The 130,101-nt window shown below is 40.0% G+C and overlaps 4 protein-coding genes across 15 annotated transcripts in view; 1 reads left to right on the top strand and 3 right to left on the bottom strand.

Annotated features, from left to right (window-relative positions):
• Positions 1-16,323: 16,323 nt before the first annotated feature.
• On the bottom strand, positions 16,324-50,469 carry MAP3K7CL (MAP3K7 C-terminal like). 4 transcript variants are annotated; one of them, XR_005953970.1, is made up of 6 exons: positions 47,975-48,023; positions 47,610-47,718; positions 39,563-39,621; positions 30,160-30,275; positions 20,194-20,479; positions 16,324-16,353 (listed from the first exon to the last, which is right to left on the bottom strand). XR_005953970.1 is itself a non-coding variant. In XM_041422402.1 (6 exons), the coding sequence occupies exons 3-6, from the start codon at positions 47,677-47,679 to the stop codon at positions 20,299-20,301; spliced, it is 426 nt and encodes a 141-aa protein (XP_041278336.1). In that variant the 5' UTR covers positions 47,680-47,718; positions 48,238-48,382; positions 50,415-50,469; the 3' UTR covers positions 19,336-20,298. The 4 variants fall into 4 exon arrangements, 3 of the variants coding, with proteins under 3 accessions (XP_041278336.1, XP_041278334.1, XP_041278335.1); XM_041422402.1 differs by lacking the exons at positions 16,324-16,353; positions 47,975-48,023 and adding exons at positions 48,238-48,382; positions 50,415-50,469 and having other exon boundaries at positions 19,336-20,479; XM_041422400.1 differs by lacking the exon at positions 16,324-16,353 and having other exon boundaries at positions 19,336-20,479.
• Positions 50,470-66,663: 16,194 nt separating this feature from the next.
• CCT8 (chaperonin containing TCP1 subunit 8) lies at positions 66,664-77,481 on the top strand. Of its 4 annotated transcripts, none has more exons than XM_041422408.1 (16): positions 66,664-66,802; positions 68,576-68,666; positions 69,285-69,364; positions 70,527-70,676; positions 70,942-71,122; positions 71,840-71,901; positions 72,572-72,709; positions 73,143-73,321; positions 73,438-73,504; positions 73,585-73,672; positions 73,780-73,895; positions 75,123-75,194; positions 75,366-75,530; positions 75,920-76,039; positions 76,478-76,576; positions 77,244-77,481. In XM_041422408.1, the coding sequence occupies exons 1-15, from the start codon at positions 66,743-66,745 to the stop codon at positions 76,568-76,570; spliced, it is 1,662 nt and encodes a 553-aa protein (XP_041278342.1). In that variant the 5' UTR covers positions 66,664-66,742; the 3' UTR covers positions 76,571-76,576; positions 77,244-77,481. The 4 variants fall into 4 exon arrangements, with proteins under 4 accessions (XP_041278342.1, XP_041278339.1, XP_041278343.1 ...); XM_041422405.1 differs by having other exon boundaries at positions 76,478-76,602; XM_041422409.1 differs by having other exon boundaries at positions 76,478-76,608.
• Positions 77,482-112,790: 35,309 nt separating this feature from the next.
• LOC121345453 (cell cycle control protein 50C-like) lies at positions 112,791-121,685 on the bottom strand. Of its 2 annotated transcripts, none has more exons than XM_041422412.1 (7): positions 121,469-121,685; positions 120,552-120,658; positions 119,310-119,411; positions 117,818-117,908; positions 115,264-115,401; positions 114,031-114,240; positions 112,791-113,238 (listed from the first exon to the last, which is right to left on the bottom strand). In XM_041422412.1, exons 1-7 carry the CDS (start codon positions 121,683-121,685, stop codon positions 113,048-113,050), a joined length of 1,056 nt encoding a protein of 351 aa, XP_041278346.1. In that variant the 3' UTR covers positions 112,791-113,047. The 2 variants fall into 2 exon arrangements, with proteins under 2 accessions (XP_041278346.1, XP_041278345.1); XM_041422411.1 differs by having other exon boundaries at positions 120,552-120,662; positions 121,473-121,685.
• A 752-nt stretch (positions 121,686-122,437) lies between these two features.
• Positions 122,438-130,101, bottom strand: part of CMSS1 (cms1 ribosomal small subunit homolog) — a 222,768-nt gene continuing 215,104 nt past the window's right edge. For all 5 annotated transcript variants that reach the window (XM_041422431.1, XM_041422432.1, XM_041422434.1 and 2 more), the window contains exons 7-10: positions 130,009-130,069; positions 129,082-129,169; positions 127,379-127,467; positions 122,438-123,112 (exon numbers count right to left, since the gene is read on the bottom strand). In XM_041422431.1, coding sequence (XP_041278365.1) covers positions 123,029-123,112; positions 127,379-127,467; positions 129,082-129,169; positions 130,009-130,069 — 322 coding nt within the window. In that variant the 3' untranslated portion in view covers positions 122,438-123,028. The remainder of the gene's footprint in view (positions 123,113-127,378; positions 127,468-129,081; positions 129,170-130,008; positions 130,070-130,101) is intronic.

Genomic DNA, 130,101 nt, shown 5'->3' with positions numbered 1-130,101 from the left:
GCACATTAAAATGTCCCACAACAGAGGCTGTTCAGTTTCTAGGACTCATTACCAAGCTGGAACCTCAGTTGAGAAACCAGGGTGATTGCTGGCTTGTTTGTCACTGTGGTGATCCGGTAAGAGGAGGGAGCCAACCTTCACCCTTCTGCTGTGCCTATCTGGATTGCCTTCTGTTCTCAAGACTGGCCAGTCAGCTCATCATGGGTCTGGGTGTGACTGCAAGTCATGATGAGTCATGGTTTAAGTGCACAGCTCTACTGCAGGGAAAATGAGGCCAGTTTGAACTCTACTTTTGATTTTATCTCCAGGTTTGTTCTGTGAAAGTCACCAAAACTGCTACACACAGCAAAAAGTAACCTAGTGCAAACCAGACACAGAAGAAGATACTGCCATCAGCATGAAAATTAAAAATTTTAAAAAAGAAAGAGAGAGAGAGAGACGTAAACCTGCAATTCTCTGTACTGGCTCTGATAGCTTCTCAAAACCAGATCATTGGATGATGCACAAAGTAGTGGTTGGTGCTTGTCAGAGGATGAAAGTTACTGAAAACAGCAAGTTGACAACTGGAAAGTGCACTTGCAAATCTGGAACTTGTTATAGAACTGATGGAACTGATTATACAGTGTCATTTCCTGATAACTTGGTTCTTAGTTTTTTTTTTTTTTTTTTTTTTTGTCTTATGAGGTATATCTTAGCACACAATAATCAGCAAATTTCCTACTGTTTGTACTTTTCCTCTCCCTTTCTTGCACAGCTCAGGATCCACATCATAGGAGTCCCGCTAAGGAGTGCCAGGACCAGAGGAGGAGATTCACAACCTTTTTTTAGAAACCTTTTGGAGCTGAGTTTCTCACAGTGCAAGTAGGAACTTCTTGAAACCAGCGTCAAAGCTTATTTCAGGAGCACAGTTTCTCTTCCCCTTTCCCTTCACACAATCACAGCATGGCTGAGGTTTTAAGGTACATCTGCTCCAAACACTCTGCTCAAGCAGGGCTGCACAGGGCTCAGGACCATGCCTAGACACTTTTTGGTATCTAGGGATGGCAGTTCTTGGTCACGCTTAGAGTGAAAAGAGATTCCCTGATGCTCAGATGGAGCCTCCTGTGTTCCAGTCTGTGCCAGTTGCCTGTCACTGGATGCCATTGAGAAGAGCCCATGTCCACCATCTTTATATCACCCCTTCTGGTATTTTACCTGCTAAGATATTCCCTTAGCTTTTACTTAGCAGGGATGAAGTACTAAAGGAAGGCTGAAATAGGCCAAAATGCCTTGTCAAAGACATATTTACTCAGCAAAAATCTCTGGTGTGTTCTTGCATGATTCCAGCAATTTTGAGGCCTGCTTTTTTACAGACAAACCTGTAAATATTGCTCTTAATGGCTGTGCAGGTCTTGAGTGTTTTTGGAGCCTGGCTGCTGCTCCAGCCAGAGCTTGCATAGCCTGGGACCTTTTCAAAACTGTCTGCAAAAAAAACAACCTGAAAAAATCAATGAAGGCTTTTTAAATACAGACTGGCTGGTGCAGCAACCTACTGTTACATGCCTGGGGGCTGGTTCAATATCCAAAATGGTCAAACGTATGCTAGGCTTGAGTGCAGTGATGAAAAGCAGTCTGTGAGTATATTGGTGATAGTTTCTTTGCAAATTCTCTCTCTTTCCTGAAATTTGCCTCTATCTCTTGTTTGCAGAGCTCACATAGGGTTTTCAGTCCCGAGGAGAGACCAGCTTAGTTACGTGTTGGCTGCTTCACCTCAGCAAGTATTTGGAAGGTTGAGAAAAAGAAGGGAAGGCAGAGGAAGTGAAGGGTTGCCACACTACCAAAAGGCTGGGAGAGAATCTAATTTTTGTGGGTCCTTCTTTGCCCACTTACTTCCTGATAAAGAGACCTAGAAACTTGAATTTCCTATAAGGTGATTCCTGACTGTTGTTTTGCTTAGGAGATTAATTTTCTCTTAGTATTTCCTGTGCCACTGTGATTCTTTCTCCAGTACAAAATCCTCCTCTTTTATCTATCTAGCAAATTCCAGCTGTATTGTCTCAAGGACTGTCCCACTACGTAGCTGGTTGTCGTAAGGCTTTGTGTAAGACTGTTGTCTGTGGGTGGGTGTACTCCCCAGGAGGGCAAGACCCTTACAGCCTTTCTAAGAGGATGTGACCATTTATGGGACCTGCAGAGCAGTCTCCTCTACCTTCTTGTGCCAAGCACACTGCTACTCTTGGGGCATCCAGAGGAAGTGCTTGGCAGAGCAGTCTGCTGCTGACTAACCTCTCAAAATGCCCTGGGGCAGTGATGTTCTCCATGGTGTGCTTATTACCTGCTTCTCCTCATGTCCCTCCACCTCAGAATGACTTGGAAAATTTGGGATTCTGGAGTTCAGGTGGAGTTTTGCAAGTTAGGGTCAACTTGTTTACATCTCTGCTTGCAGCTACAGCAGAGCACAGTAAGGTTTGGACCTGATAAGCCTTCAGCTCTGAGTGCTCCCTCACATGCCTTAGATGAATCAAAATTGGACGTCTTACTCTGAGCATGAATTTAATAAATACATACAGAAATTGCATGTGAATACACAGTAGTGGCTCCTGTGTTATTAAGAGATCCTGAGGTGTGGATGAGGGTGAACAATACAGGGGCATTTTTAACAGCGTTTCTGAAGCAAAGTAACAAATGTAACAGAAGCATTTGGGAATGCAAATCAACTGCCACTGCAGCTGGGAATGTAGGCTTTGGGACTGGCACTTATAGCCTATGTAAGGAATGTTTATGCAAAATTATACAACTCCAGGGTTGTGAGTTACAAATACTCCAAAGAGAGAGTAAAATGGAATATAGGATGGGCTGAGTCCCTCTTCTGCTAAGACTAAGACACTTAACAGAGTACATGTACATAAGTAGAGGAGTAGTCCCACTAAGATCTGAGCGAACAAGCCTTTAAAAATCCATTCATAACATACCCTGTTCTGTTGCATATCAGGAAATGCCAGAGAAGTGTTTCTCCATCATTCTGATCTGTGCTATTTTAATACCACTTGGCAGTTCCACTGGTGGCACAATGTGATTTAACAAACTGAAACGATATAGCAGAATGAGAAGGAAACTTCCAGACACTAATCTCAAAAAACAAGGAGTAACAGATATTTTGTGTAAAACCAGTTTTGGGTAAATGTCCTTGTGTAATAATAATTAATGACCAATTTCACCATCTTTGGAAAATTACTTTTTTTCACAACTGTGTCACATATGAGACTTGTAAACCTGTCTGTCAATATGCATTTAGATTAGCTGAAATGTGAAGTGATATACAGATAAAACACAGTTTGAGGTTCTGCGTCTCATTGCCCAAATCTTGCCTGTTTGACTGAGAGAGGTCATGTGTCACCACAGGCATTTTGATTCGGATTAGTAGCTGCTCTTCTTCCAGCAAGAAACTTTTAGCTGTTTTTATGTTGCCAGCAGTTGTATTTGTAAGGACATGATGACTAAGCTTCACATGTTTCTATTAATATAAAGTTGGCTGTCATTGATATCAATACTTGCTGTTGCATAAAGTGAGAAATACTTTTGACAACCACTTAAACGTTTCTAGGAACTTCTCAAATGTACACTGCGGTATAGATTTGGGTTTAAAGGTTCTCAGTTGCACAGGGCAAAGGAAAAATTATTTCTGTCAGGACATGAACAGCCTACTTGGGTTTTTTTGTTATTTGCCAATTGCAGTGGAAATGATACAGCAGAAAAAAACTGCTGAAGAGTCAGTTGTATTTTCTAGGTACTTTCTGGTTTTGAAATAACACTATTGATTATCACAAATGGTGCAGTTTGAATTCAACTGCTGCCAAGTTTTTACACTGCTGATGCTGGTGAGAATAGAGAAATCAACATTAGAAGCAACTAATATCTTGTCATATCCAAGACAAGATTAACTTATATCTTCTTAACACATATCTTGTAATTTTGACTGTTAAATATAAAATTATATTTAAATTAAATGACACATTATTTTCATGACATTTCTTAAATTACAGTGTATCTTAAGAATAGTGTAAAGGATAATGTGTATTGGAGAGCAGTCTGCTGTTGCTGCAGAAAGCTGTGATTTACCAGAACAGGTGGACAATCAGAAAGTCTTGAGGTAATGTGCAAGGTGACACAATGCCACTGGTAGCATAAATCCCCTAATGAATGATAATAAAGAATATATTTATCTCAATCACGAAAGACAGCATTTTCACCAGATAAAGCCTGTGATGGAGGTGTCTGACAAAGAGAATCATGATCATAGAATCACAGAATCAAAGAATATCCTTAGCTGGAAGGGACCCAAAAGGGTCTTTGAAGTCCAGCTCCTGACTCTGCACAGGGCAGCTCCAAGAATCCCATCCTGTGCCTGAGAGTGTTGTCCAAATGCTCCTTGAGCTCTGGCAGGCTTGGCGATGTGACCACTGCCCTGTGGAGCCTTCAAGGAGTTTTTCAAGTCTCTTCACCTTAATCTGAAAGCAAGTGCCTCCGGGGCAGCAGAGCACTCCCACACCCCAGGAACTTCCCAGGGCTTTGCACAGCTCAGCCCTGGGGGGACCTGCTGCTCTCAGTGAATTTCCTGGCAAAGGTCACTGTATTAGCTGGGCTCTGTGCACCCACCTCCACTTCTACCCTAAGGTTAGATAGGGCAAAAGGCAAAGGCATTAGCAAAAACTTGTGTTGCAAAATGAAAGAGGGTACGTTTTATTTGCAAGTATTGCTCTTCAGTGATTCTTCTGGGGAGCTAGAAGAAGTAAAATATTAACTGGACTGAAAGGGGAGGGAGGCAACTTCATAATAGCTGGTGTGTTTAAGGCACTGCATTTGATAAAGCAGTTCAAACAGCACCCCTGAGCTGGTAACAGAGTAGCACAACTGCAAATACTGCTCCATGGGAAGAGTTTGGAAATATGCCTGGGTATATCTAGGTATACAAATACACCTGGTTTTCTAAAACTGACCTCCACTTACATCCAAAATGCAAAACTAAGCAGTGTGTTCCTTGTTTCTCCTCCTGCACACAGCTGCATCCTTTCCTGTTTGACCTGAGCATCTAATCTCAGTGCCCCCAGCTGAGCACACACAGACCAGGACAGCCCAGGAAAGCTATTGCCTCATCCCTGATGAACTGCAGGGCTCGAGCTTTGAGGAGCAGGAGTGGCATTTGCAATGTCCTCAGTCAGTGAGCACCAGTGAAGCCCCGGGCTCTGACAAAATGCAGCCCTTTGCCTTCTGACTGGGGCACCTCGCTGGAAACAGAGAGGACTTGGCCCCCCACCTGAGGGCTGTGAATTATATTTCAAAAATAGAAGTATGAAGTTTCGGTGTAGAGCTCTAGTACCCAAACATTAGGGCTCTGTTTCTTGTTTGCTCTCCCCCACTCACAAAATTTTGCAAAAGTTGCTGGGAAAGGAGCCATTTGCTACATGACAGGATCGGGGTTCATCCTCTGCCTGTGTCCTCTGACTTCCTCAGCCTATTTTCTGGTGCTGGGGACACTGTCGTTGAAGCTGACAAAACTTTCCATTACATTCCTCTGAGCATTCCTTGAATTATTTCGGTAGAAATTACTAAAAAGCCACAAAAAACCAAAACTGCCATTACCACTTTTCCTTAGTTCTTCTCATCTCCTCTGGATCATTAGTTCTCCAGTTATTAGTTTGTTTATGTTGATCAAACACTCCTCTTCTGAAGGCATCACCTGGATTTTATTTTAATCCATGTGCACTATTTTAAGCTTGGAATTCATGAGTTATAAAACACAAGGAGCAGGCCATAAAAATGTGATAGTTAGCTTGGATTAAACTGAGCTTTTTCAGATGCTGTCAGAGTTTCATGCAACAAAATACAACATATTGTCAACTGCTAGCTGCCTTCCAGATGCAAGATATCCTTGATTCATTGGCTACATGGCCATCATATTTGAGCAAGTATTATGGTGTGTAAGTAATAAATAAATAAATAAATAATGAAGATTCATCCAAAGGGGAAAAATGGTATTTAGGTAGATAAAGCCCTGGAATAGTCATACAGTGAAAACATAAAGTTTAATCACTGATGGAATGAGTTGACTAATTAGTTGACTAAAAACTTCTCTGGAAAACAAATGAGAAGTGCTGAGAAAAGTTGTTTTGGGTAGAATTTAAAGTCAGCATGCTCATAGAAGCTGTTTCAGATAAAAGCAGAAAACACACTTCTATGAAAATGAGTTCCAGAAAGGAAAGGTGCCTCCATATCAATGTCAGAGCAGACATACCAGAGATAGAGTCCTCTCCCTGCCCTACAGGCTGTGAGAGAGAAATAAGCTTTTGCTAGGGAGAAAACCTGTTGCTGTTAGTTAAAAAAAAAAAAAAAAAAAGGAAAAAAAAAAAAGGAGTTCAAAAGAGCATTGAGGAAAAATAAATCAATGAGCCTGTAAGAGATTGGAAAGCAGAGTAATTATAAAACAAGCAACTTATTGCAACAGACTCTTGTAATCAGGGAAAAGCTGCCCATTAAGAAAGTTAATTGGCTGTTAATAAATTAAGACAGTTGTGTTGCTACCAATAAATCCTTTTTTTCTTTTAATAAAGCACTGGTGTGGGTATTAAGTTAATTTTTCTATAGAAAGAGCCATCTGACAGAAGGTTAGAGCAGTTCTAACACAAAACACAATGAAATGTTCAATTCAAAAAAAGGAAATGAGAAACAAAGTTCTAGCAGAGAACAGGTAACAGAAAAGTTCAGCCCTGAGAGTGTTAGTAAACAGCATTAAAATAAAAATTTCTGCTTAATCAAGAAGGACTGTTGGCTCTGACCAATAAAGAATGGTTAACATGTGCACACGGTTTCCAGAAATAATTAGGCAGAAGCAAGGATGAAACTGGAGCTGATTTCACAGAGTGCATAGCCCAATTAAAAAAAAAAATTAGTAACAAGAACAAGGAAGGAACCACCTGGAGTAACAACTGAAAAAAATAGCAATCCAGATCAGTTGTCCAGAGTGAATGGGAAAAGTGGGAAAAGTGGGCACAGCAAAGGGATGCCAGGCAGCCCAGGCACTGTGCCTGCCTTCCTCTCTCCTTCCCTTGCTTCCTCCTTCCTTTCCTTGGGGGTCTGTTCCTTCTTGGAGTTTCTTGGAGTTCCTGCAGCACCGGAGATGAATCATCAGATGTGTCCTGGGATTTTTGGTCCTACAGAGTGGCTCTGGAGAGGAGGATTGGTAGAACATCACTGCATGCCTTTCTCCTCCTGTTTGCTATAGATGAATGAAATGGTCCCAAACAGTTTTTCAAGGAAGTTCCAAAAGACCGACTCACAGTGTCACAAAGTTTATAGTGCACATTTTTCCAGACCTTTATTACTCTGCTAAGTCTGTTCTTAAGCTGAGACATCATCAAAACCTTCTGGAGGTCAAAGAGTGCAGATGAGTGAACTGATTTGTAGGGTACTTTTCCTGCATTTCTTAGCTCAGATCACCAAGCAATAACATTCTTGCAGCATGTTGGGAAAGCAGTGTCCTGCCCCTGGTCAGCTGTCTTTCTCCAGGGTTCCTACTTATTGGAAGAAGCTGCAGGTTGAACCCTGAAAAAGCTCAAGTTCTTCTTGAATATAATTGTCCATACAATATAAACGACTGTCAGTTTGTGTCTCACACTTCTTCATTGCAGCAACACAGTAATATTGCTAGAAATTTGGCTTTTTGTTGTTGTTGGTTTTTATTTTTTTTTAACACGAATGTTTCCATTGTACTTTAAATCCCATTTTCCATTTGAATCTCCTTTTATTGTTGAGTCCACTAGGACCCTCTGGAGCTGCAGGAGCACTTGCCCTGCATGTTTGAAATCTTTTTGGCTTCTTTGCTACTTGATAGTGCCTCTGGTGACAAAGGGCCACATTTTCTGTTCTCTACAAACTTTGATGCCTTTTACCCGTTACATGAAGAGCAACAGGCAGAATCAGGAGATCAAGTTGTGGAGCAGCCCCTTTGCTCTGCTTTGCCCTTGCCTTGGTTTGGAAAGATCCGAAGATCCAGTGGAAGAGGCAGCTCTGGGAAATCCAGTGCAGAAGCTGTGCTGGTGTTCCAGAATTCCAAGATTATATCCAGTTAGGAATGCTTGGCTCTTCCCTCTGGGCTGAGCATCTCACAGTGGGATGCTGCAATTTTATCAGTCATGCAGTGACATTCAATAGCCTGTTACCAGCAGATGTCTCCCCTAAGAGAGGATTGGTTGTGGAAGAGATAAGGAAAACTGCCCACTGAACAGAAGATAACTGCCATACAGGTGGCAAATAGAATACAATTTGCTTGACAATCCAGGACAGCTCTGCAAAAGTTGGAGGTGACTCCATAAGGAACAGAGATCACAAAAACCTACTAAGCTGTGTGTGGCCCACAGGGGGCTTTACATGAGACCCCCAACTTCAAGAGAACAATGTCTGCAGCTTCATGGACTTACCATAAGGATTTGAAATTCCTTGTCATGTGTTATGTTTGTGCCTGTGCCATATCCACCTTTGTGTGGTTAGCAGAATAGTTTGTTGATAAGTGGTTGGTTTCTGGGGTGGTTTTTTCAAGCAAAGCCAGAACAGCCTGATGCTGATGCTACTCAGAACCTGAGTTTTAAGTACTTTTTATATCCACACAACATGACTCAGAATACCAGGAGTCCCAGTCTCAACAGCAGACCAAGAAGGATCTTGAGTGCAGAGAGCCAAGTTTTAAGTAAATCATAGAACCACAGAATGGTTTGGGTTAGAAGGTTTGGGTTAGAATGATCATCTTGTTCCATGGGCAGGGACACTTCCACTAGACCAGGTCTCTCCAAGCCCTGCCCAGCCTGGCCTTGGACACTTCCAGGGATGGGGCAGCCACAGTTTCTCTGGGCAGCCTGTGCCAGGGCCTCACCATCCTCACAGCAAAGGAAGAGGGGCATGGAGACTCAGCTGGTGGGCGACTGTTGCGGCTCAAATTTATTTTATTGATTCCTTTTTAAGTGGTTTGTTCTGTTGTACCCCCATGTTCTCCCTGAGTTGGTTTACCCCTGGGTTTTACTGTCTCTCAAAGCTGTCCTTCATACCATTCCCTGCCCCTCGTTCCACCTCTTTCCCTGCCTATCAACGCAATCCAGCCCTCGATTCCCGAACCTTCTCTGCCACTTAAACCTTGGGCCAATCCCTGTCTGCAGCACCCCTTTGAAATTCCGCTACTCCTCGATGCGCCATTGGCCCATGTGACCCATCCTCTCCACTCTCCTACCCCAGCTGGTCCCAGACACTGGATGTAATCCCGTCACTCCTTCCCTGAGAATTCCCTATTGGTTAGCTGTTTGTGTCCACCCCCTGACTTGTATCTGAACAAAACTGCTTGCACAACAGAGTTAGAAGCTTTCTGTCCTGCTCCCTTGGCCTAGTGTAAGCTATTCCTTGTGCAAGCTCAAGACAGAGAACCTCCTCCTTTCTCCTCTACCTGATCCTTGTTGTGGCTTGTGTCTGGCACCTTAGAGCAAGTGGCTCTAAAGGTTCTGCCTCTGTTAAATCCCCATGCCGAGGCAGTTCCCCACTCCTGGCGTACTGCTGGAGTTCTGACAGCTAGCCCGGGTTCTGGCAGACACTTCAGGTGACTAGATCCCTACATCCCTAAACAGTCAATGCAGAAAAAAAAGACCTCAATCCCAGGTGCTTAAAGTTTGAGCAAACATTTCCTGCCTTCTCTTGACACCATTCCCAGGGCAGCATCAGCCCCAGATAACACGGGATCTCAGTTGCTAACATCTCACTGTGGCATTTTCTCCGTTGTCCAAGTTCTTGTCAGGTGGCAGAAGAGATCTTTATGCAGTCTTAATTTTCAAAGGTGAAGTCTGGCATGATGTAACATGTCACTTTTTGTTTATTTCAGAAAAAGAAGATACTCAGAAAGGCCTATTACCCAGTCCCTGAGAATGAAGTCCCAAGAGACTCAGCCAGCTGCTTAGGCAAATACTACTTAGTTTTGAAAACTCAAACTTCACAGTGATCAATCTAAGCTCAGTAGAGGCTCCTCTTCTAATTTCATCCTTTAGCTGGCCCTGATTTTTAACTAAAATGGCATTAAAAAATTAATGAGGCTGGAGATATTTATTTATTTATTTGTTTTGGAATAAAAGTCCTCAATTACACATCAGTAAGGCTGAGACTAGCTGAAGATTATGTGTTTCATAAATCTTTTGCTTGCAGGAGAGAGATGTTAAGTAAATACTTCTCTTGAAACAGGAAAGTGCATAATCAGACAAAAACCTCCAAATACTGAAGAAGTAATTTTGTTTGTTCAGTTGTACATGTCATGATAGGTCTGAGCTCACTGTTATGTGACATCTTATAAAGGCATTCAAAGTTCATTTTCTTTTGTAGGCATATCTTCTGATACTCCTGAATAGATAAAAAGAAAAAGAAAATAAAAACTAAGGAAAGGGGGAAGGGAATAGGAGAGAAGGGGAGGGAAGGGAAAAAGAAGGTGAAGCTTTGGTTTTGATTAGTACTGATTAGTGATTCTGATTAGCAAATCAGAAAAGTAGGAACAGGTTTAAGCCAAATTTAAAGGCAGTCTTTGTTCTTCCTGGGTCCAGATACTGGATTATTTTATGTTTGAACTTGGTATATTCTTCTTTCACAATTTACAAAGACCAAAGGATTGGCATTGACAGCAGGGGAGAATCAAATTGTAAGATGAAATCACAAGCACAATTGTCTGTGGCCACATACGTCTGTGTGAAGTGTGCATTTGTGAGGAGAGAGATCTGTGTGCTGAATTGTTGGCAATGCATCCAAGTTTGCAGGAAGAGATGGGATGGAGTTGAGCTGTGGGATGGGGGACGTGCCTGCAGAAGCACCTGGCAGGACAAAGAAGCACACGGCAGCACAGAGAGGCTCATCCCCTTTGGACCCTGGGCGGAGGAGGTGTCACCACAGACCCCTACAGGTGAGGACCCAGCTGGAAGTGACAGACGGGTGAACAGCGTGTGATCACCCCACAGAGAAGCTTTCAGAAAGCAACATGGGATAGGTCATGTTGTGAGAATTGCTGTGGAAAGAAATACTGTGTCTTGCAAAATGTATGAAACCAGCTAGTTTCTTTCGAATAAACGATTGGGATTCCCTGCCAGTCTGGGTCCAGGTTGAGGTCACTCACAGAAGTTCTTGAGTTACATAGTAAATTCAGCTGGGACATATTTTAGCTCTATGTCTTTACTTACCACATGCAAACTGAAAATTTTATTTGCTTATCACACATCCAAATTCGAGTAGCAATTCATGTGGAGAGCAGAGGACCCACCTTTTAACCCAAGCACTACTCCTCTGCCCAGTTCCTACATCAAAAGCAGATAGTGCTTTTTCCAACAAAAGGGTGCCACAATCACAACTGTAGGAAACATTTTATTTCTCTCTCTCATCTTTGAAGCAGCTGAGATCTCCTCTTGCTGGAAGAACAGGGAGCAGTATATGGAGAGAGAGAAAAGGAGGAATGGGGCCTATCTGATAGACACCCATGGCATTTTTGTCCTAGTCCAGTATTTCTGCTACACTTTTCCCAAAAAAACCAAAGCAAGAGGAGCATTTCTAAAATTTTTACTAGCATTATGCTGTTAGTCCACCAGTTAAGAGCTATTTCTAAATGTATTTATAGTTCTTTGTAAATACTTGACCTTTCTTCTGCGTTTGCCTGCTTTTTTTTCTTTTAAAACTCATACGATTTCAAATAATGACCCTACAGAGTCACTTCATATGGGTTGGCATGGCTGCAGTTGTATGAGTGGGAACACATGTGCTTACCAGGAATGACAAAGAGAATGTTTTGTTCACCACTTCTGCATTACAAGCATCTGGCTTGTGTGGCAGCTGCAGCTGGATCTCGACCAGCTCATGGTGCTGCAGCAAGATGGTTTTGTATGTACCCTACCACACAAAGGTCCTCCCTGCTGATACATGCTGTGAAGATCTTTTTAGCCCCCTGACAGATGGCTCAATGGAAAGGCCCTGATGTTGCCCAGTGTTTGAAAGCTCCAAGCATGTAATTAAATTCCAGTGAATCCCGAAACAGTCAAGGTTCAAGCCAAGGAACTGGTCTCTCTGGCCTCAATCCAGCAAAACACTTCAGTGCATGAGTAAACTATTTTGCATAGTCCTGTTGGCAAATCAGTGGGAACTACTTATTGCTTCAAGTTAGGGATATGTTCAAGAGGTTTGTTTGATGTGGCCACAGTGCCCCACGGTAAGTGCTCTTTGAACCAGAGCCTAAATCCAGTCTACCATGTGGTGCCTTTTTGGCGTTGCTGATTTCTTACCAGGCAGTCTTGCTCATTTAGACTTGGACAGCTTCATTTCAAAAGGAATGTTAAGCACTTTTAAATGCCACTTTCTCATGATAAACATTCACAGATGATTTCCTTGTGGACAGTAATACAATGGTAGATTTACTCTGGCAATCAAACTGTGAGTTGAAATTCCCTTGAACAGAATTTACAGGATTAAAAGAATATGATAAACATCTGAAAACACTGCACATACAGTTATACTCAGGAGATATAAAGGTCTCAAAAACTGCCAGTAAATATGGTGTATTTGGTAAAATCCTTGTCTTTTGTCTTCATGTCTCACCTTTAAATACAGTGTAGTTAGAATTTTACCTCTTACCATGTTTCAGACAAGTGACAAAACTTAAACCTCTTTTTATTAATTGAAGGTGAATTCTGAAGCAGCTAAAGTTGAAGACCAAAGTTACTATCCTAACCAGTTAGATCAAAAGTAGCATCCTTTTTCTGCTCTTTTACCCTTCAGAATGTTCTAGGGACCCAAATTTTCCAGAAACAAGTTTGTTCAAGTAGATGGTGGGATGTGCCAGAGCCACTAAATTCTTTACGGGTAAAGCAGTTCTAATATTCCAGTGCAAGCACTTCAGGTCGTTGAAACTCAAACTGTGGTTGGAACCTTGCCCATGCATTAGGACACTCTTCCAAAGCCTGACATTTCCCCTATTCAGATTATTTAACCTAAATACAAAGAGAAAACTAGGAAGAGAACACTTGTGCTTTTCTTTTAGAAATGGGTCCCTCATTAATACTAGAGTGTATGAGATTTAAGGCATATTCAAATTTACCAGCAAAAAAGAGGCAGAGTCGTCAGTTGTTCTGTACTGTGTTATTGAAAACATATTTGACTCTTAGTTATTGTACCATTAAATAAGCACTGCAAAGTGCCTGCAGTTGGTCAATACTTTAGTTGGTCTAAAGCCATATAGGCCATATTTCTAGGTATATAAATCCAGCTGAACTCCAAAAGTAGTTTGAACAAACAGAGACTTTAGAATGGTTTAGGTTGGAAGGGACCTTAAAGCTCATCCAGTTCCACCCTCTTGCCATGGGCAGGGACACCCTCCGCTAAGACCAGGCTGCTCCAAGCCCCATCCAGCCTGGCCTTGAACACTTCCAGGGATGGGGCAGCCACAGGTTTTCTGGGCAACCTGTGCCAGGGCCTCAACACCCTCACAAGGAAGAATTTTATATACTAAATACCTAACCTAAACCTATCCTCTTTCAGTTTCAGCAACAATTGTTAATTATGAGCTCTCTCAGCTTATGTAGGATGCCAGAACTCATGTAACTTGGGTGCTCCTGTTAGGTGCTGTTCAGTGTTAGGTGTTGAAAACTACACCTCTGTTGAAGTATTTCTAGTATCTTAAAAATATTGGCTGTCACTCTTTGGGTAGTTTCAGATGTGATAAGATAGTGATAAATTTGTATGCTGACCTTTACCTAGTTATATAAAAAATTATTTGCTATAAATAAATAAATAAATAAATAAATAAATAAAACTACTTGGACAAACATAATTGTACATTTTTTGTATCTCTGCTTTGTGATAATAATGTCCCATTACCCACCAGAGGGAGCTCAGTCAAATGTAAGTGCCTGTTCCACCAATGTAAATTGGTGAGAGCTATTTGAAGGATTATAAATAGATTTAAGCACAATTTTAGCAGTTAGTGCATAGCTGGATGTAATTTATATTAGCTGGGAACTGTAATGTGGGTGGTTTGGGTTTTTTTGCTTGAAAGAATACTCCTTCTTTGAAATTATGTCAAGAAGAAGTGTTCACTTTCTTGGCACAGATAATTTAATCAGAAAGTACTTCTTCATATGTGAGTCACTAGCTTCTATATTCACAGCCATGGAGGGAACACCTTGAGTAAGTCTATTGTTTAGAACAGCATTCATAGCAGTATGTCTGAATGTGCTTCTGTCTTCCATGACTATTAACACTGGTACTTTTTGTACTGACATCTAATCAGTAAACATATATACTGATGTACTTGCTGACCTGGAATACAAAAGGGTGTGACCACAAGACAGTCAATTTTCTTAGCAGATAATGTTAAATGATGCGTTTGCTTCTGACTGCTTTTAAAAGTTCAGAGTGGTTGACTTATTTCAGCTGTCCACACACAGCAGAGGAATGTGGGAATCAAAGACCCATGCTGGGGAGAGTACTGTGATGGAATGGCTGTGAAGAAATCTGTGGTCACAAGGTGATCTGGGTTGTGCACTGAGGTTTGTCATACACTTGTAAGAAAGTTACAAGGCAGAGGTGAAAGTTTTTCAATCACAGAACATCACGCTGCTGCTATTCCTTCATGTGGGAAATTTGGGATCTAGTTCATAAAAGTACCAAACTCTGCTTGTGCAGTGAAAGCAGCAAAAGACCATTAGTGGGGCTGCAGTTATTTTAGTACTGAAGTGCCCTGGCTTCAGTGCAGTTTTTACTTTACATAGGCTATTTATCAAGGTTTTATTGATCTTTAATGCAAATACAGTAGTTGGCATAGAATTGGGCTCCATGACCCTTATGGGACCCTCCCAACTCAAGGTTTTCTATGATTCCATGATTAGCACAATAGTCATATTCTGATACTGGTTATTCCTCTTTCTGTAGAAGAACCATCTGCAATGCTCTGACATCTGTATCACATCATAACTGTTAATTCTAGACAGCTGACAAAAACATTACCTTAATGAAGTAAATATTCCAGTATAAAATTTTAGTGTAAACTAGGCTTGGAAAGTGTTGGGATACATCCAAACAAAAGCTTCTTAATGCTGAGTTAAGGACAACAGCCTGTACATTCCATTGGTGCAAGCCATAAGTAGCCAAAAAGCAAGCAGTTAAGGCAACAGCTCACTCACCAGTTCCCCTTCCTAGCTGTACCTACTTCCTTTCCATCACTTAAAGTTCTCATGTCACTTAACTCATTCTGAGCACCCAAAGCACAGTTTGGCATCTGGCTGCACATTTGTTACATCAGCACACACATCCTCATTTCGTTTCCCTAATTCCTGTATTAAAATTTAGTATAAGATTAAGACAAATAACTAAATCCACAGACTTACTGTCGTATTTTCTAACCAGTTCAAGGAAACCAAGCATGTCTCACAGCAGACACCTGCAGGCTGGCAGAATTCCTTGCTGCCACACACCAGCACCGAACCACAAAACATTGTACGTAGCACTTGGAAACCACCTTGAACACATGGAGATCATCAGACCATGTCATAAGACCGTCAGACAACTGGATCTGAGCTCCAGGCTGACGCTGCTTACTCAGTGGGGATGGATTGTGGTCAGGGGGATTAAAGGAACTGGGGTTTAGAAGGGAGAACTGATAATTGGTGTGCAGAAAAGCAGAGTGACTCATATGCTAAATCTTGTGCTTTCTACAGAATAAACCGTGCAATAGAGGAAGCCTGGGTTGAGGATAACAGTGATTTGTGAATAGTTGTCATCTTTCATTCATATGGGTACGAGTAACACATGACATTACTTGTTAGGAGCACTGAAGAACCTAGAGGTGACTGGCACTGTCCCAAGCAAGGTAGATTTTTCATTCTTATAAAATAATCTACTTTGAATTTAAAGTGTCAGCCTCACAGTTTTGGTGTGCACCTGAAAGACCACCTTGATAACTCCCAGTTTAACATTGCAAAACCAAGTGACTCAGTGAAGGAAATGGAGAGGTTGAGGCTGCCCCTCCAGCTCTGCTTTGCTACCTTCCCTTCCCCCATAATGTGCTCTGTGGTGCAGTCATGCAGGTGGTGTCTTGTCTTGTCCCGCAGAAGTACATCGAGATGAACAGCAGGGCCCAGCTTTTTGGTACTTGTTCAGTCTTAGTCTTGCATTGCTGCACACCTTCCAGGCCTGTCATGAAGACAGGTAATAGTTTCATCGTGGGTTTTCCAGGGATAGGTATCACCATATCATCCACGCATCTGCACGCCATGACATTCCACCAGGAGGCAGAAGACCCTCAGAGCTGTGGGTGCACAGGTATGACTGTGGAAGTATGAAGATAGGAGACAAAAGTCAAAAACACCCAGGTTTTGTCAACTCTCTTCACATTCCTGCTGGACAGGGCCAGTGCTCTTCCTGTTACATCACTGCCTGGGCCAAACTTCCTTTCCCTGCAGCCCTCTTCCACCATTGCACATCTTGTACCTCCCACAGAGAGGCAAGACTCTTCCAGACAAGTCTCCCCTGTTCCTTTAGACGCTTCCACTTAGTGCATTGATCAAAAAAAGAATTTCAGATAGGGAAAAACACCAAGTGGCTTTGTGGTTATTACTGTGACTAGCTAATTTCTGCAAGGTGTCCTGTGGCTGAGGTGAAGCAGCAAAGGGCCATGTGGCAGAGCTCCCCAACCACACAACACAAAGGAAGGCTGAGAACATCTCTCTGTCCCACCTGTCCCCACTGTTAACAGCGCGTAATCTTTACAAAGGTCTAGATGATGGAAGCCTCTGGTGGAAGGTGACATACTTCCAAAGATCATTAATTCACAAAATCAGACAGAATAGTGGGAATTCTGAAAAGGGAAACATTTTTTTTTAAAAAAGGCACTGAACTCAAACTCACAGCTCCTCATCTTCCAGACTTTCCAAGCGTCAAGTCACCCTTGGCTCTGGCTGTTTCAAGACCGCATGAGTCATATCCTTGCTAACTGGAAGCCTTAAATGAGTTTGTTCAGCATTCTTCACGACGGAAGGAAGTTATTTAGCAATGACAGAAAATGGAAAGCACAGGTCTTGTTTTTATTTTAAACCCATGCACTTCACTGTGCCTTAAGTGGCTTGCAGCAAATGCATTTACCATGGTAGTGGCATGCTTACTTTTGCTAACCTGAATAACCTGGATAACAGCAAGAAATACACTTTGTCTGCAATACAACTGCAGTTCTCACAGGTTGTAGTCCCATGTTATAAAACCGAACCTTTCATTGGTACTTGGTTTCAAAAAGTGGCTTCTAAGTTTTTGAACTTCTAAACCCATCTTTGAAATAATTGCATAAAACTTGTTTTTATAGTGTGATAGATACAACAGGACCTAACATGCAGACCACTTCAACCAGGGCACAAACCATATTGTCTACGTGGAAAATACAGGATCAGTGTGGTAAATGGTTTATTAAAAACTCTAATTTCAGCTATTTAGTCAGCAGAGCTCCACTGTATCTAGAGAAAAACTCAGCATGTCCAAATCGGAGACTTACTGAATGTAAAAATATTTTTCACTATTACGCTCTTGATAAACAAATTAAGAGATGGACGATAGATACAGCAGTTACCTCTCAGAAGGTTGTTCTAGCTACCTTTACTCTTTTCAACACATGGATGATTTTCTGCAATATGTTGACTGTGCCACATTTTAATTTAACTTGCCTATGAATATTTTTGGAAAATTCAATTTCCCTACCTTCCTGCCTTTGAATCCCACCTCCCCCAATTTTTTTTTAAAGATAATTTTCAAGAGACACTAATTTTTCATCCTTGGTACTTCTATATCAGTTTTACTCATTTGTATTGCGATACAATTTCTCTGAGCTCCTGCCCTTAGGCACATGAGCATGCATGCAGGAAAATACGTTCATACAAAGCTGTTATTTTTATACTTTAACCATAACTAAAAGTAGGAGGAAAATTTGCTTGCACATAGCTGTAGTCCAAGTTGAATATAAATCTTTCACTTAAATTAGTTTGGGATGTTTTAAGAATGTCATATTTATCCAGGCTTGTAGGCTGGACCATATCGAAAATTTGGCATCTGCACATCTGTAAAATATTTCTTGAATTCTTCTATACTGGTCAGTACCTACAGGTTAGGAAAAACATATTCCCTGACTATTCTCAAAGTGCTGATTGGCACAAATGAGGCCCAGCTTTCCTGCTTCACCTGACTGTGGCTCTCTCTCAGGTTTTTCTCCCAGCATATGGTCTGTAATTTTTCTGATATCTAAAGCATAGTGACTGTGCTTAAATGGAAAATTTCAACGTGAACATAGTTATTTGTAAGTAAAGGTCTGCTGTCTGATCCATTTGCATACAAAGACAGTCTGTCAACAAACTAATTTTATGTACTTTATATGGTTTTCAATGAATTCACTGAAATCATCTGATGGCACGATATTTTCAAGGCTAGATGGAAAAACCTTTGACTAAAATGGCAAACTATTTTAAAATGAGAATTCTCTTGTTCAAAACACACAAACACAGGCAAAAAGGGGTAATTCTAGCTTCTAGTGGTGTTCTGTGCTCAAAGCAAAGCTTTCATTTCTCTTCAAGTTATGTTTCCCAACAGTGCAAACTCAAACAAGACATTTCCAGCACTTCCAGGCCTAATATTCCAATCGTTTTTTATTAACTATGTTGTTTTTTTTTTTTTCCTTCAACTATCCACAAGGTACAGTGAAAATTGGATCCTCAGATAATAAGAGGAATAAATACAGTGTTACACTGCTCAGGGAGCATTCCAGTGGGAAGCACATGCCTCAAGAGTGGTGATTTCCCAGGTACAGGAGGAAGCAGTGCCAAGTTTGGATGCTGACACTGCCCTGGTGGCTCAGGAGGAGAAGTGGAAAAAAGGTTGTCCTCTCCTCCTACCTCTTCATGCTCTCCTGCTGCAGTGCCAGGTGCTTGGAGTAACACAGAGCCAGTTTTCCCACCTGTGCTGCAGGGAATACTGCAGGCAATTAGCACAGATAAATTACAGGCAGCTTGTAATTCTTTTTTTGTCCACTTCACTGCCAGGAATTGTTCTGATTAACATGAAATTCCATTTTCATGATAGACTAATGATAATAATCAAAGCTAAAGTCCTGGTGCAAATCTTAAGTTCATAGTTTTCAATTTCTAAGACACAGTACTAATAACATATTAAGTTGAATTTGAAGCTCATGAAGATGTAACAAGCTCTATCTAAGAAGCAGAGTTTAGAATACAGGGTGATTTGAGAACATTCAGAACATAAAAGGGCTTTTCTGCATCCACTTTTAATGAAAAAACTGCTCTATGAATAGAAATGGAAGTGTAATGAAGATTTTTAAGTTGATCTAAGAAAATACAGGGATAAATAGAGCAAGTAAAACTGACATTTTACTTCCCAGTTATTTGTGTATCACAGAACTCCTGTCCCTACTTACAACCACTTATGCTTCAAAATAGACCAGAAATTAAGAACAAAAGATCCTTACAATAATTTTACTGACATAGTCTCAGTTGAAACTATGATGAAATTATGATTCTTGTATTAATTTTTCATTTCTTGCATGCCTAAAAGTACAATAAACAGACACTCAAGTAATCTTTACACTTAAGGAAGGAAAGTTTCCATCTATTTCCTTTTAATTTTATAACTTGCAAATTATCACTGCAGTCCACTTGTTTGATAAAAATGATTTTGTTACTTCAATTTTTAATGTGCAGTTTTTCAGATTTTATACAACAGTGTGAAGTTGACATGAAGTATAGTTTTTACTAGTAAGGAGATCTGCTTCAAAATAACTTCCAAACACTTTATGCATGAAGAAAATAATTTAAAAAGAATTTACCAAACTAAAATTAACATACATGTATTCCATATATTAACATTGTCCCAGTCCTTAGTATGATCCAAATTTCCAACACAGAGACTATTTATATAATTTTCTAGTGTGTCCATATCTTCTTAAATTGGAAGAAATATGTTTAGAAAAGAAACCTGATCCACTAGAACATATAATGGGGATAGATTAACTTCAATTATGTTACTTGAAATAAAACATTCATTATATAATGGATGAAATATCCATTATATTAAGCTACTGGGTGGCAAGTATTAAACCAAATTCAGACTTCTATGTACTCTGTAGTAAAGTGTTGCAACATATTAAACAGATCTTTATTTTAAAATCTCTTTCCAGCACAGGACCATTCCTGTATGAGCTGCCTCCCATGAGCTAGTTGGGAGTTATGAGGAGCCCTGTCTTTTTTGGTACTGTATCCTGAGCTTTTCCAGTTGCTCCACGCACTGCGTCTGGGCCAGCTTCAGTGTCCGGTTCTCCTCTGTCAGTTCTGCATACTCCTTAGCCAGCCGAGCAGCATCCATGCTTTCCTTTTCCACTTGTTCCAGTCTGGCAATCAGCTCCTTTCTGACGATTATGAAAAAAACCCCAATTATTAGAAATGGCAGTAGGCAAAAATTTATTGTCCTGTGTTTTGTGTTGTTAACTTACTTTTTAGTACTTGAACTTGTGTGAAACAAGGACCTAAAAGATTAATTTTTTAGAGTCCTGTTTTTTCCTTTTAAAAGACTAAGCTTCCAAAATCTCAGATTGGTTTGCTGTTCAGTGACCAAGCCTGAAAAATGCTGTGTTCATGCGTCTGTATTTGGGACTGTTCAGCAGATGAGAAGGCTTTGGAGAGACCTTAGAGCCGCTTCCAGTACCAAAAGGGGCTCCAACAGAGCTGGAGAGGGACTCCTGACACAGGTGACGAGACAAGGGAATGGCATCAAACTGAAAGAGAGCAGGAAATGGGATATTGGGAAGAAATTCTTCCCTCTGAGGGTGTTGAGGCCCTGGCACAGGTTGCCCAGAAAACCTGTGGCTGCCCCATCCCTGGAAGTGTTCAAGGCCAGGTTGGATGCGGCTTGGAGCAACCTGGTCTAGTGCAAGGTGTCCCTGCCCATGGCAGGGGATTGGAACTGGGTGAGTTTTAAGGTCCCTTCCAATCAAAACTATTCTACTGATTGTATGATTCTGTGATGTATAGCTTCAGTAAGATCTGAGCACACAATTCACGGTGGAAAATCAAGTTCCTAGAGATGACTTGTTAATACTTTGCCAGAAGAATAACAATTTATTTTTCTCTTGATACCAGGTATCACTGAAAGAGAGCGAGGTGTTTTTGTTTGTTTGGTTGGATTTATCAATAAGTTCTGTGAGGTGTGCCTGGTTTCCTTTTCTCTACTATAAACAAATCAGTAAGTAGTAGGCACTGAATCTGAGCTACATGTATTGTTTCTATAACGTGTTTAGGCTCAGATCTTAAGCCCTGTTGCTGAGGAAGAGCTGCAAACCTGACCCCTCCTGGTCCTCTTAAGCACAGACACGAGGATTTGAGCTGTGACTTCTGGATGGAGTCACACAGTGCCCTGTATTCCCAGAGCTGGCCAGGTGCTGGAGTTTCCTGTACAGTATCAACTGAAATTACCTCAGCACAAGTTAAGATAAAAGAAGTCTTAAAACACACTGAAGGCATGAGTAACTCACAGAGTATCTAATTGCTCTCCCCTTAGTCACCCACCAGGCTAGCATGGCCTCTGGGTTTCTTTTTCCCTTTAAGTCAAAAATTCACCCATTACAGGAAGTTTCTTCTAAAAGGTTCTTTTGATCATTCTGTCTCAGAGATTAGTTAATCTTTTAACTGTTCATAGCCCTGTGACTTTATTTCTCAGTCATGTCAAAACAGTGCTTGTAGATCATCAGTAGGAATTTGTTAATGCCTTCATAGTGGATAGATTTCACTGCAGTCCTTAAAGGAGCCCACTGGTCAGGCTAGACCAGTGCTTTCAGACAGGAAATTCCTAGAGATCTGCAATTCTATTCCCACAGGTCAGAGTATTCATGAAAAGATAACATTTCTGTTTTGCTGATCACCTGTGTTATTCGTAGCTGAAAAGCTACCATGTAGAGCAGCAAAACTGTAAATCTGGCTTTTGAAAAGCACTTCTGTGTGGCCTTCATTTAGGATCAAGTTAACCTTTCTCTGTCTTTACTGCAGCTTTCAGTGATAGCAGAGTTTGCCCATGGTTTAGTTGACTGTTTACAGTCACAGTTACTGCAGTTCAAGGAGTCACAAGTTAGAACAGATCCTTGGTACAGCCATTTCTACCAGCTGTGCTTCCCATTGATTGAAAAAAAAAAAAAAAAAAGAGCAGCTGTTACAGAATTTTTAAATCAGCCAGAGAGGCAGCATATAGGCATCCTCCTATATGAGAGCTCTGTTTTATACTGCTGAGGTAAGGCAGAGCAGTTATGCTGCAGCAAACCTCTTCTTTTTCTTTACACCAGGTGACGCTCTGTTTTATACTGCTGAGGTAAGGCAGAGCAGTTATGCTGCAGCAAAGCCTCTTCTTTTTCTTTACATCAGGTGACAGGTGCATTCAACCAGGCCTTTGAGAGGAAACATCATGAGGGTATTTTTGCTCAGTAGAATTCTGTTTACATTTAGCACAATACAGCTGTACAAGTTTTAAACACAGCAAGCCACTAACAGGTTCATTTCTCTGTGGCTGGGCCATTCTAGATCAACCTGTTTTCACAGAAGTCGAGACAATCTTGCTAGACAGCTCCTATTCATGGGCCTGAGGCCATGGAAGACTGATTTCACATGAGAAATACATTCAGGGACAATGAGTTTTTACAACTCCAGATGTTTGGGGGGTTTTTTGGTTTATTGTTTGTTTGTTTGTTTGTTTTTTTGTTTCTCCCTGGACTTCCTCTGGAAGACTTTTATCTCTGGAGACCAAGTAAGAACTTCTGCAATATTTTTTTGCAATATTTCTCTGGTGCAATGTTGGACTAAAGGGCTAAATTAAGCTCTCTCAAATTACAGACTGTTAAATCAGAAGTGTCCAAACAAATGATTTCAGAATCATTCTTCCTTACTTTTCTTACACTCATGAGCTTTTTGAAAGGGAGATGCAGTGAACACACTACTAGGTAATCAGCATCTTACAAGCAGGTAAACCTTTTCTGTGGGAACTTCCAGTACTTGAAAAGGAACAGTACTGACTGTCTTGGACTTGAGCCAGGAGAGGCACAGACAGACAATGTGCAAACTCAGACAGCTTTAGTAATGAAGGTCAGTTCTGATTTGATGACATTGTCTGCAGGCCTGGCTTTCATGCTGCTCTCCAGTAATACTCAAACAGCACAGATAACTTCCCTCCCCCCTCCCCAGGATTCAGATTTGCTATCAAACAAACTATAAATGCATTAAGATCAAAATACACTCATTGCTGTAGTCCACACTCTTGGACCTCCCTCACAGAAAGCAGTTTCCTTGCACTGAGGTAGTAAAATTGCCCACTTCTGAGTCAGCAGAACCTACTTAGTCCTTTCCCATCAGGATCAACACCTGTTTACAGGACAGGGTGATGTTTCAGGCTGATACTGTCGGCCTGCCACAGATCTAAAGTTAGAGTACCAGGGATCTGCTAAATGTTATGAATGGTGTAGTTTATGAAGCTCACAAAAGGATGAGGACAGTAACTAACATTTACATCGGATCTAATCCAAGATTTGAACTTAGCTTTCAGAGGTTAAAGAACACCATGCTAAGCTCTTGCACCATCTAGACTTTGTTGGGGATGCTTAATAAATAGATGTAGCACTGTGTCATCTGTGTTTTCTGTTAATGGTTACCCAAAGTTTAAATATTAACAGTATTGATAAGGTATTTTCCAAATTAGTGCTGAGGTCTCAAGCTTTGAGACAATCTGTAACATGTACTTTAAGTGCTCTTTTTTGGGGAGGGGTTTGGGAGGCAACATTAGCGATTTGCATCGTAAACCCATAAACCACAAGCAGGAGAAAAACATAGCACTGTCTTAGGGAAGTAATTTCTCTTGTTCTGGCCTTAATGACTAAACATGCAGACAACAGAGCTCCTCAACACTCATATTCACAAGGAATAAATCCAAAGAAAAGTGACAGACTAAGCAGATAATTCTGTCTGCAGATAAGTGTATTTAGAGATGGACTGGACACAAGGAAAACAGTTTCTAGAATACAAAGATTTGTATTTTCCTCATTGTGAACAAGGTATTCAGGATCATGTGTCTGTGGCATACAACACAACTGGTAGCCAAAAGGTAATTTTCCCTTCCCACATTTGGCATGGCTTTCCTATTGAGGGAATTATGAGACCCTGCAAGGTAACTGCTGTCTTGAGGAGATTGTCCTTGCATAAGTCTACTAATTAATTTAAAAACCAACATAATTAAAGACATTAATGTCTGCTTTAATGTAAATGAAAATGTGTCTCAGATGCCAACACATAAAAGGTCACAGAATGACAGAAGAGTTTGAGTTAGAAAGGACCTTCCAAAGGCAAGGACACTTCCTTTAGAAGAGGAGGTCTCTTTTTGTATTAGAAAAGCTGTAATTTAATTTCTAGGATTTGACAAGCAACATATATTTTGCATATTTTGTGAGATGATGAAAAAATAGGTCTAGAATGGGAAAATTATTGAACTAAAACGTTGCCTTTAAGGTTTACACCAATCTTTTTCTGAAGTACCTAGAAGTCTGAAAACTACTTGTCTTCACAGTGTTGGGAAAGACACTCAAGAAACAAATGTACCTGAGAAATCTTCTGGACTAAAAAGCATAGAAACAGTCCTATGGTCATGAGAGCAAGCTAAAACATATGAAAGGCTCCCACAAAATGAAGCAGTCATCTCCGCTGCATGTCATTTGCCAAGAGGGCCACTGGGATGCTGGATTTTGTCATCAGTAGCGTGTCTAGCGGGACCAGGGCAGTGACTGTTCCACCGTGCTGGGCATGGCTGAGGCCACACCTTGAGTCCTGAGTCCAGTTCTGGTCCTCTCAGAGAGGCACTGAGGTGCTGCAGTGTGTCCAGAGAAGGGAACAGAGCTGGGGAAGGGTCTGGAGCACCAGGAGAAGCTGAAGGAGCTGGGGGAGCTCAGCCTGGAGAAAAGGAGGTCAGGAGGGACCTTTTCACTCCCCACAACTCCCTAACAGGAGGGTGCAGCCAGGTGAGGGTCAGGCTCTGCTCCCAGAGAACAAGGGACAGGGAGAGAGGAAATAGCCTAAAGTTGTGCCAGGGGAGGTTCAGATTAGATATCAGGAAAAACTTTTTAATTGAAAGGTTTGTAAAGTACTGGAATGTGCTGCCCAGGGAAGTGGTCGAGTCACCATCCCTGGAGTAGTTAAAAAAACATGTGGAGGTGGCAGTGGAGGACACAGTTTAACGGTGAACAGGGAGGTGGTGCTGGGTTGGTGGTTGAACTTAATAATCCTAAAGGTCTTTTCCAATCTTAACAATTGTACTGTGTCTGCTCTAACATGTAAAAGAAGGAAAAGAAATCATATCCACGGCCAAGAAAATGGGTGATCCTAAACCAGGTGGTGATCGAATTATATTTTCTGTAGTTATATTAGAATTGTCTGGGGAGGAAAAGGAGATAACCATCCAGTGCTAAGAATATAAGATACAGCTAGCAACCATGGCAACTCTAATATTTAACTACATAATCCAGGGTCATTATCTAGTAATAGCAATATAACAAGTGCTCAAAATAACCAGCCATCTCATCCCTTTCACCCAAAGTTAGATACCCAAAACCATCTGTTATGGAAATACGTGTGTGTTTCTGGAACATAAATTAAATTACATTCTGTGCCCTAAATGTGGTGTGTTCTCGCTTCCACACCCTTTTCTTTATTTTCAATCATGTCTCCCATTCCAGAGTGGTTTTTTTCCCTTGTATTACATATTGCTGGCATAAATGTGAAGAGTGTGAGTGAAGACAGCAAAGCTATGATTTAATTAGCAAAAAAATCTACCCAATGTTCTTTCAAATTCTTGCTTCCTTTTTAATTCTTGAGTAACTTCTTTTCCTATCTTTATTTGCTTTGTCCTTTGATTTTCCCTTTTTTGATACTACAACCTCTTTTTCTCTCTCACATTTCCCATTTTCCTGTGAAATACTTGTCATCTTCTCTCCCACTGCCAGCCTAGTACATCCTCCTGCCATCTATATTGCACAAAAGGGAACAAGTAAGTAAGTTTGTTGTCACCCTGATGAAAAGCAACCCTTGTCATTTAGTTTCATTGACTTTTTACTTTGGCCATACTCGATGCTCACATTGCTCATCAAGCTAAGCAGAAGCACAAAAGCCTTTGAAAAGTTGTAAAAGATTCAATATTTTTCACTATTGTTAAAATAATGTTTTACAACTTTCTATGTCTTATAAAACAATATAAAAATATACCTGTATATATTGTTTCATGCATGAAAGGTTACACTGAACTTTGGAGGCTGGAACAACAATTATTTAAAATAGAATTAACTCTATTCCTTTTTTTTTTCCTAAAAAGCTCTAGTACCTGTACAGATATTTGTCAGGTTAACATTATTTCTTCCTCCTAGCCAACAAATAAAAATATTTGCTCAATCCATTTTCTGGTTTTTTCTGTCAGTCATAGCCTCCAGCATCCTGTATGTGCTATCAGCAGGCACCACAGGTGCAGAAACTGCCAGGTGAGACTTGTCATTGGAATGACACAGGTGAATTGATCTGTGGAGAGAAGTTGGGAGCATTGGCAAGGATACCATCCAGCAGCATTTGTGATAGCCTTTGGTAAAAATGTACACTGAAAAACACTATAAAAGCTGTTTGTTCCCATTACAAGGGATGCAACTTGATCAAAATACTATTTGCAACTATATGTTAATACTGTATGCAACACTTAAATACTATTTTTCAAAATAGTATTTAAGAGAAATAGACAGTAGATCGTAGACAATTGGGCATCTTCATTCGCATGCGTTCAAATTCAAATGTAGAAGAAGACACCAACAGCAGGGGTAAATTTTAGAAAATTGCAAACTCCATGTTTTCAATTTGATTGTAATTGATTTTGAGGCTAAAAGCTTGTTCATTTCATCAGACTTTTCAGACAAGTGAAAGCATTCTTCCTTTTTAAAAACGGAATACTCAATACTTCCAGTGATGGGGCAGCCAGGGCTGTCTGGGCAACCATTTCCAATGCCCCAACATCCTCACAGGGAAGAATTTCTCCTTAATAACCAATCCAAACCTACTCTCTATCAGTTTAAAACCATTCTGCCCTATCCTATCTCTACATGCCCTTGTAAATATTCTCTCTCAGGTGCATATATAAGTATATACAAATATAAGAATATACACATGTATTTATTTATATATAAATATATACTTATATATACTTATATGTACACACACAATTCTAAACATGCATGCCACCCCAGCCATTATAATCCACTCTTCATTCAGTATATGCTAGTCCTTAAACTACTTTTAACTCTTGCTGTAAGTGCTGAGAATGTTTTTAGACATAAATCAGTGAACAGGAGAGCAAAACTCCCTTTTACTTCTCACTTATTCCTTTGCCTCCACACTTATACTCCCTTTCTATCTAGTTTTAGATAAAAATCAAGGCTGTCATGTTCAGGTTTGCTTGCTTACATGTGCGTAAAATTACATATGTACTAATAACTTTCTAATCCACCTTTCAATTTCAACCAAACCATGTGGTAAAGAGGTCCCAGTTAGCTTCTGGAGGGTTTAATAAAAACAGACTGCTCCAGAAAGGAAATATACAAAATGCGGTAATGCAAAATGGATAATCTACTTGGAGGAAAAAGTGATAAACAATCCACATCTGGAGAAAAAAATATCCTCAATTTGCACTTGCAGTTTAAACCTCAAAATCAGGCAACCACAGTGAACCAGCTTGTAGGAAATTAAACATCTTTGATCCCTGTGCTGTAGGATCACTTTTTCCGATTAAGACACAGGGGAGGTGTGAAAGGTGCTGCCCTGATATTTGTCATGTTTAGGCATTTCACAGCTATACAGCATGTGAACATAAGGCTACAAATATGCAATTAGAAAAGTACATACAGGTCTCAATAATGTAATTCCATTTGTTGCCTTATACAGCCACTCATAACATATGTTTACTGGGGCATGGAATTCCCAGAACAGGTTCAGCAAAGACAGCAGTGGTGGAAGCTTCCTGACATTGTTCCACTGTTGACATCCACTGGTGGAATGAAGGAAAATGCCAGCCTGAAGCCCTTTAAATCATCCAAGATACGCACCATTGAGAGGCTGACCTCTGGGCTCAGAGGTTGATTAGGATAATTGTGAGTTCAGGTAAATAGTTTTGTGCATGTACCTGCCATTCTCAAGAAGCAAACCATTTCTAATTTAGCTAGTACCACAGACTTATAGATAAAAAAATTGCATTCAAACAGCAATTTTGTTTTATTCCAGAAAGTGCAAAAATATACGTGAATGTCTCATTTTCATGAGCTCCAAGCATTCTTCATAAACACACATAACTGATTCAGGGTTGTGCCAATAATAATAATAATGATGGATTTATATTAGTAGACTCTAACACCGAAATGATTGAAGGCTACCTTTGGTGTTTATGCAATTAAAGTCAAGCACTTAAACAATCATTTAATATTTTATATTGCACTTGGATTTTCAGAGTAGACAAACACACATGATTTCCACAGGATTGATTGCTAAATACATATATAAGCAGCTTGTATCAGACAAACAAATTACAAATTAAAAAAAAAATACTTATCTTCTAATCTCTTTAAAAATACTAATGACTTTTTATTGGCCAAGTTCAATTAATGGTGAATCAAATGCAAATGCTGCAAATGTGAATCAAATGTAAAATGCATCTTCCCATGACACTGGACATAATCTTTTTTAGATTTTGTTCCAGTCTGTCAGCCTCTGAGTGCAACACTGATCCTTCAGTGGAAGGGGGTTTGCAGTGGGAAACTTCAAACAGCTTTGACACTTTAGGCAAAAAGTAACTGTATTGTGCCTATAGCCATCAACCCAGATAAAGACATCTCACTTTCTTACCCTGCATAGTTTGGATTCAGGGAGTTCTTTGACTGTCTTGTAAGACTACAGGATTTCACGTTTCCCTCTTGCTTCTGCAGCTGAAGTTTCCCACGGATGCAAACTTGGCTGACCTGCAGGGTCAGCTGGGTAGAGATTTCACTATTCACCTTATTTCCTTACTCTGAACTTCTTTTTCAGGAAATTTCATTTCTTTTTCCTTTTCTCATGGAAAAGGACGGACAGCCATAGAGTGCACTTTGCCATTTAATAGTCAGGCAAAAGATGACAAGGCTATGAGTACAGGCCATAGACAAGAAAAAAGCCTCCAGCTTATTCACTTTGGGTATGAACACCTGAAATGCCAATGTATATTGAACCAGTGTACACAAAAACAAAGCACCTCACAGAAACAGGTTTACTAGTATTGTCAAGTATTCTAAGCCTAAATGAGAATCCATTTTGTTCTTCATTAAAGCGTGCAATGTTTATTGAAAAAAATAAAATTGAAAAGGAACCTACAACAGATGAACTGGATTGTTATGTGAGTTGGAGGCTGTCAGTGAAGCTTTTAAGGGACACCCACAAAGCTGAACTGTGACAGCCCTTAGTGGCCTCAGCTGATACTGTAGAGCGATGACCAACTTGTGCTCTACATCAGGCAGAGGCATGAAATCATAGGATCCTAGGATGGCTTGTGTTAGAAGGGACCCCCAAGATAATCCAGTTCCAACCCTATGCCACCAGCAGGGGACACCTTCCACTAGGCCAGGTTGCTCCAAGCCCTGTCCAACCTGACCTTGAACACTTCCAGGGATGGGACAGCCACAGCTTCTCTGGGCAACCTGTGCCAGGGCTTCACCACCCTCAGAGGGAAGAATTTCCTCCCAATATTTCATCTATCCCTGTCTTCTGTCAGTTTGAAGCCATTCCCTTGTCTTGTCACTCCAGGCCCTTATAAATAGTCTCTCTCCCTCCTTCTTCCAGGCTTCCTTCAGATACTGGAAGGCCACAATTATAATATATGTATAAATAAGTATATACATATGTAAGCATATAGGTATAGAAAGTCAGAAAATACAAAGTTAAACTTTCATGTTTCAAACAGGGTTTTACAAAGAGAATATAGCACAGTAAATCCTTTAGGAAAGTTACTCACTTTCTTTCTTCCAGCAGAGCAATTTCTTTCTTGACCTCGTGGTACTCTTCTGCTATTTTGCAGTGCTGTTTATACACCTGCATAGATTCCTTAGAGTCATGACAAGGAGGCAGAGGCTTTAAGAAAAAAAAAAAAAAAGAAGAAAAATCCCCATTGTTTTTTGAATGAAATATTAGTTTAAACCCCACATATTTTGAAAGATACAATATTTATCTGAATTCCTGTGAGAATACCTAAAGAATTTTTTTCCCTTAAATAACTGCAGTATATGGCCAACTATTCCTAGTGATGGCCTTTCAAGGAGGGAAAAAGCCCAAAACAGTTCCCTTCATAAGAATATGTGCAAAACTTCAAACATATGTGTAAAACTTCAAACATTGTGAGAATTTTCAGAACTCTCCTTGTCAGCTTTGCAAAATATCCCTGAAGATTTTTCAAAGGAGGATTTCTCCCTTACCTCCCTCTTTTTCAGCTAGAGTGATATGTAAATGCTAAAGCTGATGCATTGATCAGACCTATCACATACATCTTTACACTGCCAGGAACTGACATCATTGCAACAAGATCATCTTTTTTTCAATGCATACTGAATGTAATAAAGCTGTCCTAGGACTCCTTAAGTAAATTTCATCAAAGGTCTTGAAAATACATTTTGGTTAAATGTAGGTGCTTTTTGCTCCTTAAAAAAGAATGCATCTTAATTCAGACTTCAGGTTTGACTGTGACATTTTGGTTATAACACTTTCAGGAAGTATTTTTAAGTTATTAGCCATGAATCTATTGACTGTAAATGAACTCCAAATAGCAAGCTTGAGCCACCTGTTTGAAGTAAAAGGAAACACTTAAAATAGTTAATTTACTGTCCATTTAAATAACATCCAATTGCTTTTCACAATATTAGTAGATTGTTTTGCATTTCTTGCTGTCCTACCTTGACTCTTCTGGGTAGTATAATGTTTCCTTAACGACATTATTAGGAAAAGAAAAGCACAAGTAGTCAGACTTTTCCTATTTATGATCTTGTAATATTTTGTTTAATCTAAACTGAAAATTCAAATTTTACTAAACATGTTAAGAAACAAAGATTAAAAGCATTTTTGTTGAGGCGACAGGGTAAGCTGGCTTCAGACATAACCCAAAGCACAGCTATAAGTAATGTATGGAGCTTGCAAGTACTTGTAGTTGGTATGTGATTCCTCACTGAAATTTTGACACTCATATTCCATATTCTAAATTTAAAACTGCTGCAGCAGAATTGTTTCACAGCACATTGTTTCATTCTCCCTGATCTTGGAGATTTTGGGAACCCAGGGAAAGGGCAGCCCAATACTTGATGAATCTAATCCCTAGAAAAGGGCTTTTAATTGCATTTCAGTGTGGATGAGCAAGAGCACCATTGATATAGCCACCCAAATAATAAGCATAAATTTAGCAAGACTGAATATAGAAGTCTCAGTGCTCTAATCCAAGAATGCATGGATGAGCCAAAGCAGCATCTCTGCTATCTACCAGAGATCAGCTACCAACAACTGTGTCACAATAAAACAATTTTGAACAGTATCAAGGGGAAAGTCCCCAAACAGTGATACTTCAAAAGAAAAACACAACAAAACAAAGCAGAAAAGACCTTGGATTTGCTTTCAATTTAGTTTCCACTAATCTAGCTGGTTTAAACCAGTTTAAAAATTAAAACAGTGCTCAGTTTCTATATTCCAGCTTCCCACTCAAAAGATATATATAGAGAGCTAAAAATTATCTAGTCATGCTGAAACTTAGTATCTAAGGCTCACTTAGAACCAGTTGCTGACTTTTAAAACCCTTCCTATTATTGTTTCCTCTTCAGTGACATTTTATCTTACACTTTTATTTTACCACTTAAATTAACTTAAAACAAATTAAACAATCAGTTTTCTAATTTCTATTCATAAAATTCTTTTCAATTTGTCTGATGGTAGTAAGCACTATATCAAGACTCTTTTAAATTATTGGTGTATATTTCTTTAAAACATAAATGTTACAATGTTTTCAAATGACTAGATAGAATATAATTGGATCATATCATAGAGTGGTTTAGATTGGAAAGGACCTTCAAGAGCATCAAGTTCCAGCCCCTCTGCTATGGGTAGGGACACCTTCCACCAGGCCAGGTTGCTCCAAGCCCTGTCCAACCTGGCCTTGAACATTTCCAGGGATGGGGCAGCCAGAACTGGAGAATTTGGTGTACTCCTCTGTAATTTGGAAACTTCTAAGACAGGCTCCAGAGATATTATCTACAGCATCCATGAGTAGATTCTGGTCAGTAGCATATGAAACTGCATATTTAGCAAACACTTTCTACTGCAATAACATGGTAAAAGGAGAGATACAAATCTCCATTCCACGTGGAAGAACTTTTTTAATGGTCTGTGGCCAGGCAATGGGATGTACTGCAGATACTGCAGTACAGAATGCCCAATGGCATTCCAGGAAGTCTGTATAACATCTTTATGTTAAGGGATTGCTAGTTTACCAAGGTGACTAATTTCAGAAGGCCTTAATAAAGTTCAATTTACAGTATGCTTTTTTTTCCACTCAGAAGTAAACAGCCATACTTTACTTTCCTCTTAGAACAGCCTGATCTTGCTGTACCTTGCCTGTCCATAAATTAATATAAATAAAAGCATACCTGCTAGACAAGCAAAAAACATCCCTGCCACAGTAGGTTACATTTAATGGCAACAGTTTCTACTTTTAATCCTGTTTATTTCAGGCTTCAGTGTCATCCACCCTCATTTTCCTGTGCTGGCAAAATATGCACGTGCAGCATCTCTGATCTTGTTCACAAAGCTAGTACAAAAGCTACAGCTGTAAGTCATACTGGTGGTCTGTCCTATTAAGCCTGATTTTCAACAAGATCTGATTTTTCCATGTATTTTGTTGAGTAACTCACTGTAACATTGAGAAATGTTCTACAGAATTCAGCAAGTAGACACTAAGAGTTCTTTTATAGACCATCCTGTAACTGCACATATATATGTAGATCTTTACAAGACATATGTACTGTTTATTCAGACTTTTGTTCAGAATCCAGACATGAAAGATGTTGGAAGACGACGTGCAAAAGCAGTTCATGAAGAAACAGAAAATCACAGAACTTTTGGGTTGGAAGGGACTTTCTTTCCTTGCAGGAGAGGTGCTCCATGCCTTTAATCATCTGGGTAACCTCCTATCTGCCTGCTTTTTAAGGCAGGCTGAAGAAAGTCTTCTAAGTATAATCTTTGGTGGGGTGACACAGAATGAAAATTTTCAGGTTTGGGCTTTTTTTTTTTTTTTTTTTTGCTTCACTTATATGACAATTTCTTTTGCCTTGCCATATGAAAATCAGCATTCCATATCCACAAAAGCTGTATAGTTGAGAGTGCCAATCAACTGTCAAAAGGTTTAAAAACAGTTGATTTTTAAATTCACCATCATTGCACTTATGTGTTTAACTGTGCAAAAATTAAAACTTTCTCCTGAAAAAGTTGAAGTTTCAAGAAAAAATTGTATCTGGCAGTTTTCCCAGCTCACGTGAACTTGTTTAGAAGTCTTCAGCACTGATCTAATTAAAGAGTGGTATCTTGCTTTTTGTAAATTTGGTAACTTTCAGCTGAACTCTTCTGGAAAAGTGGAAAATCCAATGCTAATATTTTGAATGTGGTCTATGTTCATTATATGGCCTTGTGCACTCTTCTATGATAGAAAAACCCACATTGTGCCAAGAAAAAATAGCACATTACAGCTACTTTTTGTTGTGCAAATGGAACTTTTCCACCAGTTTCAGGTACCCATCTTAGGATACATCTAGTCCTGTCTAGTTTTACTATGAAAGTCAATAGTTCTCTTCCAAACAATTCAGGTCAACTGGATGAGAGCAATTGTGAGTTTTGCTCTCCTTCCTGTGAGATTTTCCATTCTTTTCTAACCTTAGTATGATGCTCTGACTTGGTGAACACGCATACATGTTAACATACATGCATAAAATGGCCTTACATAATTTAAGACCAAAGTTATCACAGCAGCATTACAGGAGACTTATCAAGTTCATTGGCAATCAGATCTAATTATAGAGCAACACAGTCCTCTAGGAATTCTCTTGGAAACCAATACATAGTAAAAAACTTACAGCATCCTCTTTAAAAACAGAGTATGCTTTTAAACTTTCTAAAATTAATTTATGTATCTAACAAAAATCCCGGCATTCAGTAGAAGCAATTAAAGTTCCACAGTAAACAAGGTTTCTGCTAAATACTTATATCACACACTGCTCCTTTCATAACATTTGCATTACTTTTATATGAGCATTTTCTACTAAAGTGAGAAAACTATCCTTTGACTTGAGGTTGGATGTTATAAATGGTTGGAGCTTTTTCTTTGTTGCAGCAATTTTATAGTCATCTAATGACACAGATTTGTAACACAAAATATGACATAAATGTCTCTCAAGCTCACAATTTCATGAGACAAGATCACAGAACCATTGAATTGTTTTGTGTTGGAAAGGACTTTAAAGATCACCTCCTTCCAACCCTCTGCCAGGGACACTTTCCACTAGACTAGGTTGCTCAGAGCCCCATCTAACCTGGTTTTCAAAGATGAAGAACTATAGAACACCCTGTGTATGCATATGTGACTTGTGTTCTTCCCTCTTCAGGATCAAGCTCTCATCTGGAATAAAGGTTTTCATGGGGAACAGAGAGATGAACTGAGCAAGGCACAGGAAGTATTGGAACGGGACAGGCAACACACAGGGCATAGCAGTGCAGGTATGAACACTAGATACCCTCCTCTCCATTCAGTGACCTGATCAACAAGGCCTTGGATGCTGATGTATGTTTCTAAATACAGCAGATCACCCATAGTAAAATTTCTGTCAGAGGGGTCACTGGGCAGCTAATCAAGGAAGTGCCTTCCAAAGACCCATCCAGACAAAGCAAAGGTTAAAGTTTCCCAGTGACAGAGTGACAGGTGTAACCAGCCCACCCTTGCTGCACTGCCCACCACATGGTGCACACACGGAAGCGGGGAAAACCACCAAAGCTCAAATAAACAGGTACTGCTTGTCAGTGGGAAAAGAATAATTTCCAATACTGCAAACAAAAGGAATTGAAAACAAGAAGATTATTAATATGAGTTTTGTTTCACTGATAACTTAGCAGGAGTTATTTTAGTTGTGTGTGTGTGGTTTTGTTGTTTTTTTTTAATAATAAAGCTGCAAATATAGCTTAAACTGATCTGTTCTCATATGAAGGTCTTTCATGTCTGATTGACCACAGACCACATTTAAATTTTGATTTAAAATATTGGAGTTATTTTTTTACAAATTGCTTCTCGGAATGTGTAGAAAACTGTAACATTCAAAAAAGTAATTTGAAAATAAAACATGTTAGTCTGAAGCGAGCTAGTACATCAGAACACACAGACTGATCATTTTTATTCTTAAGAAAGAAGCTGCAGCTAGAACTGTCCTTTAGTAAGAGTCCTTATAGAGAATTAGCTTTTTTGCTAAGTCTCCTAGAAATACCTTCTCTCCAGGCAATTCCACATCCACCTCTGTAGAGCTGGGTGCTTGGACAGCAGGGTTTGTTGCCCTGCCAAGGGAAGGCTGCACTGAACTTTGCCCTGTCATTTGATACTGCTGCCCAGGGAATAGGTATGGAAGAATTGTGGGAGGAAAAGTGGGACCACTAGGTAATTCTGCTCAAATAGCCAAGTTGTCTGCCAAGGCCTAACATAGGAGGACGAGAGCTTGAAGCCCAAAACAGAGGTGCAAATTGCTTGGTACTCAGGCTGTGGTCTGCTGCCTGCATGCATAGAATTCTAAGGCTCTGGTTTTCCAAGTGGCTTGCTGAACTTACATAGCTTTCAAGCTGCTTTCAAAATCCAGCTTAAAGATCAGCTAATTTAGGCTTTTTTTTTTGTTTGTGTGTTTTTAAAACAGGTTTCAAAATTTTCCTTTGTATGCTTGAAATCTGTAAAGTTATTACCTTTTTTTTTTAAGGTGCCTATTACTATATAGCCACATAACCTGCATTTACAGTTTGCTTCTTTAAATAAAATTCAAATATTTTTGACTGTATTTATGGCACACTGATTAAAATCTTGTGGCTCTCAGATATGATATTTTTATTATGAACATATGCACCAGCATTCTTACAAATTCAAGCATTTCAGGCTGCTATTGCCACAGTTGATTAAAAGGTTCATTTACACGACCCTTCATGTGTGTGCTCTGTATTAATGCACTTCAGGACAGAAAAAAACATGGATGGAATGATAAGGGACACCACCATTCACTACTTCTGCAGGTCCTGGTGAAGCCCATTTTACCTGTTTCTGTAATGCAGGAGCTACCTGTTTCAAAGTTGGCATGAATTGCAAGCACATGCCATAGAGTTCTGACAAACCTGCAGCAGTTTGGATTGCAGTGATTGAAAAAAACACAATTAATAAGAAATGTAATAAGGTAAATGATAATTTTGTAACAGCTATTACTTGTTTGAAATTTTAAAGCAGACTAAAAATACTGTAATGACATTAAATAGTTATCACATGAAACTGTGATCCAGATTGACAAAAGCAAGGAAATTCAAGTTTTTATTGCTAAATTTGAATGCAATGTTATCTCTGCATCAGCTCAGAGCCCTGTATTGACTTCACTGCCTTGGATGAACATAAAGGCATTGAAATATAAACATGCACATAAACTTGAAAACAAAATTATTAAGTGCTACCACAAATTTTATACTTTTAAGTGGTTGAGTCAGACAGGTAGCTCTCATAAGTTATCCTTTCAGCTATCCTGATATTACCAAGGGAGATTATGTAGGATAATAAAAAGAAAATTACATTAACCAAAGCCTTTGATTGTTTATTTGAATTTGTTATCATATTGAATTATTCATATTCATGATTATGAGAGTAAAGGAAGGTTTTCTTGAAACAAGTGTCAAGTACTTAACAGGCCAGTTGGGTACACTTAGTGGGATTGTGCTAGAATGTACTTCAAAACTTTTACTGAAGGGCTATTATATATCCGGAACACTTGAATGCTTCCAGAGGAGCATTTTCAGCCTATCATGAAATTCCATATTTAGAGTATATTATAGGTTCCGGAAATGTAAAAGTCATAAAATTCTTAATAAAAAAATCATCACTTGTCCTGCAAAGTAATTATACGTAATGCTAGTAATATTGTTTTTGTGTATCAATAGCAGCAATAATAATCATACTTCAGTCTTTTAGAGCAATCCTTACCTACTGGTCTTAATGCTCTTTAACAAAAAATGTAAAAAATTATTAACTTGATTTCAGAGATGAACAGAGGGATGAAGCAACTCCAGGATTAAGCAATGTGTCAGTGAGAGAGTTGCAAACAAAATGCAGGTTCTTTACTTTCAATTTAGTGCTCCAGCCATGCAACACAATTGCTTTTCTCAAACTGAATTTTTCTAAAGAAAAAAAAACAACCCAATCCTCTTTGTTGCACTGGAAGGTTAGTGGAATAAAGAGGTTAGCATACTACCCGGTTCCTTTTGTCCCAAACCTTAAGGTGTTATTAATTCCTACTTATGCCTAAAGAACCTGCCCATATCCTCAGGATGAGAGGGATAGAGCAAGAAGAGTCTCTGTCATCCTCCATTCCTTTCTCAGTCATCCGTTTGATGAGAGCAGTGGGACAGAAGCCTCACCCTTGAAGTCTGCAGCCATCCCGTGTTGTCTCACAAGATGATGGGTACAGGAAAGATGACATTATTGGTCAATGAGTGGTCTACTAATGCCCTTCTCAATTTACAGTCAGGAAACAACTGCCTTCATAGTGAAATATCAGAGGAAGTCTAAATGCTCCCGGGAAAACAGATAATCTGAAGTAGTCCTCAAAAGCCAGCAAACACTCCAGAACCACCACAGAGGAAAGGGAAATAATCCCTGGATACAGAACTGGCTTTGTGCCTAGAGAGCCATGGAGCTGCCATCAATTACTGGGGGCCCATCATTCTATGCTGACAAATCAGACTGGTCACCAAAGGATTCTCTTGGAATGTGTCTGAGAAAACTGATGGTATCAGTCATAGCACAGCCTGTAGGCATTGGAATGTATAATGTCCCTCTCATTCCTTCTCCCATCAGGTGAACAAGAACTCTCTTCATTGCAGTGCAGCAGGACTACAGGAATTAGATGGAAAATCTTAAAAGCAGGCAAGATTGTTAAAATAGTAATTTCCCTGTGGTTGGACGAAAAATTTTCTGAAGATCTTGAAAAAAACAGTGTTTTCTTCTAGAGATATATATGGTCTTATTAAATATTACTAGGCTAGAAAAGCACCACTAAAAACTTCCACCATAATGTAACAACCAGAGGCTTTTTATAACAACAAATACAGTGAATGTGAAGTAGAACTGTCATAAGAGAAGTTTACCTGCAGCTGCTGATCTAGTTCTGGAAATGCCAAAGAGAAGCTTTCAGGGGAAGCGTCATCTAAAAGGTAAACACAATGTTAAAAGTTATTGTCTACCAAAGAGGGCATTTCAAGTAATCTGTTTAATGAAGTTCTAAATTGCATATATGGACAGTAATATTTGGATCCTGAAAACGCCTCCACATCTTATCTTTTACTCTTGAGATGCCTCAGTAGAATCCTTGAAAATACTAGTGGATTGGTAATAAGAAAAGTTTATGTTGGAAATAGAGAAAGTCTATTTTGCATTGCAGTGATTAAGAAACAAAGCAGTTGGTCCAGTAGAACATATGATAATTTAATAAAACAAATAAATCGAAACTGTTTTTCTTCCTGAATTCTCTCCACTACACTGCTAAGTAAAGGACTGTCTTAAAGGACTTTACCTGTCAATTACAATCCTTATGGGCTAGAGTTAGTTCAATCATGACAACAAACCAAGCTGTGTTTTTATTTATTTGTTAGGGATTTTTTTTTTTGTTTATTTTTAGAACAGGCTTCCAGCAAAGGTGGGACAGATTGCGCCAGTTATGTCAGGGTTGTGATGTGGACACCTGCCCACTAGTAACTGGACTGAGATCAGAAACATGAATCGCACTTGGTAGCGCCAGTGCAATATTTCTTTCTCAGTGACTTTCACACTCTCAGTTTTGCATTGGACTATGATGACTGTTTATTCGTCTTACTACAGGTTATGGGAGGTGAGGAGAGTGTACTATTAGCTTATGTGGTTGGACGAAAAATTTTCTGAAGATCTTGAAAAAAACAGTGTTTTCTTCTAGAGATATTATGGTCTTATTAAATATTACTAGGCTAGAAAAGCACCACTAAAAACTAAAAACTTCCACCATAATGTAACAACCAGAGGCTTTTTATAACAACAAATACAGTGAATGTGAAGTAGAACTGTCATAAGAGAAGTTTACCTGCAGCTGCTGATCTAGTTCTGGAAATGCCAAAGAGAAGCTTTCAGGGGAAGCGTCATCTAAAAGGTAAACACAATGTTAAAAGTTATTGTCTACCAAAGAGGGCATTTCAAGTAATCTGTTTAATGAAGTTCTATATTGCATATATAGACAGTAATATTTGGATCCTGAAAACACCTCCACATCTTATCTTTTACTCTTGAGATGCCTCAGTAGAATCCTTGAAAATACTAGTGGATTGGTAATAAGAAAAGTTTACGTTCTGGAAATAAAGTCTATTTTGCATTGCAGTGATTAAGAAACAAAGCAGTTGGTCCAGTAGAACATATGATAATTTAATAAAACAAATAAATCGAAACTGTTTTTCTTCCTGAATTCTCTCCACTACACTGCTAAGTAAAGGACTGTCTTAAAGGACTTTACCTGTCAATTACAATCCTTATGGGCTAGAGTTAGTTCAATCATGACAACAAACCAAGCTGTGTTTTTATTTATTTGTTAGGGATTTTTTTTTTGTTTATTTTTAGAACAGGCTTCCAGCAAAGGTGGGACAGATTGCGCCAGTTATGTCAGGGTTGTGATGTGGACACCTGCCCACTAGTAACTGGACTGAGATCAGAAACATGAATCGCACTTGGTAGCGCCAGTGCAATATTTCTTTCTCAGTGACTTTCACACTCTCAGTTTTGCATTGGACTATGATGACTGTTTATTCGTCTTACTACAGGTTATGGGAGGTGAGGAGAGTGTACTATTAGCTTACAGTCAGTTATTTGTAATGTGTCAAAATTAAATAAGGATGGCTCTTCCAGGAGAAAATCGCTAACACGGTTCAGATCCTGCAACCTGCTGTGTACTTGTAGACTTGAACACAGCAACAAAACCCCAACAAGATCAAGAAGACCTCATGTCAAAGAAGGATTTTAAAAGAACACAACTGGGATCTAAATTATTTCTCAGATATTTGATATCTCTTTCTCCTGGCCTCTGTGGTTATAAAGCAAAGGAGGTTGGGGGGAAAAGTAAAATAAGTCACCTTAGCCTGTGAAAAATAAGCATACTGGCTAACATATGGCCACAACCTAACTCAATAATACAGCTAGAGCTGGACAGCCTCTGGGAAGAGATGCACAGAGAAGAAAAAAAGTATAGCGATACAAAAGCAAAAACTCTTGAATTTCCTCAGGAAATGAAGTGAAGTTCCTGTATTTTCATAGAGCAGTTGTCTTGCTACATTATCAAAAAGTCATACCCATGTCATGTGAGTGTCCCCCTTCTTTCTTCATACCATATGTCAAGTATGCCCATTCTGGAAAATACTTAAATTGCTTTAATTGCACAGAATTTTATCATGCTAATATGCAAGTGTTTATCTTTAATTTGTATTGCTTTCTTGTACAAGATATAAATAGACTAATATTCTAAAAGAAGAAAGATGAATCATATGGCAAGGCTAAAAGGAAGGACAGAATAAGACTCAGTCTGACTAGGGCTACAGCTGCTCTACAGGTATTTGGCTGAATAGCTGTTAAATATTCTGACAGAGATATTGGACCAGAGTCATGGATGGCAGTTAAACTGCTATTTGTTTTGGCAATTCCAGTAGTACAATCTTTGGTACAGTAGCTTTATTGAGGGATCTTGAACATCTTTAAAATTCAGAAAAACATAGCAAAAGCAACACTCCAAATGATTAAAAAGAATTTGAAGAAACATCAGAGAGTAATTACATTTTCACAGCATCAGCTATTAATAAGAAAATAAAATCAATGCAGTGTCAGAATATTGGAAAATAAATTGGATCATACTCTGAAAGGAACCAGTTAAAAATTTTGGAAGTACTTTATAAAGGATGAAATAGAGAGAGAAATTAATGTAGAGGAAATCCTTTCAATAAACAGATGTTCCCTGCTTATTTTTTGAACTCAAGTGACTGAGTCAATGGTACTAAAAATAGAATGCACTGGTATCCTAACCATCATGACATACCATAGTACATTTTATAATGGGCTTGCCCTAGCATCTATTGAACAGCTGCTAGGGTTTTTTTTTAGTTATACTAGTTTAAGACTTGTTTAGATCATCATCTGATGTGCAGAACATCATTGAGAAATGCTACAGATTTCAGTCTGTAATGTTGAAATTTTGAAATTTGTAGTGTTTCAGTTTTGTAGTTTTTTTCAGTAGTTTTTCAGTTCTGAAATTATCCTGAGTTCCTAATTCTCTTCAGCTCTTCTGATAATTTCAGCTGAAGTATTTAGTTTACAAAAATTAACAGAAATCCTCATAGCTAACTACAGTCTTGTTTTTCACAAGAAGAACAACAAACGGCTTTCCCCACAGCTTTCAGTAAAATAAATTATTGCCCCAGATCAGTATTTCACTGTTGTCAAAGTAACAACCACAACAATAACAATAAAAATCACTTGGTAATAATGAAAACTTAAATTTCACACAAGGGGAAAGCAAATGAAAGCAGTCATTCACCTCCTAAAACTTTTTTGAGGATGTTTTCAGGATGTCAAGAGGAAAGATAGAAACTCTTGCATTTTTTTCTGAAGAATTGCTATTGCCCTTGCCAGCAGAATACCAGTCAAAATCACATTGAGTTCTAGTCTTAAAAATCTACTGACTCTGAAAATCAGATACAAAAACGTCTGAAATGCCAATGAAATTGTTCTGAAGATCAAAACATTCTCAAAACTATCTCCTGATCTGTGTTTGTTATTTTCCACTCTACTTCTCCTTAACTAGAAAACAAAACTCTGAAATACCTATTTTCCCCCCTTTTCTTAATTAACTATCAATTTTTAATGAATATATAGATTATTATAAGGAATCACTTATATAATCAAAGACCTCTTTTGAGTTAGAATTAGTGCCTTTTCTGTACCACAAATTCCTGAAAATATCTAGGCTGATTCTTCACCAGTTACAAACAGCATCTTATCCCTATAGTCACTATAAAGAAACCATAAGGAAAATTATTTATAATTTAAGCTGAATGTTGAAAACTTATTTTGTTTAAAATAAAGACGTATTTAAAAAGCAGAGACAGCAACTCACTGCACCTGAAAATGAATCAAGATTTTGGTCAAAAGAAAACAAGAAAGAAGGAAAAACGTACATGTGCATATTATGGCCATACCAGCAAAGTCAACAGCACTATCCTGTGATGTGAAAGAATGAGATCAGGGATTTCATTACAGGCACCTAAGTTCATGTATCTGTAACATGATTTCTAAATTAGTAGCACTTCCTGATTTCCCATCGATCCCAAATCTAATTTTAAAGTTCTATATTTAAAAGTGCCATAAAGACACATACCCTGATGAAAACCCATGTGTTTTTAACCAAAGACTCAGTTGGTGTGCATGAAATAGTGTGATTTTCATGTTTGTTTCACCAGGTTCATATACGTGCTTGGCTTGCTGCTGAAAACTGTCATTTGTAACAAAGCGTATCTGAACTCTTTGAACACTGATTGTCCTTGTACAAAAAGCTCACTATTAGCCCTGAGGCAGCTGATATATGCCAAAGTTGCACATCTGAGAATGAAGCTTGATTTCTGGAAAGCTTCACTTATTTAATCATGTTCTGGCCTCCTGGAGATTCCAATATCCCAGACCTCCATCATGTAGTCCAATGAGAGAAATCCTTCACGTGTTACTGTCTGACTGACACAGTGTCTGGCACAATGAAGTGTAAAACCCAAATCTTTTCCTATATGGCTGTTCCATTTAACTGAACTGTGAGCTAAAGGCAGTAAATCCTTTAAGAACAACATCTGATTCACTTCCAGTATAATATTGAAAATTGGTTTCTCTGTGATCTTCACTAAGATAGACAGAAATAGAATATAAAAAATTTAAATGTGTTGAAAGCACATTAAGGTTGCTAAATCAAGCACTTGAAACTTAGGAAATGCCAATCACAGCTCTGCTTCCTTGAGTAACTGAGTTATGATCCAGTACTTAATTATACAGTCAGGTCCTATTTTTTTTTCTCCTACATGTGTGGGCCAATGTATTCAGATCGCTTCCTTCTAAATTAAAGAATTAAATTGGTAACATAAGTAGGCTGCTATCCTGTAAGTGGATCAGCACTTGCACAGGAAAAGTGCTCAAACTGAACTGCAAGCACCACAACTTGCACCAACAACAGTGGCAAAGTGCCTGTCAGGGTCCAGTCTTGGCCCTGGGAGGGCTGTGAGATCCAGCAGCTCTGGGCCTGGATACTGACAGACAAGCATAGACTCATCAGATTCATCCTGGAAGGCTCTGTGGCTAAGTGACTGCAACTTGGCACTGCTTTGTGGAGCTCCAGGGTTTCTATTCACAGCCCTGCCTGACACGACCTTACACAACCTCGCAGTTACCTCACTCGTAAAATAGTGGGGAACGGCCACTGCCCCACCCAGGAATAGGATGTGAGGGCTTGCTCAATAATAAGAGTTGTGGATCTCCCAAAAATAGAAGCAGTCCATAATGGAAGAGGTAAGAGCAAAATCTTTCTACTTCATATACCTTCACTCAAACCTAAGCATCCTCAGATGAATGTCCCTTTGAGGCTATCTCACCTGATCTGCCATCTTAATTCCCCAAGAACCGAGCCCTGTAGGTTGGGTGTAGATTTAGGAAATTAGCTCTATAAATTTTAGCCATATATTTTAGCAATCCTCACTGGCTGTCAGTCAATGTGCTGGAAAACCTCTGGAGCCGTCACAAGCAATATGAGGGTGGGGTAGCAATTTGAAGGTTGCCTTTGAAGAAGCAACCACTGCAAAACAGTCTAGCATGATAAACGAGAAAAGCAAAAAACTCCTTGTAGTTACTAGGATAATGAGCATAAAGAAGAGTAAAATAAGTAATTTTGCTATGCTTGCAAAAATATGACACTGTTCCACTGTCAGGTTCATTAGAAGATGTATGTTTTGCCTTTGTTGTCAGTGATTTTTCTGTAAAGTGCTGTCAGAGGTATACTAATTTCAAATTAAAGAACTCACTAACAATTTCAGACCAATTATCACCACATATCATAAGCAGAACTTTTCAGCTAGATTCAAGCTTTTATTTGAGGAGACAAGGTGAAGAGAGATGAACCTATAAACCTTCCCTTTGAACTATTACCCAAAACAAATCCAGCTGTCTAAATTCCATGAAGTTCATGTATTTTTAAGATTGATAAAAATTAGGACATACTGAATTTCACCGGTAGCATTAAATTGATTCTGACAAACCACAATGAATTTTCAACTTTGGAACACTTATTTGAATCTTGGAACACTACATTCAGTTCAAGCTGCATTAGTTTCCAAGTGGTGTAAGGTAGGCTGAAATAGTATGTTTCCAATTCATTACTTTAAAATGGTACCTTAAGTCAAACTGCTGTGATACAGAGCACAGACACACCCTGGGAAATGTGTGTTAGTGAACTTGAGTGAAAGGGCCAAACATAGACATTTATATATACAGGAATAGGAGATACACAATAAAACTGTCTTCTTATATAGCATCCTCTGATGGGCTGCTCCTGAGACTTTTAAGGAACTGATTACTATCACATTAAAAATACCTCACAAAGCTGGCCAGAATTTCAGTCATCAGGTGTTGACTGACAAATAATGTAAGACACATTATTTCTTGTACACTCAGGATAGGCCAGCTCTGGTTTTGTAGGTCAGTTAACACAAAGTAATTTCTTCTCATAAGCTGAGAGTAGTTTTTCCTTTCACTGCTCCTCACACCCACTGCTTGGTTACAATCCTAGCCAGTGAGATAATCGCCACCCAGAAGAAACATTCCATTTCCTCTTTTTATATCCAGTTATGCTGTCAGTTCCTCCTAGTAAGCGGTAGCACAGCCCCCGGAAGGAGAATGCAGCCTTTCTTGGCGAAATGTGTCACTGTGCCTTTCAAGTGAGGTAGAATTTAAGGAAAAGCTTAAGTAAGAGAGATTTCCTCACCACTTAGCCCTTGCCAAGAACTTATTGTATCCTAGCAGTGCATGAGCTTCAGCTGATGCTTTGCTATCACATATCAGGTAACTCCTGTTTGAACTGAAAACAAATATCCTCATCAAGGAGACAAAAAAGGTGAAAAAAATATAAAAGAGTAAGGGGAAAAAAAAGCACCTACTACGGAATACCTAAAGATCTATCTTTTGAATGTTTTTGTAGATCATCTTAAAAACAACGTGTTAAATACTTGTTTGTACTCTCTTGTTTCAATTATGGTTTGCTGGAAATTTTCACACCTATTAAAAGCTTATTTCCTTTGCCTTCTTGAAATACACCTAACATAAAAGCACTTGAAATTCTTATGGTATGGTAAAACAATAATGTTGGTTTAGACCTCCTGGTAGGCCCCAAATGGAAGTGATGCAGAGGGGAACATGGCACTCACTCTAGTGGTTGCTGGTTTTTTTTTTTATCAGTACTCATGAAGATTCTGGATTGCATACTGTAGGAACATTTGTATATCTACAATAAAGGATTCAACATTTTAATAATTTTAACATTTGGAACAATTTAACAATATGTAGAAGAAGAAGATTACCTTTCTCTAATTGAGTTTATTTTTGTAAACATTAAGAAAGAGGCTGGAACTATTAGCAGGATAAAAAAGTAGAAAATAAAATATGATGCAATGTTAAGGAATTTAGGCTTCCTGCCTTTCATGTCCCCTTCTTGCAAGCTATTCACAACCTTGTCATTTCCTACTGCCGTCTCTTGTCACAAACCACTCTGCTCTCTTTGATTTTCCCATGGTCTCAGCTTTCCCTGACTTGTTTTCAGTGTCTCACATTAGCATTCTTTTTTTCATAATTCGTAAGAGCACTCTCCTTTCTTTTACATCTTTCTTCAAGCCCTATCTATGCCATAATTCCTGCAAGAAGTTTACTGTATCTTGAGAGATGTGAATGATTCCTTACTGCTCTCTGTAATAAAAATGTAATTACCAGGTTATTTTAATTTATTAAAAAGGGCACATAGATTATCACATGTTTCTTTTTATTCCTTGTTCCAATCTTTCTTTGTCACTCATCATTATGAACTGAAAGTTAGGTTCAATAACATATGAAGATGTTTGGTTTTTAATTCCCTTGGCTAGGGGATGAGATTGTATTTCAGTATTGTCGTTGAAAATTAGTAGTATGCAACAATTAGCTAGGAAAGATAATGCATATTCTAAAATATTTCTAAAACAGAAAATTGCATTCAAGCTGAGATTCTGTTTACACAAACCTCAGGCACCAACCATCACATTGTCCTACAATGCAAAGAGTCCCATAAAGCTGATAGGGTTTCAGTTGTCCTTATACCTCATGCCATAAACACATCTCAGCCCTGACTGCAGGCATTCACCTTTAGCAAAAGCAACAACAAACTTTTTTTGGGTGCTTTTAAGCTTCCCCTTTCATTTATTTAACAGCTCTCTAGTCCTTAATAATATTGAAGGTGCAAACCAATAATATTTATCTACTCCAAAGGGTCCATGTGTGTACAGGGTATGTTTGGGGAAATTAATACTCCCTCAGCATGAGCTGATAGGATAAACATCAATGAAATTTCTGCTGCTGAGAGAACGTGCCATGTGGGGCACCTGTTTCCTGAAACCTTTCACCAAGCTGGGCATGTGTGGCACTTTCCAACCTTCCCCCTATAAAAAGTCTCTTCCTCCTCTAGGCTCAGGCAAATTTGTCCTTTTACTTTTCCTGTTTTACAATTCCACAAAATCAGATGTACTGCACATGCAGGTAAATTTGATAGTTAATTACAGACCTAATTGCATTCCACAAACCACTGAAAGAAAGTAAAGATAGAAACTGTCAATCTAGAGAATTTAGTCTAATGAAATTTTTAATGGAAACATTAAAAGTTATCAGACAGGAAAACTGACCACAAGCTACCACTCATGAAAAAAAATCCATCCATTACACTGGACTACATTTGATATTGTAAACACTGGAAAGTTAATGTAAAATTTAAAAGCAGTTGTGGTTTAAATTTAAAAGCATTGTGTTTTATTCCATAAATTAAACTGTACCTGGGGAATCATTAAGGCTGAAGGCAATTCGTACCGGCTTATCAGCAGGTACCCTGGCGGTGGTGATCATGTGGGCACTTGAGTCAATGCTTTTACTTGTTTGCTCCAGCTGCAATAATACAAAAAATATATTTATTACAGAGCATGTGACATCATTCAACAAATGAGTTATAATGCTTTTCATGCACTCACAGCTGCCTTTCCCATCCTAGCTAGATGCTTAGAATCAAAGTCAAGGGAGCGCCATTTCACTTTTCCATTTAACAAGAATTTAAGTGCAATTCAGTGCAGAATCAGACTGCTTTTATTTTTGCTATTTATAGATTACAAAGAACGATGGCAAAGGAAGCTGTCTCTCTTCTCACCTGCTTGCTCCCCGCCATTGCCCCTTCAGCAAGCCTTGACTCGTGGCAATACTGCCTGGTTCTGAAGGTGAAGAAGGAAGAAGGGGTGGGGAGTTGAGAGTAACATGACCCCAAGGCTGCTCTGTGATTGGAACCGTGCACACCACTCCACATGGTGTCAATGAGGAGGCACTCATCCTCCTACCTTCCACCCATACTCCCCCAGTCCAACTGTGCCTGCAAGTCACACACTTCATGACCAAAAATTCATGGGGTCTCCAAACCTTGGTGGTGATTCTTCAGTAGAAGCCTGTGGAGGTGTAGGGGTCTGTCTGCATGGATTTAGCTCCTGGGTTAGGACCTTACTCAGTCCTCTGTTTTTCTTCTGAGACCATCGATTCCAAAACGTGATTTTACCGTGATGAAACCCTGTCCATTAAGAAAACTCCTAGTTCATTTCAAATATGGCACTAAAGAACTGTTGAGCAATAAAAGAATGAGCTACTTTTGATCTCTAACAGAGTAATTAAAACATCTCTGTGCCCTGAGAAGTTGTACTCTGAGCTCTACTATGTACATTTAACCTTTTGAATGAACAGTTTTGGTTAAACTCTATTGAGTAGCTGAATGCAAATAATCCCCTTGATTATCTAGCACAAAGCTGCTAAAATTCAAAGATATTAATCTTCTGATTAGCACCATGTGTGGAGAATGTAAAGTCAGTGGGACTTTGTGCATGCAAAGATCTGCCCATAAAGAAATTATTTTAGGACTCCGGACTGCTATCCAGCACACATTGTATTCATACCAAGTATGTGGACAATTATGCTTTCAAATTACCATAAAAACTTCTTAGGGAATTAGAAACCAAATTCATCAGGAAAATACAATGAATTTACTAACTCATTGTCAGCAGACAACAAAGCTTTTAGCTGGTGAAAACAAGAGCCAGTTTCCTAAGCCAATAGTCTTGCAGTTTTACAGTAAAATAGCTATTGTACTGCATGAAAATTCCACCAAGTCATTCTAATTCATACCGAATTATTTTGCAGCCTCAAAAAGTCAATAGAACAGAACACTGTTTCAGGAATATAATCCTCCTTGGTGGTATACAAATGAATCAAACACTTCCCTGGCATCAATGCCATGCAATCAGTGGAAGAGGATAAAATTTGCATTGGATCCATTAATTTCAGCATTTCTTGTTTATTCACTTTGTCACTCTTTATATTTAGCTCGCAGAGTGATATGGTTACTTGTTATTAGAAGTTCATAATCTTTTCTTACAATAACAACAAATAATATAAAATCCTTACTTTGAATAAATTTTATTTGAAGCTGAAAGTGTCTCTTTCTGCTAGTATATGAAGGATATCAGTGATTGCTCTTAATTTCCCATTACTCTTATTCAAGACCCACAAAAATGTATCTGTTATCTGTGGAGCAGAAGCAAAGAAAAGCCAAATAAATTGCAGCCATGTATGTTTTAGATTCAGAAAAAGACCCTTGGAGTCAACTGAAATATTTTATTTTGAAGTGCATTGCATCAGATTAAATAATTTTTACCTTCTGAGCATTCCTGATCTCTTCCCCACCCTGACTTCGTAAGAAGCATCTGAGTCATCTCATTGTTTTTAAAATACAAAAGAATTACCAATGCAAAATTCTTAAACATATTTCACTTCCTTACTTCCCAATACAAAGTAAAGAAAAAAACCTCTCCAAATGAAGAGATTTTAAGTGATAAGCAAATCCTTAAACCAAGGCTTTTCATTGTTCTATGCTGTTTGCACACTTTCTCTGACACTGACTATCTCAAGTGGAGTTTTTTGAATTGCCATAACAATACTGCTACAAGGCTGTTTTTTCATTCCAATCACATACTCTGTGGTGTGCAATGTTTTTAAATTAACTCTTTTAACCATCTACTACTCTGTGAGGGCAGAGTGAGGGCAAATATCAATACCCTTTCAGTAAGAAATGCTGAATTCTATTGAAACACAAAAGAAAGTTTTCATTTTATTCTAATTCAGAAAAAAAAAAAAGACATCTCATCCTTATACACAGCATTTACTCTGTTATCAATTTTTTATATTGCATTTATCCCTTCTCTCCTTTTTTTGCGAAATCCTCAAGCTCTTCATCACAAAAAGCAATCACAGAGAACAGAGAGGGACGGAAAAAGCCTGTGTGCAAACAGGGTGATATTATGAAACATGCAGACCAACTACCCCTAATTCCCCACATGCTTTCTCCATGAATGAAGAACAGTGTCTCTGTAGACAGAGATGAGAGTGAGTGGGCAACCTGGAACTTAATCAGATTTAATGAGCAGCTCTCATCTTCCCAACAATTGCCTATAGAGCTGGCTGGCTGCTGTTCCTCTGTAAAAAACCTGCAGCAGAACTCAGATTAAATGCTGTTACAGCTCTATGGATTTTTTTCACACCTGTTGCCTTACCTCACTTAGCGGAGTGTCTGCACTTGTGTAATCCAGGGCCAGCCACTGCCTTGGCTTGTCGTTGCCTTTATGGAGTAAAGCTTCAATAAAAGAAAAGGCTGCACCTGCTGCATAGCAACAAACTGACAAGGTCTGAGAAGCTGAGACAGCTGTCAGGGCAACATGCTGCTACCTGCACTTCCCATAGGCTTTGCTGTCCCAAAAGATAACCCTTTTCCACAATTCTGATTTTCCTTCCTCTCCTTGCCAGGGATGAGGAGTTAGGATGCTGTCACACTTCAGGGAGGAAAAAATCCTTCTGTTACAGGCATTATTAAACAGCAAACTGTGGTGAGCCCAAGATATTTAATTCATTAGTCCTGGCAAACCTGAAATACAAACAGACTTGCTTCATAGGACAGGAATGTTTTCAGCATGACCCAATCAGTGTCTGTGTCTATTCCAGCAAACTGGCAAAGATAGCATGACTCCAGTCAGCAAAAATGTCTGCAGCTCCAATCAGCTTGGGCTGACACTGCCAACTTGGACCGGCTACAAGCACACTCTCAAATGATAGCAGTGACTATCAAAGCTAAGAACAACTGATGGACTTGGCCTCTTAGGCTTCCGTTCATGTTGGCTTTGACTAAGCCAGGTTTGTTTAAGAGAAGCCACTAGCCCTTCTCTTCTGAGGAGATAACAGCAAATCTCAGAATGCTATAAAAAGCAGATATAAAAGCAGATGTATTTATAGACCAGCCGGTGATGGCAGTGATAAATGAAGCTGACTCAGAGATTTGACTGAACTCAGAGGATTTCCTAGTGTGATTTCAGATAGCTTTTTTTTTTTTTTTTTAAACTACTGGCAAGAAATTTAAGAGATAAATCTTGAAGTATTACAAGAGATTAATTTCTTCAGTTTAAAGTTTTATTTTCTGTGGTCAGAAAATAAAAGTTTAATCCCTGTCATGCACATGTACTACCTACATGACTTCTTTGATTGAGTGCTACCACTGTCATGGGAACAAGTGGAAAAAAATGAAGAACAATTACAGAATGATTTTACAGAATATCTTTATTGTTTTGTGCTTGAAAAGGGGGTCTCCTTCAAAATGTATGTGAAGGTATATTTCATCTTTAAATTCCTAATGGAAAGAGCTTATCTAACCCAGATCTATATAGATACATTCCTAGATTCCCTTGGCTGAGCTGACATATAGAAAGGTTGCTGGACAAATAAATACATGAAGGGCTAAAGTAAAATTTTCATCCTTCCTCACTCTCCCACCTTTTGTCCCTAGACCAGGACTGATCTCACCAGGGTAAAACTCTGGAAGCTGACAGTTGTGGTCTCAAAAGACCTTTTTTATACTTCCAAATTACTGAACTGCAAAAATATCCTACCCACACTACCTTTACTCCAGGAATGACCTGGGAAGGCATTGGACAGCTACACCATTAGTTAGGTATCTCTTGAGGCTGTCTTTAACTGCAGTGGGATTTCAGAGCTCTGGCCCACAGAGCTGGTGGAAAGGTGGACTGCACCTATGACTACACTGACCATTTTCTATTCTCTCAATGTGTTTCTGAAAAGATTGAGGGCTCCTCCCTACATGTCTCCTTTGGAAGGGGCAGAAGACAGATTTGCCTCTGATCACAACCATTACAGCAAATAACATTCTACAACTCAATATTATCAGCTCATTATTATTGATGTCCAGCTGCACATCCAAATACTGTGAAAGTATTGGAAGATACAGAAAATCCTGGCTCCAATGGAGTCACAGAAAATATTCTGCATCAGTTTTCATGGAGCCAGAGTTTTCCCCAGATCAGAAGATATTGCTTTGTATGGACAAACGGTACTCAGATGGTATTCATACTTTTGTTACATGCCATTACAGTAAAGACTAAGAAAGGCTTTCTACATGAAATCTTAAGACAGGCAAAACTTCCAGTGACTTCCATGACAGCAAGGGTCTTGGACATAAATGATGCCTGAAAAGGGCAGGGTGCTTTTTTCCAGATGGCTCTGACACTCCACATTTCCACACTGACACTTCAGTTGCACTCACTTTAAATAGCATGTGCACTTGCAAATTAAGTAGATCGTAATTTTATGTGTTGTAGCCACTATATCCACGTTTTTTTTGAATTTCACTGTTTCCAGTTAAATCTGTATTGTTCACAGACTCATGGAATCACAGAGCTTTTAGGCTTGCAAGGGACCTCTGGAGATCACCCCGTCCAACCCCTCCTGCCAAGGCACGGTCACCTGGAGCAGGTGACACAGGAATGGGTTTGGAATGTCTCCAGAGAGGGTAACTTCACAAGACTCCTGGGCTCCCTGTTCCAGTGCTCTGCCTCACTCCATGGAACAAGTTCTTCCTCATGTTTGGGTAAAACTTCTTGTGCAGTTTATGGCCATTGCTCCTTGTCCTGTCACTGGGCACCACTGACAAGAGCCTGGCACCATCTTCTTGTCACCCTCCCTGGAAATATTGTATGGATTATTGAGATACCTCATCTCATCTCAGTCTGCTCCAGACTAAACAGGCCCAGCTCCCACAGTCTCTCCTCATAAGAGATGCTCCAGAATCCTCACCATCTTTGTGGCTTTTGCTGGACCATCTCCAGAAGCTCCATGTCTTTCTTGTCCTGAGGAGCCCAGAACTGGACACAGTTACACTGTGTGAAGCTTCTGTGAAGTGTGCTGCCTCTGAACTATGGGCTAAGATCCAAAACGGCACAAACCAAAAGGCCCCGATTTGCATTTAAATATCAGCTCTGTGCTATACACAATGATTAGTCACCTGAAACTAGTGCTTTATGGGAGGTGGCATATTTTTAAAATGTGAGACTGTTATAGCATTCTACATACAGAAGATCAAATCTTAAGCATCAGAATGAATGATTTGACTGTAATTGCTTTATCAACTATCTATTCTTGGGATGATTATGCTAAAACTCTCAACAACATGGACTCAAACAGCATATTTTAAAAAGTTCTTTAAATTACTTTATAAGAGTAAACTAGGGAAGATCTCAATTTTAAACAATGGGGAAATTGAAGTCTAGGATGCTGCACTTTGTTGACTCGCTCAATTTAATTGTCCGAGGCATTTGGGTAGAGATAAATCTCACAATTCTTACTTACTAAGGAGGTGATTAAAATAATTGCACCAAAACAAATTACTCTCCAATTTCTTGCAACACAAAAAATACTTCTTCCTGACAGACTGCACATACACCTTACACTCATCTCTGTGAAAATTACAGAATGCTGATAACTCCAGGGTGTTTTTTATGTTAGTTTTTTTGTTTGTTTGTTTTTGTGTGTAGCAGCACAGCCTGCCCTGTTCCTTTTTCAGAATACTCTTAGTAATCAGGTTCCTGGTATCTAACCAAAATTATTTTGGTCCTACATCACATTATGAAAGTGGTGATGTGCTAGAAGAGGATATCACATTTTATTAGTCAAAAACACCTTAAAGGAATATACTCTAAATTAGGAAAACTGGGACTTACTGATATTCAGTAGTGGAAACATGCAAATTTTGAAAGTTTTAGGATGAAGTAGCAGTTATCCTACAGATGTTTAAGAAGCCAATATCTGCAATCTAATAAAACACCTGTTGCCTTCACTTTTTAGCTGTGCTACTTTCAATTCATCTCGGCATCCTAGTATAAGTAGCATTTTAGTAGCATATGACCTCATTCATGCTAAAATGGTGTTTTGCATATTGCCAGTCACTATTTAAAAACACACTTTAAATATTCTAGCATAAGGAAGATGTTCCAAGAAGAAATCAACTAAAAAATATACATATATTGCCTGAAATTACACAAAGAGCAAAATAACTCACAATCCAACATCCCATATCCTGACAACTGGAGCAACTAACAGAGTATTTCCTTAGTGTTCTTGGGTATTACCTCTGGTCTCCTTGCCTAGGTAGTTTTTTAACACAGGTAAAATCATGTACTTTCACCAAAGTTCTACTCATGAATGGCTGACCCCCACTAGATTAAATGAAATCATTAACACCAGCAGGAAAATACATTGTGCACTGACTTACAAAAGAGGACATAAGCAAATTTATAATTAATGACAAACTGATATGCAATAGCTGAATTCATTTACATAGGATCACACAGGTTTAATAAAGGAGATCATTGCTGAGAAATTAAAGATTGGCTTAATCATGGTAATGTGCATCTACAGGATTATTTGAAAACCTGATTGGTGAAAAACTCCATCACTTCCACAGCAAACTCCAGGCGGAAACTGTGAAAAGCTAATTCTGCTGAAAGAAAACTGAAGCCTTTGAGATATGATGCTGCCAAAGATCCTTGTGAAACTCTGCATAGAAAACAAGATGAAAGTTGAAGTTAGAAATATTACTGGAAAAGCTTCACTATTGTCAGAAATCAACAGGTGCAAATTTACACACTTTATTCACATCAGCATAGAGATGAAAATAACCTTTAGAAGCTAATTATGGGAAGAATGATGGTGGGTCATCTCAGCAGGGAATGCTGAAGGAGGACACAGTTAGACAGTGTGCAGCAATTCACTGGGAGATCAACAGCTGAATGTTCAAAGGCAGCATTGGCTAGCACTGGCTAACTGGAAACACCAGCATTTAAACAAAACTGTATCCATTTTGCTTACCAATTGTGCAGCTAAATTACATTCAGCTTGGTCCTAGATGAGAAAGATGGTTCTCCCACGTCCATGGATTAAATGGATGAATCACTCCCTTGCAACTGGACTTGCTGATCCTGAAGGAAATGCTTAGCTTACCTCATTTAGGAGCTCACCTGAAGAGGACACTACAAGATATTACAGCCTCACTTGTTGATGATGGCTGAGGTCATCATACGATCATGGGTACATGCACAAGACTTTCAAGGCAGCACACTCTTTCATGAAGCTTTGCTGCTCTGAGGAAGAAACCAGCATGCAGAAGAATGTGACAAAATCCCAAACAGCAGCTGGTTTGGCAATACTTGCCCCCTCAGTACTGATTTAGCACTGAAACTGCCTTCCATAATACTGGAAAAACGGGCCAAGGTGGAGATAGGGCAGCACTTTTCCATGAGAAAGGACCACATAGAGTGGGGCATTGGTGCAAGAAAGGGTATAGACTATGGGGTGGAATTAACACCACCACCAATGCCCTCCAACCCATTTCCTTCCTTCCTTCCTTCCTTCCTTCCTTCCTTCCTTCCTTCCTTCCCTTCCTCCCCTTCCTCCCCTTCCTTCCCCTCCCACTTTAATTCCCCTCTTTTGTTTCACCCTACTCCTTTTAGCCAAACCCCATTTCTGTGTGCTTACATACTAGGTCAGGGACTAACACCAATTTTCATGCCAAGTGTGTAATTCACTAATAAAACTTTCTGACTGCTGACCCTCAGACTTTTCTCACTCCTTTTGACCAATGAACATTTATGAAAATCAGGTTCTTCCTTCCCCTGAAGGGTGGGTCATCATACCCACACAATACTGTTTAAGTGCGGTATTGATATGAAAGACTCAACATCATCGAATTTATTATTCAAGATGACATATTGCTTCTCAAAATGATGATACTGATATTTCTCACAATAAAGAAATGCTAACTGGCTCTGCTGTCAGTTTTCCACCAAAACCCAAGTAAACAAAACCCCAAATTAACAAAATGTCCACCTTTTTTGTTTGATTTTGAGTACTCCACAGGAAAGAATTTTGATGGTTTTATCACTTAAACTGAAATGTGTTTGCTACAGGGTTTTTGACAGATTGGCACTAATACTCTCAAACAGATGAGTTACCTTTGAAAACTAATGATTCCAGACAACAGAGAATAAGCTCTAATGTGTCAATCCCTTCCTTACATCTAATCCATAGCATGACTAGAAGTAGCTGTTTACAGAAACCTGCTCTTCAATGCTGCCCCTCAGAGGGCACATTCTAGAAATTCACAGTATCACAGGATGGCCTGGGTTGGAAAAGACCTTAAAGATCCTCTGTTTCCAAACCAGGCCATAGAAAGGGTCACCTTCCAGTAGACCAGGCTGCTCCAAGCCCTGTGCAGCCCAGCCTCGAACATTTCCAGCCATGGGGCAGCCACAGCTTCTCTGGACAACCTGTGCCAGGCCCCCACCAACATCACAGGGAGGAATTTCTTCCTAATATCCAATCTAAACATTGTCGGTGTGAAGCCATTCCCTCTTGTCAATCACTCCCTTGTCAAAAGTCCCTCTCCATCTTCCCTGTAGATTCCCTTCAGGTATTGAAAGGCTGCAGTTAGGTCACCCTGGAACCTTCTGTTTTTTCAAGCTGAACACTCCCAGCTCTCTCAGCCTTTCCTCATAGCAGAGGTGCTCCATCCCTCTGACCATCTTTGTAGCCTCCTTTGGACTCGCTCCAACAGATTCATGTCCCTCTTGTTCACCAATATGGCACATTAATGTAAAATTCCTTAATTGCTTTAAAAAATTGCTTTTGCTACAGCAATTTTTGTCCAAAAAAGAACCTTGATGCCCCATTCCACATTCATGCTACCCCCTAGTGACAACCTTGTTTTGATTTTATGATTTTCCTGATATTATCATCCATAATAATCTAAAAGCAAAATGAAATTTTCAAACTAAACTTGTAACAATTTTTTAATAAGCTCTGGCAGTACCAGCTAATTATTTTAGCACCATGAACTAAAGACAGGCTGATGTAGCTCCTGTTTGAGGCGTCTAAACCCTGATTCCAAAAAAAAAAAAGTGTGCACATACATTTTTTGGGAAAAATGGTATGTTCCAGGTTACAATTTAGATGATCAAATTGTCTGTTACTTGGGAATTTCAAGTCTTCAAACATAATGCAAAATTAGAAAATAACTATTGAACTAGCTAAAAGAGAACTAACTCCCATCCCATTCACCTAGTTCTTAGAGTTTTACAGCCATAAATAAAATCAAAGTGGTTTAAAATTAACTACGCCAGCAATTAATGTAGCTCACAATTCTTGAAAACTTTTAGAGCACTCTTTGTGTGCAGAACTGACAGTTTGCATTATCACAGCTTAGCAATTGATGATATTTAATTTTAAAGCATTACTTTCAAAAGTTACAAAAACTCTGGCAAACAGACATGACAGACTGGTTCTGAATTTTAATAATTTCAAAAATCAAGTATAATAAAAGAGTTTCAAATATTTTTCCTTTTGCAAATTTTTTTACAAGTCATAATTTGCCATTAATGATTACAAAAAAGTGAAAATTAAGAAACATTGTCTAATTTCTTGCTGATGAACGCCCTTTCTTTAAAGTTCTGTATACCCACATATTAGACAGTTTTGCTATTGCTCTTCACACCACCATTGAGAAATTTCACCATAATCTCACTTAAGTTTCCTTAAACCAAGAAATAGACACAAAAAGTTAAAGCAGCAGGTTTCTGTGAGACTGTTAGATGGTGTGTAAAGACTCCTTGTTTTATTCTATTCAGGGAGAAACATCTAAAGCATGTGTCTGGAATCCTCTGACACAGGCAAGTAGAGATACATGCCCAACTGAAAATAATCTGTTCTTTAGACTACTGAGAAGTCTGCAGAACATTTTCAACCTTTTGGAACCATACATCATACAATGGTGTCATACAACGAGTAATCCCACTTGTTCTAAAATCTCCCTTATTTTCACCCTAGGGATGGTTTATTATAACTCCTAAATCTGACAATAGATTAACTGAATAAGCCACACTGTTGTTAGTAACTTAACCTACATCATCATCAACTTAACCTACATCAACTTACAAGCAAGTAAAATCATTAAAAAATTTTTAGGAGTAAAAATATTGTACATGGCAGTCTTTCATTGTTTCAGCTTGGAGTGTGATTCTAGTAGGTAATATCAATTATTAGCTCTCAAATTCATAATCCTTTGTAAGTCTCATGAGAACAGAGCATTTTTTTTTTGTAGTTTTTTTGTACATGCCAGCAGTAATAGAAATTCAACACTGAAGACAAATTGCTGGTTACACTGTATTGTAGAGAATTAGAATCATGGAGGCACAACTTCAGGGAAAAGACAACTTTCTAATATCCAGTGTAAACCTTCCCTGACACAGCTTTATGCCATTCCCTCAGGTCGTCTCACCAGTTACCAGAGTCAAGAGATAGATGCTGTTCCTCCACTTCCCCTTGATTGGAAGAAGTTGTAGACTGTGATGAGATCTGCCCTCAGTCTTCTCCTCAATACCCACATTTTAGTCAACAGAACTCAGAACCTGAGACATAAAGATACATAATAAACACTTAGACATTCACTTTACTGTACCATGTTATAAAAAAGAAAAAAAAAAGAAAAAGGATGCTCAAATACATAATGGATAAAATCTATTTTTGATAACCAATGAACACCTAGACTGCAGAGTTACTAAGATAAGCAATACTGATGCTGAAAAAGAGTTTGGACAATTATCCTTCAAAAAAAAAAAAAAAAAAAAGGCAGAGATTTCTTTATGGCTCAATTGCTGTTTCAAGAATCTTAACCCTGATACAGGGTTTGAAATGAAATCTGCCTGATACTACTGAGTCATGGAATCATTAAGGTTGGAAAAGACCTCCAAGATCATTGAGTCCAACATTTGACTGAACACCACCATGTCACCTTCACCTTGGAACTTCAATGTTGGGTGACATCCTTTAGCTAATATCAGTGAGCTTGGGGCTTAACAGCAGGATGTCACCTTTTTTGTTGTTGTTGCACATATCACAACATCCACAATGACCTGTTTTGAAGGTATATTAGAAAATGTTCTCTGCTTATTCCTTATATGTAAACTGTATTGCACTACTTAAATTATACCTTGGTTAACTGTCTGTAAAGATTTTATTTATGTATGTGTGTATATATATATATATATATATATATATATATATAAACTTTATTTTTAAAAATAAATAGTACAGTGTTCAACACAACAGGTATTTTTAGGCAGTGTGTTTGACAGCTATAGTGGGTCTATAAGCTGCACAGATAATTTGGCTTAACAGATACCAGCTCAACTAGCCTAGCTCGAAGTAAACAAGTCCCAGGGCATGATAACAATAGGTCAGATTCAAACCCAAACAGAGGACTCAGCCCACCCCTTTGCAGAGTGCAGTGATGCACCTATATCATTAGCTAGTGAGCTAGGTGGAGTTGAGACCCTTAACCAGTCATGTCTGTAAGCGAGGGAAATTTGAAAGCCCTATAAAAGTATCTGCCCCACAATAAACTTAAGCTGTTACTGCATGAACCTTGTGGTATGCCTGTCACTTGCCTGTCTCCAAAACTGTGACAGTGTGTATCTACTGTTCAAGAAGAAGAAGAAGAAGAAGAAGAAGAAGAAGAAGAAGGTCACATTTTGGGGATTTAGTATGCAAGGCTGAGAACAAGTCCCATGAGATAGTCTCAGCTTCTGGTAAGAATCCATTTTGTGGCTTTTGGCCCATACTACGTTATGACATGATTCCCTTATTTGTGCAACATGGTGGAGTATCTCCTGCTTTGCATAAGTGCACAGCATTTTATTCATTAACAATTCCTTAAACACCTCAAGAACCATGTAGGAAAGACTATGCATTTTCCATAGTGTGGGCTATTGTTCTTAGTTACAGCTGGGCAGGCTTTGCAGTGCAGAAATGAGGGCTGCAGGGGTGTCTTTACAGTTATTTCGATTCACAACCAGGCACAGATTCAGGCCAATTTCTGAGCTGCTGGCAGATACATGCCTGACAGAGTAGCCAGGAAATAATGGGACATGCTGAAGTTTCCCAGGTCATGCTGGTGGGTCACATTTCATGCTGGCAGCAAGGAGGACAGTGTCCTTGAACACCCTGGGCCAGAAGACTCCCACTGACCTGAGTTCTGGAGAATGAATGAATTTCTCAACAGGTATATTCAGATGACACATGATGAACAACCCTAAAATTAATCCTCAAATAATAATGGGGACAATATGAGAAACAAAAATGTTAGTTGCTTGGGGAAGGCCTTTAAAATTATTTAGGCAGATAAACAAAGTACTAAAAATTGGAAAAGCCTCTGTCTCTATCCTGAAGATCTTGTACTGGTTTAGACCATGCTTAGAAAATTCCAAATTGGGCAACAAAGTCACAATATGACAAAGTGAAGAAAGAAGACTGCAGATATTAGTGGCTCAGGAACCAGACAGTGTAAAATTGTAGTCTTGATCTCAGAATCCTGCCTTTTTAGCAACATATTTTTTTGCTTAGTGATTTCAGAGCTGAAAAAATGCAAATCAGGTGCAGCAGCAGCTTGTTTCCAGAAGGCTGCAGACAGATGTTATTTATTCTACTCTTCATTATTTCATTTGGGTATTGTTTCTGCAGACGTCTTCATTTATTCAATGCTGGGTTTGCCCCTCTCTTCCGCTGTTTCCTATCTTTTCCAGTTACAGCCTAAAACTCCCATTTCCTTCACTCCTCAGTTTGGTGTTGTCCAAGTTTCCATCACCATATAGGTCCTGGTAAGTCCTTCCCACACGACAAGAACAGCTGGACTTTCAGTAGCAGTAGGCATATATTTCCAGGGTATTTCCAGGCTTCTGTGCACTCTACTGGATAAGAGTTCCTATATGACCAAGCTGAAAACTGAAGAAAGGTGTTTCGCCAGCCCTTATCTGATCCTGCAATTCATTTCCTCAAGCAAAATAGAACTCACCATCTAGAGGACACGTCTTCTTTTCCTAATTACGTTTTTTTCTTATGGCAACAAAACAAGAAGGATCTCAATAATTTTGCCTTCTCTTGGATTGTATTTTGTTGAGTACCGTACCGGTATCACAACACGTGTCCTGACTGTACCTACAATACAAACTCAATATAAACAACATTGATTCCTTTCTGAGACTATCATCCTTTCCACTTTGTTTGTTCTGAGGAACTTCTGATTTCTTGTCACTTGTGCAGGTGGAATCACAGAATTGTTTAGGTTTCAGAAGACCTCTAATACCATTATGTCAAACTGTTCCCCCAGCAGTGCCAAACCCACCACTAAACCATGTCCCTCTGCCTCATCTAAAAGTCTTTTGAACTCTTCCATGCTAAGGCAACACTCCTCTAAAATCCCCAGAAATGCTTTCCTGTGACTCAAGCTAACTGGATTAGCTATAGTAGAGAGAGCACACACTGAGGTAAGAATTCCAAATGGTAAGGAAATCTTGCTTCCTTGTTGTCACAACCCACTAGTACAAGCAGGGGTCGTGATGGTTCATTTAACCAATATCAGAGTGCAAAAACAACAGAGAAGGGGATTTCAGTATTAATCAAACCAAATGCATCCTTTATTGAGTGCTCACAGCAAATGCGATAGAAGGATTAGAAAGGAGATAAAGGATAGAGGAGGTAGAGAAAGTGGGGGGGGGGGGGGGGGGGGGAAGGGGGAATATAGCTACCAAAGGAGAGACAAAATTCTTGTGGCCTGGCCAATAGATCCGTCTTGTCACGTCGGGGAGAATCTCTAAGCCTTCGTAACTCAGGGGTCTTTAATAGTCCTCTGCTGGGAGGGGAACAGGTACAGGACAGTGGAGAATAAGTCCATTGAGAACAAGAACAGACAGCCCCGTTTGGAAATAGGACAAAACCAGTCCCAGCAGTCAGGGCGACCCATTGTTTCAGGACTGGTTTCTATGGGAAACCAGTCTTGGTCCAGCAACCACACCTGCAGGCAACACTTGGCAGACATCCTGCTTCAGCCAGCCCAGTACCCCTATGTTAGAATTTTAAGGTATCAGTTTCAGTCCTTGGTGGGGGGGCTTCAATATCACTTGACGATGGTCGTAAAGCAGATGAGGGATTTTCCGTGGGGGATCACCAAAGTTACCTCAGAAAATCAGACTTTCTCCAAAGCGGGTGGCATCTGGCCAAGAGGTGGGGAAATTCATGGGCTATTGTGATGAGTGGGGATCATCCCTGCTTGAAGCAGTGTACTGTGGTGGCACAGCAAGCACACCTGCAAACAATCACTTGGCAAGCATCCACCTCAACCAGGCCAGAACTCCAGTCAGGGTCTTCAGGGTCCTAGTCTCTGTCCTTGCAATGGTCGTGAGGCAAATGAGGGAAACTTTGGACTGTCTCTTACACCTGTTTAGCTTGCAATCCTCTGCACAAGTGAGAGAAGCCCAGGATGAGGGTAGTGTTTAACCCAGGACCTGTAGAACAATGACCTAAGTAGTACTTAGCTGACTGGACGTACTCTAGTTAATTAGTCTGTTCCTTCCCATTACATTACAAGTGACATAAGTACAATCTGGGGGAAAGCTAAAGTAACTGCTGCTGCTGTTACTAAGAGGATTATTCTGAATGTTCAGCACTATGTGGTTCACAATTTTCTTTTTCAGGTTTAAGAATGATTCTCTGCAAACTCAGCACGACCCTTAGCCTTCCCTCAAGATGCCACTCACAGTTTTTTCACTGGCCAGTATTATTGGTGAAACACAATTGTTCTACTTACACTTCAGCAGATGCTTTTCAAACCCTTCTGTTCCATTGCTCAGGTTCCCACAGCTGAATAAGCAAACAAAAATTATCATTCTGTCCTTCTTATGAACTTCCCAAGATCTTGTTAAAATTTTACCCTCCTAGAATTTGACAAACAAGTGCCTATAGATAAGCTGGGGATTTCCATGTGCACAATTATAGATTTTGGGTGGGGAAAGTGCAGCCAACGGCCAATAGCCAACCCTCTGACCTTTGCATGGTCCTTTAGCATGTCAATGTCTATGCAGAAAATAAATGGTGGAGATGCATAGCTAAAAAAAGATCAAGGCAAGTCAAAGTTGTGATTAGACAGTGAGTCCCAAAGAAATCCTGGTTGTAACACAAAGAGATGTTTTTTAGTGTTAATTGAATACAGCTTAATACATAGATATTGTCTATATTAATAGTCACAAGCATACATATTTATTATGGTTTTAGTGGTATTCTGGCTTTAAAAAATGTAGGTAGCACAAGCTTTGATAAAAGCACTGTGCCAAGAGGGAAGTTCAGAAATCATAGCAATGTAGAATATCCTGAGTTGGGAGGGACCCACACTGAAGTCCAGTGGAGTAAGTGCTATGGAGGGAGCGGTCAGATATTGCCTGCTATTGGAGGGTTTCTGTGTGGATTGCTGATTTCCTCTGTCAGAAGTATTGTTGTTGTTAGTGCTTGTTTTCTAAACTCACTGGTGTTTCCGGTAAATTGTTCTTACCTCAGCCTGTGATCTTTATCTTTTATGCCTCTTCTCCTCTCTAGCCCACCGGGTGGTGGGATAGGGTGGGAAGGAAGGACAGTGAGCAGTGCATGGTTTCAATGGAAGTGGAAGCAATACATTGGGGAGTACCATTCCTAAAAGACAACTCCTCTCAGCCACCTCTCCTTCAGGCTGGACAAGCCAAGTGACCGCAGCCACTCCTTGTAGGGCTTCTTCTCAAGACCCTTCACCATCTTTGTAGCTCTCCTTTGGATGTACCCTTCTGATATTGGGGTGCCCAAAACTGCCCCCTGCACTTGAGGTGAGGCTGCTCCAGTGCAGAGCAGAGCAGAGCAGAGCAGGACAATCCTCTCCTTGGCCCAGCTGGCGATGCTGGGCCTGATACCCCTAGGACACAGCTGGCCCTCTTGTGACTCATATCCAACTTTCTGCAGACCAGAATCCCCAGGTCTCTTTCCCCAGTGCTGCTCTCCAGTGTCTTGCTCCTCAGTCTGTCCATACATGTGGGGCTGCCCCATCCCAGGTGCAGAATCCAGCACTCGTCTTTGTCACATTCCTTACAGATACCTGGAGAGAGCAGAAGACAGCAATGGCACAGAGAGAATGTAGATTATAAGGAGAAAAATTTAGACAAAGATTTGTAGAATTAGGGCAAAGTACAAAGAGTTATTCAAGCTGTATGCATCAATTAGCAGACATCCATCAATTTATAGAATCTAAAGTTTTCTGTGATGACTTAGAAGTAAGCACTTCCTCTATTCTCCATGGCTAACATTAGATTGCGGAAATTGCTTTATAAAGTATTTTGACCCTAGAACAAGATGGGTATTTCCTTCTTCCCTTGCTGCAGTATGGTGCAAGATACACTGAAAAAAAAGAAGAGAGGGATAATTGGGGTTGTTCCCCAGCAAATCTTTTTGGAAATGCCCAAAACTCTTTGGTCATGACAGACATGGCTGAGTAAGATCCCTCTTTGCTTCAAGTGGCATCTACCTCCAAATACTTCTGGTAAAACTGCATACAGAATGTTTCAAATTCATTTGTAGGGCAAATTATGTAGTTTCCCTCTATCATTACTCTTTTTAATACTTCCAGGCAGTGTACAAAACTGTTACTCTGTTTTACAGGGTAAAACAATTTAATTTCAAGAATTATGGGACAGTAAAATTAAACTGTGTTCTGAGGTTACTTAAGCAACACATAGCAAATGATTTAATGAACCTTGCAGGCAGCCTGCTGGAGAGGTGGGGTAACAGTGTCTGTTGGCTTACAGGCTCAGGTACTGCAATATTATTTCTAAGGCCCCGAACTTCTTGTCTTTAAACGCTGTATTTGATTCTGTGTGGCACAAAGTTAATAAAACTTGTCAAAATTAAAGCAGATCTACTGTCTCCTGGCAGGACCTCAACTACCTGCAGAGGTGTCAAGGTGGGCCTCCAAACTGCTCTTCACCATGTCTGCAGTGAGCATATTATTTGGCATTACCCTGGGTAACAAGCACTTGACTGTACTGCATCCAGCTCTGGGATCTCCCGCACAGGAAGGACGGGGACCTGTTGGAGTGAGTCCAGAGGAGACCACCAGGATGATTAAAGGGATGGAGCAACTCTGCTGTGAGGAAAGGCTGAGAGAATTGGGATTCAGCCTGGAAAAGAAAAGGCTTTGGACTGACCTCTTTGCAGCCTTCCAGCACCTGAAGGAAGCCTACATGGAAGGCGGGAAAGAGCTTATTTACAAGGGCATGCAGTGACAGTTCTTCAAAAAGTGGAATAGATACAATAATCAAAAGAAAGGATATTCCTTCGTGTTTGGTCTTTGTATACTTTCAAGATGAATCAACAAGTAGGGACATTTAATCCCTGAAACAGATAGCAGCTAACAAGCAAGTTCTAAGTGGTGTCAGAAAAACAAATTATTTGTTGTTAGCATTGCCTTGTTAAGGTTTAGGGTTTGACATGCTTTAATGCATTTTCAGATTTAGGATAGGGGAAAGAAGGATACCTCCTGATGCTGGACACAAAGAACGCAGACTTTATGGGCCAGAAGGATATCTGGCAGAAAAAGAACTAATAAAGCCAATTCAGCAGTTCTGTGGAAATCAGCTCGAACTGGGTGAAGGGTAATCTGGCAGGAGGAGATCATTACCACTGACTCACAGGCTCAAGAAATTCACAGACTCAAAAGACTAATTGGCATGAGAAGCAAGAATAATTTTTAAAAAGCAGACAGGATACTAATTAATAAGAGAACTATGTAACTTGCAGCCAAAGAACACTAACTCCTTTGTGTGCTGAAATGTATTTGTAGAAAAAAGTTTTCATAGTTAGCATGAATGATTTGTGGAAGACCATTGAGCACCCAGGCTTGTGCAATTCTGAAATAAATTATCAATCTTGAGTGTTTAATTATTGGCATGTTGCACACCAATAACAAATCTGATTTTTGTGGACACTAACAGGACAAGGGGAAATGGCTTCAAGATGAAAGCAAGGAGATTTAGATTGGGTATTGGAAGAAAGCCTTCCCTGTGAGGGTGGCGAGGCCCTGGCACACGTTGTCCAGAGCAGTTGTGGCTGCCCCATCCCTGGAAGTGTCCAAGGCCCGGTTGGATGGGGCTTGGAAGAATCCAGCCTAGGGCCAGGTGTCCCTGCCCATGGCAGGGGCTGAAAATGGATGAGCTTCAAGGTCCTTCAAGGACCCAAATCACTGTGTGGTTCTATGATACCTAATTTTCCTATCGGTGCATTGTGCTTACATTTGGGTAAGTACGTACTAAGTGAAACGCTTGACACGAGTCGGCTCAGTTTTATGACGTTTATCATCAGTGGCCATGAAAACTCTGCACTGTTCCTGGAACTTCAACAAAACGTACCGAGGAACGGCCGGGGACGGTCTCCTGAAGGGGACATAGAAAGAAAGAGGGAGCCAACCCACCCGCCCGGCGCTCCCCGGGCGGCGAACCCGGCCAGGGCCCGCGGGGCCTCAGGAGCGGCACAAGCCCTGCGCGGCCGCGGCCCGCCCGCCCCGCGCCTGCGCGGCGCCGCGCTCCCGCCGTGCCCCGCGCGCTCCCGCCGCCGCAGCCCCGGAGCGGAGCGGAGCGGAGCGGAGATGGCGCTGCACGTCCCCAAGGCCCCGGGCTTCGCCCAGATGCTCAAGGAGGGCGCGAAGGTGAGACCGCATTCGGATGGATGCGCGCATAAATGCATGGATGGGTGCGGCAGGAGTCTCAGGGTGGCGGTGCGGGAGAAGCCCCGGGAGGCCGGCGGGGCCCGGCGGCACCACGTGTCCCGCGGGGCGGGGGCCCGGTGCTTCTCCCGGCCCGGGGCTTCTCCCGGCCCGGGGCCCCTCCGCGGCCTTGGCGCTGCGGGGATCGGGGCCTGCCCGGCTCTGCGGGGCGGCGCCCGGCGCACGCGGCTTCCAGAAAGCTCTGCGGGCCGGGATCCCGCTCCCCGCCCCGCCCTCGGGCCGGGCCCTGCCGCTGCATCCCGCCGCCCCGGGATGCGCCCGGGCCCCACTCGTGCCCGCGCTGTTCGGACCGCTTCGCAGGGGCTGGGCAGCAACATCAGCCGGGCCCTGCAGTTAAAGCTGTTCAGAAGTATCCGGGTCGTTCTGCTTCATTTTTTTTCTGATACTTTGTCAGCGATGAAGAACAATGAAATGTTTTCTATATATTTCCTTGCCAGTAAATCCGGCTTCACTGTATTTAACGTTAACATAATTAAGATTTTGGTAGAGTTGAAGGATATGTGTTAATAAAGGAGAAGCTTTCTTTGAAAAGTGGGCAGAAAGCAAGCAAGTGTGGGTTTTTTTCTTTTTTATTAATACAATAATTAGGAGAGTTTGTATTGGAAGGGACCTTAAAGATCATTTAGCTCCAAGCCCCATCTGGTCTTGGACATTTCCAGGGTTGTGCATCTACAGTTTTTCTGGGAAATCCGTGCCAGAGCCTCACAACCCTTGCAGGGAAGAATTTCGGGGCTTCCTAACACTTAATCTAAACCTACTCTCTTTCAATGTGAAGACATCGACCCTTCTCCTGTCTCTCCAGACCCTTGTCCAAAGTCCCTTTCCCCAAGAAAGAGGGAAAATAGGAAAGTTTTCAGTTTGCTGTTACTTAATAGAAAGAAGAGTGAAGGTAGCAGCTCTGAAAGCCCTTTGTGTTTCTTTTTAGAATCCTTCTATCATTTTTGGAGCCAAATTATGGCCTGCGTTCAGGGCAGGGGCAGAACAAGGAAGTAGAGTGGCCTCAGTGTTAGAAAATTCAAGGCCAGAACAGCAAGAGTTGTCTTCTGCAAAACAAGGAGGAAGCTGGCAATCTAAGATGGTTATTACTACTTTTCTCCCTTCTCTTACAGGCTGCTCAGTACTTTTTTCCCTGCTTCTTCTTTCTTAAGGTCCTTTCTGGGAATCCCATCTTGTCTTAAGGTTTCCAGACTGAAGCCAGGCTTGATTACCTTCTCAAGCACAGATATTTTGTTTAATCACTCTGCTTCTGAATTTTCAAACTGCACATGTTTTAAATGTAGAACTGATTTGAATTATTTTTGTATCATGCAAAGTGTGAGAGAGAACGATGTACAGAAACCCTTGCCCCTCTCCAGCTGGGTCTTGGTTGTTTTCTGTTTATTTTTGGCATGGTACAAAACTTTTTTGGAAGACTGAGGGAATGCAAACTGTATTGCAAGTCAAGTCACTGTTCAGATTTTCTCTTTGGCAGCTTTTTGTGCCTGCTGAGGTGCCTAGTTGAGAAGGTGTACGCAGTAGTTCTTACTGTCTTTGGGTAAGGTTTGCTGTCTGTTTAAACTGTATGTGAAATACCAAATGTATATTAATAAAAAAACTTAGAGGGACTCAGTAGATTGATGCTGCTTTGATGAGAAATTACTAGTTCATCACTTTTTTTTTGTTAGCCTAATTCTGATCAGTCGTTGTTCTCTTCAGCATTATTCAGGACTAGAGGAAGCTGTCTATAGAAACATCCAGGCGTGTAAAGAACTTGCTCAAACCACCCGTACAGCATATGGACCAAATGGTAAATAAATTCTAAAATTATTGCTGCATTTTTGAGACAAATGCAATGTTTGGAGGCTGAACATACCTTGACAAAGAAGCAGCTGTTTGTTTCTGGGGGAAACACATTGGGCTTTCTCTAAAACTGCAAAAGTGTAACTATTTCTTTGTGACTGTAGAAAACAGATTTTTTGTTTTGACAGCTCTTGAGTTATGCTCAGTGCCTGCTTTTGCCAGGTTTTTGTAGCAGTTACTGTGTTCTCTCTGAAACACAGTATAAAATACGTGAAAAAGCATAAAAATTAAAGGAAACATGATAACATGATAGGTAGTCATAGTGAAAATAATCTTGTTCAGTCAGATATATGGAAACAAAATATTCTCCTGTATCATTTAATTAAATTATGTGCTGGTATTTCAGAACAGAAAACTGCTTATTCAGAAATTACTGATTTCTCCTTAATGTCCTACACTTCAAGTATTATTTCACAAAAATGTTTTGAAGTTCTTAAATTATAAACAGAGCTCACCATTTTAATGTGCAAGATACACCTGAAAGTTAAGAAACACTGTTCGTGCACAAAATATTGTTTGCATGAGGAATTATTTCTATAAATTGGATTTTTTTTTCCCCATTTAGGAATGAACAAAATGGTTATCAATCATCTTGAAAAGCTTTTTGTTACAAATGATGCTGCTACTATCCTGAGAGAGTTAGAGGTAAGTTGTCTTCCTTCAGGTGATGTCAGTTGTGAGCCAGTGTTTCTGCTCGTGGGCTGTTATGGTTCTTACTGTCACTAAGGAAATGTTATTTACATATGTCACTTTGGAAGTCATTTACTTTTTTCACTGAATTTGAGGTGCACAGTAAAGAATAAATTCTTTTGTGAAGCATCATTTATAATTATAGGAAATGCTTAATAATTCCTTACTTTCCCCCAAAACCAGTAGGTTTAAAAGAGGATATGTCTAGAAATGCCGTGGTTTGGAAAAGTCTGCATGACATAGCTGTTGAGTTAATCTCCCAATGTTGTTGCTTGCCATGTTCTCCTGACTGTTTAGAATCCATCAATTAAATTTAAGAATCTGAGGCTATAGTAGCATCCTTCTGTGAATACTGTGAAGGCATGAAAAGACTTTCCTCTCCTAATTGTTCCTGTGACCTCAAATTTATATTTGTGACATAACGTGAATAATATTTTCCTGAATTTTGTGCTTAGTGATAGAGATTATGTGAATATGAAGTATTTACTTACTGAATACATTATGTTGGTGTTCAATATGAGTAGAATAATTGTGGAAGTCTCAGTTCTGTTTTTAAAAAAATATCATCTGCATACTAGTGACCTGATCTGATACGTTTTGCCTGTTACTTTCTGGTATAAAATGGCAGGTATAAGCCTTCAGGAATATTGCATTTTATTGCATTTATATGAAAGAAAAATGAAGCAGTGCAATCTTTAAGCAGAACCCTCCCCCACTCCCCCCCTTAAAATGAAACTCTTGTTTAGACACATATATTGTATGTTACACATGAATTCAATTTGAAGATCTAAACTCCAGACTTCTCCTGTTGCAGAACTCAGTTGTGAAGCCACTGCATCCTGTGAAAGTAGCTCAGAGCCAGTGTCAGGGATATCTAATGTATGTTGTAGTGGCAATGTTCAGTTCTCTGATTTTTTTAATATATATTTATGCTTTTTCTTACTAGAGAAGTTAGCCAATTAAGAATATCTGTGCTGCTTTCTTTCCAATTTTGTGCATTCTTTATATCTCTAGGTACAGTTTGAAATAAGAGAACTTAAAAAGATGCATAGAAAATGCCTGAAGCTGCAATCTTAGGTAGTGTGTTAGTCACCAAGATCTGTATCTTCTTTTAAAGGTCCAGCATCCTGCTGCGAAAATGCTTGTGATGGCTTCACACATGCAGGAACAAGAGGTTGGAGATGGAACAAATTTTGTCCTTGTTTTTGCTGGAGTTCTTTTGGAGTTAGCAGAAGACCTTCTGAGGATGGGGTTGTCTGTCTCAGAGGCAAGTTATATTCTCATTACAGTTCACAGAGCTTGAATCCAGATTGCTGCTGATCAGTGTTCTTGGGTCATAATACTGTGAAATCATCTGCTTTCTTCCCACCTATTTTAGATAAAGGTGTTTGAAAGGGAACCATGTGTTCTGCTGCTTGTGATTGCTTGCTTCCCTTGTAAACTTTTGCATCTGTTAATATTTTGTGGCTATTTGAAAAGCCATTAAAAGCAGTATGAATTCTTGTAGTGACTATTTACTGTTTGCTACACAGGTGATTGAAGGATATGAAAAGGCTTGCAAGAAAGCCCTAGAAATTCTTCCAGATTTGGTGTGCTGTTCTGCAAAGAACCTTCGAGATGTTGAGGAAGTGGCATCTTTGTTGTTCACCTCAGTCATGAGCAAACAATACGGCAATGAACGGTTCTTGGCAAAGCTTATCGCTCAGGCCTGTGGTAAGTGGGGCTGGAATAGGTATGGGCACACAGCTAAAAAACTCTGAGAGTTGGTTTGGTTATGGTCCTTACATCTTCCTATAAGATAGGAAGGATGGTTAGTTTAGCAGGTTGGATTGGATGGAACGCTTTACCTCTGAAGTGAGGGTAATCTTCCTCATGTTGAACTCTTCATTGGTGTTGTAGCTCAGAAAAGGTTTGCCTTTCCTACTAGGCATTTCTAGAAATAGCTTTCAAGTCTTTTTAGTGCAGAAATCCATCTTTCTCCCTCTTTTTATGATCATAAGGATGTCATATTATGCTTCACATAAGCTGTTTTTAGTTGCAGCCACAGAACAATGGAAGTAAGACTGTAGTTCTGTTGAGTTGTTATCCCTTTAGATTTCTGGGATAAAACTTGCATTTTTAATTCCAGTGATTTCTCTAAATACTCTGGGTTAGACTTACCTCTTGACTTTACCTGTGTGAGTGCATATTTGAACTTAATTAACTGAGCAGCCTGAATAAATGCTTCTTTCTGATTATTACTTTGTAAAAACAAAATGTCTCTTTATGCCAGTTATTAGCAGGTTATGATTGTCTTGAATTTAGGCAGACATCTCAAACTACTGAAATTAAATAGTTCAGAAAAATTCCAGGCATTATTTGTGGTGTCATTGTTCTACTTTATTTGTTAGGCAAGACATATTCATTATTTTTCTTCTTTTTTTTCCCCAGTTTCTATTCTTCCTGATTCTGGTCATTTCAATGTTGATAATATCAGAGTGTGCAAAATTGTGGTAAGTTTGAAGTAGATGGCTTTGTTGTAATTATTAAGGTAAATAGTGTAATGAGGGTTAATCTTTGAATTTCCAGAGTCTTTTCTGGTTTTGTTGTGGCAGGTGTACTAACTTTTGGAAATTAGTCTTTCTCTTGTTTAGTGCCCAGTAGCAGCATTCAGAAACAAAAATCATTAATACTGGAAGTAATCTAAAATGGGAACCTCTTAGACAGTGTTTGTTGTTGCTGAATGAGCTGAAGTCTTATACTTAGGGTGTTACATCCAAATGATTTTAAGGTCTGCTTTTCAGGCAGAGTAGTGCAGTTTTTGACCATAAATGGTCAGTAATACAATGTTCCCCCATTCACAGAATCAAAGAACAGTTTGGTTTGGGCTGGAATGTGTCTTAAAGATCACCCAGTTCCAGTTCCAGCCCCTTACCATGGGCAGGGACATCTTTCACTAGACCAGGTTGCTCCAAGCTCTGTCCAACCTGGCCTTTAACCCTTCCAGGGATGGGGCAGCCGCAGTTTCTCTGGGCAGCCAGGGCCTCACCACCCTCACAGGGAAGAATTTTTTCCTGATATTTAATCTAAACTTACTTTTTTTTTCAGTGAAAAACCATTCTCCCTTGTCCCATCACTACTTGCCCTTGTAAAAAGTCTCAGATTCTATTTATTTCCTTTCAGGGTGCTGGTATTTCTGCTTCCTCAGTACTGCATGGCATGGTTTTTAAAAAAGAAACTGAAGGAGATGTTACTTCTGTCAAAGATGCAAAAATAGCTGTGTATTCCTGCCCTTTTGATGGTATGATAACTGAAACTAAGGTATGTTATAGCTCAAAATAAGTTACATCTCTATTTATGCATATGTGTTCTTATTTTTAGACTTAGCTATAAATATTCTTGACACTTGGTGATTGAGATATTTTGGTGAATATTGATTTTCTTAGTATAGAAAAGTTCTGAACCTTGACTGTTTCACAGGGTTTTTGAGATAGGGGAAATGGTGTTGGTTTTTTTGGGTTATTTGAGCCAAGCTACACCTTGAATTTCTGAACCCCGAGGTTGTCTAGAATTGCCTGGTGATTTCCTTTTTTTTTTTTCTCTCTTGTTTTATCCTGTTGCTTGGGGAGTGTGTCAGTATTACAAAACAGGATGACTTAAGGTTTACAGATAGGCTGGGTGGCAAAATGGTTTGTCAGAATCTTGTAGGTGTGTGGTTTAATGCTGAATTTTAACAGTGCATGTGTTTTACTAGGGCACCGTCCTAATAAAGAATGCTGAAGAACTAATGAATTTCAGTAAAGGAGAAGAAAATCTAATGGATTTGCAAGTCAAGGCTATTGCTGATAGTGGTGCAAACGTAGTAGTAACAGGTGGCAAAGTGGCAGATATGGCTCTTCATTATGCCAACAAGTACAATCTTATGTTAGTAAGGTAAGTGCTGGGAGAGCATGAAAACATTTGGACTACCAGATTTATGAAATGTACTTGCCAAGTTAAGACAATACTTTTGCATGTGTTAACATTGTTACGGAAACTTCTTTTTAAAGGTTGAACTCCAAGTGGGATCTGAGAAGACTGTGCAAAACTGTTGGTGCAACAGCCCTACCCAGACTGGTATGTACTTCCCAAATGAGGTGCAGGAGGATGAGAACTGATGAGCAGGTTCAGTTCTTAACTCGTGTTTTTTTTTCTAGACTCCCCCTACTCTTGAAGAAATGGGTCACTGCAGTAGTGTGTATTTATCGGAGGTTGGGGATACACAGGTTGTGGTGTTTAAGCATGGTATGTATGTTTTGTAGAATTGCTGACACTGCTGTTCTAAAGTGTGTTTGTATGTGTTTTGGATATAAGATTAATTAATTAATGCAGTAATGCATGTCTCTGAACAGAAAAGGAGGATGGAGCCATTTCTACTATCCTCATTCGTGGATCTACAGACAATCTGATGGATGATATAGAGAGAGCCGTGGATGATGGTGTCAATACTTTCAAAGTACTCACAAGGGTGAGTAATGAGAACACTTGAGTTATCAAAAGTGAGAAGTGGATCATTTTGAGGCAAGTCTTGAGCCTGCTCTGTGCTCATTTGCTACCAGAGGCTGTAGATACTAATCTGCTTAGGTGCCTTCTGGAGCTGGAGAGGTGGCTGTGTAGTACTGAGCTGTGGAGGGCTGTGGAGGGAAGATGGCTGTTGTTGTGAACATGGGCTACATAGAAGGTGGTGTTTAGCATGGACTGCACTCAGTTTTCCAGTAATTGAGCGAGTGCTTGGAGGTGGATTACCTTTACCACTTTTTAAAGACAGTCAGCTCTTTCTTGACTTACTCCCTGAATGTTTTGTAATGTTCCTTGGAAACCAGGCACAGAAGAAAAGCTAGATAGCTTTGTCACTTGGGATCAGGAGAAAGTGATTGGTTGCAGACTCAGTTTCTAGTTCATTCATGCTTCCTCCAGATAATACAGGTAGGTTTTTATGGATGGAGGAACTCGGTTTTACACAGGATTTTTTTTGTGGGAGCAATTTATATGGTCTTATTATTTCAATTTTTTTTAATACAAAAATAAATGTTCCTGTATTGACTTGGAAAACAGCATGCAAAAATTGCTAAAACTGTTAGAATCTCAATATCCTCTACATACCAAGACATGGATATTGATTTTGAGTACAGAAATGCTGTGCATTTATGATTGTCTCCAGGAGTTGTCCTGTTTTAAGGTTTATGATGATTACTTTGAGGGCTAAGAGACCAGAGTTAATAAGTAAATTCTGGTTTGCCAAAGGATGTACAAAATGCTTAATTTAAAATGCAAGAAAACAAAAGTCCCAACACCTTGTAATACCTGTTGACACATTAAACTTCGTGTGCAGTAGATTGGTTTCCTGTATGATATTTCCCACCAAAATAGTGGAAAAAATGAAAAAATCTAGGAATGCCGTTGCAGTTAACCAGGAGTTGAATTTTTTTTTTTTTAAAAGCCAAGACACAAATCCTACTGCATTATTATTTTGGTTTTTACAAAAGAAGCTGTTTTTCTTGAAAGGCATTGGAATGAATGAGTAAATTCTGGTAGATTTCCCTTAAATGCATGTTTGTTCTGAAGTGGATTCTTAGTAAGTCTGTGTGGAATAAAGTTCTGTTGCATTCTTGATAGACAAGAAAAATCCTAAAAAAAATAAGAAGTAATGAATGTTTTAAGCAAAACATTGTGTTTTGGTGTGGTCTTTCCACAGGATAAACGTCTTGTTCCTGGAGGTGGTGCGACAGAGATTGAATTAGCCAAGCAGATCACATCTTATGGAGAGGTATGGCAAACAGGCTTCTTGGCTTTTCATCTTCACACACACGTTCTTACAAAAAACCACAAGTATTATGTCATACCAACATACATATTTGGGTAATAACAAGTGTGGGGGGAAATGCCTCCCTATCTTACAGTTTTTGAAATGCTGACATGGTTTTCATCTTCATTTTAGACTTGTCCTGGGCTTGACCAATATGCCATCAAGAAGTTTGCTGAGGCATTTGAAGCCATTCCTCGAGCACTGGCAGAAAACTCTGGGGTAAAAGCTAATGAGGTCATCTCCAAGCTTTATGCCATGCATCAGGAAGGGAAGAAGAATGTTGGATTTGATATTGAGGTAAATAATCTCTGATGTTACTTGTTGCCCTGCAGTGCAGGGTTATACTTAATAGTACTTCTGTCAGTATGAAGTATTTATAGATTATTTTAAATTGTTGGGAGCTCTGTGTTGCACAGTCTAGAATAATAACTTTTTGGATCTGAAATCCTTAAATGTTCTTTTATCAGCAGACAGTTCAGTTCAGTATAGTATGATGGCCTTATGTCAGAGGTGGAGGGGGATACTGTCACTGAACTAATGTGACAGGCTGTAGGTCTTCCTCTTCCTGCTAATGGATTAGGAATGAAAGTTTTCTAAAGGGAGAAGATGAGACTGGAAAAGTGATACCACCTTGCTAGGTGAAAGCCTGAGAAAGTTTTGAATAATGTTTTTTCCCCATCTGACAGGCCGAAGCTGCTGCAGTGAAGGACATGTTGGAAGCTGGTGTGTTAGACACGTATCTTGGAAAATTCTGGGGTATCAAGCTAGCTACAAATGCAGCAGTAACTGTCCTAAGGGTTGATCAGGTAAGTTCATGTGCATTTGGGTGCTGAATTAAAACCTGGCTTAACCCTCATGCAAATAAGTGGAATCTCCTGCAAATGCAAGGTGTAAACATAATGCTACTGGAGAATGTGGTTTGTTCATTTCTGGAAGCCAGGAAGGCGTTTTTTCAAGAGCTTGTAATCTGGAATGTGGCTGCTTCTATAGCAGTACTATTAATGTTTGTTGGGATATTTTTTTTAAAGATTTTGTTGGTACTTTGAAGACAGTTTATATTTGTATCCAGAGAGCTACCCCAACTTCTGTAGGAGCAAGCTTTAGTAGAAGAGACCTTCTCGCATACATTTTTACATGAAAATCCAATTTTTAGGAAAAAGAGAGGTTACAGTCGTGAGGATAAAAATCTTAAATTATTTTATGAAACTTCAGCAAAAATGAATTTGCATGTAAAATTTTTGTAGATTATTATGGCAAAAACAGCAGGCGGTCCAAAAGCCCCTAAGCAACAAGGACATTGGGATAAGGATGACTGGAAAGACGAGCCTGAAAACTAGAGTGCAGTAAGCTCTGTGTCTCTAGCAGAGAGGTATCTGTGAGTGCATGCATGAGTTCATTGACAAGCACATGGCAGATTGTATGCTCCTTGAGAACACATAACACTGCTGTCTTCTGCTGTGTGCTGGTTGCTACATCCTGTATTTGTGCCCTTTGCAAATGGATTCTGCTCCTGAATCCAAATTTTCACGGAAGGGATGATGTGCAAGTGCAAGTTCAGGTTTACCTTACTTGTCTGTGTAGTCAGGGCAGAGAATGAGCTTTAACGTGGTAGGACTGATGGACTTCATGATTTTAAGGTGTGATACTTAGAGACAATAATTGAGAACAGTAGCTTGGTAATCCTTTCTGTAATGTGCACCCTGTTAACTAGTCTGCTGTTGGCATATTTAAGCACTCACTTTCTGTAGACTAACTGAAATCCTACTTTGCATGTAAAAATCAGGTAAAATGCCTTTTTTTACTGTATCAGGGCTCAGCCTCTACCATTCTCAAGAAAAAAAAGAAAAAGTTGTTAATATCTCAATGAGATAGATATTCACTGGCTTGGGTTCAGAGTAGGAAAGCTGCATGAATGTAGTGAATGCTAGCAGTCAGCATCGTGCGGCTGTAGAAGAAGGGTACAAGTCTGATTTTAACATTAGCTTTTTCTACTTCTCTATTCTCTTCAAGATTATTATGGCAAAACCAGCTGGTGGCCCAAAACCTCCATCAGGAAAGAAAGACTGGGATGAAGACCAAAATGATTGAACAATTTAACTGTATTTCTTAAGTGACATGACTTTGTGAGTTTTTTTTAATATCCCAGTTGGAGCCTGTCACAGTGTTTTGCTCTTGCCTTTAAATTATGAACAGTGTTCAATGGAGTGCAGAACTTCAAACACCTCAATAAATGTACTCACTGTTAAAATGTGGACTTACTTCATTTCTAGCTGGCATGACCTGTTGTTCCCAATATGTGAATGTGTAGGGGATGAATGACACTGTGGGTATGATGGGGTGACCCTTGGCTGGCTGCCTGCTGCTCTCTTCCGATGAACAAGAAGGCAGAACTTCTCAGGGGCTGAGTTAAAGGGGGAGATCACATACCAGTTCCTGTTGCAGGCACAAGGGACTCAATGTGCAGGTAGGCTGACCGTGAGCCTGCTGCAGGGAGCTCATGATCCACGATTGTCGTGGCTCTTTGTGTTCTTACTTGCACTCCTTGGCCAGTACTGGAGTGTAAATAGTCAAATGAATGTTGAAATAATTGTTACAGCAGGTTCGCCTGCATTCAGTAGCTCCTCTCCTGAGACCCCACTTGGAGCACTGTGTACAGATACGGTGCCTCAAACATAAGAGAGACAGGGGACTGTTTAAACTAGTCCAGACGAGGGTCACCAAGTTGAGAAGGGGACTGAGCACCTTCCCTGTGGACAGGGGCAGAGAAAGTCAGGGCTGGGCAGCCTGGAGAAGAGAAGGTTGAGTGGAAACCTCACAGCATCTTCAAGTGTCTGAAGGGGCTACAGGGAAGTTGGAGAGGGACTCTGCATCAGGGAGTATAGTGACCAGACTAAGGGGAATGCCTTCAAACTGAAACGGAAAATTTAGGGTTGATACACAAGGAGAAATTCTCCCCTGTGAGGTCTTGGCACAGGTTGCCCAGAGACACTGTGGCTGCCCCATGCCTGGAAGTGTTCAAGGCCAGGCTGGATGGGGCTTGAAGCAGCCTGGTCTAGTGGGACATGTCCCTGCCCATGGCACGGGTTTGGAACTGGACGATCTTTAAGGTCCTTTCCCACACAAACCAATTTATGATTCTATATTTCATTTTTTTTACTTGTAGCTCTCACCTCACTCTTGTAATTCCCCATGCTCTCAAAAGGGCATCCTGACAGCAGTGAACTGCATCACATTCTAATGACCTTAAAAATAAATGCTGAGCAGCACTAGCCAGCATGATGCAGAGGGCTGGAATCTTTCAGCTGAAGTCCTCTGTTAAGATTAATCTTAGGAAGTAAACAGCTTATGTGTCTCCAAGTAGCTTGAAAGGAGAACTGCACTTGAAATCCTAGCCACTTCAATAATTAATCCTTTTACTACTCTTGCCAGTGCTACTCTATCTCACAGCCAGAAGGGAGTGGAAGGCTAAATCAAGTCTGGAGCGATCTTATGCCTAAATAAGGCTGCCATACAACAGCTCTACTAATGCTGGCTTTATAGTCAGTTGTTGGTGAGGCTGAAAAATAAACTCAGCAAGTTTTCAGAAGGATTGGCATACTGCTATAGTCAGCTGCATGAGGGCCACTGCTGATGGTTCTAAGGGTTACAAGAACAAGATGCCCATTTTCTTAGTAAGGCTCTTGTGAAAAATGCACTGAATGCAAGCAGCTGCTGCTCTAGTGTGGCAGACCCAAGACTTTATTCACATGAAAGCCAACATGAAGCTTGTGGAGGAGAGAACTTCAAAGTTACAAGTCAGTTCAGGACTACTGGTCCTTATGCCTGCTCTGCGGAAAAGCTACAGGGGACTGCCTGTAGTGAGAGTGAACCAAGCACTCAGCCTTGCTGAGCTTTTGCAGTCAGCAAAAGAATTCCTGGAGCATTTGCAAACTTGAGACCTCCTCTATTGGACATAAACCAATAGTGAAAAGAGAGCTGAAGCTGCAATTGTTTTGGCTCTTAAGATGTGTTGGCTTATTATGCTTCAGCTTCTTATGCTTGGAACCCAGGTCTAAAAAATGCATGGGAACAAGATTAACTACAGTTCAAAAGTAGAGCTGATTGCTTTAAAGTGAAAAACTTGCTGGTCGAGATTTATATCAACACTAGCGATTTGCATGTTCCTTTTCAACTACATATATATAGCATCAGCACATTCTCTGAAAGTGGCAGAGACTATTGTTACAGCCAAGCATTTCCAGCTGCAGTTCTGACTGACAGAAGTGCCAGGACAGAAGGCATTTGCCAACCTGCCCTCTTTCCTGTGCAAACGGACATTCGCAGTGCAAATATTTTCACATTCTTTCATAGTCACCGTGTAGCACAGACACTGAAAAGCAGCAAAGCTGAATGCCTTCGCTGAGCTTTAGTTCTGTGCAGATCACAGAATGAAGCGGCAGAGTACTGGGACATTGTGTGCAGTGTACCTCATTGCAGAAGTCGAGAAAGGGCTCGTTGACAGAGTCAGGTGAGAATACACTTGTAGCCATGAGACTTCATCACAAAATGTAGGGATAAGCACTTTCTTAGACCTTCATTGCGGCAAAAGCTATGCAGCTATAGGTAACTGAAAAGCACGCCTCAATACAAGAGGTGTTCTAATGTCCCCTTCTTGTCAACCAGCTTGTGGTGTGGTATTGTGCTCTATCTCTTTTGAATAGAGAATGACTTATCCAGCAAAAGTGCTTCTCTTCTGGCTTCTTTCCCTACATGAGAGCAGTTTCGATCTGGAAAATGAAAAAGGTTCAACTGCACTTCAAGCTGAGAAAAAACCTTGCATAGTACGTAGTGGTTGTGTGCAGTATATGCGCTAAAAAGCGGCAAATCTGAATGCCTTCACTGGGCATCACAGCTGTCTGGATTACAGAAAGTGAAGAACGGAGCAGGAGAGCAGAGGGCTTGTGTGAGCAGTGCAGAAGTCCAGCAACAATTGCACAAGTCCAGCAACAGCTCGTTCACAAGCAGAGTCAGCTGAGAATACGCTTGCAGCTGTGGGACATCATCACACAACATGGAGATAAGCTTTTTACTACAGCTTCACTGCTGCAGATTTCTGCTAAACACAAGGTGTTCTTAAAGTCGTCCTTCACCTTTCACTGAAATAGCGCACACCAGAGATGACTCTGAGATGTGCACATAACTGAAGCTCAGCGAAGGCATTCAGCTTTGCTGCTTTTCAGTGTCTGTGCTACACATATGCACTGTGACATCTCTCAGGATCTTTTGCCTTTGTGAGGCTCGAATGTGCCTGCTGGTACTTTGAGCTGAGGAGGAGTGGGCAGAGAGTCCTGTGATCTTACAGCAGTTTGTAGGTTGCCTAGGAAAGAGGAGTGCCCCTTGAATGCCAAGCAAATACAAGTTTCGGGGCAAGCTCTGGGCAAGTGTGCTGTCCTGGCACAGTTTCCCCTTGCGAGACGTAGTGGACACTTCACTGTGTATCTTCATACAAGTCAGTCATGTAGAAGAGAGAAATTAACTTGTGGGAACATTGCATGATTTGAATGCAGAGTCACACTCATCCTTTGTTTCTTTGTTGTGTGCTTGGCATGGAACATGCTGTTTTGAAGAGGGAAGTACCTGAGAGACATTCCACTTTACAAACACATATGCTTCCCTATTCTTAGACCGCAGCACAGAGCCCTTATTCACATGGTAGTTTCCTTCCATTAGAAGGGTAACTCGTATAGCCAGGCTTCATCACCCCCTCCATCTTGTGGGGTAGTTCTTGGAAGAAAATAGATAGCAACTTTTCCATTCCACATGATTAATTTTTCATTCTGTTCCTAATGTACTTCAGGGAACAAGCTATCAATTCCTTACTGTTTCATGACCAAGGTATGAAACTATTAACTAAATTCCCATAGATACAATAAGGAATGAAAGTCTTTTATGCCTACAAACATGCCCTTATGTTATGAAAAGTATGGATTGTCAAGGATGGAAGAAGATCTGTATGAAAAGGGAGAAAACCCAGAAGCATGCAGGGATTTTCAGGTATGAAAGGGAAAATGATATTAAATTGTTGATGGAAAGAAATTGAGAGGGAGGAGGAGGAGGAGACACAAGCTGCCTTTGAGGCAGCTGACACAAGGACAGTCGGCCTCATGAGTAAACAAGAAAACCAAAAGAAACTTCACAACAATCTCATAAAAAACTTAGTGGACAAATGTGTAAACCCATTTGTTCATTTATTATGTGTATAAGATATATATATATATATATGTGTGCTTTATCCTGACAGAATTTTCAGGTAGCAAGCTAGTGTATGGCGCCTGGAACCAATGGTGTATTGGAAATGGCCAACATGTGGAACACGCATTATCCTGAACTCTACCATAGCAGAATCACAGAATCATAGAATGGCTGGGGTTGAATAAGACCTTAAAGGCCATCTAGTTCCAACTCTCTGACATGGGCAGGGACACCTTTTATTTGTTGAGCTATGAGGATCTTTCTGTAAAACTCCTGGAGCATAGCCAATATTATATTCCTTTAGAGATCCTCGCTGCCCTCAGGGAGTGGTGGATAGTCTACAGCTCCAGTACTTCAGCCAGACCCTCTGCCTTATTTAGTATCACTACTGCAGCAAGGACATCATCTATACTGTCTTTCTATCCAAAATAGATGCAAGGTACAACAAAGAATATACCCAAAACACTGACCACAGCTTATGGCCTTCAAAACAAAAATCTCAGGATGGCCATACTGGATCTTCTGATCCAAACCATCAGGAAATATTTCTTTATAGATGAAAAAGGTTTTTGTATTGCACAAAAAATAGTTATGTAAACCAGAGTTGCATGACCAAATATTTCTATTTAATTGGAATTATTTTTATCAATATTATTTATACATTTATTTTCAGTGTGTTTGGTAAAAAATGTAAAGTATTGTTTAAAAGAAATTATTGGATGTGTACTAAGTACTACAATTTAGTTGATGTGTTGGTTTTGCATGGCTTGGTTTTTGGTGGAGAGGGAAGAAGCCAGCCACAGAAATGATTTTTTGTGAAAAGCTGCTAGAAGCTTCCTCCATGCCTGGCAAGGCGAATCCATTCTTGGCTCTAAGAACAGACATGCTGCTAAGCCAATTAGAGAAGTTGCTAGCGCCTCTGTGATATATTAAAGAAGGAAATCAAAACTGCGGCCAGTTAACTTTTAAGTTTGCAAATTTTTGGGTTGGCACCCCATTGTCAGCCAGTGCGAGTGGCCGCAAATGGATGCCATTTTCCATGGGAAGAAGTCATTTCCCTAGGGTCTGGATATCAGCTCAGAGGTGGCATTTGGGGCTCTAAGGGAATGCTTGGTCCTAGTTGCTGTCAACTTTAGTTTTGGAGAAATCCAGCAAAGTTTACAAATCTTTAGGTTGGCACCCCAATGTTGGCAAGTGCGACTGGCTGCAAATGGATGCCATTTTCCATGGGAAGAAGTCATTTCCCTAGGGTCTGGATATCAGCTCAGAGGTGGCATTTTGGTATGCTTGGTCATAATTTCTGGCTTCCTTTGTTTTGGAGAATTTCAGTGAAGTTTGCAAATTTTTAGGTTGACACCGCACTGTCGGCCAGTGCGAGTGACCACAAACGAGGCCATTTTCCATGGGAAAAAGAAGGCATCTTCCCAGGGTCTGGCTCTCAGCTCAGAGATGGCATTTGGGATTCTAAGGGCATCCAGGGTCCTCATTGCTGGCATCTTTAGTTTTGGAGAAATCCAGCAAAGTTTGCAAATCTTTAGGTTGGCACCCCAGTGTCAGCCAGCACGAGTGGCCACAAATGAAGGCCATTTTCCATGGGAAAAAGAAGTAATTTCCTCAGGGTCTGTGTATCAGCTCAGAGGTGGCATTTGTCATCTGAATCATACTGGAAAGGTTTTCAGCTGTGTCTCACACTGAGAAAATGTGCCAGTATAACAAGCTTGCCTGCAGTGTTCCCCTGAAACTGATGGAGACTTGTACTTGGTCCACATTGACCTATATCTATTTGCCTGTTTTTGAAAGAACACAGAGATCTGAAAACAGTGGCATAAAATACTACATCACACTTGAAATAATAACACACAGTTGTCTGTAAAATTGTTTAGCCTTTTTTAAAATTCTGTGCATTATATAAGTAGTGGTAATGGCTAAAGCCTAAAAAGATTTTCCATTTCTATTCTATACTTTATTATTATTTAGAATGAATTGATAATGTGTTATTCAGTGCTGCACATATAAAACAGAACATATAGAACATATATTAAGGATCAAAATCACATGACTTGAAATTCAAAATAAACCAATTTTAAATTGTCTCTCTACTATTCTCATGCCTCTATCAATACAACCAGAGATGATGTCACTCATAACTGCAATCACAGAATGGTAGAATGCTTTGTGTTGGAAGAAACCTTTAAAGAATTTCTAGTTCTAAGCACCTGCCTTGGGCAGAGATACCCGACTCTAGATCTGGTTGCTCAAAACCCCCTCTAACCTGGCCTTGAACATTTCCACTGATGGGGAATCTACAACCTCTCTAGACAACCCATTCCAATGTGTCACCATTCTTATTCTAAAAAAGCTCTTCCTTGCAGACAATCTAAACCTTTATTCCCTCAGTTTAAAACCATTGCTCCTTGTCCTATCACTACAGACCCATGGTAAAATGTCTTTCTCCACCTTTCCTATAGGCTGCATTTACATATATGGAAAGGCCACAAGAAGGTGTCCCCACAGTCTTTTCCAGGCTGAAAACCACCAACTCTCTCCATTTTCTCTCATAAGAGAGGATCTGATCATTTTCATGGCCCTCCTCTGGGCTCACTCCAACAAGTTCCCTTCTTTCCTTTTCCGAGGACGCCAGAGTTGGATGCAATACTCAAGGTGTGGTCTCACAACAGCAGATTAGAAGGGGAAAATCACCTTCCACAACCTGCTGGCCAGTTGGCTTTTAGGTCTTCAAGCACATCATGGCAGTTCATGTCCAGTTTTTCATCCAACAGTACCCCAACTCCTTCTCTCTGTCTGGCTGCTTTTAATACCTTCATCACCCAGTCTGTACTGGCACTTTGCCTTGCTGAACTTTCGCATATTTACATGGGCTTACTACTCCAGCCTGTCCAGTCTCTGGATGGCATCCCATCCCTCAAATGTCAACCACACTACTCAGCTTGGTGTCACCTGCAAGTCGGCTGAGGGTGCTCTCAATCCCCCTGTCTACATCATCAATAAATATATTAAATAGTATCGGTCACAGTGCAGACACCTGAGGGAGACCTCTTGATACTGGTTTCCACTTGTACATTGAACCATTGACTGTAACTCTTTGAACATCCATCCATCCATCCATCCATCCATCCATCCATCCATCCATCCACTCATTAATCCATCCTTCCACTCATTAATCCATCCAATTCTTTATTCATCTGAAAGCTCACTCAACAAATCCATACATCTCCAATACAGAAGTAAGAACATTGTGCGGGATCTTATCAAAGGTCTGGGTGGATGACATTTATAGCTTTTCCTCTGTTCACTGGTGCATCATAGGAGGCTGTTAGTTAGTGAGGCAAACACATTCAGTTAGCAGCTGAATAGAAGTGGAATGAGAAATGAGGGCACAGAAAAAAATCAATCAGCACATACACTGTCATTGCAAACATGCACTCACACATATTTAATTAACAAGAAGCATGCTTTCAGTCTTTGAAGGATACATGGGTTGTACTGAGTCAGTTCCTGTTGAGTCACAGTGGCATGAGTATGAACAAGTCTCTACAAGTGCCACAAATGTGACAAAAGATAATTATATCTGCACTGCAGATATTTCCTGCTGACAATCAGATTTTAAAAAAGCCGATTGGAAAAAGTTCCAAGCAATTTCAGTTGTTTTTTTTATTAAACACCATGTGAAGAGTTTACAATATAGTAAGTAGATTTTGCATTTAAATAAAATGCTGGTTTTATTTATCCAAAATTAGTAAATTATGCTAATTTTGGTGGATAAATAAAAAAAAATCCAATCACTGTTCAACTAACATTTGTGAAATTAAAAAGTGTGAGATTGATCTTTTCTGTCTAGATCTCATATTCTGTTGTATTTATGTAATGAATATATACTAATATACAAATAGATGAACTCGCCTCTTAAACTGGAACAGGAATAAAATTACTTCACTATCACTATATTCTAATAAAAAAAGAAAATCTTAAAAATCTTTTTTTTTTTTTTTTTTTTTTTTTTTTAAGGGGACAGAAAAGCTAAGCTAGGTTTTGACATTCAACATAGTACAGTCAAATAGGCAGAAGTTTCCATATCAAGGCCAGAAACACACTGCTGGCTCTACACCCATGCCACAATGCAGTAGCTGACCTGTGCATGTAAGGAAGGTATTAAACTAAAAGCATGAACTTACCCTGTGTGGTTTTTTCCCCCACTCTACTCTGCAGATTGTATTAATAAAATCTTCAGGACATTTTTTGAGCCCTTTTATGAGTTTTTTAGGACTGAAAGTGTCCTGGATTAGGTCAAATCTGGGAGAAAACCTCCAAAGGGGGCCTCCACAGAAAGCAAACCCACACAGCCCCTTTGCCCCACTGGTTCGGGAAGGATTCCTCAGAGAGAAGTGGAAAGAACCTATTTAACAAGCAAAACACCCCCAGTTTTCTTTTCCCGGAAGAAAGAGCTATCTTACAAGAGGCAGCTTACCAAGAAATGTACCTGAGATATTTGCTGTTCTCCTGCATGGCATGGTGTCTGGAAGTCTAGCAATAGTTTAAACTAATGGCTTATATGTACAATAATCCTTGTTCAATCATAAAGCCGCCTTGGTTGTTTTGTTGGGTTTTTTTCCTTCATTATAGGACAGAGCAGTTTGATCCACTGGAGTTTTTTTGAGTTCTGCTTCCAGCTGCTTTGGCAGATGTATTTCCTGGGCTTGGACAAATCCCTGTCATTCCACTTTCCTTTTGACTCATTAAAAATGTGGACCCCACTGGGTGCCTTAAATCACTGAAGGAAAGACCTGAGGCAAGGGCCCAGGCCAGTGATGAGGTTTGTAGCTAACCAAAGTGAAATGGTAAACAAAACCCAACTTGTGCTCTTCCTACCCCTAGTCTCTGTCAAGGAATTGCAGTAGCTCTGGAGGTGATGACTGAAAGCCCTGGAAGCGCAAAAGAATTTTTTTTTTTTTTTTTTTTTTTTTTTTAAGGGGACAGAAAAGCTAAGCTAGGTTTTGACATTCAACATAGTACAGTCAAATAGGCAGAAGTTTCCATATCAAGGCCAGAAACACACTGCTGGCTCTACACCCATGCCACAATGCAGTAGCTGACCTGTGCATGTAAGGAAGGTATTAAACTAAAAGCATGAACTTACCCTGTGTGGTTTTTTCCCCCACTCTACTCTGCAGATTGTATTAATAAAATCTTCAGGACATTTTTTGAGCCCTTTTATGAGTTTTTTAGGACTGAAAGATTACAGTTTCACTTTGTAGCTTTGAATATTGTATTGAGTTAACAAACGCCACCCTATTTCTTTCTATTTAATTAATTTTATAAATATCTGTTTTATTAACATCAAATATGGGATTATTTCCTATTAATTGTATGAGTCATAGGTGACGGATTTGTAAGAAATACAAAAACAATAATATACATTATACAAAACCAATAAACAATAATAATACAACTGTAAGGAATAGTTGTATTATTATTGTTTATTGTGTACATATAAGGTTTTTTTCTCAGAACAAATCAGATTTTGACTTCTGATACTAGACATTTGTTTACCATAAGGAAAGTAGTAAGAGCAAAAAAAAGGCTGCTGGAATGAATTTATGTTTTTTGAGAAACCTTACCCTTCAGTTGAAGGACTGTTACTCTGAAGCAGGATGAAAGATTTGAACTGATTTTACCTTTATGGAGAGATAAAATCTAAACCCAAAAATTCTTGCCAAATGTTTTGGGAAACTCCAGTGCAGTATTTGCATTCACAGAAATTACTATTCAATGAAATAGATGATGATGTCAGTTCAATACTTTTCCATATCTTGAGAGGCTGTACCTCCAACCATCTACTTTTCTGTAACAAAAAAGAGAAAAATAACTTCTTGTATTTGTTCTATACTGCAGTGAAAGAGCGGCCTTTGTTCTGAATAGAAATTGTGTAGATAGTGTGGTTTGGACTAAAATGAAGCTTTAAAGATAATAAAAAAAATGTCATTTCACAGGGACAAAAATAGTCAACCAAATGGCATAGACAAAACCATTGAAACAGCATGGCAACCAAGTCAGATGCACTTTAAGATGAAAAGTAGAAACTTCATTTTCTCCTTCACTATGTCTGAAATTAAGTAACACTTGATACCATATGGTATTATTTCATGACTCATACAGAACATTCTAAATATCAAATAGTGTGGTTTGGACTAAAATGAAGCTTTAAAGATAATAAAAAAAATGTCATTTCACAGGGACAAAAATAGTCAACCAAATGGCATAGACAAAACCATTGAAACAGCATGGCAACCAAGTCAGATGCACTTTAAGATGAAAAGTAGAAACTTCATTTTCTCCTTCACTATGTCTGAAATTAAGTAACACTTGATACCATATGGTATTATTTCATGACTCATACAGAACATTCTAAATATCAAGAAGGGATGCATCTGATTTCAAGAAAAGTTTTGAAAAGAACAAGGTGTAGATACTGCTCTGTACCTGGCAGCACAGTTTGCCCTACAGATGGAATGAAATGCTTGACTCTCTGAAATTCAAGGAAATTTATTTCAGTGCAATCTAAGAACTGTGGGAAGTAAGATAACTCTATAGACAAACACATTGATTCATGGTTAAAGATACAGCAGTTCTAAGAACTGAATTTTGATGCAGTTACATGTTATTTTCTGCAAGGGACACTTCTTTGATCTCAGGCTTAGGTGGCAAAGCCTTCTTGTGTGCTCTTGCTGAAACTCTCTCATCACCACACAGGGTTTGTTCGTCTGTACTGCCTGGGGGGATGTGCTGCCCAAGCCTAGATGCTTCCTGGGGAAGAGCTGGCATACAGAAAGCAATGTTGTAGGTGGTGCTGCCAATTCAGCATGAATAATGGCAAACCTTCCTGTCCCGGTGCTACTTATACACACAGAAATAGCCTCAGTGTCATGCAGATGTTTCTTAATGTCACTGGTGTCAGCATTTTCCTTTACTTAAATATAAGGCACACTTTCAAGACTTTTGTTAAGGTGTAGGGCAAATACGTTCATTAGATATGAAATTAAATCCTCTTACTTCATAGTCTATACCTGGAAGAAAATAGATTGTATAAAATTAAAATATGTACTTGGGAACAAAGACTCCTGTGCTCTCTGCTCCAGGCAGGTATTACCTATTTAGCAAGTCACTCAGCTGTTTATGCTTCATAAATCCCATCAACAGAAAACGCATATTCTAGTCATTAACTCTAGAAATATACTAATAACCTACAATTAAAAAAATTCCCCAAACAACCAGGGAGGAAGGTTAGATAATAGGGATTTTTATGTTTATTTAAATATCAGTGAACTTTATCTTTGAAGAAATCACAGGTTTTGATTTAAAAAAATAAAAGATAAAGATATGTGTGGGTGAAGAGTCAAAGTAACCTATCAAAAAAGGAAGAGACTAGTTCTGTCCACTAGATAACCTAACAGGACACAGATGATAATATTATTCCATCTAACTGAAAATCATAACTGCATCTTAAGATTAATGGGAAGTATTAATATTTAGCAATATATGCTCCCATCTTATACTCACTAGAGATCAATGAGCATTCAAAGAACGAGCAAAAACTGCAATTAGAAATAATTTGTCATTTGGATGGTGTCATTGATCAACATCAGCTTTCAGTAGTATATTTGATTTCTATTAAAAATTATTTATTTGCTATTCTTAGTAAGTATCCACAGAAAGATCCTTCAGCTCTACATTCACACTCTGTGATCACAGACCAGATGGGTTGTCCATTTCTGAGGTCGTTTCTTGACAAAATTCACATGAGCATGTGAGAAAACAGTGTATGCTTGGTGTCCTAAAAAAACTGTATCTAAAAGTGCAGCTGCCCAATACTTCTATAGCCAACAGAGAATCTCTCCTTTGTTAATCTGATATGCCAGTTTGTCTCCTTTGATTCTTCTAGGGAGCCTGGTTTGGTCATGTTTCCAGATATGCCAGGTGCCTAAAGTGAGATTGAAGGTTTCTACATGAGCAAACACTGCAGCTACTACAACTAGAAAGATGTTAATATCACTAATGCTTTTCCACTCTTTTTGGAAGAAGTCAGTTTTTATAAGTAATAATAATAATGGAAAAAATTATTTCCAGTCCTCAAGGAACGGAGTTGGAGTTTTTACGCAGATTTTTCATCTTCACATAACTTACAAAGTGATGGAAAATTATGCATTATCTCACTGCATTATCACAAAGCATATTTGTCATGGTTTAGTTTGAATGACAAATTTGCATTTCTTTCTCTGTTATTAAGATTTAAAAAACTACAAAACCTAAACCAAAATCAAAATAAAGAGATAAAATAAACCATGTGAAACAAGCAAAGTAGTGTAATTAGATGTACTGTTTAAGGAGACTGTATATTCATTGAAGCAACCATGAATTTAAGCAAGTAAGCATTGAAGCAATTAAGAAATTATGTTGCCTGAAGAGAATATAAATATTTTCCCATTAACCTGTCATTTCTTTAGCTGTTATTAACATCCAAAAGGATTTGGCCAAAGAAGCATAGGAGCCGTTTTGAGATCTTCAGTGTCATGGAGGAGTTTTCACAGCTGTACACCAGCAGGGGATGCCAAAAGAAAATGTAGAAGTCATCTTGTCCCATGAGCATATTCCTCAAGGTATTTCATACCTTGGTCTTTGAATTCTGAACTCAGAAGGCTGAAAAGGAGTATTAGTAGAAAAAAAAAAAATCACAGAATAATCACTACAATGTAGAGATTAGTAATCATGATACAGCAAAACTTTGTAATGGAAGAAGCAGACTACTTTATTGGTATGCAAGTAGTGCTCTGAAAAATTTGAAGATAATAGGACTATTCCACGTAATAAGTAGTAGGGTTATAAAAAATCAGCCAATATGTATCACCACAGGAAAAATATGCCTTTATTTTTTTCTTTAAGGAAGTATCTAGGTCTGTACTTATGAGTTTAAGCCATCACAAGTATATATTAATTCATTGACATTTCTCTGAGTTTGGCAATTGGTTTATAGGTTGTCCTATGATTTATGATTTATCATTTATAGCATATCACTTTTAATACATTTTTCTAATTGAAGTTCTATTTATATACCGTGTGGTAATTAAACCAATGACTTTTATTAAATGATGTACTGGGGTGAAATGTCATTTTGCTTTGTGAATTCCTCTTGACTTGTTTGTTGGTTTTAACACACTTTTTCTTTGCAGCATTAGCATTCTGTGGTGCAGTTGCATTAAAGTAACAGAGCTAGGCAGGCATTCAACCAAAAGACTTCAGTTATATGATGCTCAAAATTGTGACATGTAACTGCTCAGTTCCAGCAGTAGAATTTACAATGCATTAAATTTGCATAAACCTCTTTGAATGCTGGAGTACTCAACATGGAAAACAAAATAAGAAAGGGATAGACTCAAGTGGGTTGCCTAAACTGAACTGTCATGGTCTGGGAATCCCAAGATATGAAAGATGTGAGCCCATTGGAACAAATACAGAGGAGGCTGTAAGGGTGATCAGAGGTCTGGAACACCTCTCCTATGAAGGTAGTTTGAGACAGTTGGGTCTGTTCAGCCTGGAGAAGAGAAGGCACTGAGGAGATCTTACAGCACTCTTCAAGTATCTAGAGGGGGTCTGCAAGAAATCTAGAAAGGAACTTTTTGCAAACGCATGTAGTGTCAGAACAACGGGGAACATCCAGCAAATTGCAGATCCATCTACTTTCTATTGATTTTGTAAGACCAATCATCCCAGCTAGCATTTACACCTCTAAAAGTTATGGGAGTTTGAGAGAAGATGCAGCCACAAAGAAAAGACAGCTTTGGGAAAGAATGTAAATGAAGAAAATGAACTGGCATCCATATGTAAATATTGCACGGCTGTGTTCACTATGGCTCCATTTGTTCAGCAGAGAGCTTTTTTTTAGTGACAACTGACACTTTTTATGGCTTGTAACTCAGGTTTCAGTGCTGTGCTTGTCAGATCTTGATATCATAAATACTTTGCAGAGAGTGACGTATCTGACTTTGACAGAATAGGTACTGTTAACCTTGACACTTCATCCACCTCACATATATGTGTCCTGATACTGCCTTAAATTTAACAGGGGAATCTGAAAATTACCAGGAAGTTGAAACAGATGAAACTAATGTGATTATACAAAGGATACCAAAAATATTTTTATGTTTTATGTAATATGGTATATTTTCAGAAATTTAAAAAAATATCCTGTAACTAGCAATGATATTCTCTTCCGCAGTTCAACAGGCTACATTAAGTTATTACTTCCATTGTTCAAATGCTATTCTTGAAGAAACATGTTGATTACTTTGTATCTACAAGGTAATTATTTTCTAATCATCTATTGCAGAAATGGTAGTCAGTTGTGCTGCGTTACAGTATCAGTTCAGTGCATCAAAACTCTGTGCATAACGGAGAGACAAGCCTCCAATCTTTAGGACTTCTGCTAGCTTTTATCATGTTTAATTTGCTTCATAATTCATATTATTTTCTTTCTGATTTCTTAGAAATTGAGAAAGAAGAATACACAGACTACTTAAGTAATAAAAGTGCAGAACCATTCTTCTCTACAAATTACCTGCTGAAAAAGTTAAATTTCCCTTCTTCTTAATACTGTCTAAATCCTAGTTTGCAAACATACCCTCCATCAAGACACTGGACATCTCCTTCATTTCACCTCTATCTGCTGTTGTCAATCCACACATTTCCTCCCATTAAGAGCTCAAAAAACAACATTTAAAAGAGCTTTTCTCTGGACAGGAGCATACAAAAAATATTTGTGTTACAGTAGGAAATAAATAAATAAATAAATATGTATTTTATCTCATTTGCATGGCAACAAAGTCTTCTACCTGGGAAAAAAATACTATCAAAGTGTAAAACATATTCAAACAATTAGGTTAGTCAGGTAGAAAAGAACAGGTTCTGGAAGCATCTTTTGATTAAAATACTTTATATTCACCTTCACTGATTCCCTTCTGTAACACATTGAACTTCATTCTTCCTTGACATGTCAATTTCTCTGCTCCAGCAGAAGCACAGTGGCACTCCTATTCTGTAAGGTCTCCAAAGTTAGAGGCTCTGAAGACTTGCTGTGGAATTTTCTAATGTCTTCTAGCCATTAGAAAATTTAAATAATAATTTGTTCCATTCTTATGTAGTTCACTGTATATACAGGATGTAGGTTTTTGCATTTGCAGGAAATTTGTATGGATTTGAAAAATATCCTCATACCAGAGCCACAAGAACATTCTCATACCCTTTTTAATAACCTTCAAACTAAGCAATTCTCACAATAACCTAACTCATGAATGACTTGCAAGTGAGTTGAAGAAACACGGTAAAGATAAGTAGTGTTCAACTGCAGAGAATTGTTTAGGGACACCATACCCTAATATTTTAAATTAGGAAGCATGGATGGACCGTTTTTTTTTTTTTTCCCCTTAGTTGACTACAGAACCAGCAATACTTTGCAGGAGGGTGTTTGGATTCAAGATGACACTGGCAACTAAGAGCATTGGCTACACAGAAGGTGCTACTTTTAGACCAGAACATTCAACTACTTAAAGGCAGATAGGAGAATAGCTGACTAGTTACAGCTCTGACAGGAAGAGTCCAAGGATTACCCCAGGGGAACAATAGTAACACATTTCAATTTAAAAAAACATTCATTTCAGAGGACCAAGCATCAGTAAAAATAAAAGGTCAAGTAAAGACATCCTAGTGCTCTTCTTATCAGAAGCATGTTCCTCCATATGAGAGTATGTAGGTAAGGACAGTGCATTCATAAGGAAAAGTGTGCCAGTTAGAAAACTTGTGGAACAATGCAAGACAAACTTACACAATATACATCATCAAATGCAAAATGAATGAACAACAATTTCGATCTTCTGTGGAGCCTTTCTGTTCTGAGGAGGCTGTAAGCTGATCTTAAGACTCCTCCCATGGGACACCTGATAAAACCCCACGGCCCTGGGTCTGTGGCCTCTCTGCTTCTGTGCCCTTTGCTTTGCTCCCGGGCCTCCTCCCCGCCCGGCATGGGGTGGTGGGGAGAGAATGAAATGGACTGTCGTGTTTAACAAGGAAGAGACTTGTCTTGTCTATTTTCCCTGCCATTGAGTTGTGGCCTCCCTGGAAATGATCGACACTGTAGCCACACGCTGCTACAGTGCTGGGGAAATCTGTCACTCATTTTGTTATATATTGGAAGCATTGAGCTCTCAGCAGTAATTCCATCCATGAGTGTTGTGTCATTTATTTATAAAGAGGAAAGGCAGGAGACAGTGCCTACTGGAAGGAGCAAGTCTTGGGAAAAGCCTTTGGAAATGGATACATAAAAAACCCCAAAGACCTGAAACTCCCATCACAGGATCCATGGGTGTGGTTGGTGCCCTGGCAACTGGCTGAGAAGGGCTCCCCAGCAATTCCTGGGAATGGTCTACTGGTGGGACATATCCATCAACTTCTCTAACCACATCAATTTTAAGAACTCATTAATGTTAGAAATTATTCACACTGAAGAAAAGACAAACAAAAGTCAACAGTTGGTGTGATTTTGATAGCTCCAATTTCAGAAATAGAAAGGGAGGTACTTTGTTAGTGTATAAATCTTCTGCAAAACTTCTTGAGGTCAGACTGTTCCTCCTCTCTGTCTCCTGCAGGACAACTGACTGGAGAGAAGCAAGGAGAGATTTTTATTTGTGATGTTTTGCATTTAACCATAAGGGGAGGCGGTACGAAATGAGACCTGAAGGGTAGTGGCTCTTTGGCTGAAGCTCTCTGACAGCTGTTAACCCCCCATCACCGGGGTTTTGAGTTGAGCCAGGGAAACAAACGTCTGTGTGCTAATCCCGTTAGAGAGAGAGGCTTACCCTGGGTATCTGTCAGCAGGAACCTGTACCCCCAGGCCTCGGTAGCAGTGACTTCTTTGCCAAAGCTTCCTGCTGTGTAGGAAGTATCCCATCACAGAATCACAGAATATCCTGAGTTGGAAGGGACTCACAGGGATCATCAAATGGCCCACACAGGATCAAACCCACAAACCTGGTATCCTTAGCACCGTGTTCCAACCAGCTGAGACAGTCTCAGGGTCATCACTGAGCCCACGAGCAGAGCAAGATCTTCCCATGGTGATGCTCAGACCAGCTCAAGCCGGTGATGGCACAGGCAGCATCAGCTCGCCGAGGTCACCGTGTCACCGCTGCCAGCCCCGGTGTCAGAGCAAGGAGAGAGCTCACCCTGTGCTCACCACAGCCCTGCCTCGGGACTGACTGCCAAAATGGAGCCATGCCACGAATGCCATCATCTGCATGGCAAAGAGAGAACATGAAAATCCACTGAGGAAACTGCCATTTCCTCCCTGAAATCTTCCCTGCAAGCCAGGTCATCAGCAGCCGCTTTGGGAAGACTGCATTTGCTGCCCATCAGCTGCACTGTGTCTTACAGGAATTTAAATACCCCAGGTTTGGGCTGATCCTCAGCAGAGGGCAGGCAGTAAGGAGAAAGGGAGAAGGCTGTGCTGCAGGGCAGGTGGATCCAGGCAAAGCCAATTTGGGAAGCAGGCTTGTCTAACAGCATTTCATTTTCCACTACTAGAACTGCATGACACCAGTTTTCAAACATCTTCCTAAGTCCCAGTAGCCTGCTTGAAAGTGCTATGTCTTTATCAGACCATTGATGGCCCTTCTGAAATGAGTCTCACTGGCTGCATCCAAACCTTGTGCTTGAAGAACATTCCTAATTAAAGCAGATTGGGCCTTTGAGGAAGAAGGAGCTGCAAAGCATTTCCTAAAGCATTTTCTACTCAAATTTCATTGTGAGAAAATATACCTGAAGGATGATGCAGGGATTAGGATTGAGACAAATATGAGTTTGGTGGGTCTATTTTACTTTGAGAGTTTGAGAAACACAGGAAGCCCAAGTGATGATCCTAGAGGGTTTAACACAGAGGTTTCACCCTCCCATAAATGCAAGGGCCTTAAAACCACTGTTAATTTGACATCTTTCATCTTACTCCTTTCAATCCCACCACTTTTTATTTTCTCCATAATTGTCTTTACAGATATTAATTACCATTGATTTTTCTTCCTGGGTCTTCTTTGGTTTTGCAATTATTCACGGTGACATAATTTTCTATCCTTTTGTAGTAATTTCTGCATCAGTATGCAGAACCTGCATAGGACTACCTGTGTCCCCTTGATCACCTGCTGAAAGAGTTGCTCTCAGCAAGGTGTCATGCATGGTGAAAAGAAGAGTTGCTATAGCACAGAAGAGAGGAAACAGTATTCATTTAACCCATAGATTGCCAGGTATCCATGACAATGTGCCCCATTCCCATCGTTTCCACCTTTGGACAGGTACACAAGCTAACCTGATTTCCTTTGTTATTTGTTTATTTGTTTCACCACTTTTCCATTGCCATCTCCTTGCAAACAGCAGTTTGAATAATTTAATTTTCCACAGACTCCTCCTCCTGCTAATAGATAATCTTATATCATCCAATGCTGAAGTCTTGCACTCCTCATTTGAGTGGATTGGTTGTCAAGGTCAAGAGCCATCTCTGTCTGGTTGGTTATTATTTCAAAGACAGCTTGTAACCTAAATATCCCATTCAAATTATAAATGGGTTCTCTGGCACTTCATATTAATTCCTAAGGATTCCAAGTGGCTGGTCCATAGTGCAGTATCATTTTTTTCTGGTGGCCATTCATCTTTTCCCCATTTTGGGGTGCTCCCTTCAGCCAGGGCTGCATCAATTGATTGCTTTCGCTAATTAAATCATAGATTTTGATTCCTAAGTGATTTCCTTGAACTTTTGGTAGGTCTAACATGCCCCATGTAACATCCCTGCAGTTTGGAGGTAAGCTGAGATACTCATGTTGCTCGCAATGTCAATGATGTCTTTTCAAAGCCCATGTTCCATCAGCAAAGGGGCCTCCCTACCCTTTGCCATCAATTGGTGGGTCAAAAGACAGATTGTTTCCTGGCCCCAGGTCCTCCAACAGTAGTTACCCCACTCTAAGAGTTACAATGTTTTTATTTCCAAGCTCCCATGCAGAATTCCCATCTACGTTTACATCTGCAATCTGTTTGCTTGGATTTGGAGAAGAGCTCACTAAAAAGGGCTCAAGTTCCATTCTGGTGTTGACATTTGCACTGATAATCACAAACAACACATGTTCTACTTGTGGAACTTTCTCGGAGACAGCTTAAACATAGGTGGTCAAAAAAACCTCTTGTCCCTCCCCCACTGCTTTATAGCCTTCAAAATCTTTTTGGTAATGATGGTGGGAACACCTCAGCCAGCTACCATTAATGAGCTTCACAGGCACTTGATTGTGTTTGCTTGATGTTTGGAACAACTGCAAGGAGGGTAATTGGGAGTCCAGACCCAGTTGTTTAAACCCAAAGTCAAATCACAAACGCTTTTCCTATGTAGACACCCCCTGTCCTATTTAGGCAATAAGTGCCTGATTCAGAAGAATGAAGTCACCATGGACTTCCTTCTTTGTTCCCAAATCCTGTCCCATTATGGACCTCACTTAGGGTATTGACCCACCATTTAGATTCCACTGAGCTAGTCACCCATAGCCACTCTTCAGATCCTTCTGGCCCTCTGCAGACCCAACAATAGCTAAGGTTACAAACTTTGGCGGCTTCTTCTCCTAAGGCTGGAAATGGATTCTTCTGTTCCTGGCCTAAACTTAGCTGACAATATAAAAGCAGAATTAGTAGGGAAAATATTCTAATAGTGTATTCTAATGACCGAGACTAATTTTCAAGCAAGCTGGAAGAAACTCCTGTTGCTCCACCAGGCACTTCAAATGTGTCTTAAAACATCAAAGAAATGCACAAAATTAAAAGAGGTGATGCTGACTGGTGGGAAGATGAGCACTAAGGAATTCTACTGCACGTGATAGTCCAGTGTTGGCTTTATGAGTTGTCTGTTCCTTAGGTAAGAATGAAAACAATTGTTGATAATGTAATCAAATGTAGTGTGGCTCAACTTGGAGAGATGCGCAACTATTACTTTAATGAAACCACATGATCAGTAACCAAATTCTGATCTAAAAAGGAATATAAAACTTGAAACTGGTGTCAGTTTTCTGCATAGCCAGAATTTCACACCGAGACTGTTTCTGGTGCCTTGGAACATACAAGCTTCTGTCTTTAGTCTTGTGCATGTTCTCCAAAATACCTGGCCAGCTAGAGAAGAATGGAAGGTTCATAGGGGAATTCTCTCTGCTGCTCTGCAGTGGGAAGCACTCAGCTGGGTTTCCCTCACCTGGCCATCTGCTTTTGGGGTTTTTTGATAAAAAACAGCCTCTGCTTTTTCAGGTTTGACTCATAGACAATACAGAAAGCATCAATTCCTTCACGATAGTATAATAAAAAGGATTTGTCAAAACTTAATTGCCATCAATGTCAGCAAAGCACAAAAGTGTAGCCTCTGCCAAGGCTTCTCATGAATCTGCTTGGGGAAGGAAGGCAGGTGGAGGCAGGCAGGAGAGAAGTGCAGTGGAACAACTGTCCCAACACATATGTCCCTATTCATGGTTTTGGAAGTTGGTTGCACTCCCTGACCTGCCAGTGACTGCAAAAGTTTGCAGTCCCGTTTTCAGTGGAGGTTTGTAGCGTCTGAGAGGGAACAGTTTAAAAGGTAAACATTGTGTCAACAACGGAGTAACATTCCTTAGCTGCCAAAGTCTTGAAGAGATATCTGCTTTGCATCTCATGAACTGAAGAGACAAAAAGAAATTTCCGTAGCAATTGTTAGGAGCAAGTGAGGAATGGCTACAAAGAAGACAGAGCAGAGGGTATGTTAAATGTGTGTTTTGTCGGATCAAAAAGCAGACAAATTCTGAACATTACCTCTATGAGGCAGTAAAGAAAGTAATTAAGAGCATGATGCAAATAAACATAAAAAAAAGAAAAAAGGCCAGTGATGTTCTGTACTCCTTCATATTTCAAAGGGACTGAAACCAACCTTACTTTAAAAGTCATGTCTTCTCTATCGCAGTAAACTCAGTTTAAGGGAGAGATGAAAAAATGGAAAGACATCACTGGAAGACTTGATCCAAGTAAAAGAGTTTGAAACCAGCGTGGAGTGTTACACAACATACACTAAAAGGAAACTGATCAGAAAAAAAAATAAGAACAAAGGGCTTTTACAGTTACCTACAGGTCAAATTCTACCATTCAAAGGCTAGGACAGAGCTGACACCAACACCACAGGAACATGTGGGGTTTATTATGTCTTTCTTTGTTTTGCCTTAACTGCAAATTACAGGGAGGACTCTCTCCTCTTTATGTTGTTTCATTTTCTTTTGAAAATTGAGAAATCTTTCTCTTTAGGGGCTCACTGTAAGTTGATGTCCAGGGATATCCATCTCAAAGCTCCACCCCACAGAAGATCCCCTGACAAAGCTACAGGGTTTGCATGGGAACGGAATCAGGAATGTATAATTTACATTCACTGCAGTCCAGTAGGTAGCAGTACCTTGAACAGGAGCTCATCCAGATATGGAAACGGCACCTGTCTGAACTGGTTTGTGATGTTCAATCTCCTGACACATCAGTGAAAACTCTGATTGCCAGGAGTCTTGTTGAGATCCAGGATTTGTTTTTAGCTCCTTTTGTGAACACAAACCAATACTCGGTATCAGAAATAACAGCATTGTAAAATACAGACAAAAGTCTAAACTCACTTGTGTATGTAAAACACCTGTGATGGAATATATTTGGAATTAATTCAGGACTGCATTTGCAGAACAAAAATTAGAATATTCTCCAGACCCTGAGACAAAATACTTCAAACAAGCCTCTGCTTTTCTCTTCAGGTTTCACAATGACAATTTTAGAACAAAATACCCAAACAGAGAAAAAAAAAAATCCCAAAGTTCCTAATCCATCTGTATTAAAGGCAATTTTGTGCAATATTATTTCAACAGTTATCTTTTTTTCTTAAAATTAAATGGGATGAAAATTCAGTACTTTGATGTGAAGGAAAAAGACCCAACATCCTAACAAAATTCCAGTTCCTAACATAAGATTATAACCAATGGTATGTCAATTATGTTTTCTTAGAAAAATACAAATAATTTATGCTTCTATGCATATTTTATAGCATTTTTTCCAGCACAGTAGGGGAAGAGGAAACCATAATCACAAAGTACTGATCTCTGCATAAAGAAAACAAACAGAAATGAATGCTGATTATTAAACCAAATGTCTCTCATGAAACCAAAACCTCCATTGGCAGCATTCTCACTCCAAACAGTGGCAGATGCTAAATTTGTCAGCATCAAAAGACTGAAATCATTACTGATTATTTCAAAAGTTTTAATTTCTTTGCATCTATATCAGATTTTAAACTCACATGATAATGAGACAGTTACATGATATCCAGTACTAATCCAGTTGCCTGCAAGAATGTGTCCCAAGATGATCCACTGCATCCCAGCTGAATCCTCCTTCATAAATTGTGAAGTGACGAATTGCTTTGTTGGTACAAGCAGAGAGGAAGCTGTTTTCCTGTGGGAACACTGTTATACTTCAGGGATTGATTTTTTTAAAATAACTAGTTATGAAACTTCCCCATTTTTCAGCATCTTGGATGCAGAACATCTCAGAGCCAGCAGACTGACAGTGAGGAGCTGCATATACAATTTTACACTGTTTCAATAAGTTTTTCCCCCCTTTCATTTTGCATGGTAAGATATATCTGACAAAGTCACTGTTATGAAGTTCTGTAGTTCTGCAGTTCAAACACAAATATTTTCAGATTTTCATTCACATAGTTAAAAAAATCCTTACCTGGCATTCCTTTTTGTGTGTCTTCAGACTTAACCTCAGATGCTTTCCATGCCTTCTAACTATGAAGCTGCATCTAGAACCAAATAGAAATTTAAAATTTTAAAAAAGTTATTTTTCCTTAACTGATACCTTATCTACAACATATGCACAAATAATGTATACTCAATACTTGTTTAGAAGTATACAATAAATATGATTACATATAATTAGTCACATGTAGTTAGATACCATATGTAGATCCAATTCAAGATAGCATTACTAAGTTTGCAAAATGAAACCAAACTCTTATTCTCACATAACTTGAGGAAAAAGTGAAGAACCATGTGAAGTCCTATTTTTTCTATACAATCAATTATATAAAAATACCACTGTTTTAATCAGCTTTTCTTTAGTACACCTGCACTGAAGTTTATTTCCTCACAGCATTTACAATTCCATGGAAACAAGTGGATTTTGTTACCAGCTACTTGGAGGTTAATTATTAAAGTAAAATTGTGACTGTATAAACTGTAAAAATATCCAATGGAAAATACTAAAAAATATCCCACTGAGTTAAAAATTGCCTGAACTCTGAATGTGGGCTATTGCCGCTTAAAAATAAAATTTTTGCTTGCATATCAAATAAGTTCAGCTCAGAACATACTTACTTATACAAAAAAAGCACTTTATACCATGTATTATGATGAGAAATTATTTTACATTTGTCCAGTAGCATAACTGTTTTCAAATAAAAACTGTTTTCAAAAGGCCTCAAAAATAAGCACACCACAGACTTCGTGTTCTTCCTACTAGAGAAGGAAAGTGCTATTGCCTGGAAAATGTTAGGATCATTCCAGTGTTTTCCTCACAGGCCCTTAACTCACCGGTGAGGATCACACATGTTACGTAGGGACAACTCAACTCTGGTATGAGCCTGGAACTTTAAAATTATACCACTCCCCCACAGGAAAAGAATATATTTTGCCCAAGAGCTCAGCATTATCAAATTGAATTAATTATGGAAAATAATCTTTCAGCAGCTGAGAACACTTAAAATTACACCTGACACATTCATACTTCATTACCTTCTATGACAGGATCACTGTTAAGTTGGTGTGGGAAGTGCTGACAGAAAAGTAAGTTTCAGGGCAAGTCCCAAATTACAAAACTTAGCCTATTTACTTACACAGTGTGAGACATTCCATTCAAATCAAACCCCCAAAAAGCAAAGAAATACGAAAATGCCCAACAGGCTTGTGCTCTGCCTTCTCATTTTCTCACCTCCCTTTGAAAAGCAACTCTTGACCTTGTTAGTTAAGACTTGGCTTTTCACTGGTAGCCTGAGGTGAAGTTACAAACTTAGAAATCTGAAGGATAAATTCCTCAAGCTACAGCTTAAAACCCATTGGCACAATTACAATTTATACCTATGTTTTTAATGAATTTTATCAGTAACAAGAACATTCAGAGATAAAATTTTATTTACAGCTATTCTTCTTAGCTCTTCAACTTCATTCAGGATCAATTTTTATTAACTGCACAGCCAGAAATGACAGTGCATGAGGAAAACCTGCTCAGAGGCTTTCCATGATCATTGCTGGGCCTCATGTCAAAGACAGAAATCTGAGTATAAGCATTGGTGTAAGTAAATGATGTAAATGATGACTCACTGATAATTCATTTTAGTGATGGTAATTTCAATTTCTGGATGTCCTATCAGTAACAAGAACATTCAGAGATAAAATTTTATTTACAGCTATTCTTCTTAGCTCTTCAACTTCATTCAGGATCAATTTTTATTAACTGCACAGCCAGAAATGACAGTGCATGAGGAAAACCTGCTCAGAGGCTTTCCATGATCATTGCTGGGCCTCATGTCAAAGACAGAAATCTGAGTATAAGCATTGGTGTAAGTAAATGATGTAAATGATGACTCACTGATAATTCTTTTATTCGTTTTAGTGATTGTAATTTCAATTTCTGGATGTCTCACACCGGTATGGCACCACACAGGCCAGCAAAAGCCAGCCCATGCATGTGACTGTCATCGAATTCCACAACTTGGAAGCGCACCCTGCCACCCAGCCGGATGAAGTGGGTGGCAGTGCATTTCCTTGGAGCGTGTCCTTGCCTCCCAGCATTGAATCCCTGCTCCCGCCCAGTGCGGGGGACACGGCCCTGCTGTCCCCTGCTGCCATGAGAGACTTCCCAGCACAGCCTCTGTGCGGAGGAGGGTTATTAACTGCAGATGTTACCACTGTCCTGAGCTGGTGTGAAGCCTCTCGCTGCACTGTCAAGTAAGCGCCACATTTCACCTCAGAGGCAGCACAGTGGTTCCACACTCATTAACTGGTTATGACAACCAGCACTATAGGCAGTACTACTTCCTTACTTTTTTCTCTTAACGGTTCTGGTTTCTTGAACACATTTAGTTTTCCAGTGTTTTCAGGTTCATTGTTGCTAATTATACAGCCCAGAGACAGCCCATATAAGTTATCTGAGAATTCTCCAGACCTTTTAACCTAATCTTACACCCTGAATCTTCCAGTATTATAACTGGTAACACAACAGTCTTCATTACAGACAGGAGCTGCTATAGGGAAAAGAGCAAATAATTTTGGGTTAGGTGGGTTTGACACAGTAGAAAACTTCATTTTCTTCACAAGCTTTTAAAATTGTCTCAGTTTGTGAAGGATAATTTTAGGCACTTTACTGCAAAGTGACAATAGCTGCAGTTGCATAGGAGTATAACCAAAAGGCTTCTTTTCATCTTGTTTCATGCTTTGTGTTTTTGTTCACAGAGTACATAGTACATACTCAGTAAATAGTAGATATTTTGATTAGAGCTCTCTGAAATACAAGCTTTCCAGGGTATGAGCTATTTTCACAGAATCACAGAATGTTTTAAGTTGGAAAAGACCTTTGAGATCATCAAGTCCAACTTATGACCTAACACCACCTCATCAACTAAACCATAGCACTGAGTGCCACATCCAGTCTTTTTTTAAACACCTTCAGGGATGGTGACTCCACCACCTCCCTGGGCAGAATATTCCAGTGCCTAATGACTCTTCCAGTGAGGAATTTTTTCCTGATGTCTAACCTAAACTTCCCCTGTTCAGCTTAAGACTGTGTCCTCTCGTTCTGTCAGTTGTTGCTTGGAGAGAGAGACCAACCCCCACCTGACTGCAACCACCTTTCAGGAAGTTGTAGAGAGCAGTAAGGTCACCTTTGAGTCTCCTTTTCTCCAGGCTAAACACCCCCAGCTCCCTCAGTCATTCCTCACAGGGCTCGTGTTCCAAGCCCCTCACCAGCCTTGTTCCCGCCTCTGTATATGCTCAAGTGTCTCAACGTCCTTCCCAAACTGAGGGGCCAGAACTGGACACAGCACTCAAGGTGCAGCCTCACCAGTGCCGAGTACAGGGGAAGCATGCCCTCCCTGCTCCTGCTGGCCACACTGGTCCTGACACAGGCCAGGATCCCTTTGGCCTTCTTGGCCACCAGGGCACACACCCCTGGTGCCTGGCCCCCAGCTGGTGCAGCACCGTCCAGCACCACTCTCTGGGCCCGGCCATCCAGCCATTCCTAACCCAGCAAAGAGTGCCCTGTCCAAGCCGTGGGCTGCCAGCTTTTCCAGCAGTGTGCTGTGGGAGACAGTGTCAAAGGCCTTGCTGAAGTCCAGGTACACAACATCCACAGCCTTTCCTGCATCCACCAGGTGGGTCACTTGGCCATAAAAGGAGATCAGGTTGGTCAAACACGACCTACCCCTCCTAAACCCATGGGGGCTGGGTCTGACACCCTGGCCATTCTGGAGGTGCCATGGCATGGCACTCAAGATGATCTGTTCCGCAATCTTGCTGGGCACTGAGGTCAGGCTGATAGGCCTGGAGTTTCCCCGGTCCTCCTTCCGGCTCTTCCTGTGGATGGGTGTCACATTGGCCAGCTTCCAGTCATCCGGAACCTCCCCAGTGAGCCAGGACTGTTGGTAAATGATGGAGAGTGGCTTTGCAGGCTCATCTGCCAGCTCCCTCATCACCCTGGGAGGGATCCCATCTGGTCCCATAGATTTGTAGGCATCTAAGTGGCTCAGCAGTTCTCTGACTGGCTCCTCCTGGATAACAGGGGGATCATTCTGCTCCCTGACACCATCTACCAGCCCAGGAGGACAGTTGTCCTGAGGATAACCTGTCTTAATGTTGAAAACTGAGGGAAAGAAGGTGTTAAGTTTCTCTGCCTTTTCCTCATCTTTAGTTACTAAATTCCTTTCCACATCCTAGAGAGAATGGAGGTTGTCCTTGCCTTCCTCTTGCCATTAATGTATTTATAAAAATATTTTTATTGTCCTTCACAGAAGTAGCTAGACTGAGTTCTAATTGGGGTTTCGCCTCTCTAATTTTTTTCCTACATGACCTAGCAACTACCTTAAGCATTTCCTGAGATACCTGACCCTCCTTCCAAAGACGATACATCCTCTTTTTTTTTTCCTTAGTTCCTTCAAAGCTTCTTGCTCATCCAGACCAGTTGTTTTCCTCACTGGCTCATCTTTTGACACACAGGGACAGTCTGTTCCTGTGCCTTCAAGAATTCTATTTTGAAGCACATCCATCCTTCCTGGACTCCTTTTAAGGGCTGCTTTCCAAGGAACACTCAAAATAAGTCTCTTGAATAGGCCAAAGTCTGCCCTCTGGAATTTCAGTGTGGAAGTTTTGTTGATGCCCCTCCTTGCTACGCCAAATATTGAGAACTATATAATTTCATGATCACTGTGCCCCAGAGGGCTTCCAACCACCACATCTTCCACCAGCCCATCTCTTTGCAAACTGCAGGTCTAGCATAGTCCCTCCCCTGGCAGGCTCGCTCATCAGCTGTGACAAAAAGTTGTCCTCCACACACTCTAAGAACATCCTGGATGGCCTCTTCTCTGCTGTGTTGTGTTCCCAGATGTCTGGTAGGTTAAAGTCACATACAAGAACAAGGGCTGGTGATCCTGAAACATTCTCCAGCTGCTTACAGAATAATTTGTCCACCTCTTCTTCCATGTTGGATGGACAATAACAATAACAGACTCCCAGCAGGATATCAGCCTTGTTGGCCTTCCCCCTGATTTTTACCCATAGGTACTTGACTTTATCATCATTAATTTCAATTCCCATGGTGTTGAGAGCCTCCCTAACACAAAGGACCACTCCTTCACCTCTTCTCTCTCTCTTGTCTCTCCTGAAGAACTTGTAGGCATCCAGTGCAGCACTCCAGCCATGTGAGTCATCCCACCACATTTCTGTGATGACAGCTACATCACAGCTCTGCTGCTGCACCACAGCCACCAGCTTTTGTTTGTTACCTAGCTCTGTGCATCAGTGTACATGCACCTCAGCTGGGCTGCTGATTTCACCCCTGACTCAGGCTCACCACGCTTGGGCCTGCTTCCAGACAGCCCAGCTGCATCCCCTTCCCCCTTGAAACCTAATGGAAAGCCCTCTAAATCAGCCCTGCTAATTCATGGGCTATAATCTTTTTGCCCTTGATAGAGTCCATCTGGCTATAGCAGGCCAAGAGTTGTGAAAGTTGCCCCGTGATCAAAAAACCCAAAATTCTGCTGATGACACCAACCCTTGAGCCACTTGTTGATAATGTGAGTTCTCCTGTTCCTTTCATCATTTATCCCTGCCACCGAAGGGACTGAGCTGAACATTACCTGTGCTCCTGCCCTATCAACCACCTGACCCAGTGCCCTGAAGTCCTGGTGCTCTTCTTTCCAGTCTCATACTGCCAGCCTGGAGTATCAGCAGTGGGTAATAATCAGCGGGCTGAATCAGCCCAGGAAGTCTCTCAGTGTTGTCCTGTACCCAGGCCTCAGGGAGGCAGCAGACCTCCCTGTGGGATGGGTCAGGTCAACGAATGGGGTGCTCTGTCTCCCTCAGAAGGGAGTCACCCACTATGACTGCCCTGCTTTTCTTTTTAGTGTCAGAGGCGCTGATCCGTCTGACAGACAAAGCGCAATTGAGAGGCTCACTGGGTAGATAATTTTCTTCTACATCACCTGGATCCAGGGCCTCATACCTATTTTGAAGTGGCACCTGAGTAGGTGATGGGGGTCAGGAGGAATTTTTATTACCTCCTCGAGTAGGAGGTAATAGAGGCCATTTCTACTCCCCTTCATCTACCAGGTGTCCTCCTTCTGCCTGATGGTAGGAGACAGGGGAGTCCTCTGACTCCTGGTGGGCTTCTCTCAGGGATGGAAGGGTGAAACTCCACCAGTCTATTTCCTTTTCACTTCCCCTAATACTCCTTAGTCTTCCTACTTCCTCCTTAAGCCTTCTCATTCATTCATGAAGGTGAACAAAAGCAAAACAAGCCCCACTCTCCAGGAAACCCTGTCTGGCTTCGAGGAAAAAGCAGGACCCAAACAGAACAAAAAATGCTCCACAATCCCTCTTTTGGAAACAAGAGATCACCAAATTGAAGGCAGCTGCCCAAGGCACTCCCAGCTCAACCAAATTATGCTTGGAATTGTAGGGAATAATGCAACTACAGAGAACCCAGTCAAAACACCTTAGCTCAAAAACTACGCACTGTAGTTCAGAGTGCACTGAAAACCAAGAGATTTTGGCTGCTGCTCAAAATCATATGGGCTTTCCAGATCACGTGTCAGAATATCCCATCACCTTGAGCAGCCCAGCCAAATTTCTTCACCTCCCCATCCAAGAGCAGCAACAGTACTTCTTCCCCTTCCACTGTTCCCCTCATTTTGTGGTTAGAGGTTTTTCTCAAATCAGCTGTTTCAAACCTACTGACTGCTCCCAGTGAGGATTGACAGCACCTTCTCATGTGACAAAAGCAAATGCTCTCTCCTCTTTTAGATCTAACTCAAAACCAAATTGCTCTGCAACTTCTCTTTATATTATCAAGGCTTACAAAGCCCTCCCTTCCCTGAGCTACCTTCTTTGACTTTTAGACTAGAGTTTAATTTCTCAAAGGAAGGAGAGGAAGTTTTTACACTGCACTGCATCACTACAATAACACTATGCAAACACTAATATTAATAATCTGCATGTAACACAGCTGTTAATATAAAATAGATGCAGCATGTAACTAATTTTTCCAGATTCTATAGGTCTGTGATCATGCTAATCTGTCTCACATGAAGGACTCATCCCTTTCTTTTTAGATGAAAGCAAATGTCTGTGATTAGAAACAGAAAAACCAACTTAGGCAGACAAATACTGGACATATATTCATAAGACTGTAAAGCCTGAAAAGGGCTTGGATAAATTCTCTAACTGAAGTGCTACTGAAATCTTCTGTAACACCTGATTAATTTTTATGTCTCTCTTTCCAGATATAGTTATATCCATTAATGAAATTTAATCCAAAAAGGAGCGGCCAATCAAAACCACTGCAACAGTTTTGACATTAGAATATTAATGTCCCCTACAGCTCCCTGTAATTTAGAAATGAGATTTAAATTGCAGGTAAGTTTTTCATAATGATGGTCTCTTGTCCCCTCCAGATATTTTTGCCATTGTTAAAAACTAAAGAACTCCAGAGGATGCACCCACATGTAATTGCCATCTTCAAAATGATAAACAAACACTAGAAATATATATTCCATTTGACTTACCTATTTTAGACCATTTTTACCATAAAAATTTAGATTACATCTGTTAACAGGAATCCTTTGTCCAGTTTTCCATCTACTGAATATCCACTCACCTCCCCCACCCCCGCAAAAAAAAAAAAAAAAAAAAATTTGAATAAATAATATCCTCCTTTATTTATCTGTTCTAGGTAAAAAGATGGGGAAAACAAAACAAAAAAAAAAGCACTTTCTAGTACTGTCAGCATCTATGACATCATTAATTTCAGCTCACCAAACCTAAACTTCACTTCTGACATGCATCTTTCTTTTGTTGAGCGTGAAGGAAATGGCAAAATTTCATTTTGCTCAAAGGGACTGAAAACGCAGCAATGATGCAAGACGAGGCTTTAGGGTAGCTGTAACAAAGGAACCAACAATTTAATAATTTTACTATGTCAAGATATTATAAATAATGGCAGTTAGTATTTTATGGCTTCGTGTTGTAGCCCTCACAGTGCACTGAAAACGCAGCAATGATGCAAGACGAGGCTTTAGGGTAGCTGTAACAAAGGAACCAACAATTTAATAATTTTACTATGTCAAGATATTATAAATAATGGCAGTATTTTATGGCTTTGTGTTGTAGCCCTCACAGTGTTGCTGTTGACTTAAGACTTTTCAGGTACAGCTCAATGTCATCCAGCAATCGCAAACCTGGACACCTTTGTACTGAGTTGTCAAACCTACATAAGTCAGCCTCTCTGAGAAAAGAGCCCATTTACTATTGGTGAAAGTATGTGTAATAGATACGCTAATTACAATTCTATTTTTGAAAGCTTTACCAAGGCATTTAAAAAATTTTTCCTCTTTACTCAAGACATATGTTATAGGTAGAAATGGAATATGTCCAATTCTAATAAAAAACCAAAAAGAATTGATTCACGACCGTGATACAGTCCCGACAGCCAACAATCAAACTGACAGCGCAACACCCCTGGGAGATAGGCTGGGTGAACGTGGATTTGGCCTCTCTTGCACCAAATCCCCCTCATCCACACTGGCTGTTCTGAGGGAACAGTTCTTATACTCTTTATTTCACTTGCAGCAGAGTCCCTTTGTCTCTTTTCAGAGTTCTTTATATTCAAGTTGGTTCTTTTCTTCAGTCTCTACTGCACAAAGCCTTCATCCTGGAATAGATTAATGCTTCTCCCTGATTCCTGGAATCCTGTATTCAGGTGGCAGGTGTTGATGGCCCTGGTTATCTCAGATGGGTATCTTTGTGGGCCATCATCTCTGGGCATCTCTGGATACTGCCACCATGAACAACCATCTCCTGTGCAGCCGAGGTCTCCGTCATATGTAAATATCATGGTATCCCCTTGCCAGTCTGCCACAGTTTCGTCATCCTGAGAATGAAATCCCTAGCCCCCCTTTGTACAGCCAGTTTGGTTCATATATTTTATAGAAGTCTATATTTTATCGGCACGAATTACTAACTATATCCCTAACAACACATAATCTTAATTCATAAAATCAAATGCCCAAGGCCAAAGCAGCACCGTGCCAAAGACACAGTACTGGTCATAACACTCCAGGTATTCTGAAAGCAATTTGTACCTCAGGAAAAGCGCAACATCTCTAGTTGCTTCAAAACTCTGCCCTCCAAACCTCAGTGTTGCTTTCTTTGACCCAATTGACCTAATGATCTCCTAGCCAGGATAAATTAATTCAAAATCCCACTGGATATTTGCCTGGACTTGTGCTTCCTGTTGCTATCAGCAGCTGAGAAAAGTGGACAGTCCCCTGGGACCTGGCACAATGAGAAGCAGTTTATGATGGCTTTTTCCACCCTTCTGTTAGGTTAGGCCTGTCCTTCAGCCCAGCCTCTCACTTCTGTTCCAGCCCCTGCACAAAGGAGACTATGGCAGCAGCAGCATAAAGGAATTCAGCAAACATTTCATGTAGATAGAGAAGTATTCCCAGCATGTGGAGCACACCTGCAAAGCTTTCTTGAGAAGGTACAGTTGTGCCAGCTCTGGCACAGGGGGCAGACCCACAGCGTGGCTGCAGCACTGGCACAAAAAGAAGCATAAGAAGGTTGCTAATGCTTATTTTCCATCCTTTTGAACAAGGCAGATTCTTTCGGCTGGGAGGAATTAACCAGACCTGCCATTCCCATTGCTCTGGTCTGGGCAGCACACCCTGAACCAGCCAGACACTGCACAGCTTCTCAGAGCTAACAACAGAAACAGCTGGAGCTGAAGCAGCAGCTTCCAAGGACACTGTTCAGAGGGTACCAGAAAGATGTAAGGCATGCTTAAAGCTGTGGTAAGATGAAAAATGGCATTTTGGGTTTGTTAGAAATGTGGTTAGTAATTAATGGAAATAAAAGATGTATAAAATATATATGAGTATGAAACAGACTATTGGTACATGGAGGGGGGGAGAAATCTTTCCTCAGGATGGAAAAACCACGGCAGAATAGTGAAACAGTGGCAGGATGGCAAAACTATCATCTGGTGTGCAAGTCTTCCTTCTCCATCAGCGGACGAATTAAAAAGTATAAGAACCACGACCTGGGAGCAGCCAGTGTGGACGAGGGGAATTTGGTGCGATAGAGGCCAAATTCACGTCCACCCAGCTCACTGTCCGGGGGTGGTATGCTGTCCGATTGATTGGTGGCTGTCGGGACTGTATTACGGTAGCGAAATAAATTTTAATTTTTTTACTAAAACTGGCTATTTTTCATTTATAACAGGGTTTATAAACAACTTCTGGAAAAACAGAAAGACTTGTTTGAAGACAGGTCTTCTCTATGGAGGGGTTTGAAGACAATCTACATTTCAAGAGAAGAGGTTCCTGCAAAAACCTCTTGGAGATAATGGGCAAACACTACTTGCTGGGCTATGTTTTCTAGATAACTTTTTTCCTGGTAGACACTGACTCACTGAAATACATACCTCATTATTCAGTCTCCTTTTACTAACTTTTTTACCAGATACTTAATGAAAAAATGAAATCAGTGATAACTGCATCATGACTTAACCACCCTATCATTTCTTGAAAGTCAGTTGCTCAGACAATGAAAAAAAAACCCATAAAAAATAAAGAGAAAGAGAAAAATGAAGAAGTTCCCATGGTCTGCTAGGAGCCAGAAAACCTAAGTTCAGCTTTGTCACGAAATCCCATCAGGGCTTTCCAGAGAGCGGCATGGAATTACATTTTCAAAAGGACTGAAAGATTTAGGAGCATGTCCCACTGTTAAAAGTGATTTAGACTAACGACCTTAAGCATTGTTGTATGCCCTGCTTTATGCTCTGTCTTGTCCAGCCCAGTGAGAGGTGGGATTCTGCCACAGCTCCTGGCAGATCCAGCTGCAAGGCGCAGGAACCCTGTTTCGACAGCTTCAGGATGGAGGTGACTGGCCGCGAGCAGGAAGAGCAGAGGGGACAGGCACCGTTCCTGGTCAGCACAACAAAGCACCGGTGGGGCAGGACCGTCCTCCCAGGCTGGGCTGGGAACTAGAGCTGCTCTAGTTCCTTCTGCTGCTCATGGCTCAGCTTCAAAGCGGAACTTCAAGGCAACTGCACCCTCTGTGCTGCCAACCCCTTCAGCAGGGGCCATCTGCCACAGGTCACCAGATACCCAGCCCCAGACACCCAAAAGCAGATGCCTTGACAGTGGCTTGTGTTATGAGTAAAAAGTTATCTATTTTTTTTAAGGTTGCAGAGTTAAAACAAGTTGAACCAATTGCTGTTAAGTTAGCTTCATGTTGCAGCCACCTATTGTTGAGAGTTTTTCTACAATCACCTGTTAATGGTTGGTGATTACCCTGGCTGATTAACTGCGGCGTGGGTGCGACCTGTCAGTTTCTCCCCACCTGAGCTGATTCTTTTTAACAAAGGCATTAAAAAGGAGAAAGATCTCCTGCCCTATTTATTTCAGCTTGCAGGCTCCCTGTGCCACATCCCTTTCTCCTGCTCCAGTCTGTGATTTCTTTCTTGTTCTAGTGAGAAGGCTTTTTAGGAGAGATGCAAGGTGCAAGGCACACAAAATACTTATGAAAGTAACTGAAAGTGTTTTATTCCACTTGCACTTTTACAACAGAACAACTATTAAAAAAATTCACCTACCATGGTACGCTTGACCTAAATTCTTCAGTGCTGTTCCTTCATTTTGTGAGACTAGAAGTAAGTCCTAAATGTGTGAAATTTTGAACATGAAATATAAAAATTGATGAACCTATTCATGAACTGCAGTGTTCACTTAAAATTGACAGATTTTCTGGTGCTTTGTTTTTTATTGACAATAAATTATCATTCTCATTCCGTGTCATGTAAGAACTTGTGAACTTTCACATGGGATAGGTAGGAGTGCAATTTTGGCCTAATACTTAAATTAGGTAGATGGTTCTGCTAAAATATTTTGCATTAAAGGAGCTTTTCATTTAGGATTTCTATTGAACCATAATTTTAAAAAATGCAAATAAATGATTGGATGCCCTCTAGCTTTCATCTGCTAGATAAATCAAATAAACTTTGTCTAAACAAACTCTGAACTCCTGATAAATGCCCTGTAGTCAACCACAAATCAGGTGTCAAACTGGAGTGAATGCACTGATTTAAACTGGTTACTTTCTCAGCATAGCTGAAAAAGGTATATAAAACCCAAGCCGAGCCATTAAGCACATGTATGTGGCCCACAAGCAGATTTTAGCAATAAGGTCTACCTACTCAAGCTTTTTGTTGGATCAAGACTTCTTGTTTTACCCATCCAAAGCTCCATTCCAGTTAAGAGAAATGTTGTCTGAATTATGGGCTGAGTAAGAAATTAATATGGACCCTGACTTCTGGCCAGACATTGGTACCATATAATTTCTTTGCCATTGCAATCCTAATCTGCTGCGCTATCTGCTGTTTGAAGCTCATCTCACTACAAGTTTCCTAGGAAACAAATTTAGGCTCACAAGTACATTAATGAGAATGGCACCACAGGTAAGTTTGGTTTCAGATGATGGACTAGCCCTGCTCCTCAGTTTGCTTGCATTCACCAAACCTGACACTGAAAATGGTCCAGAGCTCAGAGGAAAGACTGGAAGGTCTATGCTGCACCTTCTTTGTTCACTGCACACTTCTGTCTTTGTTCAGAAAGGTGAACCTTATTGCTTCTGAAAGTATGTTTTCTTTTTCCTGAGCTTTAAGTGGATGCCAGTTATGACAAAACCTGTCAGGGTTGCTGCTGTGCCAGAAACCAGGTAGGCAATTCCCAGGAATGGGTTACTTCCGCCGCTCCACACCACGGTTGAAAGAATCACATGCTTCCTCCCCTTGAACATGGTAACAGGGAAATCTGAGAGAAGAATGTTAAGATTTCACTAACAAAGTGTACATTATTTCCAGGAGAAGAGAAAGTAGTGGTTAAATGCTCAAAAAGCTTTCCAAGGCACAAAGAGTTTTGAGGTCTGCATTTGCTGCCAAAACTCCTTTAACTTATTGGTGATGTTTCTGCTGTTCTGGATCCAAAAACCCAGCTGGTCTTTGGGAGGTGGTAGGCAGCTGGTGGTAAGAAATCCAGTTATTTTAGATACAGTCTTTGTGTGCATGTGGAAATACTTCCTTTTTCAAAACATTGTAAATTTCAGATTCATAATTTATAGGAAAGCTACTGCATTAATTTGCTATGAAAGCTCAGTTGAAAATGGGCCTTTTGGGAAGCTTATCATCATAATCCACATAGTCTCTGTGAGGGTAAATGCTCAGCTCTACTTAATATGTTGTAGCCAGAATGTTATATGAGTTTACCTTTCATCTCTCCCGTTGAAGCTTTCAGAACAGAACCATGACAGAACATTTATAACCCCATTTCTATCAGTTGAAAAAGAAGAGAAATTTATGGTCATGTTGACATAACTCCTGCTGACAAAAGGAATGGTTTAGTCAGCAGAGTTCCCACTGTTGGCTGTGAGGGGGCAGTTGCACCAGCACAAAAGCTCTTGTCAGTCAGGACATGGCCCAAATCCCTCGACAGCTCTCTTGACACAGGGTTGTTCTGCACCGCTTCTTTGCCAGTTCATCACACAAATCCTATTGGCTTCCATGTCACTGTAACTGTCTAGGAGCCTTAGGGAATATGAAAGGATACTGTAGGAAATATGGAAGGTGTAATTCCCTGCTGGCAGGCCCTCTGTGAAGCGCTGAACCCGTCTGACACGCCGGTAGAGATTCCTGAACGTTGCAAAGGCCGACACTCGCATCCAGATAATGAAGTCATCGTTCACATAACCATTGTTCCTCTCATCTTCCTCATCTAACAGGTACACTGGTTTCTGCCAGTAAGGAGGTCTGGCTGTCCCTGGTCACAGAGAGACAAAGCAGGAAAGACACTGTCAGTAAAAACTGTGGTTGCTGAGATTCTGGGCCTCACACAACCAACACAGAATATGAGCTGTGAAAGAGACATTAGACACTGTCCAAAATTATATATATGCCAGACATCAGCATCTCCAAGCATGTCCACTCACCTCAAACACAAATTAACAGTTTAACAGTACCCAGGGGCTGCTACACATTAGAGCCTTCAAGCACAGGAGAAACAAAGTGACTTGCACAAGTGAAAATACTGTTTATTCTGGATTCTTGTCTCTTCAGCAAGCAATATGTTCTCTATAATGAGGAGCTTGCCTTCATTTTTACACATTAATATATTCCTGTACAACCAGAAAGGCACCTTTTTGCAGCCTAATGGCACAGCCTACGACATTTAGAATCAGTCCCATGAAAATGACTTAGATCATTAGCTCTTGCATATTGCACCCAGCTCAGCACTGCCCTGATCCACAACTGGCAGCTTTTAGCCCCAGTTCAATAGAGATCAACCATAACAAGGAAATAGCCCTAGGAAACAAGTCTGAAAGAATTAGTGACAAAGGCAGCCTCTCATGTCTCACAACTGCCCAAGAATCTGCAAAGGCATGAAGGAAAGATGGGACATGCAATTCTCCTTCATGGATGTTTTCAACAGGAAAAAAAAAAAAAAAAAAAAAAAAAGCAAGCAACTGATTCCCTGCTTTCTCTGGACAGATTAAACACTACAAGAAACTATAAAGAAGGTGTTGATGTGGGCTAACTTCAGTCTTCCAAAACCATTTTCTCTCAATTTCTGTGGTCACTGATTAAAAAAGTTAAAAGGTGGTATTTTGGCTAAATGTGCCTTCTGCTATCAGTCACCCTCTAAACCCTGCTTCTTCAACTTGCTTTCTTGCTATTTCTCCCAAAGGTGATTTTTCTAGGTGATTTTTCTGACAATAGGAGACATATGAAGCGGAGATAGGGGAAGACATTGAAAAATAAGGACCACCAGCAGAACCATTCCTACCTGCAAATGCAGAAGAGAGATTGTATGATTCAGGATTGCGAAATTTCACATTTTTATCTGTCCACCAACTGTTTCCAGTCTTCAGCAGTGGCACTTGAATCACAGATGAGTTATAATTGTAAAACAGATCAATAGTATCTGCAGGGAACACAAAAAAGCAACATCTGTGAGTCAAAGACAGTCATTCTAATTGCCAGCATGATTAACCAAAAAAAAAAAAAAGGCACATTTCAAGCAACTTTCAAGTGGATAGAAAACCTGAACATCCTGGGTGTGTATGGAGCACTGCACATTTCACAAGAAGAACTAAGGTACCAAAGTCTTGGAACTACTGAAGTTTTAAAGACTGAACATTTCCTACTAATCCCTGTGTATGTTGTAATGCTTATCATGTCCATCAACTCCTGTGGGACTACCTTCTTTGCAAATCACTTTCTGAGCTCTCTAGCTAGTTACAGAAGTTACTGTCCCAGCTAGCTTCCCCTAGAATTTCTTTGACAGTTGTCCCAAAACTTTGCTATACATGATGTGTTTTCAGGGACTAGGGTAGAGATAAAAGCACAATCAAGGGAATCCAGTCCTTTGGAAAAAAAAAAAATTGCTTTAGTTTTCTGCCAGTTAGAGCTTGCTTACCAACTTGGACACAAACACCTTCTTCAATCAAAAACCATTTCGTTAAAATTGTGCCTAACCATGCCATCCAGTTTCAGTGGGAGAACAGCACTTGTTTTTATCCATTACTATTTTCCTAGATAGATTAGTTTAACATAAGGCAAAAACATTATAGGATGCATTAACAGCTCCGTAAATGCCTAGGCAGCCAATGGGATGATGGGCAGGTACAATCAGACAATACAGATGGGGATAAGTTGCCTTTTAGGAGACACAAAAAGCACAACTCAGCTGCATAGGCATCAGTGAAAACATACTTATTTTCTTCTACAAAACCTGTGTTCATGCAGCTCCATAAAGCTCAGACAGAGTCTTCTGAGAAATGATCATTCTGTGGCCCACCACATCCCCAGCTATTTATCACCACTTCATTAACAGGAATTGCAATGCTTTGAGCTCTGCCTGCTCAGTTGCTTGTCTTGACTCTCCCTCACATGCTCCAGAACAGTGTGGGCTGCACACAGCGTGGGCTGCACACAGCTGGGCTCTGCTGGCCTAGGTCTGAGCCCAGCCCAGTAAATCCCACCTCCAGCAGCAGGTGGGTAAGCAGGCAGACAAAAATCAAATAGATCTAGAAGTTACTGAATGCAACTGGCTTTCACAAGTTCCCTGGTGTGGGTGGCGCAGCTGCTTGGAAAGAGCTGCTGCCTTCTCAAAACCTGCTCCATGGAACAGGTTAAAAAAGGGTGAGAGCAAGGAGTGGTAGAAATTGGAAGACATAAAAGATGGGGTAGTGGAGAAAAGTCTGTAGGTTTTTGTTGCTTTTCCTTCCAAAGATACATTCTGAAATCTCCCAAGTGTATTCAGAAACAGATTATGGCCACTAGATTACTACAAAAATCAAATCCAGGATCAAATTAAGACTATGTATGCTTCCAGCATTCTAGAACAAAAATGAAACTGGGTAGATCCAAAGTAATGCGGAGAATGTGTAGAGTCCCTCCTTCTAAGAACATGATTGTGGGAAGGCAGAATCTGGGCTCTCCCATCACTGTATAAGAATGTGCTTTTGAGCACATTTTATGGAGAAAAGACTCTTTTTCCCACATGAAAGTATGGGGACATGAAAGCGTCCAAATTGTAGATATGGCGCAAAGGCCTCCATGCTAAAGTAAGCAGTTAAAGTAGCTGTGATACTATGAGAAGTTTGAACAGAGAAAGAGAGAAGAGTGATGAAGATCCTGTGCTCCCAGGAAGAAGATGATTTCAGATACAGAAATGTGAACCTTTGCCTTTAAACAGCTCGTCTTTAAAACAGTACCCCGTAAGTTGACATCGCCCATAAACACAGCTGTGGGAAAAGCTTGTGGAAAATGGGAGGGAGCTCACGATTGCAGATTTCCCCAGGCGGTTGCTATTTGTGGAGAGTGCCAAGAGAGAACTGTACTCTTGCAGAGAATCCTCCATAACAGTAACAAGAGAGACTTCTCTCCCTAAGTGAACTGAAGAAAGACTATTCTAGCCAAGAAATCTCAAATTAGCAAACCAAAACCATGACACCCTCCTTCTAAGAACATGATTGTGGGAAGGCAGAATCTGGGCTCTCCCATCACTGTACAGGAATGTGCTTTACAGCAAGGAAGTACATGAAATCTGTTGTATCCTTGTTCGTTATTTCAGGAGGGCCTAAATTCCTCACTCCTGCCGTACACTCACATGGAAGAGAGCCTTAGAAAATGAGAAATCTCCCTCAGTTTCCAAAAAAGGGCCAAGTTACTAAACAGTAGGAAGCAGAGCCTCACGTTCACCAGAGGAGCACAACCAAACAAAGGCTTTTTATGAGAGAAAGTAGAGGCCTTGCAGTACCAGGTCTGCCCTGGCCTGAGGTAAGGGAATAGTTTCAAGAGGAAATCAGGAAGGGGCAGAGGAAGGCCCCACGTACCATTGAACATGCTGTTGGCAATGGCCCCGCACGGCGCCATCGGGGTCCCGTTCCTGTAGGTGCTGAAGGGCGTGCAGTAGCTCCTCTGGATCTGCATTCAAGGTCACACAACAATCAGGCACAGACCTGGGGTTTGGTTTTAATTGGTGTCCTCCCATGCCTTCTTCTGAAAAGCCACTGTACAATTAAGTCTCCAGTACCTTTTGGTCACATTAGAGAGACATCAAATGGGTCTGCAGTTCAGGAACACCTTCCATATCTAGGCACAGAAACTTAAGGTCTTCACCAAATTCTACTACTGATTGCAAGCTCCAGACTATAAAAAACAGGTTTGGGGATCTGCTATTGTAAAATGGCTACAACTGAAAATGTTCCAGTGAAGCCTTGGCTTACCCTAGAACATCTTCTTTTACCTTCTTTTTAATTCTGACCTGGGCTGAATTAGTGCTGGAGAACAGCAGATGTAGTTGGCCAAATTACTGCAGGACAACAAGGCCAAATCTTGATGTATGAAGATCCAGAATGAAAAACAGAAGTCCACCTCAGCTTTACCACATCTTTCCTACCCCATTTTATAAGAAACTATAAATCTTCAGGGTTTCAACATAGAAACAAATTTCAAGTAAGTCAAATGAGCTGTGTATCTGATTGGCACAAAAGCCAAAAGCAGCTGCATTGGATGCAAACAAACAAGCTGACAGGACACCTGGAGAGTTTTAAGAAGCGTTTCATAGAAATGAGGAACATGTCTTTAGAGTTGTAAGAAGCACTTTATAGAAACAACAGATTACCATGGCACAACCATCATATATACTGAAAGGACATGTGGACTATGTGTATATTAAGAAATACTACTTTTAAGCCAAAGAAAATATGCTTTAGATTTGTAAGTAAAAGAACCTGAATGCCATGATTGCATTCTCCAGTTTCCTGGAGGTCTGCTGCAGGTGATGCTGTCTACTCCCTCTTCAGACTTCTGGATTGCATACTTAGAATGCTATATGATCACTTATTTCAGAACTAACCATTTCCTGCTCCTTGCCTGCTTCCAAAGCCAGATGGCAAAATGAAAGACTTAGAATAACTTAATTCTCTAGCCCTAGCTAGGGACTAACTTAATTCCTTAGCACAGCTTAAAACACTTCTGGCTAAGAAGACTGACAACACAAGAAGGAGATCTTTCTGTATCTTTATTTGAAAAAGACAGCGTATTTTTAATCAGCACTACAAGGTGCAGGTTTGAGAACTGCAATACAGAACTGACATCTTTTATTTACCCCCCACCCCCTTCAACCTTCCTCTCTTATTAACTTATTAGGCATAATAGCCCCAACAAGCATAAAAGCCAGGACCAAACACTGAAAATCTGTACTTTATTATTTCCTAGAGCCACCTAAACACACTTATGGCTCTGCCTAGTTGGCTCTCCATGTGGTCAAAGGCACACCTGCTGGGAGTGCTGCTGATCTCACAACAGAAAAAGAAAACTTACATTTACACTTCGGCCCAATAGTTGCGCGTCACTTCTTGATATCACGTATCGACGGTGGTTTTGATAGAAGTTTTGCAGACCATAGTACATAAAAACATCACCCTAGAATCCAAGGATAAATCCCTTCAATAAGGAGAGTTCATGAAGGCAATAAGAAATCCTACTACTTGCTAAAAAAGAGGGGAAGAGAGTACTTATATTAAAATGTCTGTAACTACACCCTAAGCAATACAGCAGTCACAGGCTAGAATCTAATCTTTACCCTAACTGTAAGTTTTTATGTTTTGGCACAAAATTAAACATAATTTAAATCACCAAACAAAACCTAAAAGAAAAATGCCTGATAATTATCTTACTCAAGATGGCATGGCTGGCCATGAACTTGGAATGACTATGAATCATATTGCAGAGACAGACACTCATTTTCCATAAAAGAAGGTACACAAAAACCTTCAAATTACAAGAAGAATGCTGGGCAGGTAAATCATGCATGAAAGGTAATTATGCAACTATAAAAAACCCACTACTCAGTGAAATTAACTTCTCATCTCAAACATCACTGTAATCTGAAGAATTACAAAGTATTTTAACAGCCTCCTCAATACTGAGGAATCCTAAAATGACTTTAAATTGCACTGTCATTTTAAGGGATCATTTATTCAGTACTAAGTACAAGATCTCTTTGGCAGAACATGAAGCATTTTAACAGTCTCAACAACAAAACCTTGTAGTTTAAGGAATGAAACAAAGGATACTTTTTCCAAAAGAAACTTTAGAATCACATTGCTAGACCTGAATTATTTCAAGGACCTTGGGGATTAGCAGCACAACCCTTGTAAAAATGACTGCAGGGGTCTACTTATGTAAAGTGGTCAGAGCTTCAGATTTCCTTCTCATTTGAGAGCTTAGCAGGGCAGCAACAACCAATCCCAGGCCAAGGGCAAAGCTTTGCCTCTGACTCAGAGAGAGACAGAGAGAGGTCACCTCCACAATCAAACACCATTTCCTCCACCCCCTTCTTCTCCTTGGGCATCTCCCAACCAAAGGGCCTGGTCTTGATTATAAATACCAAAATGAACAACAAAGATAAAAGTGTAAAATTTTGAGCATTTCATGTTCTGAAAAAGTTCAAAGCAAATTTAGTCAGGAGCTCTACAGAACAGATTTACTGTCTTTTATAATTTAGGGATATAAGTAACAGGTGGTACGCAGCAACCTGAGTTGGTTTTTGCACTCACTTACCAATATATCTTCCTTTAGCGTGAAATTAATAGAACAGTGGCATTCCTTATTCCAGTTAGAGGAATTTTCACGGAGCTTTGTACAATCTGAGCATTTATCTGAATAATCTATCTGTCAGAGAAGCGAAAGCAAATATATTGTAACAAAGGACATGCTCATAGGAAAAGTTTAGTGTTTTAGGTCCAAGCCTTCTTAGAGCTGTTCTCTTCTAAGTGACCAAGGACTGCCAAAAACTTTGTTGAAAATGAAGAGGCAGAGTGAGGACTTGGCCTCAATGAACAACCACAAAATTTATCCCTATTTTAAAGCTGGTTTAAAGCCTTTTGATGTTGCAGAACTTTCACGTCTGCTTCTCAGCAAAGGAGTGCTGAGAGAAGGACACTCCTGCACCTTGGTCTGGCTGACCAAGTAATGCTTGACAAATCCCCACATGCATCATGGCCCAGCCCTGCTGAACAGCCTGGGTGTAGTGCTGAGTGTTGGCTCCAAATAGGAGTACACCACAGGTCTGATTAACCTTTTCTGCAGGAGGGATTTAAACATTAGGGCTCCCTGTATTTCAAGATTTAGCCCAGCAAACACGTATGTTCTTATAGTGTCAAACACTCTCTCAGGGATTTGCTTATTTCCCTTCAAAACCCCAGAAGATAATGATAAAATTTTGGTATTAGCAGCAAGTGCCAGTAATTATCACCCATATTTCAGATATTACCATCCAGTTAATCACCCAGTGCTCTGATTTATTGATTACTGACTGCCTCTGAAGATTTTCACAGGAATACCAGCTGTAGGACACATGTCCAAGGCATAAAGCCATTGCTATAATCTTTATTCAAAAGCAAAAATTCAAAGTCTTTTCTCTCCAAACCTGGCCTGGTTTCTACTTTACAGAATATGAAAGAACACCACTCCCAAACCAACCTGTATTTCTCTGACGCTGTTTGCAGACAGGACAAGGCAGACTCCCACAGTGAGGCAGAATGCCCCTGTCAGAAAGAAGCTGGAGAGCACAGATGCAATGGTGAGCTGGGGCTTCCAAGCTGGCAGCCTCTGCTGTTTGAATGCACTGTTATCTGGACACCTGGAAGGCTGGACTTCTCCTTCTCTGGGAAGAGCATTTGTCTTGTTTTTCATTTTCTTCTTGGTGAGAGAAAGGAGTAATGTCCTTGTGCTGGAGAGTGTTTCAGCTGAGATAGTCTTTATTGCTGGGAGACTGTATTCGTTGTTCAAACTTGCATTATGGTGAGGAATTACTTATTAACTAGATCTCTCTCTTCCTTGTTTTCTGTATTTGTGCCTGGATCCCCATGATCAGCTTGTACCAATCAAGTGATTGTGTACTTTGATCAGGGTGTCCAGTTCATTCCTCCTGGAAAAACTTAGATATATTTTTCCTGCTCCACAGCTCATTAGGATTTGTTATGACTTATTCATTTGCAGGGATACTGGCAGCTATACTGGAATTTCTGTGTAATTTCCGATGCATTATTTCTTCTCCCTTCACATAGATAGCTGCCCAGCTAACAGGCATGGCATACAAGGAAAGGACTTCTACTCCAGTTGCACTGGATTCCACTGGGGAGGACAGCACTGGACAGCACTGGACAAAGAACATGGCTTTGGAAGCCCAAACCAATTTTCTTAACCTATTACATTCATTACTATTAACTTAGATGCAATTAAAAGTTGTAAAAAGGTTGTGTGTTCTCTATCATAGAAGGACAACTCACTTTTAAATTATCCAATTTGGATCAATGGCTTTCCAAGGTACTTGGAAATACTTTGGATCAAATACTTTCCAAGGTGATTTCCTCATCTCTGTTCATCTAGTTCTCTGAAAAAGAATCCATCCATTCCCTATTATCTGCAATGACAAAAGAATCACCCAGAGATCACCTCATTTTAATTTAAATGGACAAATACAAGAATACTTTTTGCACACTTCAACAGTTTAACCAAAATAAAATCTCAGTATAATACACAGGTAATTTATCACGTAAGTGCAAAAAGCAGCATTTGGCCAGCTCTAGAACAGATAGATGAAAAATACCTTTTTAACATGCTACTGAAATTCATACAACTTTTTCAAAGAACCCCCCCCCCCCCAAGAGCAAGTAGATTACCATTCTCATGAGCAAAATACATGTCTCACTTAGGACAGCACAGGAGGGAACAGAAAACTGAGCTGTGCAAAGACTTTCACATTCATATTTGCTCATCTTCAAAGTCTTACTAGTGACACGTAGTAGTAGATCTAGCAGGTGAAAGCAGTGTAACTCTGATTTCCATATGACATTGTAACTGCAATAAAAATAATACTAGAACTACAAACAAAACTTCTGGGTTTTTATTAAAAGAAAACTCAGATAAAGTTGCAATGTGCCTTCTGTATTGAGACATGTGAAAAGTCAAAATTCAGTTGCAGGCAGGATAATAGTAAAATGCAGCTGCAAATTACTTCCTTGTTGGTAAACTCATTAAAAGAGTCCCAGCTTCACAGACCCATCTCTGCACAGCTTTATAATACTCTTCTCCAGTAGATCAATTGTTTCTTTCTTTATCTGAAGAAAACAAAAATCAAAGGAAGCATAAAAAGTTACTGATAATGACACCATTATTTATTTACTCAGGCACCTAAGTATAGGACTAGAAATTAAAGAAGAGATTCCTATACAAGGTCCTCTAGAACATTTTCAGTTTTTAAAATACCAATCATTTGTCCTGCAGCCCTGAAGTCCCATTTCACATGGCTACAGAAAGGATTTCATTGGCATTGTTGATAAAGCACACCACAGCAAAAGACCCATCCTGGGCTACAGAATCCCTACAGAACTCTCCAGAGTAACAACTGGCATAAAGCAGATCAAGGGCAGTGCAACAGGCACAGCCCTGTCTGTGTCTGGGACACCTGAATGAAAGTGAGCATGAAGGTCAGGTCTGCCTGTGTTGTGTACAAAGTACTTTGTTTTATGACACTGGTACGACTGTGGCTTATGGCTTATCTAAAGATAAAACAAATATATTACAGAGTAAATATTGACTACATATTTCAGAGGGAACACAAGATTCTTTATCATCATGGTTAGTCCAGAGTTTCCTTATAGTTCCCTCTTACCACTTACAAATCACTTGTTTGCAGGTTTTCTCTCAGGATTACATTCTTTCATGCCTCCACTTTGCAGAGGAATAAATGATGCAAGAAAGCCCAGCCAGCCTCAATTTCAGACTGGATGTGCTACATGAAGGTGAACACAGTTGTCTTTCTATCACAAGCCCATTTCTCACAAACCGTTTATTTTCATGAAGTCTGAAACTCAAACAGAGTATTTTCAAATTTACTGAAGGCTTGGTGTGTGTATTATTTGCAGACAATACAGTATTGGGTTTTGGTTAAAAAAAAAAACAACTTCATTTGAATTTTAGGAACAAGCAACTAGCGGAGTTGAGACAGCTCTGTATTGCCACCAACCTGTGTTCAAAAAGCTTTCAAAGCAGAAAGCTTGTCCTTTGCTCAGACCAAAAATTATAGAATCCATTTTGATTTACAACTTTATGCTTTATTTCTATTCCAGTGTGCCAAGACAAAGTCTGATAAACTCATTCACTCCTCCTGTGGTTTCTTTGGGAGGTTTCATCTCCCTCTCTCTCCATTGTTTGGGATGAATGAAGTGGGAGACACAGAAACAGAGAATGAAAAATTCCAGAAGCATTAACTAATGAGATGTTGAGGGGGCTGACAGAGCAGTGGATCAGGGCACCATCCCTTGTGAGGACATGATGGTATACAGAACTGCCATGTGGAAAGATCCATGTGTTTTTAAATTCATATATTTATTAGAATATAAATATAATATTTTAATAAATATATAATAATATTATATATTATTATAATATATTACTAGAATAGAAATATAATTCTGTGTACATAATTCTCCACTGAACATCAGGCGACTACCAAAACAGCAAGTTCAATGGACACGTGCTTCCAGTTGTTCTTGCTTTCTGGTTTAAACACAACGAAATTCAGCAATGTTGCACCTTAAGTATGCAAAGAAATTATTGATAATTGAGGTTTGCACTGAAAATAGGCCAGTATGCTGAGTTTCTGACTTTAAGTGTACAAGTTTTCCTCCCGTGAAAGAAATTTTAGTTATAATTTGATGAAACAACAATTTTAGTTATAATTTGATGAAACAACAATGATGGTTGTTTCATCAAACAGCTAATTCTTTAAATTGTATTTGGTACTCTCTTTCCTCTCTCTGTGAAAACTTATGACTATTCATAGCATGTATTTGACATTTTTCTATACAATTAGAAAAGCTGACTAGGACAAATTTTTCCATATTTGAAGCCCACAAGTTGCTAGAACATCCCATTGGTTTATATGTTAAGATGCCTTACCACCAAAACATTATTTGGGTATCTTTTGCTGTTGACATTCCTTATACATAACTTTAAGAAATCTGCCTGATGTCTGCAGTGGGATAAATACCTGCAAAATACTCTACTTATAAAGCTCAAGATGTCAAAAACCTTCCTTTATGATGTGTTCCATAAGCCAAGAGCAGTTTGAAGACTTTTCTGTAATTATATATTCACTATCCTGTAATCACACATAAATAGCTATTGCTTATCCTAACACAATATATGGTGGTCCAGTGTTCTTACCTACCTGGATTTAACTTCAACTAAGCTTTAACTTTTTATGCTAAGACAGCCTTAGGATTTTGCCTTAATAAAATAGACTTGGAGTCATAACATTTGGCCTATATTTCTAGACAGACACACAGAACTACTATGAGTCAGCTGAAAGGTATACTTGAGCTTTGCAATAGCCCAAAATGAAATAGTGGCAACATAATCTTCATTTTTTGGAGGTGGATCACCTATGGTCTACTTTATTGATGTTGACTTTAGATGACTTAAAAAATCCATCCCACTGCCATCAACACCTTTTGTACTGCCTCTGATTTTATACTGTACTGTCTGTGATTTCACGTTTTCTATTCTTTACAAAACTTACAGATAAGTGCAAGCACCATAAAAAAAAGCCTTATGTATTAGCCACAAGAGGGAGCCTCCTTGCCACCAAAAAAGCAAAGGCAGGGTTTTTTTGCTACTTAATTTCTTCAATGTATTTTTTTTTTGTTTTGTGTATGTGGGGTTGTAAAATGCAGCACATTCAAATACTTAGACAAGTACATAGATGGATTAATGATTGATAATTTGTTTCACTTGTGAAACAGCTTAATGTTTATATGCAAAAGAAGTCCTTTTCTCTGGAGATTCCTTTCATATATGGGCCTGCTCTAAATGCACAAAACCTCAAGACACTGCGCAGGAAATTGGGAACTTTCTAACAAACACTAATAGAGGAAACTGCCTCTTCATCTGGCTAGAAATAGGTGATGTCTCATAACAAATGGTAAACATAGCTTGTTACAGCAAGAAATATAAAAGCTGGATTACAGAACTGGAAAGAATTGGGAATTATCTTAGAAAGAGTGTAAAAGTGATGGATGGGTCTAAGTTATTTGTACTCTACTTTTTGTCAAAAGAAACAAAAAAGAAAAAAAAAGACAAGAAAGAAAAGAAAAAAACAAGAGAACTGTGTAGATTTACTTATATGATGTTATCTTGCTCTCAGGTGGAGAAACATAGACATTTGGCTATAGTTTTGATTAGTTTTTCAGGAAAGTTTTCACTGATCACAGTATATGCTGAGTTGGAAGGGACCCTAAGGGTCAAGTCCAAATCCTGGCCCTGCACAGGACACCCCAAGAGTCACACCCTGTGCCTGAGAGCGTTGTCCAAACACTTCAAATCTGTCAGGCTTGGTGCTGTGACCACATCTCTGGGGAGCCTGTTCCAGTGCCCAACCACCCTCTGGATGAAAATCCTAATACCCAACTTAAACCTCCCCTGATACAACTTCAGGCCACTCCCACAAGACCTGCCACTGGTCACCACAGAGATCAGCGCCTACCCCTCCTCTCCCCCTCACAAGGAATTTCTAACTGCAGTGAGGTCTGTCCTCAGCCTCCACTTCTCGAGGCTGAACAGCACAAGTGACCTCAGCCCCTCCTCCTATGGCTTCCCCTCAAGGCCTTCTCCATCCTCATTACTCTGCTTTGCACACTCTCTAACAGCTTTATACCCTTCTTATGCTGTGACCAGAACTACACACAATATTCCAGGTGAGGCCGCCCCAGCTCAGAGCAGAGCAGGACAGTCCCCTCCCCTGCCCGGCTGTGATGCTGGGCCTGATGCCCCCAGGACAGGGTTGGCCCTTCTGGCTCCAGGGCACTGCTGGCTCAGATTCAACTTTCCATCGACTAGGACCCTCAGATCCCTTTCCATGGTGCTGCTTTCCACTGTCTCATTCCCCAGTCTGTCTGTACATCCAGGATGCCCCATTCCAGGTGCAGAATCCAGCACTTCCCTTTGCTAAATTTCACACAGTTGGTGATGCCCATCTCTCTCATTTGTCGAGGTCTAGGACTCTGTACAAAGCCCTCCTGCTGAGGGAATTCCTGGGCAGAATTCCCACAGGTAGAATATCCATCGAGCATACACAGGGGAAACTCAAAGCACAACCATGGAAGTCACAGCTGTGACTTGCAACAATAAAGGAAAAATTATTTTTCAGGAGATAATTTTGAGATGTGTGAGTACAGACTTCTCAGTCAATGTGAACTTCTTTGTGTTCCTTTACCACTGAAGACAGCTTTACAGAAAGAAAACTTTACTGACCAAGACCTGAGAGCTACCAACAAAAGTACTTAATACACAGAACATAACATATACAGGTGCTTATACAATACCTCAGGGATGTCCATCATTCTCCTTAGTTTTTGATCTCTCCAGTTCCAATCCAGAATCAGGTATTTCGTGGAGTTTAAGCACAGGGCATCTAAAAAGGCAACATAAATTTCACTACCAAGATAATATGATATGTGCTTATCAAAATTATTTTTGGCTTCTACATCTTTTGCTGTCTGTTTCCAAAGAAACTAATCTTTGAACACTTAAGTATTACATTTGCTGCCTGGAAAACTAATGCACTGACACTGCAAACTCCCTCAGCCACATAATCTCATGCCTTTTTGGAAGATAAACACAAAAGCAGAACAACTACTGTTGCCAGACTTGTCAAGAGCTTAACATCCTGCCAGAAAGTAATTCCTCAAGCTTCCTCTTGATGAAACCACAGGAGTTGAATTTCCACAGCTGATGTCACTGGTAAGTTACAAGGACCCTAACCTGAAAATTGATGTTAACAGGAATAGACAGTGTTCAGCAATTTACAGGACAGCGTGCTCTGTGAACATAAGTCAGGTCAGTGGTGCTGCTGAAGAATTTCTTAATCCTTCAAGTAAGTGGTGGTGAAAAAAAAGGTCCTCTCTGAACTTCCTTTTCAGCTGTTCTCCTATTTTTCCCCTGGTCTTCTACATGATGCTCACCATTTTTTCCCATCAGTTTTGATTCCTCTCCCTTCCCTAAGTGACCTGGCACTGCAACAATAAACTGTCAAAAAAGAACTAGAGCTTGGGATAAAATTTCTTCCAGGCATGGGGCATCCACAGCTTCTCTGGGCAACCTGTTCCATTGCCTCACTACTTTCATGGCAATGTGCTGATGTGCTGAGCACTAACATTTAATGTTGGTGGAAACAACAAAATGATGTTACTCCTGCACTCTTTTGGAAGGAGCAGCAGAGTCCCAAAACACTGTCACTCCCTGACCAAGAGACCACAGTCAGAGCAAGAAAGTGTCTTGCATAAGAGGAACAGAAAGAATTGCCTTATCATCTTGTCATTTTGTTGTTTCTTATTCTTTGTGTACATACTGTCTACTGGCTAAGTAAAAATACTCAAAATTTGGGAAAAGATTTATCGTGAATAATTAATTTCACTACAGGCAAATGAGAAATAAGATCAAATCAGCAAGCAGATCTTTCATACACCCCTCACAAAAGTTTACACTAAGGTCAGAGTAGCATAAGATACAGTGACTTCTGCTACTATTTCCTTTTGATCCACTTGCAGTGTTTGGTTTCCTGGAGCTTTAAATCTCACATTATGGTTTTGCAATCACTTTCAAGTCAGCATAAATCAGTATTCCTGCCAAAAGAGGAAGTCTCCCACCTCTGCCTGCTCATTACCTGATTTTGTGTGCACACTGGTTGTGGTTTAATTGGGGTCATTTCACTGAGCAACCAAACAGACTCTTGGGCTTGCACAGGGAGCAGGAAAAGGGGAATAAGCACTGACTGGTAGGTGAGAGGAAGCATTTCTCTGCCTTTCTCTACTAATACTGGCTTATGACAGCTTAAAGTGATCATAAAACAGAGTACCAGAACCTTGACCTTGTTTTGACTGACACAGAACAAGTGAAGAAACAAAACCATACAGTTTAGTACCCAAATCTACATGTTCATGTCAACCTAAAAAAAAAAGAAATAGTTTCACTTCTCATGAGAGCAAATACAAAATGCCTAGGGAGGAAACCCTCCTTGTTCTCCTACCTTGCTCCACTAGTGCCTTTACTCTCCCAGGAGTTCCAACCCCAATGTGAAACATGCCTTTCTCCAACATATTCATTTGCTCCTTTATCTGATTTGAAGAGAGAAAGAAAAATCAACAGTAAACCCATAATTGTATTAAAATTTCTTCTCAAGGAATTGGAAATAAATTCAAGATCTCATTGTATTTCTTTCTAGAACATCATCAAATAAAAAATGATATTTGCCTTTCAAACTGTCAGATGATTATATCTGGAAGAAAGTTTAAGAAATCTAACAAGCCAGCTGGGCATCACACTTCTCTAGAAGTTTAATCTTTTTTAACTTTAAAAATCTGCTATTGCACCAACTATTTTTAGAGGTGAGAACAGCAAGATTCCTTCAGCATTTAAACAAATGCTCTGGAATACTGAAAAACTTGAATTAACTCTGAAGTCCTTCAAGATGAAGATACTGGAAAAAGGTGAAATAAAGCAAATGATATTTGTGTGTTTGACAGCATTTATATCAAAGGCCAAATGTCCACTCATTACTCCCAACACCCCCATAATTTTTGCTTTTTAAAGGTATGGATACTGGGGATCCAGGCATTCAATTTTCAGAATCCAAATGTGGGTGATGGACAGTGTGCTTCCACAGAGCTGCATGTGTGAGCCTTCTGGCACTGAATGAGCACTTGATGGGAATGTGGAACAGTGAAACTCAGCAGGTGCACAAGCATCTACATTCTGCACAGAGTTGCACCACAGCTACTGGAGATGGTGCTTAGTGAAATTCTTCACACTGCAGCAATGGGCTACCAAAGGAAGCACCACCTAAAGGAAGGAGCTTCATATGAGCACTGTATGAAAGGCACTACTGCCAAAGGATTTAAAAAGAAAATCATATCACACTATTTAGCTGCTTGCTAGCTCTATTAAAATTCCCTACCTTTATGTGCTTTGCAAACAACTTGATGACTCTGCAATCCCCTTTAAAGGCTGTCATTGACCTAATAATGAAAAAAAAAGAACGGTGAAATAC

Source organism: Onychostruthus taczanowskii, unplaced genomic scaffold, assembly GCF_017590055.1.
Source record: "Onychostruthus taczanowskii isolate IOZ18803 unplaced genomic scaffold, ASM1759005v1 scaffold73, whole genome shotgun sequence".
Lineage (NCBI taxonomy): Eukaryota > Metazoa > Chordata > Aves > Passeriformes > Passeridae > Onychostruthus > Onychostruthus taczanowskii.
This window is presented reverse-complemented; position numbering and strand designations above follow the sequence as displayed.

Coding starts and splice junctions, on each gene's coding strand:
- MAP3K7CL (XM_041422400.1), bottom strand. Junction 39,622..47,609: donor CAGCCTTAATGATTCCCCAG/GTACAGTTTAAT, acceptor TTTACCTTTTAG/ATGACGCTTCCCCTGAAAGC. Junction 30,276..39,562: donor AACTAGATCAGCAGCTGCAG/GTAAACTTCTCT, acceptor TTTTTCTTAAAG/CCTCTGCCTCCTTGTCATGA.
- LOC121345453 (XM_041422412.1), bottom strand. CDS start 121,685: ATGAAAAACAAGACAAATGCTCTTCCCAGAGAAGGAGAAGTCCAGCCT. Junction 119,412..120,551: donor CGCTAAAGGAAGATATATTG/GTAAGTGAGTGC, acceptor CTTGGATTCTAG/GGTGATGTTTTTATGTACTA. Junction 114,241..115,263: donor TCTCTCTTCTGCATTTGCAG/GTAGGAATGGTT, acceptor CTCTGTGACCAG/GGACAGCCAGACCTCCTTAC.
- CCT8 (XM_041422408.1), top strand. CDS start 66,743: ATGGCGCTGCACGTCCCCAAGGCCCCGGGCTTCGCCCAGATGCTCAAG. Junction 75,195..75,365: donor AGATCACATCTTATGGAGAG/GTATGGCAAACA, acceptor TCTTCATTTTAG/ACTTGTCCTGGGCTTGACCA. Junction 76,040..76,477: donor CTGTCCTAAGGGTTGATCAG/GTAAGTTCATGT, acceptor AAATTTTTGTAG/ATTATTATGGCAAAAACAGC.